Source organism: Sardina pilchardus, chromosome 23 (genome assembly GCF_963854185.1).
Source record: "Sardina pilchardus chromosome 23, fSarPil1.1, whole genome shotgun sequence".
Taxonomy (NCBI): domain Eukaryota; kingdom Metazoa; phylum Chordata; class Actinopteri; order Clupeiformes; family Clupeidae; genus Sardina; species Sardina pilchardus.
In genome coordinates this window covers 17,712,694-17,847,693 of record NC_085016.1, presented here as the reverse complement: position 1 = coordinate 17,847,693, position 135,000 = coordinate 17,712,694, and the positions used below count along the sequence as shown (strand labels likewise).

Below are 135,000 nucleotides of genomic sequence, written 5' to 3'. Positions count from 1 at the left end.
AGTGATGAAACCTTGATTCTTTATCTGCGCCTGACTCTCCACGGCTGCAGCACTTCCTCCCACTCACCCTGCCCACAGAAAACGCCCACTGCCGTTCTGCTGTGTGTGGACGCCATGGCATGCTGTGTACCTTAACATGATGAGAGAATGAGATTGAGTGTGTGACGCGCGTCTGTTGCGCTTTACTGTACTGCGTTGTTCCTGCGTTGTTCCTGCGTTGTTCCTGCGTTGTTCATGCTTCGTACCTTGACATGATGAGAGAATGTGATTGAGTGTGTGATGTGTGTCTGATGCGCTTTACTGTACTGCGTTGTTCCTACGTTGTTCCTGCGTTGTTCATGCTTCGTACCTTGACATGATGAGAGAGTGAGATTGAGTGTGTGATGTGTGTCTGATGCGCTTTACTGACTGCGTTGTTCCTGCAGGCAAACGCCACGGCTTATGTGACAAAAAGTACAGCACCCTGGACATGCCCAAGCGCCCCATGACAATGAAAGGTACGTGTGTTTACGGGGCGGCTCGTTCAGAGTGGCTCCTTTTGTCGCACGCTATGTGAGCTGAGGATAAACAAGTGACACCGCATGACCTGAAAAGTCACTCACACGCACACACGTGCACACATGCACACACACACACACACGCACACACACACACACTCACACACACACACACACACACACACACACACACACACACACACACATACACAAAATCACACTCACACATGCCCACATGCACACTCTCTCTCTCACACACACACACACACACAAAATCACACTCACACATGCCCACATGCCCACATGCACACTCACACTCACACTCACACTCACACTCACACTCACACTCACACTCACACTCACACTCACACACTCACTCACTCGCAATGCTGCACTGACAAATCTGCTCAAATGAGGTGTGTATTTTTGTTTTCAGACGGAGCACATGTTTGTACCCAGTCATGTCAACGGATTTCATAAACGCAAACAGGTCGTCACAAATGCTCAGCTTTTTAACTCGTCTCGGTACAGTGTGCCGAAGGATCTGGCAGGGAATGGGTTTCAAGGTGTGGACTTACAGGAAGAAGGGACAGAGAGAGAGAGAGAGAGGGAGAGAGAGAGAAAAGACAGAAAGAGTGTGAGAGAGAGTGAGAGAGTGTGTGTGTGAGAAAGAGAGAGAGAGAGGGAGAGAGGGAGGGAGAGAGAAAGAGAGTGTGTGTATGAGAGAGAGAGAGAGAAAGTGAGAGAGGGAGGGAGAGCGAAAGAAAGAGTGAGAGAGGGAGGGAGAGAGAGAAAGAGAGAGAGAGAGATGTTGAATGGTAGGCGTGGGAGAGCCAGTCAGCCAGGCAGGAGTTATGAGTGTGAGTAGGCTGAGATGCAAATAGGCAAGAGCACAGAAATGTGAACAGAGAGAGACATGCAGGCTGCTGGCGGGAGATGAGTGATGATGGTTGCGTGTGTTTGTGCGTGTGTTTGTGCGTGTGTGTGTGTGTGTGTGTGTGTGTGTGTGTGTGTGTGTGTGTGTGTGTGTGTATGAGTATATTTTTGTGTATGTGTGTGTGTTTGTGTGTGTGTATGAGTATGTTTGTGTGTGTGTGTGTGTCAGTGCCAGTGTGTGTATGTATGTGTGCGTGTGTGTGTGTGTGTGTGTGTGTGTGTGCGTGTGTGTGTGTGTGTGTGTGTGTGTGTGTGTGTGTGTGTGTGTGTGTGCGCGTATGCCGCTAGCGGATATGAAGCGACCAGCTCACGGCTGAAGTCTGGCCAGCCTTAAGAACACAGCCATGTGTATCAGGGAACATGTGTTAACGCATCTGTGCCATCTGCACCAAGTAGGCTGCATGCGCTTATGCTCCTCCACTCTCTACTAGACTACTTTTCATTAGCAGATATTTATAACGGCTAACATGAAATTGGAGGATGCAAGGTTTGGAGGGGAACCTTTATTTGCTTTAAGCTATATGAAGGACATTACGGCTACGCGGGACACATTACCGAAGGGTTCCAGGCATTCGCAGAGAGTATGCGGCAACAATTAGCTTCCACTGTAAGCAATGGAACTGAACTGACTATGGCACATGAGAGTGGTATACGCACTTTCAAATAAATTACACCAGTCCTCTAAAATGTGCACTCGGTGTTGCCTAGCTGTTCGTTCTCATTGGCACCAACAAGAGATCTATTCAGAAAACAGACATCGGAATGGTTCAAGATTGCATTCATGTTCAAGGCTGCAAAGAAAGAAGGCACATTGTGTGATGAGACTCCTTAGGCAAGGACTTGACCCCCACACATCCATCACATTTTCATCATCACACACCACAGGTTATATCACAGACACCGTTTAATGAATAGCGATGGGCCCGATGTCACGATAAGTGCATATGCTTGGCTTTCTCTGTCAGTTTGTCAGTTTATCAAAGCGGTTCATCAGTTTAGGTAGACTGATAGATGTGTGAGATGCTAAAGATAGGAGAGATTAGTACTACTTGCTGGAATAGAGGGGAGATTACTGAAGACTGAAGGAAAAAAGTCTCGTGTAATTGTATGCAACTGGGTCACCCTCTCTGACGGCATCTGAGCCTAGGCTCGAACTTCATTTTTTGACTATGGATTAAACTCTGTGACACACTTGTACGTGATCACCTCGCTGAAATGAACAAAGCTGACTTGACAGTACGCTTTTTAATCTTAGGTGTTTTTTTTTTTTTTTAAATATGGAAGGGAAAAAAATCTGGCGGCGAAGGGGGAATGGCTGTCAAAATGGATTTGGTTCATGTTGTGCATGGAAGGGATGGGGTGTTCTTGGGTGTTTCAAAACACATGGGTGCTGGGCTATAATTAACACGGGCCACTGTGAATAGATGCCATCTAACACTTGTGATTTGTATAATTCATGGCTTGGTATGTCTTTGCCTAAAGTATGTCCATCTGTTGGTCAGAAAGAAAAGTTTTTCTGGATGTTTCGAAAACTGAATGAGTGGAGTTTTTTTTTCTTTGGGGGGGGGGGGGGGTGGACATCAAATTTAGCCACAGATGATTTCACAGTTTGTCTGAAGCATTACCTCAGAGTGTGCTCTAAGAGTACAGATTTTGGTACAGTAATGGGCTAACATAAAACCCCTTGAAAGGGTTGACCTTTAGAAGACGGCAGGAAGCGGAACAACGAGGAGGGGAAAAACTGGACGGCTCGGAGTTTGAACAAGACACAGCTGGCCACCGATGGTCACTGATGGTCACTGACATCTCGAGAAATAGTCTGCGAGGCGGCGCGCTAATGATGTTTATATGCTGATGATCTCACAAGCAAGATGGCTCACAGCAATGCCTAAGCGTCCTTGCGGTGGCCAGATGTGGCTGTGCTCAATCCAATGTCAGAAGCAGAAACTGAGTAGTCTTGTTGCCTTGGCAGCAGAAAATCAGAAGGCACTCCCGTAGTTACAAGAATGGCTTAGTAATTCTCCGCATATATTTCTGAAATGGAGGATGGAAAACTCTGCTATTATAGAAAATCTGTCCTCTACGCCGGTGGAAAAAAAAAATGTTTTGGTTGAATCATCAATGCAAACTTCCGTCCTGCTGCACACCTAATCCATTTTATGGTATTTAACATGAGTCAACCGCACTTACCGATTTGAGCGAGAGGGAGATTAGAAAAAAAAAAAACCCTGATGAAAATGTGTGAAATGTAGCAGTAATTTTCCCACACTTCTCCGTCCATAACGTTACCTTTGCTGCATGCCCACACTGCCACTGTCCTCCGCCAACACGATGCCCATTTAGATGTGCCAGTCGGGGCTGAGACTGGCACATGCCTTTGGCCAGCCGCTTTGACAGGCTCGGTCGTGCCGAAGCAGACCCGACAGATGCCGTGGCTGAATAAACACCATCTAGCTTACGGCAGATTTTTTACTCCCGGTCTCTCGAGCCAGCACCACCACCACCACCACCACGCATAAGGGCTCTGATCATTGAGCAGAGAGAAATACAAGAGGTATCAGTTAACGGTCCAGTGTTTACAAACAATGGGACTACAGGATTTGAGGATGCGAAAGTCAAGGGTGTCAAAGAGAATCACTTTAATCTGCCACCAGCTCTCAGTCCTTGTGGTTTCCAGAATTGGCACAGTGGCATAGGGATGAAAACTGAATCTAGTCAAATGCTAACTGATGCTCACAAAATGTTGAGGATCTGACTCCCTGCTGTTAAGTTTGCCTCCCTCCTGAAACATTTATTCCAACCGGAAGACGTGTTGACAGCTTTTACAAGCGAGACAGTGGGTGTCGCTGAGCTGGAGCTGCAGTCAAAAGCTAACACTGTGGTTGAGATGATTTTTGCAGACGAGTGTGGGAGGACGTGAACCGTGGGAGATATTTCAATGATGTATTGATCAGGAGGCTAAAGCGCTGCCATGATCCCTTATCAGAATGTAGATGAATTCATAAATTCTGTATACAAGCTATTTTGTGAGCAACAAGTGGCATCAGCACGGTCAATGTATTCAATAATTATGCAAAAATAAAGTAACTTTGGTACAACTCTTACTTGTAGGCCCTTGCAATTTTTTTTTGTGGAGAACATCTTTAATGAATGTTATGAGGGTTCTATTTTATTGTAGTTATCTATTTTATTATTTTTATTTGCTTCTCACAGATAACAGTATGCATATCAAAACATCCACATCCACAACCACACTCATAAACACAAAAGATTCCCCATCAAAGTCAGACCATCAGTTTTATTTACTTGCACCTTTCATAAATCATTATAGATTTCCTGCCATACTTTATTAAACTGTTGCTTTTTATTTCTGTCCTTGTGCATTGCTTTTTCTGTTTCTTAATGTCAGTTTCCTCCATTCTTGTAAGGTCAGGGCCTGTGTGTCTTTCCAATGTTTTAAAATGAGTTTTTAAAGACTAAGGAAGAAAACATTTTCCGCCACCCCGTTGGGTATTTCAGATGATTTTCTGCAAGAGCCACTTTGATGCGGTTAATTTAAGGTGCATTCTGCAGTTATTGACTAACCAATTTTGGATTTCTTTCCAAATCTTTTGAACCTTCACACATTCCCAGAACGCATGTACAATGGTGTCATCCTGAGAGTAGCACTTACTGTAATACAGAGGGTGGAGGAAGAGGAATCAAATTTATTTATTGTAGTTGGTTTTATGTCTAACTTCCAGACAGCCCTAAGTTGGAATCGTGTGGAAAAGGCCTTGCAGGGTTCACTGTGTATGGTATGCAAGACTAATTGGAGCAGCAGACTGCGATTCACTGCACCACACTGTATTCAGGCCGCTATTAAGTATAGTTTAGTTAAGTGTAGTACGTACTGTAAGTACAGTTTTTGGCCTGTTATGCCTGTAGTCAGACATGACAGTGAGGAGAGTGACAGGGAGCGAGAGATGGTTGAGAGATGGAAGAGGAGATGAGGAGATTAGGAGATGATCCGTCTCGTACTCAAACCTCGGTTGCCGTGGGCGCTTGGACCCTGATATTGATGTGGAGGCTGTAGCCAGTTGCTCTAGTTGTTTCTTGTTTGTCTGATGTCTTGTGTGTGCATTTCAGTGTTCCTTTTTCTGTTATGTTATGGAACGGAATGTAATGTCATGCTTTTGTAATGTATGTCTGTGTCAAGTCTCTTGTGCGTTCTATGTTATGCAACATGCGACTTTACTTGCCCAAGACAATTTTCCCTCTTTGGGACATTAAAGTGATTTATGTTATATATTATCTTATCTTATCTTATCTTATCTACAAGGCCCTTAGGAGTGATGTCAGGGTGAGCTCTCTGTGTTCTCTGTGGTGCAGGGTTGGATCTTCTCTACCAGCCGGAGGTGGTGCGACTCTACCTGTCCCTCCTCAGACTGAGCCAGAACCAGAACACTCTGGAGGCAGCCGCCGGGGCGCTGCAGAACCTCTCCGCGGGACAGTGGGCCGTAAGTCCAGCGCGACCGCCAGCCAGTGATTAGCCTCGTATAGCCCTCAGATGAGTGGACTGGAGCATGACAATCAGATGTGAATGTTAGGCAGCATGTTTCGATTTCTGCATGAGATTACAGTCTAAATGAAGTTTCTTTTTTAAGTCTTTGTGGATCAGTTCACTTTTTAATCATTCGAGCACACAGATTAACCAATGCAAGCCAGTCCTTTTTTTTTTCTTTCTCATATGCACGTCATGGAAGACTCCAGAAGTGAATCATTCATGCACACATGAGACCATGGCAGTAAGAAGCAGCATCTGATATAACAGCTTTTAATTCTGCTTCATAGTGGTCCAATTATATCCGAGCAACAGTGCGGAAAGAGAAAGGTCTGCCCGTTCTAGTAGAGCTACTGCACTCAGACGGAGACAAAGTGGTCAGAGCTGTCGCCATTGCACTGCGAAACCTGGCCATCGATCGCCGGAATAAAGATTTAATTGGTAGGGATGCCCCCAAGCAACCCTAACAACACACCTGCTTAAATATGCACCAGTGTTATTAATTCCAAAGACTGGAACTCATTTTATGCACACTTTATATGTAGGCTACAGTTTTTTGTATGATATTGTCAAGTAACTAGGTAATCCATTGAGAATATCACATTCTTATAGTTAATTCATTAAAAGGTCAATTTGTGTGCCTGTTTATACACATACAGAGGTATTATATATATTTATAGAACTTATTTGACCTACAATAGATGTTTTGTGTATACACTGACAGTACTGCATTGCATTAAGATGTTGGCAAAAAGGGAAAGATGATTGTTGTGTATTTTGAATGCCAGGGAGTTATGCCATGCGGGATCTGGTCAGCAACTTGCCCAGTGGCCAGCAGCATCCCGCCAAAAACCTGGAGGAGGACACAGTGGTGGCTGTTCTCAACACCATCCAGGAGATCATCACTGACAGCGCGGAGAACGCCCGCTTCCTGGTGCAGGGCCAGGGCATTCAAAAACTGGTCACCATCAACAAAACAAGGTACCGCTGTAGCGTTCTGAATTGGGCACGAAACAGAACACCGGCGCTCTGCGCTCGTAAACGCCGTTTCACTGTGATTCAGACGACATCCGTTCTGACAGTGACCATGGGCAAGATGCAGGGCAGTCTGTTAAGGAACACAGAGAGAGAGAGAGAGAGGCTAAAAATATTTAAGAAAAAAGAACGTATTTGGTATTGGCCTGTGTGCTGTTGTGTGAGTCGATGATTCATGATTTAATTAACGTGAGGTTTCTTAAAGCACTATGCCCCTGCAGTGCTGGGGCTGTTCTGAGCTTGTGCTCTATTTCTTCTCCTCTTGTGTTGCGCTTGGGTTCACGGACTTCGCACAGCCAATCTGGGAGGGAAACCAAAGCGGCCTCTCATATTCTGCAGACTGTTTGGGCCTACAAAGACCTGAGGAACATGCTCTACAAGGCTGGTTGGAACAAATCACACTTTAAGGTATACAAAATGCATTTCGTAAGCATTTCAATTCAAATTCAATGACCACCAAGCACAAAAAAGCATGCAAGTGAATGTAATGATTCAGTCATGAAAATGTCAGTAACAAAAAACTGTAGGCTAAACAAATATAAATTCTTGAGTACATCATTGACAAAAATGAAACAAAATGTTCACAGGAAGCATCCAATGTGTGTCTTTTTATTCAACTAACATGGAATAACAGCTCATTGTGTGTCGTTCAGCCCTCTTCCTCCAGCCTACCAAAGAAGGTGAAGAATGGAAAGGCTGGCTATGATGACATCACCCTCCCTTTGATGGAGAAGAACCAAGGTGAGACTCGTGTACTGCAGTGTGTGTCAGAGAGAAAGGCTGAATTACAGTACAGGCATTATTTCCGATTTCTTCAGCGGTACAGATCTGTTTGAAAAGCATCTCATAAATAAATGAATCTACACAAGAAAACTGGCGTCAGCCTTCCAGCATTCATATACAGAATGCAATTGTGCCTGGATTAATGGCAGGCTCCTCGGTTTTGATTCACAGATGGGTATTACAGCATCGATCAGAGCGACAGACTGAGTGAGGCTCCGAGTCATATGGTGGAACGGGAACAGTTGCAGGTACTGCCACGTCTCTGCTATCCGAGAGAATATGCTACACACAGACTAGCATATTTTAGCATGAACTACAAATAAACACATCACTGTTTCCTCCCACAGACCTCTAAAAAGATGGAGAGAAACAGGGAATGAGAGACAGAGAGAGAGAGGGAGGGAGGGAGGGACGGGGGGGAGGGAGGCAGGGGGCCCAAATTTAAATGATTGGAAAAACCTAAGCTTATTGAATAACTAGGCCAAATCTGTTGGCTAATTTAGCACCATGAGCAAGATCCTGAGCGCAAACATCAGTTGGTCAGCTCACTGCTCACTGCTCACACACACACACACACATACACACACACCACATATGATGGTAGCTCAAGCAAGTTTATGCAGGACACTTTACTTATTGCCTGACTTAGGGCTTATTATTCAGCTCAGAGTGCTGGAATGATAGATATATTTACAATAGCTAAATTCACCACTATTGTGTTGACATATTGCAGTAGGCTAAAATGTAATGTATATATTGCAGTGATCCGATATCATGTATATTTCAACGACTTGCTTTTGTCTTTTTGTGTGTCTGTAGAGTGCCAATGAGAAAAGACACTTCATCAGAGGCAACAGACCAGCTGTTGGGCTGGTTGAACAAACTCCCCCACCCCTGGATTCATGGGTCTGAGGCCAATGAGTCCGTTTCATCATCAGCGTTTTCAAAAACAACCTGTACAAAACAAACAAACAAACAAACAAACAAACAAAAGATTTGGTTTTTGTGTTACAAGAGTGAAGTGTTTTTTCTATACCTTTAGTGAGCTCATCAGTGTTTCCTGGTTATTTCAGTTTTTAAATACACTAATGAGTTGTGTTGCTCCAACCCAGTCCTCTGTTCATGTGAATCATCATGATTTATCGTATATTTATGAACCAAAGCAGTGCTCTTGAGATAATCCTAACATGGGGGATTGGGTGGGGTGGAGGGTGCTGCATTCATGCAAGCAATTCTGCATCTACATGGCTCTATAATCAAATATGTAACTAGTTTTTGATATACAGTATGCATTGTTTTGAAAAAGCTTTCGAATACTGCACATCACTGTGGTTGAAACAACATCAGCATCCATGTACACTAATGAAATTAAGTGTGTGTTAAATGCTATTTTGGAATTATAGAGGAGTCCCTGCTGGACAGCTTGACTATCAGATGTAAGGGGAGAATGATGTGTGGAGAATGATGTGGTGATGTGTGATCGCAAATGGTGGAGCTTGAAGGAGAACTCTAGTGCTGCGAAATCTTGTACAGACTTCATTTTAAGTAGCCTACTTGGCCAACTGTGTGATTTATTTGCATAATAGCCTATGCTACCCACTGTAACCAGAGAGATATTCCCTTAATGGATATATGCAGTTCCTAATAATTCTTTATGTGGCAAGTTTGCGGGTAAGTGTTATACAATGCATAGGCTATGGAGAGATAAAGAAGGTCTATTTATATTTTATATAGTTAGTTTATGAGATGGAGCCAGAGAAATGCAATTTTAGAGTATTCAACTAACTCTGTCATGGCTAAAACACGAAATGTGCTTTTCACGTTTAATTTCATCCTCAGCATCAATGTAGGCCTACTATTAATAAAAACGTAAAACATAAATAAAAATTAAAGAACTTCTTACAGAAAGAATCACTGCTTACGAATGAGTTTTTTTGTCAGCAGCCGCATGTTGCATGTGTGACACACTTATTTTTTCCCTTCTTTTCTTTTCTCAGTTTTAGTTAAAAAAGGACAGTCATCTCTACATTATGACATTATGGCCGCTAATTAACATGGAGGCTAAAGTAGACCTAGTTTCTAAACTGATAGCCGCTATGCACAAAAGTTTATGGAGCGCCGCTGTAGAATATTAATTTTGTTGTTGACAACCCACGCCAGCCAAATAAATTCTATAGAACTCTCGAGACACCGCATCATTTGAAATGACCACAACTACTCTAGTCTACAGTCAGACAACAACAGGATTGTTTGTTAAATAAACTACAAAAGTCAGTCACGTTTCTGTAGCCTCCTGAAAAATGAAACAGAAAAAGGATCCAGAGAAGGAAGTAAAAAGGTAAGATATGCTGCGTTTCCTATGACTATTTTTTATTTCTAACGTCTTTTAGATGGAAGATGGAAAGGAGGACTTGAACTTGTCAAGGCTGTGTGCATTTCGCATTTTCACACACGTTATTGTGCAATCGATGGTCTCATAGCCTATTATTATCTATTTTTCAGAGAGCAGGACAATGACGAGGAGTTAGAGAGGTCACAACGACGTGGTGAGCAAGGCAGGCACATTATTTAAGTCATTGAAAAGGTTATTTAATACAACCCCTAAATCAGAAAAAGTTAGGACGTTGTGTAGGCTCAAATGCGAAAAAAGGAGTAGCCTAGGCCTAATAATGTAGCCTGCAAAATTCCTGAACTCATATTTAGTTGCAAATAGGACACAGCATATCAAATGTTGCAAAGGACACAACATAGGCCCTATCAAATGTTGAAGATTACAAATGTCATCATTTCATGGAAAATAGATGTAGGCTAAAATAATTTGGAATTTCAAAATTTTCCATTTTCAAACACAAAAGGAAGAATGTTTCACATCTAATTAAGGTAACGGGCTACATGATTGGATAGGCTATTAAAAAGAGCCTCCCAGAGAGGCAGGGCCTAGAAGTGAAAATGTAGGGTATTCATCACTCTGAATGAACCTGTGTGGACAAATAATGAAACAATGTGAGTTTTAATGCTTCTTAACTGGAAATTGTGAAGTATTTGGGGAGTTCATCATCTAATATTCAGGGAATCCAAAGAAGTCTTTGCATGGCTCTTTTGGACCTCAGATGGCACCGCACCTGTAAAATCATTGTATGGGCTCGGGAAAACCTCTGATAACCATGAAAGAGCCTATCCAAGTATCCAACCTATCCAGCTTGTTTTAGTGCTCAGTTCGAAACCGAACATCTATGATGGTGTGGAGATACATTAGTGCCTACAGCATGGGCATCTTGCATCTGGCAAGGCACAATGATTTTACAGGTGCGGTGCCATCTGAGGTCCAAAAGAGCCATCCAATATTGTTTGTTTGTTGATGAACTCCCCAAATACTTCACAATACTTCTTGCTGCTAAATATGACGTTATGAGACTTGTATTCTGTTTTAATTGACATTTTATACAACGTCCCAACTTTTTCTGATTTGAGGTTGTAAATAACACATTAGGCTAGGCCATCTTACATGGATTGTTTAGTAAATGGATATTTAATGTACATTTCATGTTTTCTTCAAGTAATGACGGTTAAACTGTAGCTAGATAGACTCTTCCAACTTTCCCACTGTTCAAAATGCAGGTGAAGCCCACACTTCATCAGATGATGTTCACCCTAGCACTTCTCAACAATCTCAGAGTGCTGGGATCAGAAGGAATCTGCCTCTACCTATGAACCTAGCTCAAGCTGTAAGGTCCTTGTCAAGTCACATGTTACCCAGATTGTATCCAGAGCTGTGGAGAGCTCAGACTCAACGTTCAAACACTGCACAAGGAAGACCACCTGTATCACAACAGAAAAGAGTTGGCTCCAGGCTACCATCTAGGGTGATTGCGGCTAGAAGACAGCCCACCAGTTGCCAAATCCCCCTCCGACCAGATTTGGCACAAATCAAACACTTGATAAAACGCAAGGTTACCTGGATGGACGATACACCAGTGAGACCCACAACATCCAGGCAGGTGACATCACAGCCGACACCAAGTCCCTCCTCATTGGCCAGTGGACCACACGGGACGCCAACAGGGCCTTCGGACGCCAACAATGCCGGCGAGTCAGTTGTTCACTCAGTAAGATCTCTGCAGCTTTGCAGCTCCAGCTCGGAATCTTCTCCTTCTCCCACTGGCACGTTACCATATCGACGCACCACTCCCACATTCCGCACACGGCGTTATCGGAACCAGTTGGAGTGGTACAAGACCCTACGCAGCGAGATGAAACTGAGGCATCACAAGAAGAGCCTGGAGCAACTCTACCATAAGGTTAGCAAGGGAAGATATAATTGATAATAGACTGACTTTTGATAGGCTAGATCAAACGCTGTTACTGTAATAGGTATCACAGGGTCAGATCAGTTCATGATGGTGATCAATCTCTAAGCAAGTTGGATTTAGGGATTAGCCATTTTGACAACTCTGAATGTTGTAGGTCTGTGTTTAGCAACACAACATGATAGACATCTCTTCGCAGACTTGCCTTTAACATCATGACTTACATTTTTTCATCCCTCAGAACAAAAAATTAGCAAGAGGAGCAAAGTCTTCAGGAACAGCTCAAGCAGATGGTAGGGTTAAAATTATCTCGGGGTATTATTATGTAAGTCAGCATTTCTCAACAGCTGAGGTTATGCAGTAAATCATACAATTCTCTCTAAAACATATGAACAGATGAACATTATAACCTTTTTTCCCCAGGCCCCTCTGGAAGTCAGGCGTTGCGGCCTGTGGACCAAGACGCGACCTCACTTCAGACAGGAAGCGAAGCAAAGAGGAAGCGAAGCCCGCGCTCAGAGCAAGCCCTGACGGAGGTGAGCCACGTCCCAATCAAGACGACCCGCCGCTCCTGGCGTCGCCAGCTGGACAGCAGCAGCTCCAACTCCCCTTCTCCGATCTCTCTAAGTCCCACTGCTGCCTCAGACAGCAGACAGCCCGTTGTTCCCCACGCTGCCCCTGGGCCCTCGGGAATCGCACACTGTGTTGACTTGAACCTGTTTCATAATAGTTCTCCAACAAAGACGACGCCATCCAAGGGCACACAAGGTCAAAGACAAAGTCAAAACCCTGCCATCTCCAGCTCAGCTAAAGATGCAAGCACGGAGGTGAAAGCTACAAGAGCTAATGGAGTTGTTGGTTCACCATTAACGAAGACTACACCACGCAAGGCTGCACATAGTGATAGAGGTTGTCAGAGCCCTGCCATTACCAGCTCTGTGAAGGCTAAGAGATCTGTGGTTAAAGCTACGAAAAATGATGTTGGATCACCCTTAAAGACGGCCAAAGGCTCATGTAGTGAAAAGAAAAGTCAAAGTCTTGGCTCCACCAGCTCTGGTACTAAAGCTACAAGCAGCACCGAGGTTCAATCCTCCAACACGAAGGTAAAAACCCCGGCCAAAAGCAGTAGTTCAAAGGACATGAAGCTCAAGACAAAAGAAGCATTTTGCATCTCCAAAAGCACAGCGACACCAGAGGCAAAACCTATAACCTCCAAGACAAAACAAAAACCTTTGCCAGACACTCCTAGGCCACAGAGGGCAAAGGATCCAGCCTTGCTTAGTAAAGCGCTACTTCGCCCGGGGTCCAGGAAAGGCTTCACCATCTTAACCGATGAGTCACAGGTTACCTCTTCCTCCTCCTCCTCCTCCTCCTCCTCCTTTTCCTCCCTCCAACATCCAGAAAGGCAGAAAAAAAATCCTATGAAGAAAAAGGACAAGAGCACTCCAACGTGCAGTCACAAAAAGCCCTCTGCTTCTGCCACAGGGGCTAATGCTGTGAAAAATGACCAGTTTAAAAAGCCCAAGCCTTCTTTAGCTAAGAAGCGTTTCATTGAGAAAAGCAAGTTTGTGCTTGAAACACAAGTTGAGGGTCAAGTCATGCAAGCCAGTAATGGTAAAAAGGGGCCACGTGTTGAACAAATACAAATAGCATCTAATGCAGACAAGGCACAGGTATCTGACGGACCTTCCACAAGCTCTGCGCAGCAGGAAGAAATGTCACCAGGAACCAGAGGTACATGTACTCCTGAACATAAGAAGGAGCCTTGGAGCAAAAAGAGGTATCTGCTTGAGAAGGCTGCCATGGACACAGCAGAGCAAAGCCCTTCACACAGTCTCAGTAGAGACACAGTGATTAGACCTGCTACTAATCTAGTCAGTGCGCTCAGCCTCCCTCATACAGACAGCATATCTGGATCCTCAGGGGACGCCACTGTGGATCAGACCCAGATCAGCCATTTTCCAGCCACCAGCCCTTTGACTCAGAGTGAAAGCACAACTCCTGCCCCTGCTCCTGCCCCTGCCCCTGCCCCTGCCCCAGTACCTGTCCTGTTTGCATACCGTGAACCTACCTGCCCTTGGTATAGTTGTGCCCACAAACCTGAATACCGTTTCCTGAGACAGATGCAGTCCAAGCAGAAGTTCGGCGGCTCAAAACGTCGTTCAAAGGATCGTTTCCTGAAGCCCGACCCTCCTGGGCTGAACTGCATGTCATGGAACAGTTTGGAAGGAGTTTCTGCTGCCAGCACCAGCAGCACCAACAGCACCAGCAACACCAGCAGCACCACCACCAACACCAGCAGCAGCAGTGTGGCTGAGACTAGGAGAGGCCCAGCAGAGATTCACAGTTCCCTGCCCTCTGCGGAGACACCAGTCACCCCCCTGGGTGCACCATCAAAGGGAGCCCCCCAGGGTTGCCCTTCTTCTCATGGTTATGCAGCTCCCATCAGTTCTGCTGTGACGAAAGCAGCCGCGTCTCCAGACTCTGTGGCACAGGGTGCCTCTGATGGCCACGGACCCCCTCCAGAGGGCTTGCGGAACCGGGGCCCTAATGAGGGAGAACATGCAGCCAATGGTGCAGGAGGCAACGCAGCTGATGTTCCAGGTACCAGAAAGAACCAAATATGTTTGAAAGCAAGATCTGTGTGCATGTGATGTGGGCGTAAGGTATAGGAGAGTAACAAGCAAGCTTCATTAGGCATGCAACTGAAGCTATCCGTTCGCGGAGCGTAAAAATAGTCTGGTATTAGACTGGTCTAATTTATTTTCCAGATGTAGATAGATAGATAGATAGACACTTTATTGATCCCCAAGGGAAAATTCAAGGTCCCAGCAGTTTAAGACACCACACACAACATACACTGAAAAGAACAGTAAAATATACTAAAGATAAAGATGCACATAAATGTACTGAGTATTGGTACTTAGATCCAGTATGTACGCACCACTATCACGTGTAACCTGGTGTAGCCAGTCAATTGCTCCAGCAAACGGTGAACTGTATGACTGTGGAGTTGAACTGTGTGAACTGTGTGACTGTGGAGTTGAACTGTGTGAACTGTGTGGCTGTGCAGTTGAACTGTGTGAACTGCATGACTGTGGAGTTGAACTGTGTGAACTGCATGACTGTGGAGTTGAACTGTGTGAACTGCATGACTGTGGAGTTGAACTATGTGAACTGTAAGGCTGTGCAGTTGAACTGTGTGAACTGTATGACTGTGTTGTGTGTTCCTTTGAGTGGATTGTGATTCTGATTCGGAATTCTGTCCTGTTTTTTTTTCTCCACCAGGGGTCGCTCTCCAACATCAGCCTGGGATGAGGAGCGACCAGGGATGTCAAGCCTGCCTCACCGCTTCCCGTGGGCCCATGTGCGACTCTGAGCGTCGCCGGATCATGAACAGCGTCGTGAGGACCGTGACCTCCGTGTTGGGGATCGAGCTTCGTCCGGCTGCCTCCCTCGCAGTCCCCCCAATGGGTCATCAGAACCAGCAGCCTATGCCGGTCCATCAACCAAACATCCATCCAACATCCAGCCAGAACCAGCGCCCTCAAATGTACTACCACCTCCCGGTACCCCCTCTTCCCTGGCTGAGCCCTCACCTCCATGGTCTCAGGCCGCCTACTGTTGGCGCTGAACGGCCTCCAGTTCTCACTCCACTCCACACCATGTTTCCTCAGCCACCAGCTCACCTGAGTGAAGTAAGTGAACATGGTTAAAAATGTGCAGCTAAAGATACAGTAGCCACCGTATATCTATATTCGAAATTTCACATTCTTATGTTATTTAGAAAGAGAGAGAGAGAGAGAGACAGAGTCATAGTCTCTTCTGTTGAACTGTTGGAAACAGTGCCTTGAAACAGTCAAACCTTGCAAATGATTGGTTGTCAATATTTATCAGGAAATGCATAGAATAGCTGAATAATTTAATTGTACGTAATATGGCACAAGTGAGAATGACGTTGGTAACGGCTGTGTTTCGGCCATAGGTAAAATGAACATTATTAACATGTATGTATTTAATATGTTTTTAAGACTTTAATTTTGAACAAATATATTTCTGACAGATGCCACATGGAAGAGAGCATACTTCAGATTTTAACGGATTTAATGCAGATATGCCATAAGATTGCAGAATTAGATAGAGGTTATTATGACATCAAGAGACACAGTAATGGATTACCACCACCACAAAGGCTGCAAGTTTCAACTCAAATCATCACTTCAATATGTATTTTTCTTTTGGGTATTTTTGTTTCCTTTATTAAACTTTCTGTATGTAGACATACTGTACACACTATTTCAGTTGTCTTGCACTATTATAAATGTCCTCAGGGTGGCAGTGTTAGCTTTAAATATGAACTATACATTTCTTCAAACTTCCTTGAACCTCTTCAGATTGTCTTAGAGGTTTTCTGAGAAAACGTAAATGCTGTTAAAAGAACATATCAGTCTACGCATATAGTACATCCTTTGGATGTTGGAAAGTGATCCTATATCATGATCAAGCTATTATTAGCACAGTTATAGACAGCGCAGCCACTCTGTTCAAAGACACAAACACACAAGCAGGTAGGGCTGCCTATGTAAATGAACAACATGTTTTATTTATTATGGAGATACTGAGACACTGGGTCATCAGGGTATGAAGGATTTGAGGACAATTTTTCCAGCAATACTCAACAAGTGTCCTACCTGTACATTGCAGCATCCACAGTCATGTGTGACTTATGGTCTCAGCATGCTCATACAATGAATTTGGAAGACCTGTTGGAGGATGGCCTTCACTGTTAAAAGCAAGACATCCGTGTCTTGTCAACTTAGTGTTGGAATTGTGTTTGTAATGTCACGTCAGGCCTACGGTAGTTATACAAACCCTTCATTATAGCAGTTAATACATGACTAAATGGTGTGAAAGCAGATTTCTCACAACATAATTTATTTTGTTTCAAAACACCCCATTTTAAATCAGCCTTTCTGCTTCATGATTAGACACTAGTGACTAAGAGTCTAGGTGTCTTCTGTAAACCCATCAACCAATTTCAATTTCCTTTTTGAGCACCAATTGCTTGTTTTGACCTATTCAACCTCAGTATCTATCATCATGCACTTCAAGCACGTCAAGAGTCAGTTCTTGCCTCGTATAGACAAGCAAATGTAATTTAGTCTCAATCTCATTCACTGGTACAAAATGAAAAATGATTGGAACAGCTGGTGCTTATGTTGGGACTGTCTATACTGGAAACTCTGCAGAGGGTGCCACACTGTCAAATGTTCAAAGGCACCTTTCAGCAGATGTCTCAAAGCTGAGCACTGTCATTCATGTGATTTCACTGGACAGACAAAAACGTTGATGACGTATGATTGCAATGACTCCATTTGTGGCTGGTACAAGTGCTCTCATAGATTGCACTACCCTGCACCATTAATGCCTTAAGGCAGTCCTCACAAACCACATAAGCCATGAACAAGAAATCTATATGTTACTGACACAAAGACACAAATCTTCACTTTATCCCACTTGAAATGCATGTACTGTACTTCTTTTTTTCCACATGCTCTTGAACATTTTCTGATGACATCTTTGGGTATTAGGGGCCATAATTCCATATTGGATTTCACGGTGTGGCAACCCTGGATCTATAGAATGACAGTATGTTTTGTCGTTTCCCCTTAAACAATCTTTTAGGAAGCACATTTGTTTAATAATGTATTTCCTATAATGTATTTTGTAATGTATTTCATTTTTTTTACCAATACATTTTACAATGTTATTCTGTTTATGTTGAAAATGTAAATGATATCTCAATCATTACTAATGAATAAGTCATTCCTCGCCATGTTTAATTTGTCTTCATCAAGGCTGCCTAATGTGGCAGTTTCTGCACCCGGTAGGTCAACAGGTGGACTGCAGGAACATTATTGCAGCCTCCCCATGGCCTCAGTTCAGTGCAGATTTATAAGATAGCTTTTAGTCTTGTCGCTGGAATGAATTATAAAACCAACACTGCACAAATATGTAGTATCTGTGTTCCAACAACTGCATGAAGCCAATTATCTCCTTAAGCCCATGTTTGCTCTTTGGGAGATTAATTTATGACCTTTGTATTTTTGCACCTATTTCATTAGCAGTTGAGCAACAAAGGCTGATAAATCCGCAAGTTAGCCTAGATAGATAACCCGGGAGACTGCGTATTGACAGTTGGCACAATGTATAGAATGTAGGGTTCATGTGATGAGCGCAGGCAGGAAACACCTTGTTGACTACTATTAATCATAGTGCTGAGCTACACAACAATGTATGATGAGTGCAGGCTGGCGTTTTCCTTTGACATTACCAAAATTACCACTGCCGTATTCACCGTCTCATAGTTATAGCCTAATGGTTGAATACAGTTATTTTTCAATTTGTCTCTAAAATGTTTTAAACTCCTCTCAAACCAATACAATCTCAATTTTCTTCAGCAGTTTCGTGCGCGTAGACTTCCTGAGCAGTGGGGCAGGCTACATGCTAGCTTTTAAGCAAATCGGAGCATGTGCACACGCGCGCGCTCACCGAGGTGCTCCAGCTCTCTGTGGCTCTCTTTCACGGCACTGCTCTTGCCTCAGTTTGAAAGACAAGACTGGACGGAAACGTGTTGGAATTGGAAAAATAGAGAAGGAAAGCACATGAAGCTGTAACATCAAGGATATAAGAAATAAAAACCCTATTGTGTAAGTAGAGTCAGCAACTTGATTTGACTTGGTAAATATATCAGTTTTGTTTTTTTTTTTAATCAGGGGACGGATATGTCATTTGGACCACTAAGGTAAGATTGTTAAATTCTGTATTGTGTATGTCAGGATATTATAGCCCTACACGTATTGATTTTTTAAAAAGACATGTACACTTCTGCAAGTCAGAGCAGATTCAAAGTTAGCCTATAGGCTACATAAAAAAAACACATCTCCATCCTACGTTATTCTCAATGAGCTCAGAGCACGTTCAGTTTTCCATAAACTTATAATTAATCTTGGCCTGTCACATGTTATATTAGTCAATTCTATGAAATGAGGTAGCCTACAGCTAATTAAGAAAAGAAGAGGCGCATAAACAATCGGCCTTGACTAATAACTTGTTTGTAATGTAATGGGATCCACATCAGCGGGACGCTGGCAGGGACGCCTGTTTGCCTGCTCAGTCGTTAATGCTGCATGATGGAGGTATCAATGAAGTCCTGTGATCACCGTGAATGAATGTTTGTCTTAAATCTGATCACCCGTTCATAAAGGAACTGTGTGATTTAGTCTACCTGTTGATCTCAAAGACCACTTTTTGTCTTTTTAGATTAGTTAATTTGCAGTAACCAATGGCACTTTTTGGCACAGTGTTTGGTGGCATCGTTTTTTTTTGTGGGGCGCATAGTGGTAGTTAAAAAGCATTCCCATTCCACTTCTGCTTTCTTCTGAATTCCAGCACGTTCTGTTTCCAGTAACACCTCGACTGCGTCATTGTTTGACCTTGAGTCTGATAGATCATCAAGCATTCTTGGGAGGAGAAGCTCAGAGTGACAAAATGTATATGCATGGTATTTGTCATGCGGGTTTAAAATACCTATGTAGCTACAAAACATTTAGGTTATCCTCCTTATTTTATGCTATTGGTTTTTCCAGAAAATTATCAATTGAAAGTTGAATGTAAGATTTTCTTAACTCACCAAAATAACTCATATAATTTTCATAATTCCTATGACACAGCTGGAATATTCCACATAAAGTCTGGTCTACTATGAAATATTACATGCATTATTCAAGAGTTCACCTGGCAATCTCACTCAGGTTGAAATGGATAATGCAAAGACCATCAAGCATTTCTGTTGAAATGAAAATTTAAAATACAGTGATGCCCATTGTTATGTGTAATCATGCACCTGTGTAAACTGAATACGTTCATTGCTAAATGGAGGTTCCTAGCTCTTATAAGAAGTTAATGAACTATTTTGATAAAAACATTATATATATATACGTTCTGTGAACATTCAAGCAGCTCAGAGACAGCTCAGAGCTCAGAGACAGCTATCATCACACAGATACTGTATCTGTGTGATGATAGCTGTCTCTGAGCTGCTTGAATGTTCACAGAACTTGCTACTGCTTCTCACTTGTTTTCAACAGGAGTATAAGAGTGACTTTCTGTTAGGCGAGGAGACTATAATCAATAACTCAGCCAAGTTGAATGTTGTACAATTTATCAAATAATAGTAGGCCTAATTGCCCACTGCTTTTAGTCACGAATGGATCCTGGTGGACTACAATGACGCTGTCCGTGGTACTGAAACGAGCAACAGACTTGAGCAGTGGTAGTGCTTTCATGATTGCTCTCCATGGTGCTGACAGTCTTGGCAACAGAACAATGATATTCTGGGGTTGCTTTAAACAGAATGTGACAGTGTGGCATGAAATGTTCTGTGAAATGTGAGATGAACTACCCCAACTTCACATATGTATTTTAAGTATTACAGACTACCATTTTGTCTGAGCAAAGTAGCTGAGCTTTTTTAGTTGAGCTTTTTTATCATTTAATTAGGTTACATGCCCTCAAAAATACAATATGCTGGTCGATGGTTGAATCTAATGTCATAAATCAGAATCTGATATGAATTTTATATGGGAATAACATCTGAAACTGAGCTTTTATCTACCATGTTAATGTGTGCCTGAAATGGCTTATATTGGACTGGACTATGAAAGTAAGATCACTATACTATACTATACTATACTATACTATACTATGCCAAGATAGCTACAGTATTCTATACTATACTGAGATAACTATACTATACTACAGTATACACTACTACTGTATACTATACTATACTTACCTATTTCAATAATGTATTGCATTTTCTCCAAATATACTGCACAATTTAAATGATTATTGAGCATCCAGTGTGGCTAGATATGTGCATGGGTTTTCTGCAGTAATTCATCAGTGCAAGTTTTCTGGAAAATGTAATTCATCATTTTTCTTATCTCTTTGACAATGAGCAACTAGTCAGATTTTCCATATTTCACTGTGATTAATTATGCTTCAGGCCCGCTGGGATGTCATATGTAGTATCTTGCATTTGTACTTCTGGGCTATTGTGTCATTACTCTGTATGTACAGCCATGTCTTTTGGGGTATTTCTCTGGGTGAAGCGACCGTTTGGTAGATTGCATCAACTTGCCGCGTGAATTTCTGATTTGTATTCATTTCAAACCACATTACAGATTGCTGTGTTTTGGTCGGAGGAGAGGATCCAATGGGTCAAGTCATTATGGTCAAGAAATGATGCAGATGATTTCACAGACATAATTTGTCGTTTGGAAATATTACTCTGCTGGTGATGGATCTGGTGTGGTGGAGGGTTTGAGTAAAAACAAATTCCCATGTGTCTTATGTAGTAGGCCTTGTCTGACAGAACACAAACAATAAAAGCAACTTTAGGCTAAGAGTGCAGCTGTTTTTGGACTGTGAGTAATGTCATTTCAAACACCCACTTGCTTCTGCAAAGGCGTGGGTAGGCCTACCTCTTCAGCGTAATAAGCGGAAAATGTCAACTCTTAAAGGTTCAATGGCTTTTCTCAGAGATGGTTAATTGTTTTTTCAGATAAATGAAAGACACTCTTCTGCAGCATTCAATGCCATATGCAACTCAAGATAAGATCTGAAAGAGCATTATGGCAATAGGCACCATTTTCTTTGTGTCTTGCTAGCAGGCCTGTGAAGGCTTTGATGAAATGTCCTTGACTATCATGATTACATGATTTCTGTTTTACCATATGTTGAATACATTCAGTGTGTGTTGAATGCTGCTCTGGTATATAAGGGATTGCTTTCCCAAATGGGACACTGAGCAAGAATGGCAGATTACATAATATGTGAAGTGTCCTCTTACTCTTCATGGGGCTTCATGAATATTTAATGAAAAACAACAGTGACATTCTGTGACTGCCTTCTAAGACCATGTGTCCAGTTGATTTCCACCCTGTTGGTAAAACATGCATGCATGCCCCTTTGCCCCTTCTATAGCTGTCTCTGAGTCAGGCCATTATTGCAGGGTAGTCATTAACAAACCAGCCTGCCATACTGTGCATGCCAGATTGACAGCTTAAATGGTTTTTATCATAGACACACAGTATCTGTTTGCTTGGATTAGTGGTGTGTCTCTTGTGTCACTGATCTAGCTCTTCATTTTTGCTCACACTCTTTGTCTCTCTCTCTCTGTCTCTCTCTCTCTCTCTCTCTCTCTCTTTATTGCGTTTACTCTCTGGTTGCCTTCTCAGTCCACCGAGGATGAGTCTGCAGGAAGACTCCACATCGAGGGCGACAGGGTGGGAGGTCTTGACCACACCACACGAATTCTCTGACCTCAATATCAGCTATGGCGGCGGCGGCAATGCCTCCACTGACCCCAGTTGGGTGGGAAACATCACCGCGTCCTCGTACTATCAGCACTCGCTGGCCATGGCTGCTGTGTACACTCTAGCCTACCTGTTTATCTTCCTGCCGTGCATGATAGGGAATGGCCTGGTGTGCGTGATCGTGCTGCGGAACCATCACATGCGGACGGTGACCAATCTCTTCATCCTTAACCTGGCCATCAGCGACCTCCTGGTGGGCATCTTCTGTATTCCCACCACTTTGCTCGACACTCTCATCACAGGTACCTGCACGGTCTGTTTGTATTCACCTGACATATGCCAGACATATCATTCACGTCATATTCATCTGCCCGGCCTGCACCACAGGGTGTTGCAACTGCTGTTGCTATGAAACATAGGGGATATGTTATCACTGATTCATGGGGTTATCTATCGTTTTCACACCACCTGGTTCAGAAGGATTTGTCTTTGTATATAGAGATCTGACTGTGGTCAAAATGACTCCAAGACAACTGGTGTGAGACTGCAGCTTTATTCTTATGCTACCCACGGTAAATGTCAAGTAACAATCCCACACGTCTGTGGGTGAGGTCTGTTCTTATACTATTAACACACACCCACAGAAAATCAAGAGCCAGCCACCCTACCAGTGGTAATCTAACCAGCTGCTATTTAACAGAGATAAGAATATGTGTAACCCACTCAACCTGAATCATGTTTGTGTTGGTATCACCCCTGGGACCAGGACCTTCAGATACCTTACAACAAATACACTTCTCGCTAATGATTGCCACAGAGGGAGTTTTAAGACAACACAGGGGGTATCTCAACATACCTAAGTCAAAGCATGGTAACCATATTACACTAGATGTAGATTAAACTGAAACATTTCATTCAATGAGAAACTTACGTATGAACATTTATACCACCACCATGTTGACATTTCAGCTGTGGTGGAGTCTGATATGACACCATAGGACACCCTATGTATTTTATCTCTCCGTGGTGTTGCATGGCTGAATTGTTACCCTCACCAGGGAGTGGGAAGTATGACAGGAGTCATTCAGTTGAAACAGGCTTGCAGCTGTGACAGTCAGAGCCCCTGCCCAACTATACTGATGACTTTAAACATGGTCCATTGAAATAAAAAACTAGGATAAAACCAAACAAACAACAACAAAAAAGCTTATACTACTGTAAAATAAGAAAAAAATAAAAATAAAAGGTCTGTTAAACCCTAGAACTGGTCTACTGACATCAAGTGGGCCAATTTCCATGCGTCTTGTCTATAAACAACCTTAGTTAATTGTTCATTTTTGATGAAAGATGAAGATGAAGATGTAGTGCTTGTTGTGAGTCAAGCGTAGCAGTAGGCATCTTGCCTCATTACCTTTACCTCATTACCTTTGACCCCCTTTAGAAGTGATGGTCACACCACATTTCCCACTAGCTTGAGTATGCTGGTGATACTTACTCAAGTGTAATATCAGGCCTCAACTTCACATAAAGCTGTCTAAAAGTCCATCTCATGGTTCTGTAGAGGGCATACTGTACATCTCTCTGATGGTGGATTGTTGTGCTTTCAGGACTGTCATTTTTTGCTGTCAGGTTTGGGTCCAATCTGAAATAATAAAACTTGCCTCTGGCAGAGCGGCCAATCTCTGCTGACGGAGTGTCAGAACAACCATGTGACTCTTTGGTCTTGAGAGGGACGGTTCAGAACTGGAATGTCACTCAAATAATGTAATAATAAAAAGAATATACCACTGATTTGATTGATTGATTGGTTGGTTGGTTGGTTTATTGATGAATTGATTGATTGATTGATTCATCAATGGATTTGACTGATCAGTCTTCTTAACCATTGTTGGGAGTAATGCATTAGTCAAGTCAAGTCAAGTCACTTTATTTATATAGCACATTTAAAACAACAGCTGTTGATAATAAATGACAAATAATCTACAAAATAAAACCAGTAAAGATAAGAAAACAAAAGCAATTTAGACAGAGCTAAAAGCAAGGGTAAAAAGGTGAGTTTTCAGGCTAGACTTAAAACTGGAGATGGTTTTGCAGGACTTGACATGGGAAGGGAGGCTATTCCAAAGTTTGAGGCCAGTAACTGAGAAAGCCCTATCTCCTCTTTTAAAACGAGCATGTGGGAGGGACTGTGAGGAGTTGCAGGAGTTGTAACAAAGTAACGCATTACTGTAATTCCACTACTTTTAGCGCATGTAACTAAGTATTTCTTTAAATCAAGTAACACAATTACATTCAAATGAGTTACTTTACATTACTCTCTTTTGTGAAAAATGAACGTTTGCAGACAAGAAGTCAAGATAGGCTTACTTTAGCTGCTTTTGATCTGACGTTGCCGGGTGGCGCAATGATACACCGATCAAATCAATCAATGAGCATTGAAAGACCCCAGCCCTACGAATGCTGAAGGTGCCACTCCATGCAAACAACCAAAGCTAGACTTTACACGGACTGCAGTGCAGCCGATAAGCCGGGCAGAGTTGAATAAATTGATTGACTGTTCAGTGCTGTTCATAAAAAACAGACATAAAAGTAAAAGTTACCTTCCCTAGTAACTAATTACTTTTGATATACAGTAACTGACCAAGTAATTACTTTTAAAACAAGTAACTAGTAACTGTAATTGACTGTCCAATTTTCAGTAACTTGTCCAACACTGTTCTTAACAAACTATCATATGTACTGTATGATTCACTTTTAATATATTTTTAATCCAGAGGATCTTATCTATTCTATATTTCTAAGCTATTGTATTTGGTGCATGAATGCATGTGGTTTTGATGTATTTGATCTATGTATACACTTCTCAGTATGTTTCAAATGTAGTGCAAATGCAGTGCATTCACTTATGCCATTTTAGATGGCCTCAGCTTTTTTGCTCTTGAAATACTGAATTCCTGATCAATGATTTATCTCATTCACACAGTAATTACATCACTGAGCAAATGCTTCCCATGCTAACAAGCTCATTACTAATGGAGATCATATGTGTACATAAACAAGCCGTCTCTTAGGATTGTGATAATTTGCCTTGGTGTTGTGTTTGCCATTTCATTGCCTTCATGACATTCAGAATCTCAATGGGTGCAGTAATACAACACAATACATTATAACATGTCATTGTAACATGCTCATTCATTATACACTAATATGTGCAACTTTGACCATCTTTTTTTCCATTTTAGTACTTTACCAAAGTTAACACAGTTCTTCTTTTCTAGAGACTTCTTAAATCTTTAAACTGGCTCTGTTTGTTGAACAGGTTGGCCCTTCAACAATACAGTGTGTAAAGCGAGCGGCCTTGTGCAAGGGATGTCCGTGAGTTCTTCAGTGTTCACCCTGGTGGCCATTGCTGTTGACCGGTGAGGGTATACTTCTTACAGAGGCACCAAAAAAAGCGCACAAACCCAATCCAAAGAATCTTTGAAAAGATTAATCAATTTGTGTTGTCATGTGACAAATGAAATAAAATTTCAGTCACAGAGGAAATGACAATGCACATACTGTATTTGCAAAACCCATAAATATATTGGAAATATATAGGAAGATGTATCTGATGTCAATAAATGAGTCACACAGAAAGTTACTGGTAGATGAGTAATTTTTACCTACACTGTATACTTGTTGCTGTAGCATAGCAGTTTTGATGTCAAACCTCATATCTACATTGAAAAGGAACAGATTTCTCATGTTGGTTTTCGAATTAGGAATCATGTCCAGATGCCACCTTCAGCATGATATTTGTTTTGTTTTGTTGTCTTTAGCCACGGTGATATTGGAGAATGTTGGTTCAAACATTTTTTTTCTTCTCATCCCCCTTTCCCTCCCTCTCCTCCCTGATAGCTTCCGCTGCATCATCTATCCCTTCAAGCCCAAGCTTACCCTGCTTGTTGCCAAGGCTACTATCGGTTTGATATGGCTATTGGCGCTGGTCATCATGTTCCCCTCGGCGGTGATGCTGACCGTTGAGCAAGAGCAAGACCACGTGGTGCTGTGGCGCAATCACACCTACCCGCTGTACTACTGCTACGAGACCTGGCCTGACCCGGAGATGAGGAAGGTGTACACCACCGTGTTGTTCGCCCACATCTACCTGGTGCCCCTCACGCTCATCGTCCTGCTGTACGGGCGGATCGGCGCCAAGCTTTTCCACCGGCACGCCTTGGCCAACGCCGAGCACCCGTGCGCCAACCCGCCGGTCAAGTCCCCCAAGACGCGGGGCCACGCGCGGGTCATCAAGATGCTGGCGGTGGTGACCCTGCTGTTCATGCTGTCCTGGCTTCCGCTCTGGACTCTGTTGCTGCTGACCGACTACGCGCGGCCGGAGGGCGACAACCTCGACCTTCTCACCGGATACATTTTTCCCTTTTCCCATTGGCTGGCCTTCTCCAACTCCAGCGTGAATCCCATTATCTACGGCTACTTCAATGAGAATTTCAAGAAGGGCTTTCGGGACGCCTGCCAGGCTCAGTCCTGCTGCTTCAGCGTGCCTAAAGGGCCGGTGAAAGAGAGGAGAGGCCGGCCAAGCTGGGCCCGGGGTCCCAGGGAAGTGGTTCTGGCCACCAACCTGGGGGTGCGTAACCGGGTGCACACCGACAGCGACCTGGTGGGGTCTGTGCATCTGGAGATGGAGAACCGGACAGAGGGGCTGGCTGCGGAATGCAGGAACTCTGGGAGAGAGAGTTCGGGAAACAGTCACGGACTGAAGAGCACAGACCTTGACAAGGATGATGCGGAGATTATCTCTCCAAAACGAGCTGTGTGCTGCCAGGCTTGGGAGCTGTGAGAGGCATTTTAATTGAGATTGGTGAACTCAAATGAATCTGAAGAAGAAACTGACTTTTTTTTCCTTTTTTTAAAAAAAAATCTTTTTAAAGCATGTTCATTTGGCAGAGTGTCAAACATCATAGGTTTAACATCATATGGTGAGCATCATATGGTGATAGAATAGCTTGGGCTCTGGGAAAAAAAAACTGAACACAAAAAACACAAGTACACTCCAAGCAGCACAAAGCACGACATGTTTCCATAACTGCTGTGATGTTGTCCTTCTCCACTGTAGTGTAGTGAAGAGGGACAAAGTGGTGGTCAGTGCACTTGTCAGTGCGCCCAGAGTACCTTTTCTCTGTCTGTGTTAATCATGGTAGCCATTTTGACAGCAATTCTTGGCTAACTGAAACGAGAATCCAAGATGTTTATGGATATATATATATATATATATACACACACACACATATACATATACAGTATAATATATATACATATATGATTGTGGTAATACTTAGCCATACTGTATCAAACTGATCCTAAAACATACAGGGACAGATGTATGCAAGCAGCATAAACTTGTCAGTCTACTGAAAGCACACACTGTGCCTTGCCATATTGCCTGACATTTACCAAGCTTCTCTGTGATTTTGGTTGTTTTTGAAAGACACATTTAACCACAATCTGGATTACATACATTTTTTTTTCACCACAAAACAGACGTGCACTCTTTTTTTTGTACATGTCGGAATAATCAGTCAGTCTCTATTAAAACTTCTCCCATATGTTTTTTAAAGTGCATATAGAGCAAATAAATAATGCCTGAACAAATGCTAAAATGTAAAAGTACATCTGCCTGCCAATTTTGTAGCAGTGTGCCTTTACTGAACAGCTGAGCTGACATATTGATCATATTATTTGAGACTTGCAGACCATATGTCTGTAATGTGAGTAGTCTCTTCATCAACATTCTTGAGGAGGACTATTTTGTGATATTGTTTTGTCTCCTAAATGTGGTTGTGGCAAGTTCATACATTTTTTGAAGATCACAGAGACATTCTATTATTACACTACTCTGAAGAGAGAGAGAGAGAGAGAGAGAGAGAGAGAGAGAGAGACTGTTTTGTGACTTTGACTCTGTTCCATCTAAAAAATATATTTTATTAGAAAGGCCAATATGCTGAAGAAATACATGTACCAATGTTGTGTGATCACATATTAAAACTGAAATGGAAAATAAAAAGAAACAACACAATTATATGCATCCCTAACCCATAAATGAATTAATACATTTGGAATTGAATTGAATTGAATTGAAATTGAATTGAAATACATACAGTAGGACAATCGAGAAAATGCATTCACCAAGTGTTTATTAGGGAATTTTCAGTTATTTAGGTGTTCTCAGTCATGAACCCATTGTTCGTTAATACATTACTTTATAATTTACGTTACTTTATTCATACCATTAATAACAAAAACTGTTCATCCTGAATATCAGTTGAACCTGTGGGTGTGTAAAACAGTTGGCTAGGTCATCACGTTGAAGACATTTGGATTTCAGAGGGGGAAATGACGCGACTCAGAGGAGTAAACGGGTTACAATTAACATTTAACTCGTTAAGTGAAGAAAGTGAAACATTATCTCGGTTCCAAGAGATGTCTTGATTTGTTACATTTTCGTAACCTTTCGGCCTGTCTACTCAAGTGTATACCTGGATGAGTCTGATTTTACAATGGATACATTCTTGCTAAATCTGAGCATTTAATAAAAATGTAGGCCTACAAGTCTACATAAAATATGAGCTTCATATTCTTCACATTTATTTAAAGATTTGGAAAAATATGCATTTACATAGAAGTAGGCTTAGTTGCAAGCAAGCGTACCATGAAATAGCCTACAACACTGAATGTAGAGTAGATTACATTAGGCTACATGAAGGCCTACAATGTGTAGGCCTACGGGATAATGGACGACACGCCGTGCGGTTATTCAAAGTTAATGCACGTTCTAGACGGTGATACGGCCCGACGCGAAGCGGAGGGACGTTCCGTCTAGAAAAGTTCCCACACCCTTATAGAACGCAGGACAATGGGGAACTCAACCGAGCAGTGGAATAAGTAAGGGATAATGTATAGAACGCCGGTCATTATCGGAAAATAATTCCCGACAGGACGGACAGAACCCCGACGCGCAGCGGAGGGGTTTTGCTTCGTACTGAAGGGAATTATTTTCAGATAATGACCGGCGTTCTATACATTATCGCGCTTATTATATGGCTACTTGCCAAAACGAGAAAATCAACTTATCTCAATGTGTCTTTAGCAATAACTTGGCTACCGTTTCGTGGCTTCCGCAACAACAAGCGGAGTGAACCCGTTGCCATTGGCAGCGGTCATTATACCTTCGGAGCGGTCAATATGCAGATATAACGGACCGGTAGAACGTTGAGAGGCCCATTCAAAGTGAATGGGAGCTCCCTCAACATTCTAGAGAGCCATATAATAAATACATGTAAATGCTTGGACTAGCAATCATCGGGGTCCAAGCAGAGGTGTAATAACTGCGGAGGACATTTGTGTAAATATTACTGAAAGATTGAAAGACAAAATACATTTTGAAGATAGACATACAGTACGTAACTAGAGAACATAACATAGGCTACATATTGTAACTTTCATATTGCTGATTTGTTTGAAAAGAGGTAAATAGCTTTTTTTTAAAATGCCATTATGAGTGAGCCTTCAAAGTTTACGATTGTTTAAGATTTGGCATTCAGTGAGCAAACATAGGCAAGCATGAGCATACCAAATTTAAAAAGAGTGTGTCCTTGAGAATTGGAAAACCAACCAAATATTTTTGAAAATAGTAGAGGAAGAAAACCACCTATGAATTGTTCTGGTATCCTAAATAGCAGAGATGTTTCAGTGTGTTGAATAGTCTATTGTGAAGCTGGTCATGTGATTTTGTAATATTGTCCCTGGAATTTTCTTGCCTTGATGGTGATGTGTGTTTGGTATGCTTTTGTGGTCGTTATATGGAGCTGAGTTGTACAGTTCAAAATGTGTAATGATCTGTCTTCGAACCTCTTGATTTCCTTTTGGGATATGTCATTATAACGTGGGAGTTTACTGAAGTTCAAATTCTGGAATTGTACTACATTTGCCAGCAGACCAGCAGCGAAGAACAGGGAAGTATAGGCTGACCAAACAAAATGGGGAGAGTGGCTCAAGGGACAACACACCTTAATAAATGTAAACATGCCATTTCAAGACGCCCAGAGGCAAAATATCAGTGGCAGTCCTGACTTGATCATTTCTGTACCAAAACCGCGGATGCATATACTAGTACAAACATAAATGCAGGTACTTCTCAAAAAATGTCAGCTGAAGATGCCTACCACGTATCTAAGGGCAGAGGACAGCAGAAGGCAAGGGAGGCAGCTCCAATGGCGATAATCAAAATCAAAAATCAAACAGCATCAGTGCCCCATTTCAGGCTAATTAGCCCTTCATGCTGGTTAGCTACCATAGGCTACATAGTCATACCTGAAAGCAGCAGATAAGACTGTGTTACTAAGCTGCATGCTTGGAACATTGGCTCACTAGAGAACCTTCAGTGGATGAGACAACCATATTTCAGAGCGCAATTCTTTAAAAGGATGGGCAGAGCACTCATCTAGTGAGTTGTCATCAGTAGTAGGGACTCTGATTAACTAGCTTGATTGTGACTGAAAAAGTGACTGTGAAGTAACCAAAACCAAGTGTGAATCGTTACAACACACGCACGCACGCACGCACACACGCACACACGCGCACACACACACACACACACACACACACACACACACACACACACACACACACACACACACACACACACACACACACACACACACACACACACACACACACACACACACACACACACACACACACACACATTTCCATGCAAAGTTAGCCTCTTATCAATCTGGAAAACTACTTCAAGTCGGCATGGTCTGGTGGGTGCAGTATAGTAGATCAGTGGGTGAAAGTTGGAGAGTTATTTTCATGGAATAAAGTCCATTGGACCAAAGAGTTCTCCTGCACATTTGTGACCCACTTTCTGTATTATGGCTTGTTATCAACACATTTGATGGCTTGGGATATCCATAATGTGAAAATAATTGCTTTATTGATGAAAACAAAAAAGAGTTTATTTTGAAATATGCAAGAGTCTTGAATCATGCGTGTTGTTTTCTTGTGCACATATGCGTTATATCTCCAGTGTTCTATATTTGTGTTGTTTTCAGGGACAAATTACATGTGTCATATTGTTTTGTAACGAGTGCATTTGGTAGTAGCACATCATGCACATTCTGTCTATAAATAAAGTCTGTTATACTTCATTTCTCACAATTTCCCAACTTTCTTTGATTACCCCTATGTCAGAACATTTTGTCTTTTGGGTGCATTATGAACTCTCATGCTGTAAATTCTAGAGGCAAGGCCTCCAAAATGAGGATATTTGGGGGCGTGATATTTAATTTAGGCTTATTTTCAGTCACCACATTTACCCACACCTGTTCATTCTTATGCTGGAAGGCTTCAAGAGTTACACACAAAGCCTAAGATGAGTCCAACGCTCAGATATGACGCCCTGGTCTCTGCGTTTCTCTCACTGCATGTTACAAATCAATTTTGGAGGTTGGACTGTTCGCATTAGTTTGGGGTGTTTTCACAGCTGGCTAGATATTGATTGATTGTATTGATAAGACACTCAAAGCTCCTCTTGTATTCCTTCTCACATCTTTCTGTCTTTCATCAATACTATAGGTTCGGTGTTGTGTAAACAATCCCATTCATTTCGGTATTTATATTTTATTACATTTATATTTTACCAACCATTATGTTGAACAATTACTATATGATTACCGGTAGTCTCTGTATGTCTATCATATTTTATATCATCTGAATTTTATCCTCGTCATCATTGGTATTTTATTGCCATGCATTACACCGTTCATTATCTCATACTTGGGCTTTTTACAACACAACAGACTCTTTTTCTGACACAAAATGCTGCTTTTAAGTCACTAAATAATCCACTCAAATGTACTTTTCATTATCCCACTTTCCATTATGAACAGAAGTATCTGCAGCAGAACAAATCTTTAAACAACCACAGAGGCCTTATGGATTAGTGCTTTAACTGATTAATTCAGTTTCTTTTCTTAAGTTGCCTTGTAAATAGATACTTACATTATTGTACAAAGACAGATACACAGACTTCAGATGTGGTCCGAGACACTGACTTTCTTTGCTGACGGTCCTGGCTGACCAAAGGTTCTGTATATAAAACCTGTCATGAATTAGGCATGACATGAGATTAGAGCAAACCTGATCACACTAATGTCAAATTCCTTCCTCACCTAATGAAACATATGGCCACTGGTCTAGAATAAAAGTATTTGCCTATTTTCAACCTGTCATAGAGAGGGATCAGTAGCCTGCATGTCCCATATTGTGTTGGTTAGTAAGTAAGTAAGTACAATTCATTTGTATAGCACATTTAAAACCAGTGCTTCACAATCAGTATATGAACAAGATACAAGAATAAATAGAGGGACAAAAGGACAAAGACAAAAAAACAGAGACAAAAGACAGACACAATACAAGGAGAACGGTACCCTAACCAGGATCACATGCAAGGTCAGTAGCTGTCAATTGCAATATGGCAAAAATGCATTTTAAGCGCTGATTTAAAACCAGTCACAAAAGCTATGGTTTTTAGCTCATTGGGCAAGCTGTTCCATAGCCTAGGAGCAAACACACTAAAAGTACAGTCTCCTTTCTGTGTCAGACATGATCGTGAGGTGACCTTAAGGATAGCTTTGGAATGTATGGAGATAACATGTCCACAACATACACAGGTAAACCATTTAAAGCTTTTAAAACAGTCATTGCTACTGGATTCTGTATTTGACTGGGAGCCAGTGGAGAGCAGCCAAGACTGGTGCTATATGTTCCCTTTTCCTAGTACCAGTGAGAAGTCTGGCTGCTGCATTTTGAACCAGTTGTAGACGGTTAGCTGGTTAAACTGGCCAATGTCGCTTGCTTGGTAAATGTTGTCATGTTTCAGAGTGCAGCAAAGATCACGTTGCATAACATTTATTAGTGGATTCTTGGTTACATTTGATTCAGTGTATTTGTCTCATAGTGTGATTTATAAGTGGTTCTGGTAAGTCAATGAAAGAGTGTGTTGACAAACATCTGTACTGAAAAGTGTTATGCTCTCAATTAACACAAAACAGTTGCCCATCTTATGCAGAATTACCAAGTGTGTTGTAGATAAAAGTAGTGTTGGGTTATTGTTGGGTTTTCCTTCCTTTCCTCACGTATTTAGAATTGGCGTGGAGTCGTCACACCATCAGAGTGACCATCATGAATGACCGAATGACTGGAATGAAACTTATTTGGTATTTTAACTTAGGAAAACTGACATTTGAATATTGTTTTGTTTTTGTAAAAAGAGGATTGAATCAAATTCATAATCAACACATATGCATAAATGTAGTTACATATGTCATTTGAGGACATAAGACACACACACACACACACACACACACACACACACACACACACACACACACACACACACACACACACACACACACACACGCGCGAATATCACACAGAATGTCATGGACACAGGAATTCCACACAACCAATGGAAGAAATAATACCGTTATTGACAATAAATTGCCTTTCAAAAATAGATGCAAAAATATGACATCAAATCAACAGAAAGTAATTTTTCACATTCAGTTGAATAAGGAGTTTGGTTGTATTTTCTCCCTGAAATGAATATCTGCCACATGGTCGTGATCCCCTGTAGTTGTGTGTCGCTGTGAAGCGGATGCATCGACTTGTCACTAACATGTTTTCACAGAACAATCTAGCTTCTGCAGATCACAGTTGACCTACAGCAACACCATAAAAGAATTTAAAGCCTATGTCCCTTGGCATCAATATTCAATGCTATTTAGCGCTTCAGTCAAAAAATTACTAAATGGGTCATGGTCCCATCGGCAATACTGAGCGCTCTAGTCACGCGTTGGCAATGTCAGACACTTTTTTTTCCCTACTGGAAGTCAGTGTAACACCAAAATGAGTTTGAAGCAGTTATTTTACTTCATTTCCTCCGAGTGCTCGCCACATCTGTGCCATCTGCCTGTGTGCAACACCCAAAAGATCACAACTAGGTCCCCACCAGTCCTGAAGGATCATCCAAGTACAAGCTTCAGAAAAGGAAAGCTTCAGAAAAGCAGGCAAGTATAGGGTTAACAGGTCCTCAAAGCTTCAGTGTATGAATTGCAGCTCCCTATTCATCTACATAATGAGTATGTGATTGTGGCAAAGTATGTGGAATTACAGCCCAAACAAAGCATAATTAGCTCTGGCCTTCTGAATGCGCACCCTGCCACGTTTTTGTTCCAGCCTTAATGAGGCATATACCAACCATAGTAGGCATGACTGTGATCACTGGACCAGGCCAAGTGTATCTGATGGGTATCTGAGCATGACCACTTCCCAGAAAAAGGGTGGTTGTGACATACCTGATATTACGTCTTAAAGCCATTATAGTTACACATTTATTTTGCATGACTGCGACTGCAGTTTGGTGTAAAATGAATGCATCTGATGGCCTCTGAAGCCTCAATTACTTACTCATCTGCTGTGCCTGTTGTAGGCCTACATGTGAATGGATTTCTGTGCAATTAACAGCACTTGGGGGCTAGGGAATCGATATCAATACACTACTGAACTGGCGAAGCGAGAGCCTGGTGAGTTTCCTGAAGAACAGGACAAACTCAGCTTCTGGTTTTACATGTAATGAATCACCTCCTCAATGCAGCAGGACAACTGAGAAGCATGTTTGGAGCTAGGCTACAGTCTGTTGAGGGCATGCTGTGGCCTGCTGGTTAGGGCCTTGGGCTTGTAAGTCCAAAGGGTTGCCGGTTTGATTCCCGACCAGAGATATGTGGGGGAAGTGATTGAACACTGCTCTCCCATCCACAGCTGAAGTGCCCTTGAGCAAGACATCTCACCCCTCACTGTATGAAGGTAGCTCACTGCCCAGTGCTTCCCTTCACTGTGTGTTGTGTGTGTTCACTAATTCACGGATGGGATAAATGCAGAGACCGGCTTCCTTGTATCTGCTAGTATACTTGGGCCAGAAGCATGATTTACATTTTTGCATTTACATTTTAAAAAGGAAAGGTCAGGTCTGTCCAATTCAGCAAACCATAATTACGTTGTAATTGTGTAAAATAAATATTGTGCTCAAATAGGCCTATTCCAATCTAGCAATTAATTTTTCTAATTGCATCACGTAAGCACGTTGAAAAAAAGGAAAAGAGGGTTTGTCTAGGCTATATACTGTAATATTAGGTCTGTTTTTTACCCTTGGCACACTTTTACAGTTTGGAACTCAGAACATTTTCAGATATAAAACCATTATTAAAAACTCCAATGGTTGCCGAGGCAACCACAGCTATAGTTTTGAAAATATCAAGGTCCAAAAACCAAGGACCCCCAATCGCACTAATGGACATTAATAGAGGTGAAGGAAATGGGGGGTTGGCTATAGCAGCTATGGCCTCTGGATTCTTTTTGTGTCATTGCAATATATCCAAGTCCAAGTGTCGACTTAAAGGAACATGAAAAAGAAACTTTGACCTCATGCTATGTTTTCATTGTTAACAAATGGTCAGCAAAAGTGCTTTGTATGGCAGGTATTGAAGAGAAGTATTAATATGAATATATAAAAGAAGTAGGCCTATTGATATGAACTAAATGCTGTAATTGGTTTTGACTTCTAGGCCTTTAACTTTAGCAGCTATTGTGCCAGTCTTAGGTATACATGTAGGTTTTAATGCAGCACACCTGAGGTCCAAAAGACCATGGCCATATTTTTTTTTTCAGCCCTGTGCTTTATTTTAAAGGTTTCTCTTGATTCTCTGAACATTTGCATTGCAGATGATGAAATCCTCAAATCCTTTGCTATTTCATGATAGAAACATTATTCTTACATTTTCTCATCATTAGCCTAACCTGGGTGTTCCCAGGCTTGCACACTAGTTTACACAGAGTGGTGAATACCTCCACATCTTTACTTCTGATAGTCTCTCTGGGATGCTCTTTTTGTATTCCCATTCCAATTGGTTCCTGGTCAAATAATTAGCTCCTCCTGAAATGTTCCTCCTTTTGTTGCCCTTGTCCCAACTTTTCAAATTCAAAATAAGGTAATATTTCTCTCCTTCAACAAATGGTATGTTGTCACAGAGGTGAATCAAAAACAATGCTGAGATAATAGAAAAAAGATTGCTGAGCTCAAGTGGGGGAGATTATTTGATGACAGCTGTCCTTTTTTGATAGGCCTACAATCAAGGTGAGTGGTTTGTCGATTAGTCACCTTGGAGACTGGAGAGTTTTTGGAAAATATTTCTAGGGTAGCCTATGTTCAAGGATGTGCATGTATGACACGTGTTTAGAACATGTGGAAATGTGAAAATGCTAAAAATACTATTTTGTAATCTCGGATATATGGTTATGGTTATGGTATTTAAGCAGGCGCTTACAGTATGTCCAAAGTAACATACTGTAGGTCCAAGTCATAAACAAAAGCTGATAGGCTAATAGTGACAAACTGACATTAAAATGTTTTGCTTTCTCTGACTGGATGCCAATAAATGCCTATTTGTTTGCATTCTTGACATGATACCTCTAGTCACCTATCTACCTACTAGATTGTATAGGCCTACTCTCTATCATGACAGACAGTGCTTCTCAAAATCTCAAGATTGATTACATGCTGGTAGAGAGTGAAAAGCTGCCAAATTGAGGATTCTGATATCATCTCATGCTGTCTTGGAATTGGTATGCACAAAATATGGTTTGATGTTTGCATTTCATTTTGACAGTTTTAGAATTTCAATATTTTTGCATTTTATCAAAATAAAATAGTTTTACACGGTATGATCCCATCTGACCTTGTCTGCATTGATAACAGACTGACTGGTCATCACAAGTAAATGTCAAAATCTTGACATTACAATATGATTACTATTATCAACTAACTACCAGTTAGAGCAAACGAGCCTAGGCTATCATCTAAGCCCAAAACACAGCACACAGGGAAGCCTTCTATTTACAGGAGCCACGTTCTTCAGTTCACGCCTTGTAATGCCATTAACAGTCGGCGGTAAATGTCCATGTTTCAACTGTCGCCATTCCCTTCTGCCTGCAGCAGTGTCTATGTATGGAACAATCCACTGGCGAGTTGGACTTCCTGTGGCAGTATTCTAATCATGAGGCATGGCGTCACTCATCGGCTGTCTCTGGAGTGAATCACAGGAGGGCGACAATAGGGTGCCCAGAGCACAACAAATATGTCAATCTTGGTATAATAGGTCGTATGGAGGGGGGGTGGGGGGGGGCAGTTTGACGAGTCCAAGCAGCACTTTAGACCAAGGAATTACGTCAGTGATGGGATTAATAGTAATGAGACATCATTAGGAAACAATGGATTGTACTGCCCTCCCGTGGGCAATAAGCCATACTGTGGCTAACAATGGGATGCTCCCAGTAAGGTGTGGTGGGTTCCTTGACCTCTAAACCAACCGACTGACCTGCGGCAAAAGTACAGATTTGATAAAGACCTTACAGTAGACCTTATAAGGCGGTGCACATAACATTTCCAAGTATTTTTTTATGTGACATGCCATTCCCAGATAGGCTGGGTGAACCCTGCCTGATCTGCCAGCGATTTGGATTTCGCCCTGCAGCTCAGGCTGGTAACCTGCACATCTATCTCTCCTGCTTCTCACATCTTCTGGGTCCAATCACAAACTAGCTTATCAAAAAGATCCACCCGGATCATTGGTCTGATTGAAGGACTATCCAAAAACGTAGAGTCATTTGAACTATGCCTCTTGTGCAGTAGAAATAAAGTGCAGACTCCCCAGATTAATATTCAAACTTAAAGATTGAATTTAAATGGTGATAGCTGGACTAATTCCCAGACTTTATATTCTTATTCCAGGTGTGCAAATTGTGTTTCCTATTCTGTGAAGTTACCTGACTAATCTGTCCTCCACATGAACGGTGTCGTTGAATGTTCATTTTGAACAACTGAACATACAGTAGACTCAAGTTTGTAAGAATGCAGTAGCAGCAGAGAGAGTTAAAGCGGATCTTTGGTAGCATACAAGCAGATCTGTGGATTCGAGCTGCCCTTTGTCCGAGATGTACACAACAGCACCACAGCGTGCCTCAGTAAAGCCTGGAGAATTAATGGAGACCCAAGCCACTGAAGCCACAATCTGTCTCAGCGGCTGCCGTCTGGTATTGTATACAGTATTGCCCCCCCAAAGGCCTGGACCTACAGGCTCAATAGCAGCAGAGAGGGTTAAAGCGGAGTAATGAAGGATCTTTGATAGCAGTTTCTCCACCAGCCAACCAGAACCAGGCTTAGGAACAATGGACAAGGGGCAGTTGCCTGTCTGACAATAATCACGTGTTTGCACACCCACAAACACACACACATACTAACTCACACACTCATTGTCATTTTAGCACTGAATGCATAGGCCTACTATTATCAATAATTGCTGCAATGTTGAGGAGCTGAACCCCATAAATGTTTCTCTCTTATACAATAATGTGGTGTAGCAATAAATAATCTAGACAATCTTTAATCTTGAAATCTTGAGTCACCACAAATATTCTCATGTCCCGACTGTTATCAGATGTTTATTCTTCATTCTCACAGGTAGAGTTTACTATTCTGATGAAAGGGTGCTTATGCTTAAGTTTACCAGCCAATCATATTATATTAAAATTTTCTGTGCTCCTCTAGCATAGTGTTAATAGGCTGGAATTGTTTATGGTTCAGTCCGAGGCACTGTACTCTCCCATTACTGTCGTAAAACTTTGTACGAACACCCAAATCTGCACACACACACATACAGACACTTAATGACAGAACATGGCAGTAAATCGTGGACTGTACCTTTAAAGATGGAGAAATGACATACAGACATTTCAAGCTGGACTTTTTGCAACACTACAGTGTTAAGCTGCCGCTGGAACTTCAAGTGGTGGCGGACGCCCACCACCCAGGAGCTTGCAGACATGGAAAGGACAGGAAGGACATGTTGGGGAGGCCGCGCTGGATGTCACCCGCCGCGTTGAGAGGACGGGGCAGAGCCGTGCAGTGGCCACATATCCAAAGCTGTCAACACCAGGGAGGTGGACAACTCTGTCCTGCCCTCTGCGCCCGATCACAAGATCAACAAGGCGAAAGCTGTTTTGCCTCCACCCCCACATCAACCTGTCAGGCCTGAAAGGCAGTGTGATTGAAGGGCAGAGTCGGCAGAAGAGCTGCGCAGGTGTCTGGTGCTGAAGAAGATTACATATCATCCAAAACCACAACAAAAGAGACGGAGAGAGAAAAAAACAATAAATAAGAATCCTCCACCGGACTGAACTTTTGATGGTACCACAGCTCTGCGCCACAGTCATGGTCAGCCCCGGGGTCTCTAGCGTGAGCTGTATCTGGGTGGTGGGTTTGTGCTCGGGGCTCTTGCCTTGGTTGGGTCTGACGAGCCCCATCCTGCCCCCTGAGGACAACCCTAAAGACATACAGGACCCTTCTCTGCTGGAGCAGTCCAAGGACATGGACATGCAGGAGTTATTGGGAAACTTCCTCTCCGTGCTGAACCTCACGGATCGGGGAGGCCCGTGGGCCCCTGGCCCTCCTCGGCCCCCTGCTCCTCGCGTGGAGCCTCCTGAGTACATGCTGGAGCTGTACAACCGCTTTGCAAACGACCACACGGCCAGGCCCACAGGCAACACAGTGCGCAGTTTCAAGAACGAAGGTACATACAATAGATGCATAGATACCTATACATCTATTTATACATTGATCTGTGCATGCATCTTTAAATTGACAAAGCTATCCCTTGTAGACAAGTCATTGTCTATAGCTACAAATATTCATCTGTATTTTCATTTAACCTTATTTCACCAGGAAGTCACTCGAGATTAAATGTATTTATAAAGGGAGACCATGTAGATTGCAATTCATGAAATTATTTCAAATGAACCTGGAAACAGTTGGAGAATTTTTGGTATTGCTGACTCCTTTTGTTTTTGTTTTAATACTTTTAACAATCTTTATCTCAGAAAAAGATTTTTTGTCTACATCTGAATAATAATTCTGATGTTAATAATATGTGCATGTACACTCTTTATTAAATGTATCCAAAGTACGTACCTTAGCAGTCATTTCATTTCATTCAGTCCTATTTCATGACTTTCAGATTCAGATTGTACAATTACCAATACAATTTTATATTAGAAGAGTTCAGATGCAAAAGCCTCTAAAAGCCACTTTTGTCAAAAATGAGAGAATGATGGTGAGTGAATGCTCCTCACATAATTATAGTGTAAGTTAATTCAATAATTTAGCTTCAAAACTTACTAAATACCACTCTCTTCCTGGTCTGAAATATTGAATTGTAGGCGAAACCCAATAGGAGCTTGATACAAAATGCTCATTTAAAAGAAAAGTGGTCAGAGGGATTTAGAGGCTTTTGAAAGTAATTTACTTTCAATATTATGTTCAGTAAATCTGACATCTGACAAAGATCAAGTGCACCATATCTAAAAAGTTGTAGTTCAGCCAGTACTCAATGTTCGTATGAACAAAACACTGAAATGTCTATTACATAGTTTTAATCAAAATTGAATTCATATTGTACCATTTGTGCATTCTTGATATTCCAGACTCCTCCCCAACCATTGTGACAAACAAGGGTGTGAGGACACACCCGCTCCTGTTCAACATCTCCATTCCCTTTCACGAACGTGTCATCAACGCCGAGCTTCGCCTCTATGCACTGGTGCCACAAGAACTCCACTGCCTCTCGAGCGGAAAGCACAGGGTGACCATATTTGAGGTTCTAGAGCAGGAGGGACAGTGGAAGGATGGAGGGGGCCCTGACAAAAGAAGATCTGAGAAGGTTCCCGTGAAGAGGGAGGAACTTGCTTCAAGGCAGATCAGTGTCAAGGAGAGTGGGTGGGAGGTGTTTCAGTTGACAGATGTCGTTCAGCGCTGGAAGGATTCTGATCGTCCAACTCAATACCTGGAGGTCCGCATAGACAGCTGCGGACCTGAAGGTCAGGCGAACCAGTTCAGGGGTGATGATGAGTCAGAGGACTCAGGACTGGCTGAGTTGGACATTGACCGAGACGTCTCCGGGAAACACAACTCTGTGTTGATTGTCTTCTCGGACGATCAGAGCAAAGACCTGGAGGAGAAGCAGGAGATTGATGAGTTGATCGAGCATGAGTTTGAATTGCTGGGTGGGAATGAGCTGTGGACAGACTCAGAGGGCCCTTCGGAGGAGCTCCAGGATGAGGAGACGCTGATGCAGATACGCTCCAACATGATATATGACAGGGCGCCGCGGGTGCGCCGCGGTGCGGCCGACGAGTACTGCAAGAAGACCCCGCTTTATGTCGTGTTTAAGGACATTGGCTGGGATAGCTTTGTTGTGGCTCCAGAGGGTTACCAAGCCAACGCCTGCCATGGCCTCTGCCAATTTCCTCTCACACGTGAAGTCTCACCCACCAAGCACGCTACCATCCAGGCCCTGGTCAGCCTCAAGTCCCCCAAGATGGCCTCCGCACCTTGCTGTGTCCCCACAAAGCTGGACCCGATCTCCCTTCTGTATAAAGACCAGAAAGGCGTGATCACTCTCAAACATAAATATGAGGACATGGTAGTGGCTGAGTGTGGCTGCAGATAGTTACCAAGAACCAAGCAGCAGCATGCGGACACAACCAAGTTCAGACTGTTACACCTCTCAAAGCAACATGAGATGACATGAGATCTGAAGTGCCCATCTAAACTCACCATGCAAGGACCCACCGCAAGATTCAACACAGCCATTTTTCGATTGTTAACATGGATCATACAAGCAATTTGATAAATAGACATGAGTGTTTCTGCAATAGTGGTAGATACTTCTGCATAGTTGCCTTATTCACACATGGCTTCATGGGCAGGATACCACAGGCTCTGAGCACAGTTGAGCAGATGCTTGGAGTTGTAATGGAGGCTAAACGGGAGGAATGGACTTTACCAGCTTCTTATTAATGTATATTTACAATTTGTAAATTGTGAGTTGTATTTTATATTATATGAAACAAACGCTTTATGATGTAGACTGCAATGCTGTCAATATTTTATCATTTCTAAATAAATGGAAAATGAATTGCAGTTGTGACAGGGAGTGCCTGTAAGTTACAACTAGAAATCTTACAAATGGAGACAAAGCCTTTGGAAGAAGGTGATTATCATATCCGTATAATATGTAATGACATTCACAGTGGAGAATAGTTCACGCGTATGATATAAGCAGACGAACCTATCCAATTTGTGAATAACGTCAGAAGGTCCCCTGGCCCCACCCCCGACACCAGTGGGGGCCACATGCCACACGCACTTCTGTCTCCAAGTCCTTCGGGCCGCAGTGATAAGGAGGTGTTGGACCTCGGTGGCTCGCGGCACATCACTCAGGGCAAGACCTCCTGTCCAAGTGGGGAGCAGCTGGGAGAGAGTGCTGGCAGATTCCTGGGCTCCCAACGGCCATGGTCCAGCGCAGTCCAACACCTTCCCTCCCCTTCTGGCCCCAATTCCAAGCTCTTGTCCGCAGAGCTCCGTGTTCCGGTTCCTCTGTTGTCCATGGTGCGGAACACATAAACAGTGATGACAATCTTCAGCCAAGCAAGTGCCTGACACCTTAGACATATCTATGGTCACAGATATTGGATTCGACATAAGCTTCATGACATTTGTTTGCCTAACATTTTTGTGTTATCCTGATTGCTTATCGTCTTTACCTTGTCAAGTACTTCCTGATCACCCCTGACAAACAGAAAAGAAAACGGCACTGAGTGTTCACTGATTTAATGTTGTAATCTGGTGTTTTTTCCCCTGCTGACTGACACTTCATGACTAGTAGTTGTGTCAGAGATGAAGATGTTGATGATCAAGAAAGAGGTTGCCTAAAACAAAATTAGACAGCAATGAAGGCAGCCAACAAATAAATGAATTGAATTTCATAATAATGAATTTCATGAACAGGCCTAAATAGGCCTAAAGGCAATTAATATTAGCCTGTTGATAGGCTTATCCCTTTCTTTCTTGTAGGCTACTCTGATGGCCTAGCTGCTACCGAGGAAACTTCTTGCTGTGTGCTGTGTGCACAGTCACAGTTATTCAACTAGGCAACTACACACATTCCTTTGATGATTTTACAAACCTATACATTTTGTTATTACTCTGAACACATTGAGTAATATTATAGAGTGAATACATAATAGAGTGAACAAATCACAGCTGGGCCTTCAAAACTTAGGCTACTGTATTTTAATTGACTCAGTGTAAATTATAAACTGTCCTAAGACTAATTGTAAACAATTCTGGCGTCTTTATCTATCTGAATTAATCGGACACAAGACAGCTATGCCAGATGTCAGACGCCAGATGTGACATCTCTGGTCCTATCGAGAAGAAAAACACTGTGGGTCAATGGATAATTGTTGGCGCATGCGTAGGTCGCCATATTCTCGCAGAATCAAAGCTGGGCCTGAGATGGTGCATCTCTCCATTCAGGCTGAGCTTCTGTTGTTTATTTTTATATAGCTAAGAGTTGCCTACATGCCAATTGTGGTTGTATTTCCTAATATGATATCAATTAGATAACGATATGAATAGATACATTTGTCGCCATACTGCGAAGAATTTCTTGCAATTTGTGGAGATCTAATATTACTGTGAATGACACGAATGAAAGGAGCGCGCGCTGACGGCAGAGTACTCTCTAGAATTAGCCCAGCTAGCTAACAGGCTAGCTATACATTTTGCAGGAAGAAGTTTTTCATAGCGCGGCAGACTTGAAGGTAGAGTTCATATTTTATATCACATGCATTTCCTAAGTGTGTTTGCATTTGCGTCGTAGTGTTTTGTCTGAAATAAAACAGCTGTGCGTGAGTTGAAAAGTACTGATAGCCCCTCTTAGCCATTCAGGTAAACAAGTTTGTTTTCCTATTGCGTGAAGTAACGATAGCTAGCTAGTTAGCAAGGAAGGTAGTTAACGCACCTATACATCAAAAGGCTTTTCTATGTTTTTACTTTTGGGCGTGTTTGTTTGCACTAAAATATTAAATAAACGTTGCTGAAAATGTAGCTGCATGTCCTCTTTGCAAACCTACTGGTTAAAGATAGTATGTTATGGGAATGAGCGACCAAGCCATCGGTTCCCTTTCCAGTTATTTCCATTTGCACGCTTGTCTCAGCTAACTTTTAACGTTGCAGCATGGCCATTTCCGTTAGAATTACAAACGTAGATGATCATTAAATGAATGAAGTTGTTTTGAAAAGTAAAATAATTGTTTGAGTAGAGTTGGGTTGCCACTGTTTTGTGCACAGTCGGTAGCGGAAGTGGAGTCTGTTATGATGTCTAGCATGCTGGTCAGTTTACTACGGATTGAACAGATACAATGTATGTAAAGGGGTCTGTTTTTACAAGTAATCAGTAATTAAGTACACGACGGTCATGGTACTGTATTTTTTTTCATCTCGTACGATTTGAACAGACACGCCTTAATATTAGTCAGAAACTGCGCGGAGATCAGAAGAATGTCCATGACAAACACCCCAACGAGCAACGACGCATGCCTCAGCATTGTGCACAGTTTGATGTGCCATAGACAAGGCGGTGAGAGCGAGGCGTTCTCCAAGCGAGCGATCGAGAGCCTGGTGAAGAAGCTGAAAGAAAAGAAGGATGAGTTGGACTCTCTCATCACGGCCATCACCACCAATGGAGCGCATCCCACCAAGTGCGTTACTATACAACGCACCCTTGACGGCCGACTTCAGGTAAGAACCTGTAACAACTTCAAAAAAAAAAAGAATTTTTTTTTTGCAGCAAGGCACTTTTGTCTTGACTGAGAAGTTACATTTCAAATCAAAACGTGGGTGTGTTTCTGCCAAATGGTTTAAGGATATGTGAACATACTGTAGATTGCTTTGGACAAAAATGTCTGCCATAACCTGCAATTCTTAAGATATGTATGCGGTTAAATTAACCTTTAGCGACTGATGGAACGATTTGCATTTTGATGCACGGTTTTGATTGTTTATGCAGGTTGCTGGTCGGAAAGGCTTCCCTCACGTGATTTACGCTCGCCTCTGGCGCTGGCCAGATCTTCACAAGAACGAGTTGAAGCATGTGAAGTATTGCCAGTATGCCTTTGACCTGAAGACAGACAATGTGTGTGTGAACCCGTATCACTATGAGCGAGTGGTGTCTCCCGGAATTGGTGAGTCACAATTCATGATGATCCATCTCAAAGGTGGAGTCAGCAGCACTAATTGGAAATTGCATTTCTTGACAAACGAATGACTAATTTACTCTACTTGATTTGCAGATCTCTCATCGTTGACTCTAGGTACTGGTGAGTGAATGGAGTGGTCATCTTTTAAGCAACGAAAATCATAAACAAATGTGTTGAAAATGCTTTAAGACAAGATTGACTGAGAAAAGAACAACTTGTGCTGTCTTATGTTTACTCACGTCAGCTGAATTAAAAAAGGGAAGTGTGAATGTGAAAAGCACCAGCTGAGTTGTCTAAGTGACCTATTGTAACCCATCATTTATTTAATTTCATGTATTTATTTATAAGGACTACACACATTAATCAACATCTCTGTAAATGTGCCACTGTTTGCCAGCCGGCTAATTTTCTGCAGACCTTTGGCAATATGTTGCAATAGCCATTTATTGACTTAATGACCAGTTGTTCTTAAATTCCAGTTGTTCTTTAAATTCCTTAAATTCCAAGTTGTCTTCCTCTTCTAATCACCCAGGTCCCTCTGGGCTTATAGTGAAGGACGAGTATGATTATGAGGGCCAGTCGTCCGTACCCAGCTCTGAGAGTCACCTCCAGACCATCCAGCATCCCCCGTCGCGGCCTGTGCCCCAGGGCTTCAGCACTCCAGTTCACCTGCCTCCTGGCGAAGCCTCCACTGCAGCCTCCACATCCAGTGCCTTCTCCAGCATCAATGCAGGATCCACAAGTAAGCCAAGTCTTAATGCAATACCAGGCATTCGTCACATACATTGGCAGTGACAGATACCATTCTCTAGATAGGTAGATAGATAGAAAGATAGATAGATAGATAGATACTTTATTCATTCCCAAAGGGTGTTCCAGCAGCCATTCAAAGCACTCACATGTTCATATGCATATGTATAGTATCACACAATACTGTCAGTTTGAAGTTGTTATTTTAGACAATTATTATAATTTAGGAACTTAAGACTGTAACTTTAATTTATGTTCATTTGTTCATTGCTACCTGGACTGGAAGGAGGGTACAAGAGGAGCACTGTTGTGACATTAAGTGAGGGGGAAACGATAAACTGCAGCTGGATCTTTCTTGTGTATTATTGAAAGTCAAGTCAAAGTCTTGTAGAGGAGATGAGTGGGTGGCAAGTTTTAGTTTTATTCCTCCATAAGTCATGTGTAAAAACCTCACAGGTGATACTCTAATGTTGAATTACCAACAGTTGTCTTACAAATAGTGTAAATGTAAATACCACAGATTATGGAGACAGGGTGAAACACATCATCTCATTCATAAAGGACATCTCTCTGGCTCTGCTGTGAGTCTCTTCAGTAAGCTACTAAACCCACTCGTTCATTTTCCAAACAGAAAATAAGGCTTTTTGGCCAGTAGCTTTAATCATTACGTATCAGCAGCATCACTTAACATCACATCATCAAATGTCCCCTGAGCTTGTCAATAGCTTGTCAATTCATTCCACCTTAATTGCTTAAATTGGGCCATAAAGCAGTGGTACCACAGCAAAGGCCTTTTATAAATTAAGGGATTTTGCAAATTGCCACAGTTAATTGACAAAGTCAGTAAGTAATCGTTAAGTACTCATTATTGCACTATTGACCAAAATAACCGTGATTGTGAGTTTTGTCATAATCAAGCAGCCCTACCCTAATCTACCGTTTGACTCCACACACCCTCATCTTAATCAGTGGCACAGTTAAGGCAGTAGAACTATAGGCAGTCTAAGGCAGGTGTAGATCTATGTGAGGGCAGGTTGTGTGTACTGCAGCTCTGCCCCTGTGACCAAAGATCTTCGATTAGTGACCACGGCTCCGCTTCAACCCTCTCTGCTGTGACTTTCTCCGTAGACGCCACCCCCACCTGGAGCAGGAGCAACAGCTTCGGCGGCCCCGCCGTGCCCCATCCCCAGAACGGGCACGTGCAGCACCACCCGCCCATGCCCCACCCGGGGCAATACTGTGAGTAGAGCTTGCAGTTGATTGTACCGTAATTTCCTGACTATTAGCCGCGGCTTATACATTGATTTTGCAAAATGTATTTCGCTATGAGGTTAAAACAGGGTGGCAGTTAATATGGTGTTAATATGGTTTTGTTTCTTTTAACTTGCATAAAACACTATCCTGCGGCTTATACACAATGCGGCTTATATGCGGGAAATTACTGTAAACTCAGGGCATTGCCGCAAAAGACCTTAAATCTTCCCTGATTATACAGTGAGTGCTGATGATTAGATTAGATTAGATTAGATTTAGGTTAGATTAGATTCAACTTTATTGTCATTGTGCAGACTACAAATGCAAAGACAACAAAATGCAGTTTGTGTCTAACCAGAAGTGCAAAAAAGCAGAAAAGTGCAATGAAATATACAAAGTATAGACAGGTGGTGCATAGACAGGACAATAAATGTAGTGCAGTGTAGACATGAGTATACAGTTGATTTACAGAAGGTTCACAGAATGATGATACAGTTCACAGAAGACAGCACAAGACTATGCATTAACATTAATGTGAGACGTTTCTACATGGATTGATGTCTGCTAGATCTCTAACTGATCTGTTGAAATCAAATCAAAAGCTCATTCATGGCAGTCCTCTAATATGACATTTTATAATTTTGTACACACACACACACACACACACACACACACACACACACACACACACACACACACACAGAGCCTATTATTATTATTATTATTATTATTATTATGTGTGCTCATGTACTTTTCTTTTCCTCACTCTAGGGCTGGTTCAGAATGACATTGCATTTCAGCTCCCAATATCCAACCATCCAGGTGATTTGTGATGCGCCATCCCAGCGGGATGTTTTTTCTGTCTTTCTTTTTGTCATTGTTTTCAGCGTGTGAATCCACTATGGATTAACTCCATCTGTTACTGTCTCTGCTTTGTCCTCCTGCTTCGTCTCGTCTTTCATCCGCAGCTCCTGAATACTGGTGTTCCATAGCATACTTTGAGATGGACGTTCAGGTGGGGGAGACGTTCAAGGTGCCCTCGACCTGCCCTGTGGTGACGGTGGATGGCTATGTCGACCCCTCGGGAGGAGATCGCTTTTGCCTGGGTCAGCTGAGCAATGTCCACCGGACAGAGGCCATAGAAAGAGCCCGGTAAGGAACCTATTGACAGAGAGGAGCATCTAAGGTTGCGAATTCATCACATCGTAATTGGTGCCCTCATTTGTATAATCATATGACTTTGAATGGGCAAAGTGCAAAGTCTAACTTAAGTTAATTTTAATCTAACCAGGCAAAATCAATCATGTGATTTAACACCCTGGGCAAGACCTTATTTGCAAACATCGATAAGTCAGATCAAAGATACATTTGCTTGTTAATAGACTTTGCAGTTTGTCAGCCATTTCAGTTAGGACCCTGGGTGTTTACGCGTCCCGTCCGCTATGGGCTGCTGAGTGTTGTGTTGTGCTGTGTTTCAGGCTGCACATTGGGAAGGGCGTGCAGCTGGAGTGTAAAGGGGAAGGAGACGTGTGGGTGCGCTGCCTTAGCGACCACGCCGTCTTCGTGCAGAGCTACTACCTCGACAGGGAGGCGGGCCGAGCGCCGGGGGACGCCGTGCACAAGATCTACCCCAGTGCCTACATCAAGGTGAGACCCGAGAACGAGCAAATACTTTCACCACTGCGCATTATCAAAAAGGTATACAGTAGTAACTGATATCAAAGGAAATCCAGTATGATGTGTTTTATGAGTTTATATTTACCACAATACCATAGATTGTAGACAATTGTAGAGAATTTTCTACAAGCAATTTCTGCAAACAATTTCTACAAGCTACATGCCTTCCTAATATTCTGACATTGAAATTGAAAGGCGTTCAGTGAGTAACGTTCGTTTTAGTAGTGACTATACATTATCTGCTTTAGTCACAAGCTAGCTCTCAACATCATGTTATCCACCTTATTCCTCAAACCGGAAATCTGTTCGGTTTTCAACTTCCGTTCATTCTGTTTACATTATAGCTTTTTGCATTCTCAGTACGCTAACTAGAGTATGCTTCAATGTAGATTTCTTTCGACAATTCTGCCCTCAGCATGGATATACTACATAATGTATAACTGATACAAAATATAAAAGTTTACTTTTATATGCGTTATTATATGTTATGCACTGTCAACTGTCATGTCAAAAACAGATACAATGCAGCTTCGCAGGAAATAGAAAAAACGTTTTCTGAATACTGAGGTGTCATGGCGACGCCCATGCTTCTAAATAGGGCTGCATGATGTATCATCTCAGTATTTATCATTGCTGAGTGTGCAGGCACTGTAATAGTGACGTCACTGTGCAATGTCAAATAAGGCAAATCAAACGTGGCATGCAATAACTTTGTTGCTCCTTGAGGGAGACTCACTCAGCTCATATTTCCCATGACCACTCGGCTAATCTTCTGGGAGCCGGCTGCATATTGACACTGAAGCAGAGAACAAAATAGATCAATTATGTCAGGAATGTCAAATGTCCAATCATCGCGCCACACCAAACAGAATCACTCAGACGGCAAGACTGCTGTGAAATGGCAGATACTAATTGAAGAAATAAAGAGTTCAGGGAGCATCTGGACATCAGAGCACAGGCAGAGATAATTAGTCCAATTATAAGCGCAGCAAGCGTCTTTGTGGCTTATGAGCTGATAGACAGTCCACCATATTCTATATACCACTGTGCCCTTTCTGTGTTGTGTTCTGTCTCTTTACATGTTCCACAACAAGCCCCTAAAACAGCCTGTATCATTTCTATCTGGGTGAATAGGACCCACCAGGTTCATTTCCTGTCCCAAACGTAAAGGTTCTCTATGTCTTGTCACAGGGTTTTCTAAGCTAGAACATGTTTTGTCACATACAGCAAACATCCCATGATCTGCTAGCTGCCTGTCCCCGGAATACGCTGTAAAAAACACTCCAGAAACAGCCTGGTCCAGCCTTGACCAGATGTGCGCTCAGGACAGTTTCAGTTGCATGAAGGGGGCGGGGGCGGGGGGGGGGGGGGGGTACTCTCTAGCTCTCTAGCTCTCTAGCTCTCTAGCTCTCTGTTTTGTTTGAAACAACAACAGACGTGACGTCACACAACTGTGCTTAGAGAACCTCTAAGGGAGGGTGGGGGGTTTATGATGCCACTCCACCATCCAACTGTTGAGAGGTCTGTTTTTTCGAGTGCAGCAGCTGGTCTCCTTTTCGCGATCACTCCCACTTGTCTTTCATCTCTCGTTTTCTCTCATTTCTTTATCCTCAGTCCCTCTTCTCAGTCTATTGCCCACAAACCTGACTGATGGTGCTGATGGTGGCCTTGGGCCGAAAACGTGCATTTTTTATTGAAGACATGGTCCAATAAAGAATTATCATGTATTTCTAGTTGTGGTTTTCAACAAACCAGCCCCAACTCTGTTTTTCCCCCCTCTCTCTCTCTCTCTCTCTCTCTCTCCCTCCCTCCCTCTCTCCCTCCCTCCCTCCCTCTCTCTCTCCCTCTCCATTCCTCCCTCTCTCTCCCCTGTCGTGCTGACGGCTCCCTCTGCTGTGTTGTGCTGGCTTAGGTCTTTGACTTGCGGCAGTGCCACAGGCAGATGCAGCAGCAGGCAGCCACGGCTCAGGCGGCGGCGACGGCGCAGGCGGCGGCCGTGGCGGGGAACATTCCGGGCCCAGGCTCCGTGGGGGGCATCGCTCCTGCCATTAGTGAGTACCCAGCGGGCCTGCCCGTGTCCCTTGCCCGCAGGCCAAACAGGGGAAAGATCCAGAAAATACACATGCACACACAAATACAAACACATACACACACACAAATACACACACACACACACACACACACATACACACACACACACACACTAATACAAACACGCACACACACACACACACACACACACACACACACACACACACACACACAAATACAAACACGCACACACACACACACACACACACACAAACCGTTGGTTGTCAAAACAAATGGTAAATATCCTTTAGATGTAAAATAACTGCTATTATCCTGATTCTGATTCATGTAAGGGATCGCTATCTTGGTATGGAAATATATTTTGATGGTCCATCTCCAAAACCTATTGCCGTAGTCAAAATTGTGCTGAGCCATAATCACTCCTGCTTCAAAAGCCAGATTGCTGTTAAAAAAGGTGCGGTCTTGAATCATTGTGACTACAAGGAGAATCTTGGTAGGTATTAGAAGAGCCATTTTGAGAGCTGTGGATGCAAATACTGATGTTGCCATTGATTATTTAAAATGGGTATGAATTGTTTTGCCCATGCCATTCTTTTCTTAAAAATGTAAAATAAAAGATGAAAATGCTTCATGTTTCTACCACATTGTCTTACAACCTTTACCCATGTGGCAGTGTAATTTTCAGTCAGAGCAAACATATTGGTTCAGAAAATCAACATTAAATCAGTATTTGCCAGGGGTAAGAATCATTTTGTTTTTAAACTGTAGATCTGACATGACTTGCCAAAAAACTCATCATACCAAAGGGCATTTTTCCAGAAGGATTATGACTTTCACAGCATAGTGAGACGTCAAAATCAATCATTTCTTAAAACCATTGTAGTCATGACTTGAGAGTTTCTTTGTTTCTTTCAATATCCATTTATCCGTCCCTCCCAAACATCTGCTGCTCTCCTCCTCCTGTGAACTGGGTACTTTCTCACTGTGCCTAGCACAGCCTCACGCAGATTATAAAAGCGCAGCAGGTAGAACGGCTGTAGAATCGGGATTTGCATTACGCTGTTCCACTTTGTGGTGTGTTGTGCACTTTAGGTGGGTAGATGTTTGTATGTTTTCCTTCTCACAGCCATGGGAGCAGAATTATCCCCGTTTTGAAAATAGGCGTTCGGAAAGCTCATCAGGTGAGAGCAGTTCTTTTGATGCTTCTTGAGGCTCTCAAATGTCCATCATCAGACAGCATCAAACTGAGGAGTGACTGAAGCTGAACCATAGTTCAGTGTGCAATGCAGTGCATGTTGTGCATTTTCTATGTTATCACTGAACAGGCAGCAGGAGAAGGTACAAGTAATTATGTGAATCACATGCATACATGCCAATTTTTGGATATAGAAAATGGCCATATTATGCAGTTTGTGTACTTCTTGAGTATATGTTCTGTATCACTCAGCCAAGAGAAAGAAAAAGTAGTTCTGAGAATCAGAAGGATACATACCATTTCTTGAAAAATCGGAGGCAGCTGATTTGAATGTCTCTTTCATTAGATTCTATTCATTCCGAGCTGTCTTAGAATATTGCAACAACAACCACATGAAGGTCATATTGTAATACCTAGAGAAATATTCAGTTGAGAGGCATTACCTACATTGTTATGCCTTTTAAATGGCTGATATTGCCACCCTATGATGTATGTAGTCTCTGGTACTGTAACCGACTGTATGTGAAATCAAATGTCTGTTAGCTTGAGGTCATTGACACGGAAGTCTATAGGGTCATTACACTTGGTGAATCTAACTATAATCATATTAGCTAGAGCGATACATTTTTACAAGTTATTATCTCCGTCGAGGAGGTTATGTTTTCATTGGGGTTTGTTTGTCTGTCTGTCTGTCTGTTTGTTTGTTAGTTTGTTCATTCGCAAGATAACTCAAAGTTATGAATGGACTTTGATGACATTTTCAGGGAAGGTCTGAAATGAATTGAGTCTGAGTCTGAAACGATTACATTTTGGGAGTGATTGGTATCACCGTCTGGATCCAGGAGGCGGTTATGTTTTACGCTTGGCGGAGGTTTGCGCTCTCTGAGTGCTTTTCTAGTCGTTCTTGTTGTGAACAGCCCTTGAGTCTTCAGACGGTAATGTATTGTGTTTGTGGTTTGTTCAGGTCTGTCTGCTGCGGCGGGCATTGGTGTAGACGACCTGCGGCGATTGTGCATCCTGCGCATGAGCTTCGTGAAGGGCTGGGGCCCCGACTACCCGCGCCAGAGCATCAAGGAGACGCCCTGCTGGATCGAGATCCACCTGCACCGCGCCCTCCAGCTGCTGGACGAGGTGCTGCACACCATGCCCATCGCCGACCCCCAGCCTCTGGACTGACCACCCACCCACCCACCTCCCCATCCCTCCTCTCCGTCTCCGCATCCGTTAGACCACCATCCGGCTCTTGACTAACTCCTCAGCTCCTCCAGAGACTGACCCGTCAGACTGTGGGCTAACCTCCAGCTACATAGAGTTAGAGGATGAACAAAAACGTCAAATGTAAAGGGATAACCAACAGCACTGTGAGCGAGCTAGAAGACAAACCCCTCATTCAGATCGCTTTGTCTCACTTGGAGAGCGAAAACCCGGAGTATTACAATCAAATGTAATGTATGCCTTTTTGTGCTTTATTTTCTATTTTTTTCTAAGAAGCCAGCTATGGAGAATTTTCATCATGATGACTGTTTATTTGGGTATATCCTCATCTTCTTACAGAGGTCCTTTCACCTCATCATTTTTCCTCTGGACATCCCTGAAACATGGCTCTTTTAATGGCCAGGGAGGGAGAATCCACCTCTACCTGTAGAAAAGCCCTCTTAAGGATGTACAGGGCTACGAAGGCTTTGAATGGCATGGAATTCTTTTTAATCTTGTTTGCAACAATTGAGTGACAGTAGCTTCTGCCTGTGTATCAGAGTTATAACAGAGATCAGAGGTGTGTGTGTGTGTGCGTGTGTGTGTGCTTGTGCATGCATGTGTGCGTGTTTTTACCAAAACAAGGACATACTGTATAGGATGAATCTGAGAGAATGCTTTTAACAAAGTCTTAGAAAATCACCCAATTAGACATCAGGTTTTTGGTATAGCTCCCAGCACAGACGTTATTTTATAGTTTTATTTTTTTGGGGTGAGCTTGTGTGTGTGTGTGTGTGTGCGCGTGTGTGTGTGTGTGTGTGGGTGCGTGGGTGCGTGCGTGCGTGTGTATTATCCTGCAAACAATGCTCAACAATTATACATTAGCGTCGTTCAGCATGCTGGATCCTCAAACCGTGTGGTGATTACATTGATCCATGGACTGGGGTAACAAACAATCCAATCAAATTAAATCTCACAGTTGCCTCCACACACACTCATCCCCAGCGGAGGAGTACCGCTCAGAACGCTCATCTGAACTTTGACCTTCTATCTTTTTTTAGATGGTTTCTTTCTAGCTTTGTAATAGCACTTTATCCTTTGTATTGTATTACTCTTCAGTGTCAACGTTTGGCTTGTAAATAGTCTTCTAATAAAGACATGCCATGCCTCTCCTATTCTGAAACCTATGGCACTTGTGTGAACATATGTTTTTGTACTGTAAAGCTCATTTAGGTAAGGACATCTACTAGGCATTATGTTTGTCCAAAAATATCTCGAGTATGGCTCTTCAAAAAAAGAAAATACAAAGCAATAATTGTGATTATTTTAATCCATATCTCCTAAATACATTTCTTATGGTGACCAAACCAAACTGATCTTATTAGTGACCCAACAAGTTCTGATGGAATATAAACAAATTGCTGTTCAGATACCAGTGCCCAGTTATGTGTGGATGTATTTCTAGCTCCAAATTTAAACTCCCTTTTTAATGTGCTGATGTGATCATTTTCATTAGTTAAAGGTACACTATGCCGGCTTAGATATTTTTGGGCGACTGTAGAGCTCCCTCTAGAGTCACAGTGTATTTATATGACTCTGCTATTGTAAATGTAGCAAATGCAGGTGAAGGGTTAACAACAGGCAGGAAAAGTCTCTAAAGAGCTGAAGCTACAGACAAGGTCAAGTTTCACGATTCTTGTGAGATTTAGCGAGGGGTGCCACTCTTGAGAGTGCTACATCTATGTGGTATAGCTACTGTATGCTAGGTGAACGATTCGTCTTTTACAAGTTTGTTTGCCATAAAATTGCCTTCGTAAAGGTGAAAATCTTGCATAGTGTAGCTTTAAAATGGTTTTAAGTTGTGTTTTTGTGTGTTTTTTCATAAGGGTTGTTGCCACTCAGGTAGACATGAGCTATCACAAAAAGAATGAGAATATGTTATGGAACAAGGATTATGTAAAACAGGGCAGCATATTCACATGTACTCCTCTGACCTTGTGCATGCCTCCCTGGTACATGCCTTTTGTACTTAACTTTCTTTTTTATGTTGTGAATATGTCATCTGGTGCCGTGCTGAATCCTCTCCTGCCACAGACATATCTAAAGTCAGGAAGAAATGTTCTCCATCTGACTCCTTGGAAAGCTCTCCTTATGATGCCTGTTAGCAAAAGTCCATTATAGTCTGCTCAGTGTGCCACGGTAGTTTTATGTCTTTTCTGTCTTTCTTCTCCTGCATTTCCTTTGGTTTTCTGAGATCGGTATGTGGTCTTACAGTACCCACTGAGAATGGATGGAGAGTGAGGATAAAATCTACAGAGTCAGCCCCCACATCAACAAGAAGACACAGGCAGTGCTAAGACCCAGACATCGGAGGCGGCAACGCCATTATGAAAAAGTTTCCAAGGCCTACAAAGATATCACGTAAGGAGCGACTCTTCAAACAAACCCTCAGCTCTCGCCTCTCTCTTTCAGGACACCACACACATCAAAAGGTCCGCACAGCCCTAAAGCCAAATCTAAGCACATGATCATGGGACACAATCTGATTGCAGACAAGGTATGGTCAAAGTTTCAGTGTATGTGTTGGAAAATTCAGAGGTGTTCTTTAAACTCACGTCAACAGTGTCAGATGTTCTTGAAGGCATTGAGGAATTTCCTGCTGCTTGGTGAACTGTATGAGGAACAATGTCACTAGGATGATTCTTTCCAGCATGTTATTGTTTTGAAGATCTTAATCCAAAATGCCACATTTCCCCCAAAGACACAACTGAATATATTGGCCTTAAGGCACCTTGCTGCATTTCATAGCTCTGTATTATGGGTACCTCCTTTGAAGAGTGCAGCACTGATGGAGAGATGAGCCTTGAGACCTAGACCAAAATATCTTTTTTTTTTTCCTCAAAAGAAAGAGCAATGTGCCCCAGGAACAAAAGACTCCCAGGCTGATTGTTAGTACCCTGAAGAATAAGTGCCTTCACAGACAGTGCCATACCCAGGCTTTTTCAGGGCAAACTGGCATTTCCAAAGTGTCAGAAAATAGATTTGCAGGGAACATTGTTATTATACACAATTATGTGAGGATATTTTGCAAATACTAACAGTGACTACCAAATACAGTCCTGCATGTCCTTTTGTCCATGTCTCATAAATACAGATAAGGGCACCTCAAGATTAATAGAAAATCTTGACTGAGCACCTTTGAAACAGTGAGTGAACTGCACACAGGTTTTCTGTTACTAAAAGCATTTAGTGCAGTCTCCATTTACGGACATTTTGTAGAAGAAACATCAGGGTGGTTTTAGTAATGACTTTAATATTAGAGGTACGGAAACTGTCCCGCTTTTCAGTTTTGTTAATTTCACCTGATGTCCAAATCATTTATCTAAAGCAAATATAATGATAGTCGACTAAAAGAAAATGCACTTTTATCAAATGTGTGTGAAGTATAGGCAGCGAAAACAGGAAACCCGAGGACCTCGATGCGAAGACGCCAACTGTCCTGGTTAGAGACAGCAGGTGAAATGTAAACATCCAGAGGTGAAGGCTTTGTGGAAATTCATCACTTGCACCCTTGCTTTGTTGTAGAGAGTGTTCAGTTAATAACGTGTGGAGGTGAAGCAATTAATTTGTAAGAAGCCAGTTATTACCATACCAGGTTACTTTCAACAAGAAAAATGTTTATTAATTGAAAGACAAGCCACAGATTTTAAGAAAACAACACTAATAAGCTAGCCTGAGCTCAAGTCTGAAATATTCAGAAAAACAAACTACATGTGTCTTTAATATTTCCTATATTTTCCTCAACGACACACTAAATGTTAATATATGCCTTTATAAATATAAAAGTTCCCCAGTTTGTTATCCTTTTATGTAAAATACACAATACAAATCACTCTACACATATCGGTTAGCTCTTACCAATTCTCAAGAGGATATAATATACTAAGAGGTAACTCGGAACAACACACAAAAGGAATAAAAGAAAATGAAATCCATATGTATGCAAAAAATACCATACATAATCCAAAAACCAGAAGAGAGAGAGAGAAAAAAAATCACAATGTACACTTGCCAACATATGTGAAGGACAAAAAAAATTAAACAGTCATTATGACAGTTAAAGAAAGAGACTGTAAATAAATAACCTTTCATTTTTTTTTTATCTTTATATTTACAACTAAGACCATCTCTGGGAGGGGAAGTGGGATGACCTCACAAGGCCCTCCCAGAGTGTCGTAATGCTTGTGCTTGCATTAGAATGCGCTACCGCGGGCAACCACTCACTAAGTAAACCGTCAAATGGCACTTAAAAATATTCCCGGACACAGAAACTTGACAATGCAAGCATACCACTTCCATTAAATTATAGAGAGAGAGAGAAGAAAATCAAACACTAGAAAGAAAGGAGGGGAAAAAAAAGGTTTCGGAACTGGTCTTGATGTTGATAGTGCAGTGGCCTTATTGGCATATCCCAGTTCAGTTTGCACCATCATCAAAGGTGTCCAGAACATTTTTTCCTCTGTGGGGGGGTTGAATGGTGTTTCCCACGGATAGTGGTAGAGACCACATACACATCTGCCATCCACCACTGACACTGCAGCTTAAGGTCAAACGCCTACTAGCACAGACTGACCTGCACCTCATGGCTGGGTGGCTGGGTAGGTGGGGGAACTGTACCTACACTCTGGAGCTTGGCTTGGCTGGCTGTAGTGCCCCCCAGATTTAGACCCAGATCCCGGTACTGTCCTGATCCCCGTCCCCCAAGCAGGCTGCAGGTCCCTGGGAGGCGCTGGACTGGGCTGGGCTGAGCTAGGTGGTGGTGGCAGCAGCAGCAGGCAGTTCTCTCTGGTCCTGGAGGTGAGGGTGAGAATCAAAGGCACTGGGGTCTCCGCTCGCCTCGAGCTGCCTGCCACGGACGCTAGGAGGGGCAGCGCCTCGCGATCGGAGGAGCCTGCTCTTGGGTTGCAGTTTGCTAAATGGGTATTTGATATGTTGCTGAGATGTCGAAAAACTTGCATTGCATTGATTTCCACATGTAGTGTGTGTGTGTGTGTGTGTGTGTGTGTGTGTGTTTGTGTGTTTTCTTCTTTAACATTTAGAAAAGAATAGAGAAATGTCAAATTCAAACATGCCTGCTGGAATTGTAGTCAATTACAAGACAAGTGCCACAACACAAAAAAGAGCAGGCCAATCCCCCCCCCACCCCACCCCCAACATCAGATTTCTATAAATGCTAATTATGAGAGGTCATCTTCACATTGAGAGCCACTTAGAGCCAGTGTTAATGAGAGAGAAGTCGGACTAGGACTCCTGCAGCAGTCAGGCTATCTGAGGCTGCCAGCTTTATGCTTGTTCTCCACTGTCTGGCACATGTTTGAGAAAGAAAAGAACAAATAGAAAAGAAAAAAAAAAACTAACAAAACAAAAGTCATGATTTTCTAGCAGCACAAAAAGAAAGGCATGCAATACCAATAAAAAAGCACTTTCAGGAGTCTAATGCACATAATCAATACAAAAAAAATAATAATAATCAGTTCATATCCAACAATTCATTTCTAATAGCCGTTTGCAGATTGGACACGAGAATTTACAGCAGTAGTTTTTCCATGTGAACATCAGAGAACAACTGACGGGTTGTCTTTCGCTGCACAGTGGCTGGACAGTTCAGTAGTTCTTCAGGGCTTTGTGACCCCTACTGAAAGTGAAACTACTCACACACACACACACACACACACACACACACACACACACATACACACGCACACACACAAACTGCACCTCCATTTGACGATAAATACAAGTCCTACTTTGCAAGGCATTAATGATGATCATGATCCATTTGGTCATTAATTCAAAGCTGCATTTAGGAGCATCATGTTTCATAGAGATCTTCATAAACATTGTGCCCTCACACAATTGCCACTACTTTTCAAGACAAACAAACAAAGAAAAAAGTAGTGTCACAAACAAATTAGTGGCCTCATTTACAAACATAAAAATGTAGATTCTTCTTGGGGGTAGTGGTTATTAATAAAAACGCTTTGTCACATAAGTGAGATTCATCTCAATCCAGTAGTCTTACTCCCATCGATAAACATAACTATACATTTCAAGTGAATACAACATTCCTGTATGGATAACAATCAATCAAACAGAACACAGAACTCAAGGCGGTTGTGCAGACAGCTCTCCTGATTGAGAAAACAAACTTACAAACAAAAACAACGACAAAAAAAACTATTCTATTAAGGAAAATGGTCAGTAGTACGTTTTTTTTTCCAGTTCGTCATGTTATGCCAAGTATAACGGTGTTTAAGTGTTTTTGTTTTTCAATGTAATTGTGTAACAGCGATCAAAGAACAGGTCAAGTAATACGACTAACTCGCAGTGTAAATCATAGTCCCTAAAGACGGCTAGCCACACGATCAAAAGATCACATCTTAAGAGCGCAGTGAGGGAGGTGGGTTGTGAGCACTCGGTCAACCCAGCCGCCCTCGGCCACCAGTGACCCACCACAGCAAAGGCAAACTCCCACTCAAATCTGTCAGCAGCTAACTTAAGCTAAGAAGTATCAGCATGATGCTAACTCTCTGAACTGACAGTCTCTTTAAGGGTGTGTGTGTATGGCAAGGGTGTGTGTCAATGCCATCTGCTGCACGTTAACGGCTTATGTTAGAAAAAGCTATGGTTAAAAAAAATAATAAAAAAAAAACGGAACAGAATATGCATCTGTTGTGTTTTCAGTAGAATTTGCCTGTGAATTATAATATCTATATTTATATAGCTTTATATATCATAGAAAATCTCAACTTTTGGTCCTCTGTACAGGTATTTACTGTCAAGCACAAAAAGAACAGGCCTAGGGTGACGGGAGAGGATGAGAGATGGTATGGGGGGGGGTGGGCACCACTGGCATGAGGTAGGGTCACAAGAGGGCACTACGGACTCAGGGAGGGACAAAAAGAACGAAACAAAAACAAAAACAAAAACGCATACAAGCCCAATACAAACACACACACACACACACACACAGTCAGTCAGTCAGCCAGGCTCAGGCATCTCACACAGGTCAAAGACGAGGCAAATAGTGGACAGGCATCAGCGTTAAGTAGTAGTGTGACCTAAAATTTTAAATGTAAAACTAATTATGAGAAAAATCCAATCTCATTTAAATCATGATTTGACACAAAGAAAGAAAAAAAGCGTCAAAAACCTTCCTCTCCACTGACGAGACAGTGGGATGCTGATGCCAGTGTGGAGATGATTGCCCAGTCACTGGGCAGACGGAGATGGCGTGCGGTGGCTGGGTTAAGGCACTGTGATGAACCCGAGGTACACAAGGTCCCTGACATTCGCTCGGTTCTACAGCACGGCACAGGCGCGAGAGGAACAATAACAACAACAACAACAACAACAAGAAACAAAAAAAACCCTCTCTAAAGAACCTCGTCTCCAACAAAAACGCATCACTTCCTCTGTATTTGGTCCAGTCCGGAGAAAAGAAAGCAGAAAACGAAAACAAAAGACAACACAAAATCTACATCAGTCACAACACAGTGATACAGAACAATAAGACATCCGGTAGAAAACAAAAACAAAAAATGCCTATAGAAAACTACGAAGCGACTGAGCCTAGCGAACAGAAGGCATTTGGAACGGCGTCCCACGCAATGGACGTGGCACAATGCAAGAACGGCGTAGGTACGACTGCCATCTCACAACCTGCCTGACAGCTTTAGCAGCACAGCAAAAATACGCGGAGTGAAGATAGCACTTCCAGACACAATGCCAAACCAAGAGAAAGGAAGGGTGGGGGGTAGGGGTTGAAAGTGAAATATTTGGCAAAAGACTTTGTTTTTGTTTTTGCACAAACCGATAAAACATGATCACATTTGATAACAAAACACTAGCATTAATTACAGTGTGTTGGGGGAAAGAAAACAAAAACACCAACTGATCATTCTCTCAAAAACCAAAACAGTCAGACTTGGTGACTTGGATTTGAGCTCTGGATTATCGACAGGATGGAATGTTCCGAATTTCAGTGTTAATGGAATGTCGGAGTGTTCCTAACGTTAAGGGAGAAACCCCTCAAGTAGCCACACATTGCCTCTCCACCTCCTCTGCTCCGTGTGGCTGAGGAGGTGCCTCATCATCCCCACTTGCCATCTCCTCGTTTGCTCATTTCCTCCCTCTCAGTCAAGAGCATGTATCCTCATTCACAGCATCTAATAGAGACTGCACCCTCGCCCCTCCCCCCCTCCCATCATCAACGACCTCCTGATAAGGCAAGAGGAAAGACCTCTCGGCATCACAGCAGAGAGAGAGAGAGAGAACATGAAAAAACCAAAGCGCATACAAAACAAAATGTACAAAACAATAGAGACCGAGAAGGCTGAAGACGAACGAGTAAAAGAATGAGAGAGATCGAGGGGAGAGCTTGGAGAGGAGAACTGAAGAAGGAGGAGGAGGAGGAGGATGAGGAGGAGAAGGGAAGGTGGAGGAGGCAGGAGCTTGGCTTGACCCCCCTGCGCCTCTCCCCTCCCGCGCCCCTCACACGGGGGCGAAGCTGTTGCCGGCGCTGTTGCAGTGGCGGATGGTGCTGGTGGCGCCGGGCGGCAGCAGGGGCAGCGGCGGGGGCAGGATGTGCTCCATGTGCTCGGCGTGCTCGGCCGGGATGATGGTGGCCGTGCCGGCGCCGCCGGGGCCGGGCAGCGAGCTGAGCATGCCCACCACGGCGCTGCTGCCGTCCTCCATGGTGCCCACCTGCAGCACCTGGATGACCTCGGGCTCCACCTCCGACTCAGACTTCTCCCGCTTGGCCAGCGGCTCGCCGGTCTCGTCCAGGTCGTCGTCCAGGTCGCTGTCCAGCTCACTCACCTCGTCTGCAAACAAACATACAGACATACATCACATCAAATGTCCTCAAACTATCGGATAGAGAATGTATATTCTATAGAAAAAAGCTAATTCGAGCTACTGCATTCGAGCTACTGCACAGAAGCTAAAACAGTGGCGCTCTGACACGCTCAACGTGGATCTGCCATAATTCCCTGAGAGAAAATGGAATTGATCATTAAGTCCAATATTCCAATATGTGGTTTAATTAAGCAATAAGCCCCGAGAGGCCGTGGTTTATACTGAATAATAGAACGACGAGAAGCGGAGTCGAGTGGCTTATTGCTTTTCTAAAACGGTTACTACATTGATCTAGCAAGATTTCATGAAACAAAGGCACAGCAACGAAAAATGTAACAATGTATTCATAGATAATCATTCTTCCGCCAAGAAATATATTCCCTCCATGTGAATGGTTGCCTTGCAACAACGAGACGCAGCCACTCTGATTTTTGAGCTAGTTGTGGTAGTGCATTACTATAGAACGAAATGCGGTCAAGGTGTGAGGTTATGCTGGAATAAACAACGGCATTGTACACGATTCAGCCAATCATAATCAAGGACCGAAACTATCCGTTTTAGAATGTCTACATTAGGCCCATATTCCAATGTGTGATTTAAAGCTTGGTCTTTCTCACTAGTGGGTCACTTTGACAATAAACGCATGATTCTAGTGGCACTGTATGATATCTGTACAGTTCCTAAACATGGATAATATAAGGTGCCAGGGTTATCGTGTCTGTTCACATCAAAAACCATTGGTTAGAGTAGACTGAGTGTCTCCTGAAGTTTTCCACTGTTATTGTATGATTATCTATCCTTTCCTGTTGTGTATTTAAACCTTGTATAATTCTCTATCAAATCAGAGACACATATTGTGGAGTACACTGTGCTTCGTGTGTGCCTCTCTCCTGTATACAGCCTAATTTAACCCTGTATCCTGATGGTACTTCTTTGTGACTGGATCTCATGTTTCACTTTGGTATACAACATTTTTACCAACACCCCTCAGCACAGGGAGACTGAAGACGTGTATGTGTGTGCTCACCTTTGTCGATCATGTTGGGAGACATGGCGTTCAACTGGTCACACTGCAGCAGGCAAAGGGAGGGAGGAATGGAGAGAGGGAGAGAGAAAGGGAAAGAAAATGAGAATGTCGATATGATCAGATTTCAGGGTTCCCCTCACGATGGGTAGGTAGGCTTCCATACGGTATGGTAAGCTACTGATAGGGGTGGCGATTGTCAGACTGAATTTACATTTATATCCACAGACTCGGCACATGTTCAGACCTCTAGAGACATACGGTGCTGTGCAAGTACTGAATGTGTATGTGCATAATGATTCAATGCAGGAATATATTGTTCACGGAGGATATTCCCTCTGAATCCTATCCTTAGCGGACATACTGAGCTGTACACAAGGTTTGACTCAAAGAATCTGGGTCTGGGTAAGCATATGGATGTCTATGTCCTTGATACATATGGATGGATGTATGTGAGCAATCTCCCAGGAATCAGGATACATTGGATATTAATGTACTGTAATATTAATGTAATGTAATATTAATGTACATGGATTAATATTCATGTGTGATAACTTACTTAACACAGACCATTATCTTGTGTAGTTTTAGGAATATAGTTGCATAGTTGCATGCAGATTGTATGTTTCCAGAGAGTTAAGAGAAATGGTGTATACAGAAAAATATTTTCACTGCTTCGTAGGGAGTATCTGCAAGAATGTATCAGTATGTATATAAGTGTGTGTGTGTGTGTGTGTGTGTGTGTGTGTGATGTGTGTCTGTGTGTGTGTGATATGTGTGTGTGTGTGTGTGAGAGATATTTGATGTGTGTCTGTGTGTGAGATATGTGATGTGTGTCTGTGTGTGAGATATGTGATGTGTGTCTGTGTGTGTGTGATGTGTGATGTGTGTGTGTGTGTGTGATGTGTGTCTGTGTGTGTGTGATGTGTGATGTGTGTGTGTGCGCGTGTGTGTGTGATCTTCACCTCTCCCATGACGCCTATGGGGGTCTCCCCAGTGGCCTGGGCCACGCGGTGCTCCACCAGGTAGAACATGTACTCGTCGTACAGCAGGCGGATCAGGTGGAAGGAGCCGAAGCTGGCCGCACTGCGCAGGGTCAGGTCCCGGATCACCATGGAGCTGCAGGACAGGGCGAGAGAGAGCAGAGCAGAGGTGACCATCTGCTGGACCGGTCTGCTGGACTCAAGGTGAACTCTGTCCCTATGGTTTCAGTACTCACACAGAGACAAAGGATATGTGTGTTCCGCCTCACTGCTATTTATATTTCCTGCTTGATGTCATTTCCCCCCCAGATCGGAAGTCAACAGTTTTTCTTGGAGTCCCTTTTTATTTAAACCTAGGACTATGGATGTTTCTCTGGCGACATCTACTGAGACTCAGTAGCAATAGTCTCAATTTTAAGACCTGTCTTCTAAAACAGGGGTGGGCAAGCTTTTTGGCTCAAGGCCACATTGGATTTTGGAAATTGCCCGGCACGCTGTTTTGACATTGACATTGTTTGACATTGACATCTAAGAACAGTGAAAAGCAGTTTGCAGTAAAGCCAACCACAACGTTGTGTATCGCAGAAAAACAGTCTGTGACAACCTTTTTTTATTTTTAAAGGATATGTTGTTGCCTTTTTGCCTTAATTGCCTATTATTATGGGACAGTGAAGAGGTAGACAGGAAACAAGTGGGAGAGAGAGATGGGGTGGATTGGGACATGACCGCAGGCCGGATTCAAACCTGGGTACCCGTGGGCAATCAGACCCGTATATGGTGCGACCTAGTCTATGATAACCTAACCCTCCACACCTTTCCCTTCCCCCATTCCAACCCTCCCCCGTACCGTACCTGTAGAAGGACCACTTGAGCAGGAACTGGCGCGCGGCCTTGGGGAAGCTGGCGCGGTCCTCGTAGGGCTTGAGCACCTGGCTGACCACGTTGTCCAGCCAGGCGGCCCACTGCTCCAGGGAGCTCTGCTGCTGCAGCGTGGCTTTGAAGTCCTGCTCCAGGCGCTGCACCACGCCCTCCTCGCACTGGCACACCCACGAGGCCTGCTCCTGGAGACGCGCAACACACACATGCAACACACACACAACACACACGCACACACGCAACACACACGCGCACAGGCAACACACACACACACATGCAACACACACACGCAACACGCACACGCAACACACGCGCGCACATGCAACACACACACGCACAGGCAACACACACACGCGCGCATACGCAACACACACACGCAACACACACACACGCGCGCACACACACACACACACAAAGAGAAAAAGAGAAAATGGAATGAGACCGGAGGAGAGGGAGAGAGAGATATGTGAGCACACTGTATGTAAAAAAAAAGCCCACACACGCTCCACTGGCTCCTTGTGTTCTTGCCATCTGAAGGCAGAGTCTGTCTGCCACACTCCACTTGAATTATTTAGCGGCTTTCTCCTCAAATTTTAGGGGGCTGTGAATACGGTGCATTCTCTAAGGGGAAGTCCGTACAGTCTCAAAGACAGAGAGGATGATGGGAAAAGAACAAAATCACTAGAGCAGTAGGGTCACTGATCTGGCCATCAGTCGTGGGATCCAGCCACACAATGCTGCAGGGCATGACTGCACAGGGGAGAAGTAGCTCTGGGCACTGCTTTGCAGATGAGCACATCCCCTTTGAATTACGGTCACGCACAAGCTCCATGTCGTGCCATCTCTGCTTTGCTTACATACACAAATACACATCACATACCCTGGTTTCAGCACCTCCACTCATTCACTAAATAGTGCACTATATCGTGAATAATATTAATAACAATAATAATAATAATAATGATGATGATTACTATTTCAATTATCAATTATATTGTTATTACTACATACGACATGATTCAATTATACATCCTTCTTGTTATCTTGTGCATCTCCATGTTTCATGATAGGCCAACATCATCCCAACACCGAGAAAGCACACATATCTGAGCTAAAAGCCAAATTTATCACGTAACTTCTATGGTAGTATCACTCAACTTAATACCCCCGAGTTAAGGCTTTGTGTAGCCTCGATATGTCAAACCTGCTTCGTAACTTGCTTTGTAGGATGCCCCCACTGGACCACACATACCACAGACCCTACACACACAACCGGGGGGGGTGTGTCGTACTGACCTGCACGTTGGCGAAGTCCACTCGGTTGAGGTCGGACAGCATCTGGTTGATCTGCGAGGTGTTCTGCAGCACGGCGCGGGCCGCCTGCGCCAGGTGGTTCAGGGAGGTGTACCTGCGCAGGGTCTGCGCAAAGGCACTCACAGCCGACACCTGCGGCCACAAGCAAAGCCATACATACGCACATTAGCCTAGCGCTGGAGACATGCCAGCTGCGCAGACAACACCAACAACTGACAACACCCATTTCATCACACACACAATGACTAGCAGAAGGAGAATACGCCACACTAATACAGATCTTGAATTTCCCCTCAAATAAAGAGGGGATCAATATCAAGTATCTATCTATCTGACCTTCTAGAGAGCATGAGAGTAAAACTGACTTAAAAAATGTAAAAAGGTTCGCACACTTGAAATCCTTCTTTTTAGTTTTATTTTCTTTTCTTTAGCACAGAATAATGACGTTTCGACCGTGTGGTCTTCTTCAGATAAAACTGACTTAAAATTAAACATCACACACGGTAGATAAGCAACTCGGATCTCGATGGTACCCAGGAGCAGTGGTGTAGTCTAGTTAGCTGTAGTGGGTATACAGTGACGTAGTAATTAACTCTAGTGGGTATACTGTGATCAACCCCAAATGTTTAGATGTATCCAGCGTATCATGACATGTAGATTACACCACAGCCCAGGAGAGATTACAAATAAACAAATTCCACTCCGACTGCTGTCTGGCATAAGAGAGAGATGGCCACACCATAAATAGACCAGACAAGTAACCAGGTGAAGCAGCTGCGACTGGCTAACCAAGAGCACGGTTGGGAGACAGCGGACACTGACCTTGGCCTGGACCATCCTCTGGGGCACGGCGTTCATGGCCGTGGTGAGCCAGCCCTCCAGGCTTTTGGCAAAGTTACGGATGGCTTGAGTCAAGGCACCTGGAGGAGGAAGAGGAGGAGGAGGAGGAGGTGGAGGAGGAGGTGGAGGAGGGGGACAGGAGGCCAAGAATGAGAGCAGTGAGAGGTGTGCAGTGGGACTGAGACCTGAGCCAGCATGTGATGGAGAACACTTCAGACTAGTCCTCTGACACAGGAGACATACGGTCTTTGTTTGAACATTGGCCGTGTTGTGAAACCGTTTGGAAGGACTTTTAAAGTGTAGGACATGGAGCGAGTTTCTGGACTGAGCGTAAACAACATTCTGGCCTGTACAGTTCTCTCAGTGTCAAGGTTAATGTAATGCAACTTAGAATAATTGAAAGGTCCAGATGGATCAGATGGAGTTATTAACAGAGCTTTGGATAGTAGAGTGCATCATGTGAAACTAAGGCTACAGTGGCATGTGTTTGTGTGACTCAGAGTAGCTCATGTGATAGCCATAGTCATGCCAGATATCATCATAGTAGGTCTGATGATATCTGGCATGATCTCCATATCTAATGAGACTGTAATGAGTCCACACGGCAGGGTAGGAGTGTATGCGTGTGTATGCGTGTGTGTGTGTGTGTGTGTGTGTGTGTGTGTGTGTGTGTGTGTGTGTGTGTGTGTGTGTTTGTGCGTGACTCACTGGGTATAGGCCTGAGGACATCTGGTATGAGTATCTCCACCAGGACCTGGTACATGAGGTGGTCGCAGGCACTCATCCACTTCAGCACCGCCTCGTTCCTGCAGAGCAGCAGCAGACTGTCCCGTGGCAGACGGCTCTCGATCTCACTCACCCCACTGGACGGACGGACACACACACACACACTTAGTAATAAATACAGACCCTAAGTAATAAGAGGACCCTCCATAGAATGTGAACTATAGCCATCCTTGAGGTGTTCTGCACCAAACTATATACAGTGAGGAGGAAATGTATTTGATACCATGCTAAAGTTGCCTAAAAAGAGGATTATAAAATCATCATTTGACAATTGATCTTAATGCCTTAATTCAACAAATGAGTAAAAATAAAACCGCCAAGGACACCAATTTTCTTTGTGATTGAAGAATGTATCGTAAATAAATAAATGTTCTTCCTAAATGCTAGGGGGAAGGAAGTATTTGAACCCCTATGTAATCCTATGGGAATTTAGCACATAGGGTTAACATAGGGGCAGGTAGATTTTTATTTTTAAAGGCCAGCTATTTCATGGATCCAGGATATTATGCATCCTAATAAAGTTCCCTTGGCCTTTGGAATTAAAATAGCCCCACATCATCACATACCCTTCACCATAGCTAGAGATAGGCATGGTGCTTTTTCCAGTAGGCCTATTAGCCTGTTTGATGCTCATTGAGCTCAATGCAAATCAAACAGGCTAATAGGCCTACTGGAAAAAGGACCATGCCAATCTCTAGCTATGGTAAAGGGTATGTGATGATGTGGGGCTATTTTAATTTGAAAGGCCAAGGGAACTTTATCAGGATGCATAATATCCTGGATCCATGAAATAGCTGGCCTTTAAAAATAATAATCTGCATGCCCCTATGTTAACCCTATGTGTTAAATTCCCATAGGGTTACATAGGGGGTCAAATACTTCCTTCCCTTAGCATTTAAGGAAAACATTTATTTATTTACGATACATTCTTCAATCACAAAGAAAATTGATGTCCTTGGCGGTTTTATTTTTACTCATTTTTTAAATTAAGGCATTAAGATCAATTGTCAAATGATGATTTTATATTCCTGTTTTAGCATGGTATCAAATACATATGCTCCTCACTGTATATATATATATATATATATACACACACACACACACACACACACACACACACACAGATACACAAAAGTACAAGAGGACAAAAAAAGACATTGATATGGAATATTTCAGCCATGACTGCTTCAACTCATCTGGGAAGGCTTTCCAACAAGACCAAGAATTTTTGCCCATTCATCCAGAAAAAACGCCAGTGCCTGACCTCACAAATACTCTGAACACTGAATGGAGAAACATGTTGAATGTACAGCTAACAGTGACAAGAGCAATTTTCATTAGCAAACACTCTTGACCCTGAGAACAAAGACGATGAGACAGCCGTTTTTCAAGCTAAGCTCCTGCTTTTCTGCAGATCATAGGAGGGACATATGACACTGACCTGTTCTCTGTAATTGTGGCTCCCTCTACAGTATTGGAATGGGAGTACCGCCAGAAGGTTTGCCACAGTTTCTCAATCAGGCTGAACTGCAGGTTCACAACCACGTCCAAGATGGCCTGTGTATCACAACACACACACACAAAGTTTAGACTGCATATTGAGCTAATACACAAGCATCATCACCTAGTCCCCATAATTGTGTGAGTGAATGCACCTTGGCACATCTTACATAGCACATTCACAACTGTTTACTCCTGTACTGTTAATGTTCTCAGCCTCACTGCTAAGGTGGTTATTATTATGGTCTGTGTGGGAGAGAGTGTGACCCCTGACCTCACAGTGCTCCCTGTAGAGCGTCTGCAGGGATTTGACGTCGTCGGGGGAGACGTGGTCCACGTTGGTGTCGCCCAGGTCGAGCTCGGCAAACTCGGGCAGCGCACGGGAGGCATCTTAGAGAGACGTAGAAACCCAGAAAATCAGTCACACATGAACAAAAACGTGTGTGTGTGTGTGTGTGTTAATGTGTATTTCATTTCTTAGTTTAGGTGGGGCACTACTATCAGGAAAGAGTAATCAAAGCACGCACATCCAAGTAAAAAATGTGAGCAGGACAAAAAGCCAAGTACTAAGTCAAGAGAAATGTCCTCTGCAACCAGAATTTTGCTCCTAATTTTGTTTATTTCAAAAAGCACCATCAGGGGCAGAGGTTGAGAGAGGAGCTGGCGTTACCCAGGAACTGCTGGTGGTGCTGGCTCTGAGCGATGACCGTCTGCTCGGCCGCGCTGGCCGTGTGCTGCACGGCGCCACCGGAGTAGTTCTCCCCCGACATGCTGTCCACTTTCTGCACCGGCTTGAACCTGACCAGACAACACAGGAGTTGGTGGTGGTGAGACAGGTAAACATACACAACTAGCCCCAATACAATGCTGGGAACTCACATGAATCTCAGAGCTGGGGGGATATTTGAATGTTTTTTTAATGGGTTACATATAAAAAAAACCCGGATGTTATGCAATTCTAATGAGCTGCCCCAATTTCTCCATATTTCATGAAGAGGTTAAAAAGAGAGTAAGACTGAGTCATACATATTAGAATTATAATGTAGAAGAGAATGTATAGATATTGTCAGCTACAAATACATACTAATCAGTACAGCCACATCAGCATAAACCATTTCTTTATACAAATTTCTGTAGCCCAGGTCTCAAAGAAACCATTTTCAAGCATGCTCTGTGGAACTAGTAGTAACACGACCAAGTATGGTGAGACAAAATAAAACGTGGTGCATTTCTAAGCAGGTAAGAGGGATAACTATATTGTGTGGCGTAGTAATATCCTCACTCTTGCACTTTCAGTTTGACTTTGGAGTGAGGATATTACTGCGCAGAGTCTAAGTGCTCCCAATATTATTCCGCCACACAATATAGTTATCCCTTTTACCTGCTTCGAAATGCACCACATTTTATTTTGTCTCACCATACTTGGTCGTGTTACTACTCGTGTAAATGTATTTTAATAGGGAAAACATGGAGGTGTTTGGTCGCTTCTAACTTCATCTCTGTTTGGATCCTAATGAATGCATTGGGCTAGCTAAGTACTATCAAAGTTGCGCCGCGCGCCAGAGCCAGTGAGTGCACGCATTGAAACATGAGAGGTATGCATCAACTCGTCTTAATTGCGAGTAACATAGTTTAATATGAAAAAACAGTGAAGTGTTCCTTTAAGGGAAACAGGTTTGTGGTAAATGCATTAGTAGTGTGTCTAAAGAATGGCAGTTGAGGATCCAGCGAGAGTAGGATCCAAGGCTGTGCATCTGTGTAGATGAAATGACCATTTCCATTAGAGCATATTCCTATGCTTCTGTCTCTGTGTGTATGTTTTTCAAGTCTTTTGGAAAAAAATAGTGGTCAGAATGTGCAGCGTAGCTTCTTCATGTTTCGTTTGTAAAGCGCTACCTCTGTTTCTGCTGCATGGGCTGCTGTCTGAGAGCCATGTACTGCATGTCCTCCTGCAGCCGGTTGAGGGGCGAGTCGGGTTTGACTCGGATCCCGTAGTAGTGGTACTTAGAGTTCCCCCTGCAGGACACACACACACACACACACACACACACACACACACACACACACACGACAACAGCAGCAGCAGGTTGGTCAGTCAAGTTAAGACAGCACAGTCGGTCAGTGGGCACAAATGTGAGAGTGGGAGAGCTCCAACGGACCAAGGACGATTGTTCAATCAAAAGCTGGCGTGAGGACAAAGGGGAAGAGGAGAGAGAGTGGGGGAGGGAAGGAGGGAGGTAATGAAGAGTGGGCGGTGAAGGTGAAGACAGAGCGCAGGAACAAAGACAAGGTGAGGAGAGGAGAGAAAGAAAGACGAGTAACACTAGCAGTGAAAAGGAGCCCTAGATGATGGGAGCGAGGAGAGCGAGGAGGTAAGGAGAGGACAGGGCAAGAGAGACACCAGGGAGAAAGAAGACAAAAGCAACAATGGGGGCAGAAGATGACAGGTGAACAAAGAGAGAGTGAGAAAGAGAGGGGATAAGAAGAAGGGATAGAGAAAGAGGAGAGAGAGAGAAAGAGGAGAGATAGAAGGAAGGGGGGGGAATACTGTACCCATGCTAATAAAGCGAGAGAGTGAGAAGGAGAGGGAGAGGAAGAGAGTGCGAGACAGAGGGAGAGAGAGAAAGAAAGAGAAAGAGAGAGAGAGAGAGAGAAAGAGAGAGAGAGAGAGAGGGAGGATGGAACTAACCTGGTGCCCAGGCGTCTAGTGCGGAGCCCCATGAAGATGGAGCGGATCAGCTTGCCAAAGGAGGCGGCGTTGACCGGGTCCAGCTTCTGCTCCTGGCAGTGGCGCAGGTAGTGGTTGTAGAGGGTGGAGCGCGGCAGGCTCACGCCCTCCGCCGTCTCGTAGTTGTCCAGGAGCCACTGCAGCTATGGGACAGAGGAGGGAAACGCAGCCAGACGCCGTGTAAGAGGGGGTGTCCAGGGGGGGTGAGTTGCGACACTCCGGTTGGGGGAAGGAGGGTGGTGTTTGGGGGTGGTGGTGATCGAGTTCTTTTGTAGGCCTCTGCCTGTGTGTCTAACTTTTCATAAGTTTCTAACTTTCTTTCCTACGTGGTTCCCAGCCATAAGAAATGATCGCACAATAGGAGGTATTTGGGTCAATCTCAAAAGCAGAGCTGTAATTCTTCTTGCTATATGAATTCCAGTGCCGTGCACAGCGGGGTTGCCGCACAGGCCTACCGTTACCTACAGCCCACGGAGTTGGCCATCTTGATTTATTCATGTTATTAACGCTCAGCCATTCTGTCTGCTTTCTGCTCAGCACATTTTTTTTTTATTATTATTATTTTCTTTTTTTTTTTTATAAGACTACTGTGGTCCTTTTATGCTGGTCTAATCCATCACATTCATACTCTTCACTCCAGAGAGATGGTAATACCATAAATGACAAAGGAATATTTCAGATTGAATTTTTTATGGGGGTGTGGGGGTGGTTTGCACGGTTTGTAAGCACAAAACAGCAATGCTGATATAATGGCATCACTACAATGAAGTTGGATGAAGGTCATGTCAGGTCAAAGCTGCGACCCAATGGTACTCTCTCTGGGGGAGGTTAATGAAAGGAAACTTTTGGCTTTGCTTGCTATCTTGAGACAAACTATCTAGCCACAACAAGATACCATTCGTGTTTTAAACAGTCAAACCTTGAGCAGCATGAGTTGCTTACTACATAAAGTCAACATGATCAATAACTAATGATTTGATCGTGAATTTCTTTCTCTCCCGTGAGGAAAGACATTTTTAGGGGTTTCATTTCTATTTACATTTTACACACATAAATATGAACAAATTCACCATTGTTTCTTAAGGTACTGCCACACTAAAGATGATATAACGTCTACAAATCTAGACGATCCATTAAAACTCCTTTTGGATCAATAATAATAATAATAATAATGATGATAATAATAATAATAATACCACCATTTTATTTAAAGCGCCTTCCATGACACTCAAGGTCACTTCACAAACAATATCGTAGGATTAAACACTGTTAAACTCTTTATGGCTTCATCAACACTTATGCAACGCATCAGTGAAAGGAAATAACAGTCGCGGTGAGGAATGGGTTGCAAAACACTGAGTGCGTCTGTCTGTCCAGACAAAATGAAGTGGTGGATACGTTTTTAAAGTGTAGCAATCCCAACCCCGGGCAGCGCCCCTTTAAATGAAAAGCAGCAAGGCAGCGGAAGAGCGGAGGGCAGGAGAAGAGCGGAACGGGGAGAGCAGGACAGAGAAGGCAGGAGGCAGACGGGGTGTTGATCATAAAAGCAAAACTTACATGGCTGTTGAGCAGCGAGCTTCTCTGAGAGGACAACCCTTCAGACTTTTGGAGCGTCTCAATCGCCATTTCAATCTGATAGCAAAGAGCAAAACAAGAACAAAACAAAAACAAAAAAAAGGGGGAGAAAGAAAAAACAAATAGCACAGGGGGGGTGGGGGGGGAGAGGGAGAGGGGGAGAGAGAGAAAGAGAGGGTGAGGGAGAAAAGTAAAAAGAAAAAAGAACATAATGACAGAGAGAAGTGTAATAAAAGCTATAGCAGAAGACTGGTAACCAATATCACACACACACACACATACACAAACGTTCACAGGAAACTGCAGCTGTGATCAGCAAGAAACATTAACTGATTGAAGCAGTGGACAGGAAAGCCAGCCACCCCCTAATAAATAAATAAATAAATAAACAAACAAATAAATAAATAAACAAATAAATACTTAAATGCTTCAGAAACAGTAGCAAAGCACGGCGATTTAACCATCCCATATCAACACACAGTCAGTATGCCTGAATTATGTGGAAGTGCCCAGTCCACCCTATCTTGCCGGACGGTATACAAAGCATTTTGTAAAGACAATACCTGACTTTCCATAAGTGGAGCGATTTAAGGGAAAGTGTGTGTGTGTGTGTGTGCGTGTGTGTGTGTGTGTTAGGGGTGGTGAGAGTGTCCTTGAGGAAGAAGGTGGTGTATGAGTCAAAATACAACGCTGCATCACCTTCGACAGCAGCACTACCGCATCTCACCAGCAGGGGTCAAAGTAGCCTCATCACCGGCTGCCTACTCTATGGCGCCTGAGACCCCCACCTTACCCTGGTGGATTTAATGTGATGAAGTCAGTCCTGGCCTCCCCCACACGACTCTCATTATGATCACCAGTGCGGCAGCAGGAGGGACTTGCCTTTATAGACACGGCAATTTCATTTCGAGTGAGAAAATATCAAGCGCTCATCTCTCGAGACAGAGACAGACACAGAGAGCGTGTAGGATGATGACAGCCATGGCTGACACCAGGGTTGAGGGGGTGGGGTTAACTAAATAGCCAGTTTGACATCAAACAGCTGTAGAGGAAATGTGTCGAGAGAGTGGGGCATAGCAGTGCAGGCAGTGTTTTGGCTCTATGTGGACATGCTAACAGTAACACGTGCAAACTGTGACTGCATAGATGGCAGAAAATGTCTGAAAATTGTGAAATATGTCTATATATTAAATAGAGTGGCTTTTAAAAGTATTCAATAGCCCCCTACAGATCATCACTGTTTTCTTGTTTAGAGAAGATATCTACACATTTTCCCAATTAGTGTTTTCAATGTAAAAAGATGTCTGAGGGCCAAATAAGTGGTTTATCTGCGAAAATCACAATTGAATTAACAACAACAACAAAAAATGCATATATTTTCAACCAGTATAAATACTTGAAATATAATCTTTGGTGTTTCAGCAACCTTAATGGACTTGATTTGAGAGTACCAACCTCAGCATACGGTTATGCACTGACAACAGAACAGAATAGAATATAGAATGTTCCTGAAACTGTTTTTGAGCCACTTATATTACTATATATATTATACTGTATATTAACCAGTTATAATTTGAATCACTTTGCCTCTTTAGTCTTCAGCTATTTCACAGCCTGCCCTTGGATAGAGTGACTTTTATATCCAGAAAAAGACTTTTCATTTATTCTACCTCATCATAAGAAGATAAGACCAAATAAGTGACACCTCTGTACTTTTTCTGAATCCTTTGTCATCTGGAACCCATTAGCAAAGGACTTGGATACTTGCAAGAAGCAGCAGCAAGAAGCCCATTTCAGCTCTTTAAAGAGAAACTATGCAGGATTGGCGATTTCATCTCTGGTTTCGGTTTCGTTTTCCGTTTTCGCTCGTTTTATGCTTGCATATTTCTCTGCAGAGCTTCCCCGACAGCTTTAGCGTGTATATTTTATACATATATAGGCTATATAGAGATATATAAATTGCAAGCGTGGTTCTTCTTGTTCCTTACGCGTCTCAGACTTCCAGATGTAAACAAGGAGCGACCGTCTCCTGCAGAAACTGCAAAGTTGCAATAGCGGATAGGGACACTGGGGGCGGGAGGAAATATTACTGTTTTCGATGAAACTGGTCAGTCAAGCAAAACAACGATTTCTGAGTGATTTTATGACTATGAAAAAGTTGCATAGGCCCGGGTCTCTTTAATACATTTTTTGGGAAACTTGAAAAATACAAATGTTCACAAAGATAATGCTGATCGGGAAAATATGTGTAAATATCTTTTGAAATGTGAATTTCAAAGGGGGTTGAATACTTACAGCCTAGCCTGGAGACCAGACTCTCTTCTTCTCAGAGAGTCTGGCCTAGATCCATTGGCAAACGTTTATTTCCTGGTTTGTGGACGCTTGTCTGAAGTTTGAATTCATTGGAGTTCAATAACTAACGTTTGGTACTGACGCATGATAACCACAGGGAACACAACGATAACGATAGGCTTGAAACTGAAATGTAATCGCTCTTGGGAAATCCTCTGTTCGCTGATTGGGCGGAGATGCATTTGCCGGAGTAAACAAAGCTGGATCAAGCTATACCAGATGGAGTATGAAGAGAAATTAAATTGAGCGGACGTACGTGGTCAGGCGGAACCAGGCTGCTTACAGCCCACAGTAAGGGTACCTCTCAACATCTCTGCTCGATCCTCGAGGGGCGTTCCCACTGATCTATAACTAACACTGGATAGACTATCCCATTGTTGCCGACCCATCATTCTTTATGTAGATCAGTGAGGATCGAGGCCCGAGGAGGGAGGGAGGAGGTATAAAAGACCAAATGAGAGGCAACAAATATTCAACATCTTAGAAACTGGATAGACTACTTTAAAAAATAAATAAAAAAATAAACCCAGTCGGTGATTAAGTAAGGGATAACAGACGACAGTGTGTTCGGTTCACAGAAATAAATGCACGGAGGTGGAAAAACGGCCCGATGCGTAACGGAGCGTTTACACCCTGTAAAAACATTTATTTCTGTGAACCGAACACTGTGGAGTCCATTATCCCACTTATATCATGTTGCCAACTGCATGGTGTTCATCTCCTGTTATCATTTAAACTAGAATTGCGGTCTTATTACTTATTTCTGTTACATATCAACTAATTTCTCAACTTTCAAGACAAAGTGCCGTTACTAGTTCTAAATGGATGGTTGCTATGGCCAAAGGCCAGTCATTAGTTCCATCACACTGTTGTCAAGCAGGCATATACCAGGATTCTGATGAACCTTAGGGTTTGAAACATCGCTATTCTAGCCTGCTGCCATCCAAGTAGCTTAAAGCCACCTCCATCATATGCTACAATGTTGCTATGTTCTGAACATCTGTAGTTTACTACTTGGATACAACATGACAGTTCATTTAAAGTTCGGCGAATTAATACACGAGTGTGATACAGCCAAAAACTTTGATCTACTTCATAGGTGTGCAAATAACACGTTCTAAAGAACGCAGGGCAATGTAGAATTCAACCAAGCAGTGGAACAAGACTAATTTAATAGTTGACAACTAACTGATAAATTGTGTGTGAGAGAGAGAGAGAGAGAGAATATCCTTTAGGACATTCAGACACATTCCTACACTTGATCAGACACCTATCCACGCTCTCAAATTGTCCCTCAGACAAATTGTCCCTCCTCCACACAAACACACACACACACACACACACACACGTACACTCACACATTTGCCTCCCACACAAAAAAGAAGCCCAACGGGCGGACACAAGTGCTCCCACTCACACTGACCGTGGCCGGCGAGGCCCTGGGCGTCTGCGCCGTGGGGTGCGGGGTGGCGCTGTCCATGGAGTTGCCTCCTCCGATGAGGTAGGCGCCCGAGCTGCTGATGATCTGCCCCCCCGCCAGACCCATGCCCATGCCGCCTGCGCCGCCACCACCGTTGTTGTTGGCCATTCCGTGCGACGACACCACCGTGGTCACCTGCGACGAGCCCCCCTGCGTGTCGAAGTAGTTCCCCCCGCTGTTCTGGCTGTAGAGCTGAGGCTCCGAGTACGAGTACGTCCGACTGCAGAGAGGAGGGTCAAAGGTCAGTATCACACACACACACACACACACACACACACATACACCCCTTTAGGGTGTACAACACAACATGAACCACCAAGGCATTACCATACATTTAGCCACCAGGCTAGCCCCAAGCCATTTCCAGGCAGAAACACAAATAGGGTGATGTAATGTTCTGATAGTGATCCTATTGGCAGTAAGGGGGGGGGGGGGGGGGGGGCATTTCAATACCTAACAGCTGTATCAGATGATTGAATGTGTATACTACACAACACAAAGCACATTAAAATCTGTCAGGTTTACAGCAAGCTTTTACAGGCCAATAGAGCAAATCAATGGGCTCTTATTTCTGAAAATGAAACATGTTTATCAACTGCTCTGCCAAAGCAATAGTAACACTAAAAGAATGAACAGTAAATTGTGATATTTATATAAATGACATTCTTTAATATGGGTCACAATCGAGGATTCGACAAAGCTGTGGTATAAATAAACATACATGTTCAGCTTTTCTGAATGTATGTCTTCACTGTCAGCTGAGCATTTGTGCTGGCAATAACCCACGGTTTTACATCCAAATTATGCTCATATTTGGACTATATGTGTGGGCGTTCAGATGGATTATGGTTGTAAAACGGTAAGGGAATACTGTATATAGCAGAGAGAGCCAACAAATCAGAGTTTCTGGAGGGGGCATATGGAACAGTGGATTTTAACAAGCACTGACTGACTGAATGAGCGTTTATATGCGTTTGCATTGTGTCTTCTAGGATTGACAGAGTCAGATGTTAAGTTTCTGGGCCACACGGTGGACTAGTTCCTCTGGCCTGCAGCAGATAGGAGCATCCAAGCAGAAGCTGCAATAGAAGTGCCTTTCAGGAGTCGAAGTGTTCACAGGTGTGTCTGCTACCACACGTCATCACATGAAAATACGTTTTTGTTTTGCATACCCATTAAGAGACACGAGAGTGTGTGTGTGTGTGTGTGTGCCTGTGTTGAATACAAAGCCCTTGCAAGTGCCACATGTCTTCAGTGTCTTCAGTCTCCCTCAGCGCACACACACCACACACACCACACACACCACACACCACACACCACACACCACACACCACACACCACACACCACACACCACACACCACACACCACACACCACACACCACACACCACACACACACACACACACACACACACACACACACACACACACACACACACACACACACACACACGCCATTGTAGGGAAGTCATTATAGATGTACTTGTGAGCACTTCAGGTCACAGTCAGGTGACTCCTCACACAGAACAAACAAAAGAAACAGTCCAAGAAAAACATATTTTTGCGACAGCAGGCAGACAGACAGACAGACAGACAGACAGACAGGGAGAGAGGGAGGAGAGGAGGGGGTACTTACATGGTTCCATTGGAGTACACACCGTTGTTCTCCTCAACATACTGAACTTGTGCAGGATACACATGCTGCACCTGCTGAACAGTCTGAGCCTGTACAGATCAGAGACAGGGCAAACATTACACTCTCTCTCTCTGCCTCTCTCTCACACACATACACACACTCCCTCAGCACACACACACACACACACACGCAGAAATGTAAACATACACACACAGAACACACACACACACACACACACTGAGACACACACACACACACACACACACACACACACACACACACTTACTCTGAGCCAAATAAAGTCACAACAAACATTAGTGATGGACTAACACACCATGTATGCACACACACAATAATAGCACACATTAATAACACACATAACAGCAGTGACACATTAACACACTCTCTCTCTATCCCTCCCTCCCTCCCTCTCACACACACAGACAAACACACACACACACCTGCTGCTGGACGGGCACCTGAGAGACCCCTTGCTGTGCGGAGACGGCCGGCTGCACGCTGGTCTGGAGGGGCACCGTGGACGAGTCAGCGCCGGCCTCGGGCGTTTGCATGGCGCCTTCACACACACACACACACACACACAGACAAACACACACACTTTGTGAGATACAACACTTTTTTCCAAACAAGGCAGTGAACAGCGATAGGAAGCAAGTGTGAGAGGGATGGGGGGGGGGGGGGTCAGTGGGTTGAATTCAAACCCGGGTTCCCCCGACCCGAGGACTTGGATCTGAATGATGCTGCAACCCCCTGGGGGGGACCACACACACACACACACACACACACACACCTGTCTGTGTGCCTTCTGTCTGATAAAGGTGGCTGATGATTATGGGGGAAGTCACTGATAGGACTCCTTATCTCCTCCTGTCCATCTGCTGTACCACAGAGAGGACTGACCACACCTGGCACAGGTAGGACTCATGAACACACACACACATGTACCTTACACATCACACACCAGCAACCCTTGGATTACAAACACCACACACACACACATCAATACAGACATAGACTACAAGGCAGTGCAGTGCTATGGATGATTTCCAAGACATCCACAGACTACAAGGCAGTGCAGTGCTACAGTCTGTGCTATGGATGATTTACCAGCTTGACACACCAGTGACACCTCATTTCAAATGTTTTCTAGAGCGCAGCCTACAGATGAGGTGCTTGTAACTACGTACCAATGCCAGAGATTTAGTGGGCTGTGCTACAACATGATCAACCTCTGTAGCACCAGTGCTATCATCAGCAAAACAAGTTAACGCACAGCCCTTGACTACTGTACATCTCATGCACACATGCACACACGCACCAGCAAACCTTGAATTAGAAACACCACACCCACCACTGCGTAGACTACTGTACATATCTCTCTCTCTCTCACACACACACACACACACACAAACACCAGGGGTGTGATTGGCAAAGGACAAAAAAAAAGGAAAATATATCCGACCCCCCCCCCCCCCCCCCTTTTTTTTTTTTTAATGTGTCGACGGTGGGGTACGCGAGCCAAGTCAGTGGTCCTTGGGGGCTAAAGTTTGTGAACTGCTGCTCTAGTGTATAGCTAAGGTACTATAGTATCGGCTACTGTGCACTTCAATGTAATTTACTAGGGGGGTCTGGCATGCACCCCGGGAGAATTTTTTTAAAAATAACCCCTTAAATGATGACATCTGATGACTTTTATGAGAAGTATTGATAGAATGAGATACATATATTTCAAACATTATAACATATTACAAAATAGTCTATAAGGCCTAAAGAAAACTCATTTATAGCAAAGTAGCCAAGGGACTACTTAAGACTAAAGCAGATATGGCTGAAATATAGGCTATCATGATCATTTTGCCAACAATGATGTAGAATTATGGATTTTCTCAGTTCATGTTTTGTTTCAACTTAAACCAACATAAAGTTATAATGTTGACTACATTATTTAGTAGGCTATAGGCCTATGATAACATTTAGCCTGCCCCCTTACAGTCGTCTAGTCCTGTACAATAGGCCTATTGATGCTGATTGAAGAGGTTGCTTGAAGGTTATTGATATTTAAGTTGGAAAGAAAATCAAATTGCACCACTCCCTCTCCTTCCAAGGTAACATGTCCTCCTCTCCTCCTAAAATAAATGGCAGGCCCTACTGGTATAGGCTACATAGTTGTTCCAAGTGCACACACTCAATGGAGAGCTAGGATTAAAATTCAGACTGTGCCTTTAAATAGGCAACTTTTTTCCATGTATCAGCACAATGCTACAATAGGCCATTTCCACTAAAAAAATCAGCTCAATATTATGTGCAAGACTGATGTTTACCAAGAATGCCAAAGTGTAAATCTCTTAGCACTATCATAATACGTTTTCTCATAGTGAGATGTCTATCCCGAAATAGCCTATGTTTTGAATGACATGGGGCGCACGGAGGTGAACGGCTGGACAAACGCGGAATGACAAGGTGTTAACTAAACAATTTAGTAGACCTAAGGTAGACGGGCTTTGTGGTGAAAACGATGAAAACCAGTAGGCTAGTCTGTCACAGCTAACTTCAAGCACAGTTGTAGCCTAGACTAGTTTGCACGCGCAGAAATTAAAAGTCAATATCAGCACCAGGAGATTGTCGTCATTATCGGAAAATCCAGACACGTCAAACTGGACGCGAACGCGAAGCAAAGACAACAAAAAAAACCAACAACTTCATAAACATGTCTTCTTAAACAAATAATTTGACCTTTACCGTTTCATGGCTTCTGCTAAGAAACAAATAGTTTACCACACACTCACACATCGAACTTGCATCAAACATTCATCAACCCGTCTGCTTTCACTTTCAATGAATTCCACTAGTGACTAGAGAACGGACAAGGCTTGCGGAGTGATATGAATGAAAGAAGCACCAAACCCGTCGTCATTGTCAGCGGCCTATTATAAAGCAATGGTCTGTGTTTAGGCTACAGAAATAAACCGACCCCCCCCCCCCCCAAAAAAAAACTCAGCGGATCTATACGAATTGCGTGGGTCTCATTTTCAGGCCTAAAAAAACGGAATTCCGTTTAAAAACGGAAGAATCACACCCCTGAAACACGTCTTCACTTTTCCACCCACCTCTTGTGCTGACGGATCTTCCGCAACACATACACAGATCTTAATCGTTTAGATTAGAGTAACTCATCTATCTGACCCACAGCTACACAAATCCATGCGGTGGCTCTGCCACAGCTTACCGTCTCCAGCACTATCCTCGCCTAGATCACGGTCATCACTGTTGTCTTCGGAAGCGGTTCCTATTTCGACTTTAAAACGGTACACAACATATTTAGCTAACGCCAGCCTGCGTGTAAATTCGGCTGTTGCCATTTGTGAAGATTAACATCGCTTCTGGAGCCCTGACAACAACTTGAAAGGCATTCAACTCTCTCACCTGACCTCTTCTCCAGAGTTTGTCTTTCACTATTTGTGAAAGTAATTAAAATCCTATTTTATCTTGTGCCCTCAGCTTTCGCTGCTGTTGAACTACATTGCTTCTGCCTGTGGTGTGTGTGTGTGGGGGGGGGGGGCACACTAAATTGAGTCTAATTATCTAGTCATAAAAAAGATTGTTTGGTTTAAATCTGTGTTTTTTTAGGAGCTCAACCAGACTCATGATCCTACACACACACTATTCATGTAGCTTTATCTGCAGTCTTAAGACAAATACTCTCTCAGAAGGATAAAAAATAATACAATACATTTTTTTTTTTAAAAACCTACACCCAAGATGAAGCCTGGCTCGTGCCAGGAAACTCGTGTGCTCGTGTGAGCAAACTATAAAGAGCTATCTAAGTAATCAATACAACAATCAGATGGTAAATTCAAAAGCTATTCTAGATAGATAGATAGATAGATAGATACTTTATTGATCCCCAAGGGGAAATTCAAGAATGCTATGCTAAACCCATCAATGTGTTAGTCTGCAAAATAGCACATGGCACAATCAATAGCCTAGCCATGGCCTACACTCAAGAGGTACACTGTGGCTTCATAGACATGAGCACCTGTAGCAGTGACTGTGTGTGTGTGTGTGTGCGACTATGTTAATGCATATCCCAGCCTCACTGTTTTCCAGTACATTACACATACTGAACAAGCTTCACAGCGCCCATGTCGGTGGGTTGCATAAAATGCAACACGGCTCTCTAAGTGTTTCTTGTGGAGCATGTTATGGCGAGGAATTGAAATAAACCAAATGCTAAAACGCACACCCCAATCGCAAAGCAATAAAAAGCCTTCATTATTATTTAATGTCATTAGAAATCCTGTCTAATGAAAATGACATTTCACCAAAAAATATGCACCACTTACACCTGTGCCATCGATACATTCAGCTAGTCATTTTCTTTTTTTAAACATCACACACTGGAATGCAACTACAATGAATCTTAACGTCAACGTTAGCCATATAAGGTAGCCTGTTTATTTACACATCCTAAGATACCGATATATTTTTAGATGGCTTGTGTGCTCAATGGGCCCAGTCCTTTAATTACTGAAGATTCACTTCCTTGGGTAGAGGACTGTTAATCTGTTTTTAAGAGGCACTCCTGGATGTGACCAATCCTGTTTTTTGGGGAGGTCAAAATCCTTGCTCAAAATCCTGCCTGCCCCGATCCCCATCCTCCCACAGGGACCTGTAGAGAACTCGCTGCCCAGCTCTTAACCTGTGTGCTGTTCCAGCCAGGTCTGCCCGCTCTGTCTACAAGACCACACACACACACACACACACACGCACACACACACACAGACAGACACACACACGCACACAATAAAACCTGTTAATAATTAATCACTTAGAATCCTGCCTCCCAACTTCATGCAGCTTCATGTCCACATTGGCCCCAATTAGCTGGCAGGGTCTCGAGTTCACCGCACGTGTTTGCCTGCCTCGATTCACCTGCCGGTTGTGTTTCCGACCCCTCTCCGCAGGCCCCTCAATCTCCCCTGGTCGAGGCACGCCACACGTGGGTGTTCCCCATACAGCGCGCTGCATTGACGGAGGCACACGCCTGTGTGAAATCCACCGCCATTGTGTGGCACTCAAGGCGTATGGAACACTTCAGGATACAGAGGAAGACACAGAGGGCTTGAGGTAAAAGCTCTGGTACCCGTAATGCCTTTAACAAACCTCATTATGGCTACAGCTTGCCGCTCCATAGCTCTGAGGAGATTCGAATGACACAGAACTCTCCGGATGACTCCAACCCCCCCCCCCCCCCCCCCTTCTCCTTCCCCTCATCACTATTTCTATGACTGGGTCCCTGTAGGCTAATTAAACCTGCGGCTCTCCGTGGAGATATCGCCGCTGCCTCCCCCTCATCTACCTGAGGACTACAGGTGTTGTTTTGTTCAGGTGCATCTCAACAACCCCTGATCCTTCCCCTAGTCTGAATGTCTGATTACACAGCATGACTGGAGCATGCTGGAGAGGAGACGACACAGCCTACAAAACACACACACACACACACACACACACACACACACACACACACACACACACACACACACACACACACACACACAGAGTGCTTGGCTACTTTCAACTCCTAAGACTTAAAACTGATCAGAGAGACCAACCTCATTTTACATTAGCACACTTCAAATCACGACATGTAAAACGTTCAGATTTGGACAGAGAGTAGCACGGAGCTGGAGTGTCTTCTACCATAATCTCTTCCACACCATCCTTGCCTGCTCTTTAATTGCGTTTTTTCCCCCCTCTTATAGTGAAACGTATAAAGGAGATTATGAAAAAGTGTCTAGGGAAACAAGCGACACAAGATAAACATAAGTAATTGCATTTATTCCGGATATGATGCATGCAAATCCGGCCAATAAATAAAAATAGAGCAAACAAGATTAGTTAACAGGCCCAAGAGTACATCATCACTGTTTGCGGCACATAACATCAATAGAAACTGCAGGGGGGATAGAGAGAGAGAGCGATAGAGAAAGACAGAAAGTGAGGAGGAGAAAGGAGAGAGTAAGAGAGAGAGAGAGTGTGTTTTGGTGCATGGGTCTGTGGTGGGGGGGGCTGTGTAAACACAAACCTGCCTGCCTCCCTCTGCTCTGGAAACCCCCATACCCCCTACACACACACACACACACAGACACACACACACTCCCTGCCTCCCCTCACCTTGGTTCTCTTTATGTGCTCCCCTGAGGCCCTCTTAAGCCCTGTACTCCCTGGCACTCCTGTGGCCTCAAGCACACACTCCACACACACACACGTAGCCAGAGCAAAGCCCCTGTGCCTACCTTGACTGACCACAATCCTATCCAAGGGAGGACGTCGAATTTCTTTAAAATGTTTTGGATGTTATGAAAAACATCTATAAGTGTAACAAAGCACAAAGTATGTTAAACATGAACCGAACTTCAACCTGTGTCAGGCTACATCCTTAGAAAACCATTGTCTCTCTATTGAAGCCATCACTGTACCACTACCACCCCTCCCCCAATTATAATGTCCTCTTTCATAAGTGAGCGCCATGCCGTCATGTCCCTACCAATCCAATAAAGCTTCCAGATGTTACGAATTCTAATCGGTGGCGGTCAATTCGCTTGATCACAAAAAAAATTCACCAAACAGGGGCCACTGTTGAAACTAGCGAGCACCGTTGCATTTGAAGCGGTGGCGGTCGGTGAAAATGACCCCTCAAAATGAATAATTGAATCAACTGGCCCTCCCTCTAAGTGATTGGAGAGGGAACGGGATCCACGGAACAGGTGGCCTGGCCTTGTGTCTGTGGCGCACCTGACTTCAGATGAGTGGGTAATGTGAGCTGATAACTAGTGCCCTGCAAATCCTTGCCATCCTCGTACTGTGGCGTGGGGTGGGGTGGGGGAAGGGGGGCATAGACAGGACTCCAGCTGGACTCAGCAGGTCTGGGGTGGGAGGAGAAACAGGGAAAAACGAGAACGAGAGGGAAGACGCAAACGAGAGTGCGCAACAGATGGCTGGGAGGGAGGCATCAGTCCGGTGGCAGTTTTGTCTTGTTTTCAGCTTTCACTGTGCTAGTGTGCCTGAGTGACAACTCATCACCTCACACATCAATTCCCAAAGGTGCCTGGCAAGGTGCATACTGCAATCACGAGACAGTGACTGACAGACATTCTTCACCAGAAACCTTGACAATTTGTGTGCATCACAGGGGATGCAACAATAGAACTATGCCTAATAAACTATGCGTGGGATAAATGCAATGTATGTTTTGGTGAACACTGTGCTCTTCAGTCCGAGAAATTAATTTGAGATCACACAGCATCAGATTTCATTTTGGGATGAGTGCGTTCACCTCCTGTCATGATATATGAATGCGTTATGGTTACAGCTAGATTTATAGATTCATACAAGTTATGCTTGGTTCCTGTACACCAAATAATTATTTGTTGACTCAAGTATTTCAATTTCAATTTTAGACCTTTTGAAATTGCATGTGTTGAACATGAGTCATTGTGTGGTCATTAACAGACCATTGCGGATTTTAACATGGATTTTCCCCTTCATCAAGGTTGGAGATGTGGATGTACACAGGTACTTTTGTTGCCATGGTAACATGAATGCACATTGCCATTCTTGGTTTGGCTGTTATTTTCTTTGCAACCACGTGCAATCCACTATTATTCAAAAACTATAAATAGTGAGAAATAGTTCTAATCTAGTCTCAGTACCAGTTTTTCAACAGATCGGAATGAGCTACTTCCAGCTACCATTACAACAATGATATTGGTTTGATTCTTTACGTTCTTTCTTTAATAAGAACAACAAAAAAAAAACACCTGCCTAGCACATAATTGATTAGATGACCAACTCCCATCCCCTCCATGTAAGCACCTGAACCCCTCCCTCTCCTGACCATACAACACACCTGTTCCCATCCCTTAATGAAGACAACAGGGGCTCTGGGACTAGGGAAACACACCCAGTGGACTTAGGGGGGGGGAAAAAGAGGATAGGAAAAGAGGAAAGAATGCTGATGCAACACCCGGAAACATGCTGAAGATGTCTTACAGGTCAAAAACAAATAAATTGTCTTTTACTTGTGTTCTAATATAGTGGATGGTACAGAGGAATTCAACATTATGGGCCCCAATATCTTAACATGGCAAGATCATACAGCAGACTATTCACCCCATCATCATAGTTGGTAAACTTTGCGTTTCTACAAAACTACAAAGTCGTCCTTCTAGATGTTTTAGAGATACCAAGATGCTCGCAATAAACGTCTCGGGACAATTGCAACAGGTCCACAATAAAGAAACTTGCTACTGCGTTACTTGCAGCAGGTGTTGCTGACGTTTAGCCTAGCACACTGCGGACAATTGATGAAGAATCAGCCTTGACTAAGGTTAGGCCCGAAACCCGTGAGTGAGTAAGCGTTCTATTCACCGAAATATAAAGCATCACTACATGTGTGTTTTAGCGTAAGCTTAACTATTATTAACAGAACACTAACCAACGTTAGTACATTTACCAACTTGGCTAACGTCAGCTATTACGTTGCGCTGACATGATAAATGTATGGACTAGCTACCCAACTCCAGAATACACATTAGGAAAAGGGGAATAGGCTACTATTCAGCTTATGAGCCTCTTACCTTGTCAACTACAAACTGATGCTCTGCCAAAACAATGCAGCCAATTTGACCAGGTAAAGCTGGGTAACGTTACTTTTAAAGGCAAAAAACAGGCTACTTAGCTTTACGCACAAACTGATTTACTTATTTCTGCTGCTATCGTTATCCAGCATTAATAACGAAGATGTAAGACAGTTCAGACAAGCTGTAGATTAACTATTTCACAATTTCGCGTTACGTTATCATCTGAAGATTGCGAACACTTGAGATTTGCCTGTTCTGTCTGTTACAGCTAGCGGTAGCCAACATGCTACTCGCGCACGACCACAAATGACACAAAAGGAGAAGCCAATTTAGCTAGCTAGCCACAGCTAACCTGGTCGGCCAGCTAGAAAGACCGAACCGCAACGAATTTCTAGCTTGTTAGCTAGCTGGCAAGTGAACCCCCAAAATACTAACTGGTGGGTGTTGCAAAGCAGAACTCTCTATACCTCAGCAAGCGGAGCACACTTTAGTTGACAGGCGTTGATCTACCAACTCTTCAAAGTTGACAATGATTCAATAAAAGCAAACCATATGCATATCAGAACCACCACAAAAAAAGATGAACCAGATGTAACAGTTTTGCGGCTGGCTGGCTTCCACGGCTATTTGCTTTAGCTAGCTATCATAGCGGACTAGCTAGCTAACTGTTAGCCTTTTTACAAGCATAACATTACACCTGCCCACTTGCACGAAACCGTTGTTAGACTGCTCAAAGGTACATATACTGATCAATAGAAAAACGGGACTTCCCCAGCCCGTATAGGATACCAGCTGGCCAAATAAGGTTAGTTACACACTCGCCGCTGGTCTGCTGGCCAGTCCTGTACTGTGTCTTTTAGCTAGGCTAGTTCTTTTATGGGCTAACATCAGGTAATGTAAATGTAGCTAGCCATCTAGGCTAATATAAAAACAGGAAAAACTAGAAAACCCTCACACGGGTCAACATTAAAAGGGCTCTTATTCTCAACAAAAAATTAGCTACCTCATCTATTGTCTGAATGAATCTCAGCAATGTTCGTAACGTAAGTAACAAGTGTGAATATAAAACGTTTACTACATCAGTGCTGGTTGACATGCACCGCTGGCTAGCACTGGCCAAGCAATGAATGAAATTAATGTTGCTAGTGATAGTAGGCTAGCTCGCTGCCCCCAGTAAAACATCCACAAAAGAACACGATTTTTGAACTTCACTCCACATTAACGACATAAAAGAGGAGTGGTTTGAAATCAAATTGTTTCAATGTGCAAAATGTAGTAGATCTAGCATATTCACCTGTACCGTAGACTAACGTGTTGATGAGGATGAGGATGGTGGAGGTGGTAATGATGGAGCGAGAGGTTGTTGTTGTTGATGGGTTACAGTCGCCAGGACTACGGTGACTATGGCGCTGAATCACAGGGCAACAGTTGCTATAAAACTCCTCTTAGTGCAACCTACCTTGGATGTCAGGAAAAGGCGGAGACATGTCGGTGGACAACAGACATTGGTTAAGCAGTGAATTTGGGGAGGAGATTTAAAAAATGTAAATTGGGCTACAGTTTTCAGTCGTATGGAACATTGGACCACCATTATTATCACGCGAATATGTATTCTTATAGCCTAGAACCGAATCTCTTAATTAAAGATAACCATTAGCTTTGCAGAGGCATCTGTATTTTTCTCTTGGACATGTTGCTCACGTGGGCTAACTTACCAGCTGTTTGGAGTCAGTGGTGCTTGAGCTCACAAGGGTATGGTGATGGTTCTACAGGAGTCGTTCTAGAACTCTGCCCATGTCTCTGAAAACAACCAGACAGGGTAATGCAAAGATGGACTAAAAGCCAAAATCATTAGTGCAGTTATGTAGAGAAGGAGACTACTGCCCTGCCCTGCAGCAAAGAGAGAGAGTTGTGACTAGCTTGGGAAAAAGCTGTAATTGATCGGAAACGATGGGCGGGACTTCCTCCGGGTTATTGCTCCCATGATAAAGGTTGGTGGCGATGGCAGAGAAAGGGAAGCGATCCCTTTCCCCTTCTTTTGCGATTCGTGTAGGCTATTCTGTTGTCGAAGACATCAATAGCCTATATCTTGCCCTGTGCCGTCTCTATGATTTGAAAGGTCTAATGCATGGCAGCGTGAACCAAAGGACGCTTACAATCGATAAAATAATTCAGTCCACACTGCAATTCAGAATAGGGTAACGTTAATAATCTTATTAATGAAAAAGCAAACACCGAAAACCATTATTATTATTATTATTATTATTATTATTATTATTATTATTGGCGCAGCTTATCGGCCTATGCCCAAACTCGTTAAACCAGCCTACTTTCTTTATAAAATGTAATGACCATTATTAAAGGCCCAACAAAATAGCCTAGGCCTACAAAGGCATTATAATCCCATATTGTCTCAATCTTTTCTTATGGTCCCCACAGACAGACAGACAGATAAGACAAAACACACACACACACACACACACACACACACACACACACACACACACACACACACACACACACACACACACACTTGGAATTAGTGTCATGAGTCAAAGCCTAGACCCAAGGCATCTTAGCCCAGCAGGGAAATACTGAATACAGGCTTGCCTGACTTGAGAGGTTATTCACAACCTAGGCTATGCCGTAACAGAAGGTGCTTAAATGTATTATGGCTATAGCCTCTCTCTCTCTATGCTAGGCCTATATAATCATCCTTAAATGGATCTAGTTGGAAATACAGGTATGTAAAATTAGGAAGCAATTTTTTATTTTATTCAAATAAAGATGTAAATATCATCCTATTTGAGCAGGTTTCTAATGAAGGTTCCCTGAAACCTCATAGGATGTGTCGTTATTTTAGTGTTTATCGGACGATAACAATGGCCCCAATGATATTGTGGATAACATACATGAAATTCAAACCAGCACAATGTTTTGTACAGATTCAAACAGTTTTATATAAAGGCATCAATGTGGCAAAGGTTGTTTATAAGGCACTCTGTGGTGGTTAGTACCAGGTTGTTAAGAGTTAAAAGACAAAGTGTGCAACAAGCTGGATAAGGATTCCAGTGCAGACTCGACATTCTGTTATTTTCTAGTGGCTTAAAAATGAGCATTCAAATGGATTCAGAATAGTGCATCAACATAAACATTTTAGTGCATAAAATCTAAGCTGTTAATCGGAATGTATTAAACAATCATTTAAGTTCTGCTGCTGATGCACTCTTGTGGCAGGTGAGGTTCCATAGCAAAGGCTGTAGAGTTGGAAGATCATCCCTCAGTATAGATACAGGATAGTTGGCTGGGACAGCGCTCCATGCCACCGATGTGTAGGTAGCTACCGTCGGATCCCTGCAGTTCAGGGTCAGTAAGGAAGTCCTGTGGCATGCCATGGATGTCATACACTGGTAACACACACAGAACACAAATATATATATATATATATTTTTTTTTTTGTGAAGCAAATTAATCACATTTGACAAAGGAAGGTTCACCGTGACTCTGCAGTTAAGCGTTGATCTGGCGCAGCCAAGACAGATTTAATGTATGAGAGGAAAAGGGATGCCGGTGCAACTCAGATGACTTCTTTAGCTTTTATTTAGAAGGTGCAAGACATTGACTAACGTTTCGATGTACAAACATCAGTTTACCACATCTTAGACCCTTTCTGCCTTTTCATTTCTTGTTTTGAATTAACCCAACACCTGTGCTAACCCACGGCTAGCACCTCATATAAGCTTGATGTTCTTTTGGGCCCCCACCGTTGACCCTGACTCTAACCCTTGCCAAATCCTAGTGCCCTCCAATCAGTGCTGCCTTGAAGTCGACGACAGTGGGGGCCTAACAGACCATACAGTATATCCCTCAGCAAATACAGCATACACAGTACACACAGTTTGTAGACATCTGTGACTACATTATATTATGGCTGATATTTTCAGTTTAGCAGAAGACACTTATAGACAATTAACTCAAAGACAATTAAATACCATATTTGTTTTACTTCTATAGGTTTGTCTAAGAACATATTGTGGTCTGGTAAATTGGTAAATGGAGAATACTTGTTTCTTCTCATTTCACAAATTAATTATAAATGATAAATTAATCAACACACCCACACATACTCAGATACACACACACACACACACACACACACACACACACACACACACACACACACCATAATAATAATATACCTGGGAAATCATGAGACATATAGGACTACCATAAAGAAGATATCAACTCACCCGTGATCCCTGAAAGAGCTCTGTGCACCAGGTCCAGATCAGACTGGGAGGTGGTGGGGATGGGCAGGGTGCCCTCACAAGCCTGCGTCTGCATGATGGAACAGGCCGCGGCCAGCCCCGTGGTCTGCAGTGAGTCATCGTATGATGGGGCACTTGCCATATGGATGTGGCTGGGGAAACCTGGGCATCAATAAGAATCTATTCACAAACATGTCCACATACCAATTTCTTTTATTTAAGAATGGAAACTGCTCGCCCTGATGCAACGACTTCTGACGTACTACGCTCGGATCCTCCCGTGCACACACAGGCTGTGCATAAACATCTTTGAAGCAGCACATCTAATGTCGTACAAAAAAACGTCATCCGGGCATGCTGTGTTAATATTTCTGAGGCATGCCGTGGATTATTCAGTTTTCTGGGAAAAAGAGTGCCGCCCCGGTGGTGTATTCTCTGACAGTAACAAACACCTGCTGCTCCAGCGACAGAGAATCGGCATGATTCATTCATCACACTCCGGGGGCCTACTCTCAGATGTCCTGCCTCAGGATGGAGCATGACTAAGGCCTGCAGCATGACTTCAGGCGTCCAAATTGATTAAAGTCAGCTTTGAAAGAATACCATTTTATGAACGAATGTACGTTTTGGAGGAGGAGTGTACCTAATATACATAGCTGCAATATACTGTAGCTGTTTTGCTGCATGTTTACTGACTTTTGTGCCTGTTGTTGTTTTCTGTAAATACGGTGTAGTGAACATGGGAGTCACCTCGCAGGTGATCTGGGAGGTGAGTGTCTGGAGGCGCCAGGTGAGGCTGAGGTCGGCGGGTCCTCTGGAGAACACCTGTGCTGCAGGAGGGATGTGGAGCCGGCAGGTGATGAGGTGAGGGTGCTGCAAATCTGCAGCGATGATCAAAGAAGGCCACAGAAACGTCTTAATACACTTCTTTTTGAAAAAAAAAAACTTTTTTACTCTTATCATCTCATTGAATATTTTTGCTCTTTGTAATGCATATTGTTACTGGTATAGTGTGATCAACTCATTTGATACATCTTTTATACTGTCTTCATTATTCATCTTGATCCATGCCAATTTATCTTTGAAGATAAAGAAAAACTTGAATACAAGAATACAAATAATGATGTTAGTAACATTCCTTTTAATACCTTTACATATCTAATACTAATTCTACATTGGATGATGAGGCACGAGGCCAAATAGTTTACAGATTGAGTCATAATGCAGAATTTTGGATATTTCATGACAACAAAAAGATATTACATGTTATGTGCACGATTTTGAGTCTGTGCTCACAGATATTCTAAGCAACATACGCAGTCAATATCTAACTGTTACTGGAAGGGCTGTGCGTTTTGTAATGTTTTTCCTGCTTAGAAATAGTCACTTAATACAAAATTAGTGAAGATTTTGAAATACATATTTTACGTTATTTTTATAAAACCGTTGCCTGTAGGCAACATTGTACCATAATGGAAAAAGTTAAACTATGTATTTTTTCTTATATAAAAGAATAGGGAATATTTGTTCAGAACATATTTTTATTTAGCCAAAGCAATTAGTTGTCAGTTAAAAGTAAAGTTACTCATTCTTATGAAATCACTACAATCACCCCTTTATTTTACTGCTGTATACATGATATTTCTTGCATGGATGAGGAATCAGGGATGCAAACAGCTCGCTTTTCGGCGCCTCCCGCTTTTTTCACGTCGCTTTGTGGGACTTGTGTGAATCATGCAAATCCGAAGAGTTTTTTTTAGAGGGGGGGGGGGTCTGTAGATAATTGAGATGCAGTAAGTGAAGAAGAAAACAATTCTTTCTACTTCGAAGTTGTCCATTGAATTGCGTGTGACAAGGGGAACCATCTAATGACATCAAAGAATTCACTGAGGGTAGCGACGGAGAACGGTAGAAGTCTACTTTGCCTATGGATAACCAGATTACGCACCTTTACGCATGTCCTCCGCTTGCCATGTGGATAAAGTTAAGTTCGTCATGCACACACCTCTGGATGGGTTATAAAAGCTGACTCTGCTGATATCATCAATAATAAAATCAGGATTAAGATCAGATCAAACAGCTCTGTCTACCGTAACATGTCCAAAAATAGCCTTTGTCTTTTAAGTGTCGGGAGGAGCACATGTCTACTGTGGAGCATAACCTAGAATTGTTTTTTAGACTATGCCTACTTAGCCTATTATGGGAAGACAATTACGTGAGTGAGGCTAATTTGTCATGTTATGTTGTTTAGTAGTTGTATTGGAAATCATGGCCTTATTGTAGTAGTTGTTAATTTATGTCAACATCGTTTGAATTGTAGCAATGTGGCTAATCGCGATTAGCATAATTTTGGTTTAGCCCTTATCATTTTTTGCATTTAGATTACCAACCAACTATATCCTCTTTTTGTATTGGCCTACTATGTTTGGATTAGATGTGGCTGGCAGTGCAGCAACCTGCCTTGACAAAAAAAAACTTGTAGGAGTGTATGGGACTTGCATAAAGAATAGCTATAGTATAGAATATAGAACACAATAAAGCAATGTTGAGAAGAGCTAGTCTTATAGAGGAGCTGGTTGGACATTAGCTTATAAAAAATAGTATTCCCATCATTTGTTTGTACTTGGCAGTAATTGTTTTGTCTATATTATTAGTGGTGTGCCAATATTTCACTGAAACCTTAGAATGTGTAGGCATGGGCTAATAGGCTATGTACGCCTAAACAGCAAGTTAAGGGGGATTTTGCAATTTGCAAAAATCATTTTGGACAAAACAAAAAAAGGTTGCACTGGGTGTTCTTTCAAGATTTCAGTGCCCAAACATTACTACGATGGCTTTTTTTCGGCATACACTGCATGCTCAAGGTGCAATAGTTTGCCAAGATGATGATGATGGTACAGCAACTTTGACTCAGAGTAAAGGTAGGCTACTGAACATCATGACCCCCCTACATTCACCGTAGTGACCATATATAGGCCTTCCTCCAAGATGCTCGATACCCATAATGCACCACCCCACGGCCACCGGCGCCACACTGCGCACCTAAGCACACCAACCCCCCCCCCCCCCGCCCCCCGCTCCCCCCCCCCCCCGCCCCCCGCCCCCCGCCCCCCGCTCCGAGGCTCTCTCTTTTTTGACCACATGTGTGTTTGCATCCCTGATGGATGAGGAATGCATTAAATTATGATTTTAGCCATAGTCAAGTAGTTTTAGTTACTGATATTTATATTTTGTTTACTGATATTTTTTTTTATCATCATTATCATAAGTAAAGAGACCATGGTGGTCTCACATGCGTTGTACAATTATGGGATATCAATGCCTGGGGTGAGAAGTTTGGGTTCCAAAATTCATGGGGTCCTCTTTTGGAGTAGAAAAAAAAATAGATGAAAACAGCTATGGGATTTTACAATTGATTTCACATCTACTGAAGTAATTACACCAATCCTCTTTCTTCAGAGATGAACAAACAGATTTTTTCCCCTATGATTCACTTATTGAATTCCTCAGTCACCATGTTCGGTGTCTATAGCATCCGTTAATGCAGACTCCTTAGGCCCAATGTGGTAGCACAAGGCTTGTTTTCGCCGTCCAATTGTATCCTTGGGACCCTGTTGTGAATGCTTCGCCTACTGCTGGTACTCAAACAATTACCACCAGCAAGTGGTTCAGAGCATCTGGCTCCGACAGTACAGAAATGGCCGTCTCCCTCTTTCTCGGCCTTTGAAGAGCACCGATGAGCGAATGTGTTTATATGGGCAGACACAGAAACGGTGTTGCAGTGTTGCATCCAAAAACTGTACAAAACACCCCCCCCCCCCCCTCCATGTTTTACTTTTTTTTTGGTCACAGCTGATGCTTAAAGGGTTCACAAAAGCCCATTGGGCCCCTTTTCAAAGGCGAGAAAAAAATGGTGCTTTATTTTAAATCAGATTATTCCAACTATGAGCTTACTGCCATAAAGCCATGACAACCAATGTTTTTTAAGCACTTAATTGTTTCAGATCAGCGCAAAAGGGAAAGGAGTGTAGGAGTTTTGAAATCAGTCATAGCAACACATTGTGCGGCTGCGAACTCCAAGAGAATTTAAAGTAGATGTGTGTGAACAGATGTAATTGTGTGCACACACATTTTAAGTGTCCTTCAAGATGTGTCAGACACCAAACAACCATTTTGTTTTTTTCCCCCTGCGACTTCAGTAGCTGCCCACCGATGTGGCTTGTAACAGGACCTTCATAATCGGCCAAGACCTTCATGCATTCCTGCATTCTCAGAAAATTAGGACATTTTTGTTTCATGTTGGGGTTGCACTAAATCACATCGAACTACCAGAAATCAAACTGTTTTCATAAAATTGATTTTTGTTCAAGTGAAGAGTTTTATCTGCCCTGCAATTCATCTACTTCAGATTTTCTCGCTGGAAGAAGTGAGAGAGTGCGACAACAGGGGTGGCTCTTGGGGCAATCAGCAAGAGCTGTCATTATCCTGCAACAGCCAGGAAGAAATGGCCAGGAAATGGAAGAACTAATAGCTAGTGTTCAAAAGTCTTGTTCTACCTTGTGTCTGTTCTGCTCATAAAATCGAGTTCCCAGTTATAATTGTGTTTTTTTGATCATCGAATAATTGAATCAACAGAAGAAAAGCAATTTCCTGCTCAAGCACTGTTTGTAGTTAAGGTATCTGAAAAAAAATCCAGGAGCTCTGTTTGTTACTTTGTGTTCCAAAAGAACGGCATCATTACTAATTTGTTATTAATTTGTATAATTCATTAAAGGTAGGATAAGCAATGCTGAACGATATCTAACACTAAATGAATACTGTATCTCCTCACGATCCATTAGCTCTTTTTACAGAAAACTGTAATAAAAACCCATTCTTATGCAGGCAAAATGTTTCTCGGGGAGCCCTACAGTATAATGCAGTTTGCTTTGAACCAAAGTATCTGCTAAAAGACAACCACAACATCATCCAGCATTACTTACACTATACCTTTACTGAATACATACAATGTTATTAGCTGCATTCCTTGATTTTTTTTTAGATATGCACTGCACGTTTTTTTAGATTTTGCTCTAAATCATACCTACTGTATGCTCACTTAGTTATTAAACAACTGATAATATGCTGCTAAACCATATAGCACAGTTAATGTAAACTTCCTCAGGAAGCGGTTGGCATGTGCAAGCTCTGATGGTGTGGGCCGGGCGTGATACTGTACCTGCAGGAGTCGTGCAGAGGGGCCAGGACGGGTGCGCGTGGGCTGCCCTGGGCTGGGCGAGGCAGTGGGGCAGACGCGTTGCTGCTGGACCGGTTCGGTGAGAACACACCTACGGCATCACAACAGCCAAGAGCGAGCCGTTAGTGAAACACACACAAGCAAGTGGTGAGACGCAACGCCACGCCCGTGCAGCCTCTGTCTTGCTGAAACAATACACACTCTTTTCTGTTGTAATCGACTTATTTAGCTACATAACACACCTCTAATATATACCGGTACGTCTGTCAAACACAATTTACTATCAAGCATTAACTGATCTTGCTATTTATAGTCACACTACAGCACTGTGGGTGGTCATTAACAGCCTCCTGAATACCACAGAAAATCTATCAGACACACAATAGTTGTTTACCAGAGTACAAGTCCTTTGGTGGGTCAGGAGATTGGCACAGCCTGTCAATTATATCCATGGGGGAGAGACAAGCTTGTAGAGGCTGGATCGTCAAGCATTCTGATAGTCCATCCTGGCTCAAATCTGTGCTTTGTCTTAACTATAATGAGAAAGAAGAAAAACAATGCTGATAAACAAATACAGTATGCTACATGCAATTACTGTAATACGTAGCAAGGTAATAGGGGTAGCCAGGAATGCCTAATCTGCTACCCACCACCAGACATGTATAAGTAAAACTGTGTTTTACTGTCTGGATCCTTAAAGAAATCCAGAACGTTCTCAAACTCAACAGAGGAATTTGGTTGATCCTAAATGTTGTATGTTTTTGAAGACTATAACTGGCCTGAAATACACCACTGATTTCAGAGGTAATTGTTTGCTGTTGCTGTCAGAGGTTCAATTTGAAAAAAATGGTGCTAGAATGGTTCCATGGTGTGCAATATGATGGGTCTACATTTATTACTCAGGCCACACGAATGAATATCTTATGTAAAGAACTCAAGGTTTTCTGTGGTGGCCTTTGGAGGGTTATGCAGCAATGACCCGTTATGCCCATCACTATAACTATAAAAAGGGAATGTGCAGTATATAAATCACATATCTAAAGCATGTAGAGCTTTCTTTCAGAGGCTTGGCAAAAACAAAACAAATCATTCTACTGAGCCTGTTACATTTGTGACATAGACAGAGTGGAATTGTCTTTTTTTCCTTTTCTTTTTTTTCTTACTTTTTCACTTTTTTTTAGAAACAGCTTACCTTTACTTGCTGTAACTATGGTGATGTGACCTTTCTTGTCATTTTTGTGTTCATGTGTTAATGAGCACCGCACCTACACACGACAGTTAACAAGTTCCAGTTTGAGGAAGCATCTGTGCATACCCCCTGTGCTAGGCAGAGCTAACGTGTGTCGTTAATGTGTCTAAATGAACCCTGCACATGCCTCCAGAGAAAATGACAGAATAGAACAAAACATTGTCACTCTGATAGAAATGATGTCTTCATTTGCCTCTGATACATAAAATGGGCTAAAATGAAGATGTCTTATCCAGTGTTATGCTATATATAGGTTATGCTACATGTGGAATCGTATACATGACATTCTAATGAAATACAGTATGTATTTAAACAGCCGTAGTTGGAGTGGGGCAGAAGTGGGGGCACTTTAGTTATCCATGTCCAATGTCCATATCCCTGACTGTATACATAGTTATATTTAACATGACATTATATATATTTATTTTTGGTCATAATCCAGAACAATGTATGGCCATTTAAAGACTGTTTATTCATTGTCAGTCTCCCATGATGAACTTGAACTGATGAATCGCCTGAGTTGACACAGACCTTTTTCCTCGCCTGCTGCTCCTTGCTGGAGTGTGACTTCACGTGTTTGCGTAGAGAGCTTGGGTCTGTGTAACGCTTCGAGCAGCCCTGCACCTGGCATCCGTACGGCTTCTGTCACCCAAATAAACAACCAGAAATGAAGCACGATCATATTGCACTTCACCTACTATATGTACACTCGATGTTGGCACCAGGCTTGTGCAAAATTCAGAATTGAATCGAGAATGACTCCTAAATTCCAATTCAATTCTTGAGTTTGAATTGAATTTGAATTGAGGTCAAAAACAGGATGCAGAATTATAATTCGAATTTGAATTAAGGGAAGTAGAATTTAAATAAATAAATTAATATACATAATTTAAGGGTACACTGCAAATTATTTGATTCTTATCAAGTTAGATCATTTATATTGTTTTAAGAGTAAATTTCTTACTTTAAGTGTTCAACTTTACACTATCTCAAATCAAACACAACGATATCTTTTTTTGTCTCAAATAGGCATGAAATCTTAAAATGAAGTAAATACTGTTATGCAAATTCTAAAATTTGGAATTGTGCACAAGCCTGGTTGGCACTGTCACGGTCTGCCAGCAGAGAGAAACACAACGTGTAAAACATAGAAATGTTTAGCTGATAGAGTAAAGTATCTATCTATCTATCTATCTATCTATCTATCTATAAGTGAATGGTGGAGGAAGCACTCACAGTGTCGAGGTGCGTGCGCTGGTGTTTGGCGCGGTCGCTGGAGTTGCTGAAGGCCTTGTGGCAGCCGGGGTGTTGGCACACGTAGGGCTTCTCCCCCGTGTGGCTGCGCAGGTGAATCTTCAGGTTCTCCAGGCGGGAGAAAGCCTTCTGACAGCCCTCAAACTGGACCACACACACACACACACACACACAAACACACAAAACAACATCTTTATAGTGTTGGTTCATGCATTAATACTTCATGATTACTGATTAGACGTTCCCTTTAATTATATACAAGGCCTTGTTAAGTCACTTGGTAGATTAATATCTGCAATCAGATCAGTGGGGTCCAGAGTTAAACATACTCCAAACCCATGCCTCCCACACTGGTGAATTTTGCGTAACACTGAGAGAGCTCATTATCCACAGCACAGCTGTCCACAACACTGGTGTGACCTGCCATAGGTGAGAGGAACCAGCAGGGGACAGTGTTTACTTTAACTGGCCAAGACGAGGGCACACACCACACACCAGCACACCTACAGGTCAAGGTGTTAATTCTCATATGTTACATGCATTACAGGTTCATGTTCACATAATCTTTTTTTTCTTTTTCTTTTAAAATGTTATTTACACACACTTCCCAGCTATGGCTGCCATCAGACAAGGTAACATTCTCTCACTTACCGTAATTTCCCGACTATTAGCCGCGGCTTATACATTGATTTTGCAAAATTTCTTCAGCTATGAGGTTAATACAAGGGGGCAGTTAATATGGTGTTAATATGGTCTGGTTTCTTTTTAACTTGCATAAAACACTGCCCTGCGGCTTATATACAATGCGGCTTAATACGCGGGAAATTACTGTATGCACTTTTGTCTCACTTTAATCGAGTCGTCCTAACCATTTACAGTTTGGACTTTAATTCAGTTGTCTGACTGAGTGGACTACTTGTTCAGAGGAAATGTGAGAAAGCCTTACCACAGTATTTTACATATTAAGCCATTACGTCAATGACATCAGCCCTGAGGTATGCGAGTCATTAGATGGAATTTGCCTACGCTTCAACCTTTTGTCCTCTCCGTTCTCTGGCATTCCAATGAAAGAATAACTCCGCTACGGAGACATTCAAGCCAGGCCGTGCTCAGAGTGATGAAACCACTGACCTCTTTTTAACAGGAAGAGAACTGCCACAGAAATGAGGATGATTACCTTGTAATTGTATGATCACAATTATAAAATAATTATCATTTTATGAGTTTACGTGAACGTTGCATCTAGGTCAGCTGTGAATCTTCTTTCTTTGTCTGCTGGAGGAACTGCCTCTGTCTGATCTTTTTAAACCTGCAAACTTTTTAACAGGTTTGTTTGTGAAGGTGGCCGAGTGGAGGAATCTTTATTGCGTGTGATCAGGGGTCAGGAAGGTTATCTGTAGCCTACCTCACTGTAAGCTTTTGCGCTGGATTGATGCTAAACTGTTGTTGACTTTTTCGTAATATATTGCCTGAGTGCTAGAGATAACTAGAGACTATAGTGATTGACAGTGATTGACAGTTCTTGACAGATTCTGAGTATAAAGTATAAAGAGTCTGTCTCGTCTTTACGTTTACACATTCAATGTGTGTATTTAGTCTGATAGTCCATCAGAAATGCCCCACAGCAACAATTCATTGAACTTCCCTTCCCACTGGGCATGTATTCAGGGCCGCTGCCATTCATTGGCTTTCTACAGCATTCATTGGCTTTCCATTTATCCTCATCACCTGCTGCCTGCTCAAAGAGCCCAAAGTAAACAGTTGCTTATTAAAACGGGGGTATGGGACTTCAGAGAAAAGTCACAAAATCAGTATTGACTTTTTAAACTGCTTTCTAGATTACTCCTCACTTAAAAGTCTACTTCAAAAATAATTGTGTGAAAGTGACCTAAAACTCCCGAACGTGTATGTTCCTCTTACTTAATCACTTCTGTCTCAATCTTCAGACCTCCTCGGTCTCAGAAGGCAATTTGTTTACAATGATTCTTTAAACGGGTCCTCGCTGGGCACTCCATGCAGCTCTTAGCACCCTGACAGCAGCCATTGAGGTGTAAAGTTATAACCTCGGACTCCTTTGATTTGCTGTCTGATCATTAGTGTGGTGAACCGGCCCCCTTAACAATCAGAGGTGTCCTCTAAGAGGCAGCAGAACAAACGGCTGGTGAAAAGGGGAACAGGAGCCATGAGGCTTTTGCCTCGGGGCACAAGAGAGGGAGACAGGGCACAACTCATGGACTCAAACAGACACACACACACACACACACACACACACACACGCACACAATCAGACACAAACAGACAATCAGACACAAACAGACACACACAAACAGACCTACAGACACATACACACACACACACACACACACACACACACACACACACACACACACACACAAACAAACAAACAGAAACACACACACACACACACAAACAGACACGCATACACAGACACACACAAACACAAACAGACATGCATACACAGACACACACACACACACACACACACACACAAAGATACAGACACAGCCTCAGACATCAACCGTGTGCCAGTGGCACAGAGGAGGCCAAGGGATGCAAAGCAAACGGCCGTCCGGAGGAAAGCTTGTCAGACGAGACGTTATTTAATAAAGCCTGACCCCCCCGCTGACCGCTGCTCAGACAAGCGTGGCTGAATAGCCAGAGCCGTGGGCCCAGCGCGCGGCTCCGTGCCATCACGCCGCCTGGAGCTGACAGGCCAGGCAGACGGCCACGTCCCCGACAGGCGGGCGGTGGTGTGGGGATGCCGGGACCGTGCCAACGCTCTCAAGTCTGGCAGCACCTCTCCAAACACACACCTCTGTCCTCAACTCCACCCGACAGTCCCCACTCACTACCTTCCTGACAAAAATACACAAAACTGTCAAACTTTGCCATATATTATACTTCCCGAGAGCCAAAACTCTTAGCAATTTATATCTCCCAAACACACACACATGCACACACACAGATTTATCAACAAATGCATGGGCAGTTCTGTAAACATACAAACTCCCCTGAAAAAGAACAGCCCTCCCTTGTCAATCCTTATTATGCTATACCTCCTACGGTCCTCGCTTGTCAATCCTCATTATGCTATGTTGCCTACTATCCTACTCTCCTACCTCAATTATGTAGTTTAATCTTCTTTATCTTTATCTCTGGGCAAAAGTCAAATCTTATATTTGGGTGCTTTACATCAACTGTTGCCAAGGAATGCTCGCTGCTGTGACAGGCAGAGTACAGCTGTGATATATTTAGGCAGATTAATTAATAATGTGTAATTAATTAATGGAGTTTAGGATTTCTTTTTTTAAGTTCCATTAGTTGTCATCAAAATCCAGTAAAACAAATCAAGTAAAAATAATATTTGCAGAAAGAGGATCCTTTTCTTGAGAAGTGAAGAAAAATTCCCGCTCCTTGGTTCAATAAAGCCCGCTAAAATCCTGGAAGATCAGCTTTTTCAACAGTTCTGGCAAGGATAGAATTTCAAGCTTTTCATAGCGGAGTGAATTAACTGAATTAGTTCAGTCCAACTGATCTCTGTGAGTTTCCGCACTGAGGCAGACTCACACACAACCACAACCACACCACACCACCCCATGTCAAATCAGGCAGCACATCAGAGTTGAGATTAACATGGCCCTCATTGTAGAGACGCACCGCTAGTGGAGTCTAAGCCAGACTCCCAGTGGGAGCAGCTCACAGAGCGGGGGCCCAGCCAATAAGGGGGCCGGAGACGAGAGGGACACATCTCCATCAGGGATCTGAGAATAAGAGGATAAGAGCATTCCGCACCACGTGAAGTAGACAAATCAGAGACGGTTTCAATCTTTGGCCAAATCGTGCCGTCTATAATGAACCTTTTCTGTGGGTCGTCTTCCACAGAGGAACCCTTAAAGCTTCTAAAGAACCTCATGTGAGGAAGGGTTCTTCGCAGATTCCTTTTGATGGTCATTTCCATGGGAGTGAAACATTTTATGACCCTGATTTTAGTTTTTTGTTTTTGCCATCAGTGTTTATCCAGAGAAGGTTGCATGGGCCTGAGTAAACAACTACCAATAACATACAAAAAAGGATAACAAAATTAAATCTAATAGGTATGCAATAAAGCGAAAAAGACAAACACTTTGGATGGTTCTGTATAGCGCTGTAAACTACTATACCCTGATACCCTAAATAGCCTTAAAAAGGTTTCACAAAGAGGGATCTAAAGTGGACCGTTTAGAGTTCTACCTAAGCCAAGAAACCCCTGTTTTATAAAAGGCTATACAGTATGTGAGAGTAGAAAGAGCACAATCACCGTATTCAATCCCTCGAGCCTTTCTACATTCTGAAACCAGCATTAAACAATGGAAGTAAGTGGTTGAAAGTCTCCACAGCCACCAGGGTAGAGATGTCAGTCCACCATAATTAATGGTACATTCAGCCAGTGTAGAGGCGGCAGCCTCCTTCCTGCCATTTTGTTCGACTCAAGGGGCTATTAACGAGGACCGAGTGCCAGAAAGCAGACCAGATTTTTTTTTTTTTTTTTTTTTTGCATTTTGATTTCTTTACATAAAGTACACAATGATGTGACTAAAATAAGCATGCACTCACATATGAAATGCAAAAATAATTTGGCGACACAGGTTTTGCTCACTATTAAAGACAAAAACACATCTATCAAAATCTACATCTGTGAGTAGTTACAATATAATCAAGCAGTTAGGAGAAATTACTAGATTGAGCTGATTTTGAGTGGCTTAATGAGATTGGCAGGGCATGACGGAGTGAACTAATTTATGATCCAAGATTACTAGTGGCTGATGGTAAAGTGCTTTTTAACATCACTTGTCTGGCTGTTATCAGATGATATTTAACTAGATTGTTTTTGTGCTAAATCATGGTGTGTTAACAGGAGTCAACAAGAGACCTAAAAGCTTATTTAACCTTTCCCTTTACAAACAAGGAAGGAGGGAGAGTAGCTTGTGCAGTGAACATGCAATGGGCCAGGTTAGACATGTCATGACATGCTCAGAGCAACGGGCAGAGAATGGAGTGTGTAATGTGATCTGTGTAATTATGATCGAGTGGTGTGTGCGTATGTCTGCCATTCTTCTCTGCGTGCCGCTGTCAATCACGCCTGACAGAAATGCTAACGCTGTGTATTTCCGTTAAGGAAGCCATCGCCTTTGAAATGTTCAGCTGAGGTTTGTTATTGAGGGATATTCTGTGTTTTTTTTTTTTTTTAAAGTCTAGAGTTACCAGCGGCCTGAAAGTATCGCAGGTCTCTGGTCTCCATGGACACGGGGTCTGGTTTTGAGTAATAAGTGAGAGTTTGGAATGAAAGGTCGCCCCGCGGGTATGCGCGCCATCAATGATTGACGTGGTGGGCAAGACAAGGGGAGGGATGCAAAATGCCCCACGTCTTACTCATCTGAACCAGGTGTTCTGACCAGATGGACTAGTCAAAGGGCAAGAGGGGGACACCTGTCGCTCCTCATGGTTCAAATGTCCAGCCTGGCTGCAGGTGAAATTACACCAATGTAACCGCTATTGGCTTTAAAAAAACAAAAAAAAAAAAAAAAAAAAAAAGTTTCTTTTTCTTCACTGAATAGGTACTAGCCTAGTCAAGAACACTTGAGACTCTCAAGAGAGCTTCAGTCTGGGTCTCACTCTTCAACCCCTATTCCAGTAGCCTGCTTTTTTTTTTTTTTTTCATTTTTTCTGTTCAAACATATCGCTCCATGTTTGAGGCTGCAGCTCTATGACTGACAACGGCTTGGCTGCCGTGAGCGCGCTCAGTAGGGGAGAGCCTCGCAGCAGGAAGTGAGGCGTTCGCTTGCCAGCGCTTCAGTCAGTGCAGGCCCTTTTGTACTGATTTAATAACTACATAACCGCTTAAAAAAGGCCCCATGTCAATTACCACATACTGGAGCCTAATTAGGCTTCTCGATGGCCAGAATTAAGAAGAAACCCAACCCCTCCAAAGCTGAATTCATATCTCCTGACTCTGGATGAAAGCAGGCAAAGTTTTCCCTACTCGTCCTCTTAACACTATCAGTGTTCATTTGTGCCTCTACGGGGGCTGATGGTCTATGAGCTTGATGGTGCTCAAAGACAAGGGCTCTTGCCGTGGATGTGATGATGAATATCACACATCACAGTCTACACATCTACACTGTTTTACAATTACACTCTGATCTCTCATTTTGCCAAACAAATCAATGGACACATAGATGAGAGCTGGACTTAATGGACATCCTTTTAACATAGATTATATATAGATACATGTAGCTTTCATATCAAGGTCCTGAGTCATACAGAGCCGTGGCCTACTGAATAGGGCTTTAAGCTTGTAACCAGAGGGTTGTCGGTTCAATCCCCGACCTGTCCACGGCTGAAGTGCCCTTGAGCAAGGCACCTAACCCCTCCCTGCTCCCCGAGCGCTGCTGTTGGGCAGGCAGCTTACTGCTCTAGGATAGTCTGTGCTTCACCTCACTGTGTATTCACTGTGTGCTGTGTGTGTTCACTAATTCACGAATTGGGATAAATGCAGAGACCGAATTTCTCTCACGGGATCAAAAAAGTATGCAAGGACTGGTGGACCACTGTCGGCCCAATGGGGGCAGATGTGGTGGTCCGCTGGCATTTTGCTCAGTGGCTTTCCTGCGGTCTTCTGGCGGGTTTTTGACAAATGCCCCACTGTTTTGCCAATTGTGATCCAAACATGTTATTCATTCAGTTCTACTTCTTTTTTTTCTTCATTATTTTTTTCTTAATATTCACAAGAAGTTAAAATAAAGGGGATGGTGGTCCAACCCTTGCTCAGAAGTGGTATACCTAGCAGCTAGCCACTGATTGGCCAATATCTGCAACTCTGATTTTGCTATCTGGGTGTGTTGTAGATGTGTTCTTCATCGTGTACAAACCAATTAGTAAAGATGATCGCTACCAGACTGTTTGACTAAATATTTACCCAGTAAGTTGCTAGTCATCATTGTAACAAACCTACAATACGGAAGTCGGAAAGGGGCAAATCAGAGACAAAACTAGAGAAGCACTCAGAGAGCGCAGACCTCCGCCAAGCAAAAACATAACCGCCTCCTGGATCCAGACGGTGATACGGAACACTCCCAAATTGTAATCGTTTCTTCCATTTCAGACCTTCCCTGAAAATGCCATCGAAATCCATCCCTAGCTTTTTGAGTTATCTTGCGAACAGACAAACGAGCAAACAGACAGACAGACAAACAAGCAAACCCTGATGAAAACATAACCCCCTTGGCGGAGGTAATAAGAAAGACTGCTGGTATCTGACTGTGAGTTGTACCGTGCACTTGTTGGGCTTCTCCCCTGAGTGGACCCTCATGTGGATGAGCAACTTGTAGCGGGCGTTGAAAGGCTTCTGTCTGCGCGGGCATCCCGCCCAGTAGCAGGTGAAGTCCTCTCCCTTGCGCTGGTCCACATGAAGCTTCTCGATGTGCTTCACCAGTTCCTCTCGCTGGCTGTAGGTGGCGCTACAGTCCACCCAGCGGCAACAGTAGCCTCCGCTGAAGTCCTCCTGCTCCCCATCCTCGTCTTCCACTAAGGGGCACGACGCTTTGGGAAAGCTGCTGGGGCTAAGGCTCTCCTCACCATACAGCCCCAAGGGGTCCTCAGGCTCTCGAGGATGCCCCAGGATGGGCAGGTGCTTGTGGGAGTGGTAAGGAGGAGGAGGCCCTCGTGGAGGGCTGGGAGTGTGGATAATCGTAGCCAGCTCTAGCTGCAGCTGTAGAGATCGATGTCCACAGTCATCTCCGCCATGCTGTCCCTCCATGCCTCTGTCCATGGAGAGACCTTCAGTGGGCAGCTGCAGCTGCTGCTGTTGCGGTCCCACCACCATGTTGGCGAGCTGGCCCTCCAAGGAGCCCATCTGCTCCAGCCGCTGCATGCGTGCACAGTCGGGGTCAGAGTGGTGGTCGGTGGTGACGGTCACCGCCAACGTGGCGCTGAGTCTGGGACTGGGGATGCAGCTGCCCTTCACCCCCAGGAAGTGGCCGCACACCTCAGACTGCTGGGGCGACGCCATCACTGCCCCTGCCCCTGCCCCCAGCAGGTGGGACGCCGGCGAGCTCCGCGAGCCGTTGATGTACGCCACCAGCGACGTGGGCGAGGTGCGGATGACCGAGTTCAGGTCGATGCCGATGCCGTCCGACATCGGCGACATGGACAGCGCCCGCTTCTTGGCGCGGGCGGGAAGGCGGGGGCTGCTGGCGTCAACGCCGCCACCGAACAGGTACGCGGGCAAGGAGGCCGAGTTGGAGACGCTGGTGGCCCCAGACATGGCTGTGCCAGGCGGGAGGCCGAGCGTCTCCGGGCCCTCCTCTCCGATCGTGTTGGAGAACGGCTGCGAGCACAGAGGGGGCAGCACTCTGTACCCATAGGGCCACTCCTGGCGGCCACTCCGGATCGACAGCGTGTCGGGAATGCTGAGAGTTGTTGAGGCAAGAGATTCCCTCGACAGCAAAGACCTGCCAGGGCAAAGAGGATAAACAACAGGGGTAAGTCTGTTTGATGTGTCTTCCATCTTTTTCATTACGCTTCCCTGCAATGTAATATACAGTACAGTTAATATATGGCCAGCTTCACATCTGTATATTTCCAAGTAAACACCAAACAACACATCATCCTGAATACAGCTCATTTTGGGGTGGCTAGAACACTTCCACACTCACACTGTTACTCTGAGACTTAGCATTCAGTGCATTTTATTCTAAACAGACAAAAAGAAAATAGAGAAGGCCAAACAAACACCTTATAAATGACTTCATTGTTCTTGCTCCCACATTGGTGAGCAGAATTTGCTATTCAATTTTTGAATAGTGTCATTTTCTCGTGCAAGAAGATACTAATCCACACACACACACACACACACACACACACACACACACACAGTGTTATGCCATGCCATCTGTAGGTAACACTTACCTGGTATCTGTAAAAGGCACGACCAGACCCACAGAATGGGAGAGGACCGAGGGCCCAGTGCTGTGGTCAGGCTGATGTGAGGGGAGCCCCAGACTCTGAACGACCATGGTGTTATTGGTCACCTGCAGGTTTATATTGGTGGGGTGTTTGTTGACATTCCCCTGTGGTAAATAGCCTAGGGAAGATTGAAGGAAATAACATTTGTCCAGTGCTACTCAAAGTAGATCTGACATTGTTGAATTAAGGCTGAACAGGAAAAGAAGGAGGATGAAAGGCTTTATTTTGGCACAGCAGAGCAGCAATTAACCTGCACAGACTTTTCATGTTCACATAAAAATATATTATTTAGAATGTTGAGCCTTCAAACCTTCAGCCTTCAAACTATCCTCATATATAATACTGTAGCAGTGGACATGAGGGTAGAGAGGAGAGCTATTTAGAATTGATCTACTGAGCTACCAGCTCTATTAGCAATGTGAGCAGCAGGAACTGTGTGTGTAATCTCAATGGCCACACACTACTCTTAACCAGATACTTTACAAATGAGGACACACATCACTTAAAAAAAAATCCTCCAAATGTATGGGGACTGTTCGTAAACACCAAGATCGCGATTGTCTACTCATATCCTGCCCCTTCCCCCAGCAACAGCCAATTGTCGGCTGAACTGAAAGTTCTGCCCTGTAATGCAAGTGGCAAGACTAGCCTGAAAAGACTTTGTCTCAGGATGCTATGCTCCATCATGGTGATCAAGTGCACTCGTTGACACTGACAAGTGACATTCACACACACCGCTACCAAGTCCAAAGCCCTCTATAAAACACGCACACACGCGCACACACACACACATACACACACACACACACACACACACACACACACATCCCAAAACACACACACACACACACACACACACACACACACACCACACACACACACATCCCAAACTGCATCACACTCAGACATCACACCCTCGGATATCCATAATTTCTCAAACCAACCACTTCACATAACATGATGAACATGAACATGAGCAATGTCGATTCTTCTGCAAACAACACAGAGACTGGCGGAGCATTGGTCTACCTCTGAGAAATTCACACTACTGTGATATCCAAAGGACTGCAGCATTAAAAAGCCTGGAGCCATGACTAGGCTTAATGATTAAGGATGTAGAGCAGGCGGTCATATGGGTTAGAAAAAAAATCCCCTAATTGCTAAATCTTCAACATCAGGTTAATAATTAACTTCTTCATCTGCGCAGCTTCCTCAAACCCTCTCATGAGTGGCACAGTGAGGGGTTTAGGAGAACTGGCCTCTTAAAGAAGCATGCCAGCTTTTGGGGGAATTATCCTTATACACCAGTTAGCCTGTAGCCTATAGCTAAAAGAGCTGATGTAACTGACTTTCAGTAGGCTAACAGTGTCAGGCTGAGTTATTGCATGCATTAGAGAAGAGAAATGATGTATCCTCTTATCTAACACTTAGTAGATGGCAAATTTCCCAAAATGTTTTTGTGTTCCTTTATGGGAAAGGACATGGGTTTTGCCCTTGCACTGCAAATTATTTGTGTGTGTGTGTGCGTGTGCGTGTGTGAGAGAGAGCGAGAGAATGGATCTGTTTGTATGAGTGATCTGCTTGTCTATAGGACATCACTTCTCAATACATGTCTTAATGATATGTTTACACACGTTCCCAGACTGATGAGATCATCTGCTATGTCCAGCACTGAAAACACTGTGAAAAGAAAGACTGTTGTGATATCACTTTTGTTTGTATTTGTGAGCGCTCTCCTTTATAAAGAAACAAATAAATATCTGTGGTATTCCCATAACAAACCAAGATGGCTGAGACGCTTTCTGCTCTGTTAATTACAAATGATTTTTTTTCCCCTTCTTGTTCTTCTGTCTCAATGGCTCAATGGCTCGCTTGAGCGCCAGCTTTCTGCTTGGTTAATTATAAAAAATATGAGAGAGAGGATTGAAAGAGAAGACATGGTGTGGGCTGTTAGATGTCATTGAGGTGAAGTGAAGTATGAAGCTTGCTATGCAAATCAGCTGCACTCACTTATTTTGGCAGCAAAAGCCATGCAAGTATCTCAGTAAAAAGAAATATATATAAATAAATATAAACTCCTTAATGTGCTTGTGATATTTCAATTAATCAGTAAATGGTGAGCTCATGCAAACTCTACATGGGTCAATTGTCTCTTTCAACTAGACTGATTTTGTGTACAAATTGATATGGTTTGGGAAGGGTCAGAAAAAGGTTAGTTTGGTGAAATGACCCGTAGTGTTTATCTGTGTAGGTGTGTGTATCTTAGAAGTGGCCAAGCAAGATGAGTGGGAGTGGGGAATGTTTAACCGGGAGAGAGACACTTGCAGAATGACCTGCACTTCACAAACACCATCATGTTTCATGTTCCGGTCTACTGAGCTGAGAAATATGGTAATGCAGGCAGACAACAGTTCCTTTCCCCAAGAAACCAAGCCTTTGTCTTTAATACAGAGTCTCACCTCGAATATCATGGAAAATCCATCAGACCTGACAGTCAGAGCTTTATTTGTTTGTACAGCTAAAAGGGCCAGCACATTGCTATTTAAACTATATTTTTAATATGTTTAACAGATTTTGAAGCCGATTGGTCAGAAAACTCACGCTGCTCAAAATGCAGTATGTGTATGTCTTAAATATATCACTGCTGATGTGTACATGAGTTGAATGGACACTTTTGATTGTTGCAATTCTGTTATTATATTAAGCGCAAGCATACTGACATGGGTGACTAGACCTTTTATGACTGTGACTGGACAGTTTTATGCTCCCCCCCCCCCCCAAAAAGAGAATTGCTCAATTTCTCACCTTTCCCACCACTCTCTAGACATTTCGCTCTGGCCCCCTGTTTTGAGGAGGAGATGGAGGTTGCAGGTGGAAGAGACAGGGATGATGCCTGTTTCCACGACGATTGCGGAAAGCTGAGGATGTCATGACTCTTCCCATTCGTCAGCACCTGTCGGCGAAGACTGAGGCTGGGAAACAGGACCGGACCTCCGAGTGTCTGAGACTGGACTCCCATACCTGGACCAGAAGGGTGGTGGAGGGCGCTCGAGCAGGATGGGTGACTCTGGACCCCTCCGGGGGGCAGCTGTTGACCAGTGAGTGCACCCAAGGCATGTGGAAGGTTGGAGGGGGAGACCATAAGGTTGCAGGCTCTCCCGTTCATGTCTCCCACAGCTGGGCTGATTAGAATGACATCCCTTTCTGGAGTAGATCAGATGAGGGGAGGTCTTTCACTGGTGTTCAAAAGTGCAACAACAGTGCAGTTGATACAAAATATTTTTTTTTTTTATATGTTTATTTGTTATTTTTATTGCACCTATTTTACGTTTGTTTGGATTTATATGTGTATTTGAAATAGTATACTATCATCTAGCAATTTAATAATTATGCATGAGCTTTCTACTCTCTCATGTCAACAATATAATAGGCTACAGTTTTGTTATTTACCAGAACTTTCAAATAAAAGTCTGAGTTAAAAGTCTGTGCGCAGCAGATGGACACGCTGGAGATATTAAGTAGGCTAACTACATGTCAGATATTTTCCCCCGAATAACTTCTGGAGCCAATATAACAAAATCATAGTTTCTAAAATGTTTTCTAGTGTGTCAGCAAGTTCTAAGCTACTGTAAGATGTCCTGGTAACATACCTGAAGTCTTGTCAGAACTCTTTCATGATCCATCACATTCGCACTCTCAGTCTCCAAAGTTTACAATCCAAACTCGTAGTGAACCCAAGCAACACTACTGATCCCAACCAGTGACTTGTCAACGGCGCCTCTCACCGGTCTTCTGAAGTGTTGGTATGCCACTTTGCTCGTTGCTATTCTTTTTCAGAGGAGCACCACGCATACTGAACATAGTGGTAATCGTCTCCAGGGGTGCACATTGGTTAGCCTTTAGCTTGCTGCATTAAATTGTGATGATGTCATTCTAGATCTGTCTAAGTTCACCACTTTGGTATTTTAATGAAGCATATTTGGGATTTTCAGACGGTAAATAATGAATTATTAACTTTCCATAGAGTTTAATCTACAACGTGCGTGCGCGTGTATGAGTAGCCTACTTCAAGCGCAATAACGCGCGTGAGGATTCGAACGTCCATATTACGCTACCACGAAGTGCAACTTATGAACCAGACACTAACTGGCTTCTTGACTTCTTGCAAACCTGTGTTTTTCATTTACTTGATGGCAAACGTGGACAGCTTCATTTTTTTTTTTTTTTTGAGGCACCGTTCCACTCAGATTTCAATATCGACGCAAGGGTAGAATCTAGGTTTAGGATAGCCCAGACTATATATTTAGGCTAGAATCTACCCTACCACTAAGTAGGCTATTTTGGAAAGACCCATAGGGTAGGCTATAGAACAGAATTATAGGCTACACAACATGGTCCGCCAACTATCGGCCTATATTTTTTCTTGTGCAAATGTTTGTGTACCTGCGGTCGTTTGACATCCGTCACCTTTCTCCTTACAATTAGCTGTGGCTTACTCCTTTCAGGCTTTCTACCAGCAATTCAAGTGTTTGCACAGCAAGTGCTGCACACCGTTGGCATGGCAACTTTGTATGTGTTTCAGGGTGACTTGGGAAGGTAAGAGTGAAGGTGGAAGAACACTACAGAATTTTTACATGCGCAGTTGAACTATTCCTCGGCTAACATTATAATCACATGGCAATCTATTTATGACCTACTCAATATATCGTTGTTAGGCTATAGTTATTTACATAATTTCTCTATTAGGCTATCCAATGTTTATTTCACAAACATGGTGATGCTGGGTCTGCCATGGCATGATGTGTAGGCTATAGACTAGCCTAAGGCAAATAGGTGATTTGTTTTACATAATTGTAGGCCTATTGGTTACGTCTCACATTCTCCTTATGACCATAAGTAGGCTAGTGTACAACATGTATAGCCTATGCCCATTGTTTGAGAGAAAAACGTAATGTTTTATCATTAAGATAGCCTAATGTCACTCTGGTTTCGCTGTGAGTAAACGTTTTGAGAGACGAAGTGCAATGACTAGACCTAAAGAAGTTTCCACTCATGCATTATGTAGTGGATATATTCTAGGCTGCATCCTATCTACAGTAGGCTAGGCTACTTATCAAAATTGAAATTAAAAAGTAGTGGCCGCTAGTGGTGAAATATTAGGAAGTATCTTTGATGCATTCCTCATCTGGATGCTTTCAGTGACTGCCGTCAGGATATTGCATTTACAAAGCCGATGAAGGAGAATTGTGTTTGGAACTGAGGTGAAGCATATTGGATGAATATCGGATGAATATGTGTGACTATATAAATCTAGATGTTGCTGTTTGCTGTTCCAAAAGGTTTCAGCCAGCAGAGGGCACTGCCTCCATAGAAATGAAAGAACTTTCAAAATTCATCTCCTCATTGCCTTTCACAGTTAAACTCCTATTTCACCAGTAGCCCAGAGATATGGTGTATTACATGTCCGGTATTACAGACCTGTTTTTCCATAGCTGTGTGAGTACACACACACACACACACACACACACACACACACACACACACACACACACACACACACACACACACACAGAGGAGCAATGAAGTATTAGATTAGCATAGAGGTGGAGAGGCTGATATGCAGTTGCAGCAGATGAAGGCACTACTGAGCTCTCTGACTCTCAAAGAATCCATTTCCATACTTAATGGCGGTTGCAGTGCGTCTAAAAGTAGCAAATCACCCTGGTCCCCGGTCGTCCATTTCAACGTCAGCGTGAAAGACTGTTGCTAATTCTTTTTGGAAGTTCTATTGCAATATTCACTTAAAGCAACTCCTGAGTGCTCACTTGCCATTATTAATCCTCTTCTCCCCTCTAATGACACTCACAGTCAAACTCAACCTTTCAGTGCCACCCATTTAGCTTGACTAGAGTGTTGTGAATAATCGGACTGATCCATTTCTTCCACCATTCATCTTCTCCTCGTTGTCTAGAGCTTTTAAATTCCTGCCCTAAATCGTGGAACAGGATGCGATAATTTAATTAGGTAATTCATACTGGTCGTACTTACTATGGTAGCCCTAGAATACTTCATGTGCTTACATTACAAGATGCAGGAGTTAAGAACTCAGCCACTCACAGGAAACAACAAGGCAAACACACTGATCAATGCAGCACACTGTAATACAGTACTCACTAGTCAATGCAAGGGTGTATTATTACTAAGTGCCTTTTGTCGTCATCTGTCTGAGCCACATAGATTTCAAAGCCTACCCCTCAAGGAGGAAAAGGTTATTGCGATGGCATTTTCAATCCACTCACTTATAGGAAAGCAGAGCCAGCATTCTCCTGGTTTCTCAAAGGAAGCTGTGTTTCTTCTACAGATAGCACAATATTAGAGGTAGCTAATGTGGTCATTTATGGGGTCATTGTTTAAAGCTAGGCACTCTGGTAGAAAAACAACCTTTTCTAAATGTTTTTCTAAGTTAGTCATCGGATGTGACAATGCAGCATTAGACAATAGATGAATAGGTTAACCCTGAGTATTGTAAACATGTCATTTACGTCACCTAACTGTCTGTATGTCAGTGCAATCAATTAAGTCTCACATGGTCTAGCCTGCAGTGGACAAACAGAATATCCGATAGTGAGTCAGTGAACCATGTATTCTCAAAAGTTGTGCTGAAAAGCTCAGAAAGTGGAAATCTTCACCAGAGTTTGTTGATGATTCATACAGCTGTGGAGGTAATGGCCAGTGTTGGTATTTGTGGGTGCCCGATTTAAGGACTTGCGGTTTGACTCTTTGTTGTTGCTGATCGGATTATAAATAACCACCACAGCAGTGAAGAGACATGACAAAATAATTTGACGGTACTTGTTGGTGCCCTCATCAAGGGTTTGTGTTTTGTTTGTCCCATATTTGTCCAGTTTATGATCCAGACTCATGAGACAGTGTTGCTGACTGGACCATATGTAAATGGAGACAGCAGCAAAGAGCATTGACTGAAGAGTTTGTTGGTATTTGTTAGTGCTTGCATCAAGGGCTTGTGGTTTGACTATACGTTACTGGTCAGATGAGAAATGGCCACAGCAACGAAGAGGAATGACCAAAGAATGTATCGGTACTGTATTTGTTGGAAGAGAACTCATGATAGTGTGGAGGGGAGTGGGTCTGGGATGGCAGATACCACTGTTGAGTCTTCTAGGTGTCGTTTGCCTAATTCAGTGAAACACCCAGGAAGGAAGGTGCAGCTTGATAACCCCGGTGAAATGCTGTTGAAGACTGTTATGTTGGTGATTGCCCACAAAGGTTGATTAGGTTTTTTGGACGGTAAATAGGCTTGATTGTTGATTGCCCACTGTGTGAAATCCCCTATAACACAGGGAATTTAACGTCTCTCCTGTGTATATTTGAAAAAAGGTATAAGAGAGAAGATCTTTTTTGTGATCAACCATTTTCATACATCTGGGGGAGCTGTCCATATAGTGTTCGATGTCAAGCATAGTTTCAATAACACTGTGCTTTGCTTTAGATTGACCTTTTGGGATTCTAGTGAATAAAAATGTCTATAGGCCTAGCAATGATGGATAGATCGGTCCTCTCTGCCATATCACTTTTGAGCTTGTGTCAACTCAGAGATTGTGTATGGAATGCCCAAATTAAAGTGTGGGACAGCTAGCCCCCCTTTGTCTTTGTGCTGTTGCAATGTTGTTGTGTGTAGTGACTACACATTTTTCATCACATGAGTGGCAAAGGCTCAGGAGGATGTTTTATTTATACCGGTATGTATGTAGCAGATACTGATGCTCAAGACTGATGGAAATGGAATGCTCAGTGGTATTGCTATGGGGATTATGGGTGGTTGTGTTCATACAGAGCATATGGCTGTCTGAGGTGTGTGTCCTTGAAGACAACAGGGTCCCCTTGAAGCCTAGTCAGTCAAACACTGATGGGTATCATAATGACTGTATTTGTCGGCTGTAACATGCTGCACTTTGAGAGGTAAAGGAAGAAATGTCTCCTTCTGTACTGCACGTAGGGTAACTAATTAGCTGAGAGGGGAATGGCGCTATCCAAGTTCAAGAGAGAGAAACGCTGTGTCGACTGAGACTCTGCAACAAAAATAAATATATATGAATTCACGGTTCTTTTCGGTCAAAATATCTGGTAGTGTTCATACAAAATGTAAAGCTCATATTTAAACAGTACATTTGTATTATAATCAAAGCTAAACAGTAACAACTATATTTTATTATATTGTTATCATCATAATAGGCCACAAAATAGGATGACTTCCTGTTCCCGTGAGATGGCGCATGGGGAGAACTGATTTCATCCAATCATGTTTCATTTCTTTGTGAAGCTTCAGCCTGATCTCCTCTCTCCCAAGTATTCACCTTGTTAGTTGTATGCTTTTGTATCACAGTCATCCTTCCCTTATGCTTGGTGGAGACAAGTGAAAGACAAGCGTGAGAAGTATCAAGTTTTATAACTAATCAACTACTATCAACAACTAATCATTACTAGCCAAAAATGAGGACCGAAAAAAAAATATATATATAGAGAGAACAGTTCCTTGCGGTGTGACATGCTGTGTGTAAAATGAAGTGGCCTTGATCCCACGTAAGCATTGCTTATTGTCGTCACTGATTCAAGAGGGGCCTTTTGAAGAGCTTATCTCTCTTTTCCAGGTAATGTCATCTAGCTTTTGAATGTCACCAGCATGGAGACAAGCTGTTACTGGATGCTCTACCCTGAGTCAGTTTCCTATAGGTAAAACCAAGGATCAATCTCACTTGCTTCCACTAGTCACAGTAAATTGCAATATGTTCATGTATTTGTTAGTAAATTAGGTATATACTTGGAGTGTTCAGGAGGTAAAGAAAAAGATAAACTTTACAACAACAAACTTAACAGCTTTTAATTTCTGGGTTGAGTGACTTGAAGCAATATTGCTGACACAACACCTCCAGTGTGGAAAATACCTGTGGGGTAAAAGGCTTGTGTTTCATTTTAGTAACTCTTAAGGGGTAGGCCTAAGGCAAAGTATGCCTCCAGTACTTCCTAGTTCATTATATTTTCTCTGAGCCACATATTACTTCTCCCCCCTTATCTCATCCGAGTCTATCTTGCACCTTAAAATGACGGCAGCATCGGCTAAACTGATTAAATTCAGATCAGCCATCATGAGATCTAAATCTAAACATGCATGCTACTGTGACCTCCAGGTCTTTGGCAAACTGTCCTACCCCCCCACCCCCCCTGCACACACACACACACACACACACACACACACACCTTTCTCATTCTCAGTCTCTTGTTTTCCGTTCTACACTCTCTCGCTATCTATTTTATGGTTTTATGTAGCATTAATTATAATTTCAATAAAGAACCGCCTATCTGTGTGCTTCGCACGTCGCCGGAGTTCTAGACCTCCACCTAGCCATTATTTCCATCGAACCGGTCACCTCGTCGGCCGTTATCCCTTACATATTGTAGCATTAATTATAATTTCAATAAAGAACCGTCTATCTGATAAAGTAGTGTGCACACTAGCCCTCTGAGTCGTGTTCAATATATCATACTCGTATGAGTAGTGGCTACAACTGCTGTGTCTCCTAATTAGAACAGTATGGCCAACTGTTACCTGCCAGTCTCATAAAAACAACTCAGCCCCATAGTAGCTGATTAAATGACAAACTGTCTTCTTTCCACATATAGCCATATGCATAATGAACGAAATACTCTCCCTGTGATCTCTGAATGTGCATCATTTCTCTGTGTGTTTCTGGGGGGGGATCGCACGATCAAAAACTGCTGGCTGTGGTATATCTCAACAGATAACGAATGCTTATGTAAGACTTCTGAAGATACTTCTTTTTTTGGGGCGTTGTACTCTTATACTGACTTGCCGCTCCTCTCAGAGTCTTAGAGATTTTCCGAGTTGAGAAAGGAGAGACTTAGGTCATCTCACTGGCACTGCACCTGGCGCCCTGCACTGAGAGTGAACTGTAGCATGGGGGGGAACGGTAATTAGAATATAATGAGGGGGAGCCACTGTGCTTGCGTTTCGCAGAGCTTCAGGGGATCATCACTTGAAAGGCCAGAATCATCTCCCCTCGAAGAGCGAGGAGCTGGAAAAGCTGCGGCTGCACATTCAAAGACTTTTCTCTTGACGGTAATGATTTACGTTCCGCATGTACAGCGCACTCTCTCTGTTACCCACCGGTCCTTGCAAATTAGATAAATAACTGCGTGAAGTAAACATCTGAGAATTCATTCTCTCTGTGCAACAAAGCCTTCACTCTCTACTCTGGGTGAAATTTATATATTTTTTTGGGAAATGTACCAAGAAGACTTGGCCTCAACCCCATCAAACAAAATATTTCATCTAAGGAGCTGGGAATGTTTTAGCTGATAATTGACTATAACTGCGCTTCCAGAATGAGCGCCAGGTCAGACATTACTACCTGCTGAAGAAGATAGAGCCGTCACAGTGTCCCAATTTATAGCTTAAAGAAGTTATTCACCCCTGAATACAACTCTGAAATAATACCCATAAAGAGGAGACAGTTAAACACACTAGTATTTGGTTTGTCTGGTCTAGTGTTTGGTCTGTTTACATCCTGATGGCTCTCTCAAACCATCAGCAACAGGGTGAGCCAAAGTCATTCTCACCGCCCCGCTCTTAAATGAGTTCATCTCCACACGTGAACAGAGATGAACCACTACCCTCTGACAGATCCAGAGCTCTTCCACCTGGCGCAGGCCTAAGGGAAGGGGAGAGAGAGGATAATTGCGGGCCTCTTCCAAACTCGCGAGAGTTGTCGTCGTGGCTGCTGGGCGCGCAGTTCAGCAGAGCCACCAATCCGTCACACCGGGGGTGTGGAAGGCTCTACCCGCTGAAGGTGCGTCGTTAGCCCCCCGCTGCCAGCCTCCTGGTGGACCCCTCCCTGCATTCGTCTTCATTAAAGAGCTCCCATGCCTGGGACCCGGAGAGCAGATGGCCATTAATGGGCCCACCCTGTCCTCTGGGAGCCTACCTGGAGGACACAGTGCCATCACCTCGCCCCGTCGCAGCACCTTTTCGGAAGAGGGCTACGGGGACGGATGAGGCCACATGCCACCCACATCCCGAGCCCAGGAAGCATCTGGGTGATGGATTGGTTTTGAACAAGTGCACTCTGGGCCACTGTGATATGCACTTGTGCTACATGAAAGATTTTAGTAGATCTTTCCGTCTATACTGCAGAAGCACTAGTAAGCCCTACTATTGAAATTAAGGGCCGTTCACACCAAGAGCGATAACTATAACGATTGCGACAGAAGTATCGTTCTATCTAATATGAATGATGACGTCCACACATAAACTTAACGACACTAATATCATTACAGTTATCTTTATTGTTACCGTCCCTGCCGTGAATGGCCCTTTGGGCATGCCGTAATCAGAGCCAGCAGTAGCACTGTCTGTTTCCTTTCATGCCAAGAAACACACGGAGAGAACATGGCTCTTATAAAAATAATTATAAAGAAACATTCAAAAATCTTTGTGTTTCCCCCCTTCCAGACTTGCATAACAAGAAGAGCTTGAAAGCTACTGCAGTTGGCCCGTGGCTCAAACTACCAGAGACTGCTGCTATAAGGGGGGTGACTTGATGATGTCCTCCAAACTTTCACTCTGCTTTCCCCTTCATGCTGGGTGAGTAACAGTGGACTGGCCTTTCTATCCATTTGAAAGGGACCACCTTGTGGTCTCTGGTACAACTGACAGATCTGGCCAATATCTGGAACAGATGCGGTGGCTCAACATGAGATTAGTGTCAGGTGCGTTCCAGAATCTGTGGCTATTTTGCAAAGTAATAGTGAAATTGTCACTGGTGTGCATCTTATATTTAATCCAAAGTTCCTCAGCTAATAATCTTGGTGGAACCCTGGACCCTAGAACCAAAATTCTTCCTTGTCACCAAAAATGTATTAGACCATCTCATAAGTGTTTTTCTCATATTCAGATACTAATAAACTGGCCCATGCTTTTATTACCAATGGGCTTGACTCTCACAATGCTTTCCCCTCTGTTTTTCCCCAAGAACACTTTGAACAGGTTACAGTCAGATCATACAAAATGCTACACTATGTGTTTTAACCAGGAGTAGAAAGAGAGTCCACATCACACTGGCTGGAAATTTCCTTCATCAGTTTCCTATTAATTTTAGTACTTTGAGATTCTTTAATCACCACTAACCTTTAATATTTTTAGCCATTTGACCGTTTTTATTTTGTGCACCCTTATTCATTTTACCCTTTTCTTTTACCATTTCCTATCATTCTTTTGATATTCATTTTACGTTTCCCTTTCACCATTCCATTTAATTTGAAGGTCTAGTGGATTTTTGATAATTCTTCTGCGGCACTCAACTGGTCGCTTTTATTTGTCCTCTTTTTCTATGAACTGTTCTGCACTTTGTTTTGCAGATTTGCATGAAATATGCTATGTGAATAGAATGTGATTTGATTTGATTTGATCTGGAATTCAGGTGAGTCGAGTATTACAAGGTTGATTGGCTTCCTGCCCACAACATATCATCACAACACTGGATGGATTTGATGATAGACTATTTGATGAAACAAATGATGCCTACAGAAGGGGTTAGGTGGTGGTGTTTGTCACGATGAGGGGGAAAGGGGATTGAGTTTCCTGCACAGTTGTGTGCCAGCTTATGAGGCAAAAGTTTTGCACTTGTTTGTTTGGGCAAGTTAGGCTAACGCTTAACAGATCTAAGGTAACGTTGTTAGCGTGATTAGCGTGCTAGGTTTGTGGATGTGTCTTGTGCTGTGAGGCCAGGGCTCAGGCCAGCTCAGACACCTGTGTGTGACGTCAGTTCGTGCCACATCATTCTGTTGACCCGGTGGAGTGGAGTTGAAAGACAGACCAGATTTTGGGTGCCTTTGAAGTTGAAAGTGAAAGCTAAACCCTTAGAGGCTCTCTCCACAAAGGCCTCTTGGAATCTCTTCCAGTCACCCGCACTGTGGTGCGAATACAGGTGATTTTGATTTGCTGGTAAATCTCCTTCAGTGATCGCTTGGAATGACAAGGTAGAAAAACAGACCACACACAAACAATTTAAATGAAACCCATAATTTGATTTCGTACACTTTGCTTTTGGATGTCCTACTGTATGAGTAATTGCAGATGCTCACTTCTATTTAAGATCTGTAAAGGCACTGCTTTTCTTTGCAAAAATATGGGCTATTGGCATATGTATTACATTATTTTCATTTGGTATGTGTGCAGGGCCCCTACCCACTCTACAGTAAAGGTTTCATAATGATATTGCCACAAAGCCATCGACCGTAAATGTTGGGTGTTTACATTAACTATTAAGAAGCACTTTATAGACACGCTCTCAATCCCCCCCTTCTGTTCGCGCACCTATTCTAATATGCTCTGGGTGACTCCGTAACCTGGAGCTAAAAGCTGACTGTTCTGAGGAAAACTCTAAATGCAATCACATTTTCTGACTGAGTAAGCAGCGAGATGGTAGCTGGAGGTCGTCTGCGCTCCTCACTCTTGCTTGGGGAGTCTTTTCACACAAAAAAAACCCTCGGGCTTACCTATGCAATTAACTTTTTCCCCCCCTGAACAATTTTTTATGTGGCGATGTGTTCCCCATGCCCAATCCAAATGCTCTTTTCCCCTCGGACGTGAAACATACTGTAATAACCCAAACTCCTTTCCCTTTCCTGCTTTCTCTCTCTCCCTCTCTCTCTCTCTCCCTCTCCCTCTCTCTCTCTCTCTCCCTCCCCTGAGCTTCCCCCTTTTTTTGCTTATGTAGAAAATGAGTTCCCCTCTCGATCGTACTGATTAGCTGAGGAATATGATTAGCGCATGCCGTGTGTGACTAGGTCCTGATGATGTACCTGAGGCCTAGAGGTGTCTGGGAAAATAAGCATAACAGAGAATTTATGGCAGTGAGCAAAGCCCTTTAACATGCATTAAATTCCACATGCCAGGCTCTTTTGTCACAATCTTGTTCTCATCTCCAGGAATCTTTTAATATAATGAAAAAAGAATATCGAGTCTGAAATTGCCCTTGCTGTGATGTGTTTCAAAGGATTCAAGGAGAAAATCTGACATTGGAACCGTGTAAACAACAGAGAGGTTCTGAGTATATTCATACCTTCAATTTAATCTAGAATACAGCATCAATCATACATGGTTCGTCAGTGTTGCTCTCTGTCTCTCCCTCTCTCTCTCTCTCTTTCTCTCTCTCAAACACACATGCACACATAGACGACATGTTATAATCAATGTTAAGTAGGGAAGTCTAACCTCCACTGTCATAATGTAGGTTGTTAGTTTAATGAAGCTCTAGTTCGGAATCCTCTGGTGGGAGCACAGTGTTATAATTACAACAGTATTGGATTAGAGAGAGAAGCACCTCCATCTACCTCTCCTCATACTCTGAAGTCAAGGAATCTATTCAAGGCCGGGGAAACAACTGTAATTTATTGGGATTTATTATATGTTATGTTATGTTATGTTATTTAGGTGTATGCTCATTTGGTGAGTAAGCAGGAGCAACGTGATGTTCGGTTTTGGTTTTGAATGCGAGAGCTCAGAAAATGTAGACCTACAGAATACCTGTGTAGTTCGAAGTTAAGAGTTCGCTTACTACCTAGCCTACCCTTGTCTCTTTGTCGGATCTTACAACAACATCAGTGTTCAGTGTTCATTTCGCCCCATGAAGGAGAATGCGAGTGTTCTCTAAAATGAGTTGCTATTGTCTTTTTTTTGTGTTTTTTTTTTTTTTTTTTAAACGTAAGCCGATCCCATTTCCTTCTCTCATGAAACAGTGGTGATGTGTCCTGTGTGGTCAGCCGATGTTTCAGAAATGTGACATGGCAGGAAAAGCACACTTCGGCGAGCCTCTTGAAAGAGTCCAGATACGGTTTCACAGTAACGAAATCCAAGACCTGGAAACTATAAACACAGCCGAGAGGCGGCACGGCCCCGGCAGCTCCACCGTCTGATCCCGCCGTCCTCTTTGTTTTGACGGGCGCGCGTTGAGAGGGTGTCTGGGTGTGTTTAGAAACTCTGCGGCTCGACTGCGGCCTGGTTTAGTGGCTTCTGAGGTTCTGGGCCAGAGTCTGGCTGCGAGGCAGACATTAGTCAGCCTGTCCCCCCTCACACATGTGCAGACAGAGACCTCTATCGCAGCAGCGTTGGCTTTTTGCGGTGCTCGGCTTTAACGACAGACGGTGATTGATATCCGATGGCCTTTTCTTTCTTTTTTTCTCCGGCTTCCCCCCCCCCCTCTTTTTTCCTGCTCTGTTTTTCTCGCTCGCTCGCTCTCATTTCTCTCTCACTCCTTCATCTTTCATCCTATCTCTCTCTTTCATTCGCTCTCCCCCTTTGCTCCCTCGCTTATTCGCTCGCTCTCGTGCAGTGTGTGGGAAAAGGGTGAAATCAAGGAAACATTACCCACTTCCTCCGCGCTTTCCACGGGGAGCCCGTCGCAGCCATTTAAGTTTTATGAGGTGTTGACAGGCACTCTCCAGCGCAGACCCGGTTGATCACTCAGCATTCCCTCTGGAACCCTGGGGACACTGAGGCCCCGCAAACTGCCTGATTGGGGCTACCCTGCCTGGGGGTCTCTGAACCAGGCAGACGGTGTGATGGTGGTGGTGGTGGTGGTGGCGGTGCGAGGGTGGATGAGGTGGAGGTGGTGTTGGTGGTGGGGGAGATGGGGATTGCCTCTGTGCCTAACCTGATGATAGACATCAATAACAATCACAACAACCCCGACCTCCAATTGATTGGCTTTGCTATTATCCCAGCACTTTATTTTTTCCTTCTTGCAGTGCTCGAGCAATAACCGCAAGAGGAATCCTATTGAGGATAAGCGCACAAAGCAAGCTGGGCTCACACAGATGTCTGGGTATTCTCTGTGACCGGCATAATAACTTCGTAGAAGAGGGTGCGACAAAATAATTTGCACAGAGATAGCGGCGGGCGCTTCTGTACAGTAATCCACTTTGGGTCGAGCTCGCGCGGCGCCTAGACTTTTCTTGTCGGTTGCTGTGGTAAATCACCCCGGCGATGGGCGAGAATGTTGACACTGCCAGTGCGTGAGGAAGTGGCGCCGCTACCGACGCAGAGGTGATCAGCACCGCGCTGATGACAAGAAAGGGATCTGTTTATCTTTAATCAATGTCATTCAGGGGTTCAATGAGCCTCATCCTCCTAACGCAGAGCATCCTGCCATTGTTTCCAGGACCCTTTTAATCTAATTGGACATTAAGCTCCTGTCATTATTTAGTTCACAGAGAGTTATTTATAACCCCCACGGATGGCTTGTCTTTACCTTTTCATTACACCGGGCAATTTTACATCTCCAATCTAATTAAACGAAATGAATCAACGAGGATACTGATGTGCGTGGAGAAAAGCGGCGTTTAATAAATCTCCGTTATGGCGCCCTCCGCACACCACTCGTCATCTTTGTTGTTTACCGGCTTTAATCAGAGGAAGCGAGGACACCGGCGCGCCGTGTCTTCGTCGTTGTGAAGGGAGGACATATTTAAGATCGAGCTGTGCAAGCGAGTGTCAGGTGACTTTATGGATGTCATCAAACTGTCTTTCATTTTTTTGTCTTTCATTTTTTGCTTATTAGAAGATACATCTTAAAAATGATATCCGTGTTGCCTGTTGAATTGCTAAGTGGTTCACTTTGCAGCCTTGTTTGTGTGTGTGTGTGTATAAATGTCTTGCTGGTCAAGGTTGACTATTAACCATCACAGATCAAACCTACTTTGACTCCTGCAATGACCATCTTCATTTTGCAGTTGTTTGTGTCAAGCTTTTAATAATAAAAAAAAATCCTCACCAGAGAGTGGTAAACAGCAAGGTGCGAAGATCCTCCGGCTATATTCACACCAGCCTCACAACTAACATGTTTTCCAGTCTGATTGCCAGTCTTTGCGGAGCGTGGTTGGGAGAGAAGGCGCTAGGCCATGGTTAGGGGCATTTCTCTGCAGAGAGTGCCCTTCTGTGTGTTCACTCTGCCTAAAAAGGCTGCGGGGCAGAGAGAGGCGGAGGGGAGAGGTGATGCTCCCTGGGCTTTGCGGCCTTAAGAGGTGCTCTAATCATTGCTTCATGCATAGGGAGCCGCCAGTATGCCCACTTCATGGGTGTTTAAGCAAGCACTTTAAATGGAAATGCTCTTGACATTTTAAGAAAAGATGTGATGATCAGGCATTAGGGTGCAGCCGACTGCCTCCTGAATGCACAAACCTCTCATCTCACTATCTGCTTGACCATCTTTCTCGTTCCTTCTACCTTTCTCCCTCTTTCCCTCTCTTTCCCTCTCTCTCGCTCTATTTATCTTATCTTGTTTTGTCTTTCTTTCTTATTATCTCGCGTCTGTGGCTGTCTCTTTGTGTTTTCTCTCTTCTCCTTGCTCTATTTTTTGTCGTCCTCCTGCTGTTGCCTCTCTATCCGCCCCCCCCCCCCCCTCCAACACAAACACACTGACTACCCCCCCCCACCCCCCCCTCCGGCAGCTGAAGGAGGCTAATGCCTCCTCTACAACCCATGAATGAGGTGTTTTGTAAAGCTGAATCATGCACTGAATTGTCAGTTGGATGTGTGACTAACCGTGCTTAGGAGACCACTCCCCCCAACCCCCCCCCCCCCCCCTTCCCTCCCTCCATCAGAATCTCCATCTGAATGAAACAAACATTCTCATCTACATGAATGATGGGCATGACGTGCTCTCACTCCCTCTCTCTCTCTCTCTCTCTCTCACTCTCTCTCTCAATCTGTGTCTCTCTCTTTCCCTCACACACAGACACACATGTTAGTTCTCTTTCTGTTTTCTGCCTTGTTGCCTTTACCTCTTTACCAGACCCCCTCTCGGGTAGAGGCCCCTATGACCACAATTACAATCTGTGCACATTTCATTAAGCTAATGTGTATGCACGCATGTGAGTGTGCGTGCCTTGTGCACCCGCACATGTGTTTGTGTGTGAGTGTGTGTAGCTCAGCGTGTGTGCGCCTGTGTGTGGCCAATTATAGTGTGTGTGTGCGTGTGCGTGTGTGTGTGTGTGTGTGTGTGTGTGTGTGGCCAGTCTGCATGTGCATGTGTCAGTGTATTAGTGTGTGTGTGTGTGTGTGCACGCGCTAAGATCTGAATAAAAGCAATAAAGTGTGTGTGTGTGTGTGTGTGTGTGTGTGTGTGTGTGTGTGTGTGTGTGTGTGTGTGTGCTGTCATTGAGCATGTGTGTGCCCATCACCCAGCTGTGTGCCTTCAGCCTGCAGCTTAGCCACACTGACACACGATGGCTGCCATCAACACTAAATAACAGGTGGCGAGGCTGGTGGAGAGACAGAGAGAGATAGAGGAAGAGAGAAAGACAGAGAGAGAGAGTGATAGAGAGAGAAAAAGAGAGAGAGAGAGAGAGAGAGATGGACAGGCAAACATGGAGAAAAGAAAATAGAACTGGAGAGGACGAGATGAATAGAGCAAGAGTCGGAGAGGGACACTAACCAAGATAGATGGACACAGACAGACGTACAGAGAGGGGACTCGAAGAGACAGAAGAAGACAAATGAGCGGAATGGGCATCCACGAGACCCGGCGGAATGCTGATCGGGCCCCGCTACTTTGCATCCTAATGTGATTCCTGAAAGAATATGAAATCTTCCCCCTCGGAGTGGCGGAGGATACCGCGCTCGGCCCAAAACCCGAGGCAGGGGATGGGGGGGGGGGGGGGGGGAGCAGAGCGGCAGCCACAGCCACAGCCACAGCCACAGCCACAGTCATGGCCCGTCTTTCTGGAGGGATGTGAGTGAGCGCTTGCTCATTTACACCCAGTTTGCACAGGCGGTCTGTGGGGAGGGCGAATCTGCTGTGAATTAAGCACTGCGAAAGGTCAAGTGAATTTAATTATTAGCGCTAACAGCTGGGAGCTGTTCTTTTGCTCCCTCTTTGGTCTCTTCTTCTTCCTCCCTGTTCGCTTTACCTTCATTTTCGCTCCAGCCCCTAAAAAAATTTACATTATACAACCACTCATTTATACAAAATACCCGTTCTCTACCTCTGGCTACCCAAATGGCTAGAGTGGGAGTCTAGATAAAAATCCTTTTGAATTTTCACTTTGAAATTGGCGTTGTTTTATTGCTAAAATTTGGATTTAATCTATTAGTGTGTAGCAGTAATGGCTTTCAAAGTGGTGCTTTTTTGAGGGGCGAGACCAGGCACTGGCTCAAATTTCACATCTCCGATCTTTGAAGCATCAACAGCCAACCCACCCTTCTGAAAGTTGCAGTGATGTCATAAACAACAATAACAAAGTGTTATTGACAACTTCCAGATGGAAACATATTTGTCTTGTACTTAAACTGTGACTTTGTTTTACATGGTAAAAGTCTGATCTAGTCTAATCTAGTTCATGGTGACTATTGACTGACATGGTTCTTTAAAATAGGACTTGTAAAAAGTAAATTCTGAACTAGTGGAAACAAGCATTACAGCCCATGAGAATATATGGAAATCTATTATTCAGTAACTACAGTAACTTTTTGTTCTGTTTAAGAAGAGTGTTTTTTTTTTATAGTATAGAAGTTTTCATAAATAATCCCGAAGTTCCCAAAGTGATAAATATGGAAAAGTGCATTCAGTCATCTCTCCAAGTTTGAAGAGCTACTAATCATTCAGTAGTCGCCCCAGCACTACAGTATCTGGAAATCTGGTGCTATAGTCTGCACTTGCTGCCATTGTCTCATCTCTTCATAGGAAATTGGGTCTATTATTAAACATGTTTCACTTCAAAAATTTCAATTACAGCTTTTGACGTGAGAGGAAGAGGAAAAGTCATGCGTGTCTTGGCTTAAGCATGAATATTGCATTAGACTTAGACAGTAATCACCGCTGATGAAGTGTCAAGCTCTTGTAGGCCTGAATGTCTCTGACCAGATGGCCAAATTTATGGCCTGCTTTATGCAAACGGAATTATGCAATTAAATTATGCAACACATTAGGTGTGGCACTGCAAAAGATGTCGAAATTTCAGGCTCTGTTAGATTTCCAATGAGATGCTACCGGCTAGGGGATCACCTGAAGCATGCGGCGCATTTAATGGAGGTCTGACATGAACGGTGGAGGAAAACTGCATTTACACGGGCTTTAGCCTCTGACCTAAAATCATAAAAAGCTGTTCCACGGTCATCATCGTCTGTCTGCTCTGCTGTACGGTGGCGGCCTGAGATCACATTCCGTCCTATTTGGCGAGCCTGGGGAGCAGAGATAAATAAATGCACTGTCATGATCCTGGCATTAGTCTCAGTGAAAATACCACAAGCAAGTCTTCTGCTCAGGGGCCATTATTTCTGTTCTTAACGTGTGATAAAGTGTCCAATCACCCCTGTCTAGCAGCTTGTTTTATAGACTCAGCAAGTCCCTCTATCTGATATCACACATCCCCAGTGCCCCAGAGTCAGTGGATCGAATTATAGGGATGATAGTTCTTTTTAGATAGAAGTATCTTCCCGTAGATCTTGTCAATCCTGACAACATACAGTGGAGAGGGTGATGTGGATAACTCATTCTTGGTCACGTAAAGTTCATGTTTCATAACATAACAAAAACATTAACTATAGTAACTTCACACAAAAACAATAACAATGCAATATCGATTATCTTCCCGAATGAGCCTTCTGTTCGGGTACTAAACGACTGAAGCGGGACGTTTCTAGTAGTGCGCTGCTCTTCGTAAGTGTGCCTGGATGTGCCTTTAAGTGTAGCATAAGTGCCTTGGCACGGTTGAGGGTGCGGATCGAGCCGAGTGCTCACAAGGTGTGGAAATTCACATGTCCTGCTGAGAGCCAGGATGCCGTGGTGTTGGAGGTTGTCATGGAAACTGACGAGGGGGCCTCGTTGTTCGGTTTCTCCGTCTGGCGAGGATGAAGTTGCACGTCTGAACAAGTGGACAGCCGAGGAAGGTTAAAGAAAAAGAGGAAGCGCACAGTGTGGGGTGTTGGAGCAGACGAGAAAGTACCGCCGGCTCTTTTCATGATAGTTGTGTGGAAGTATCCTTGTGTGTGAAGGGAGTGCTTCTGTGGCTATTTATCCATGAAGGCTGATTCAGAGTCTACGCTGCAGGCCATGGGAATGTGAACGCATTCAGCAACGCTAGGAGAGCTTGGTGCATACTCTGCAGGCAAAATGTGTCACATTATAATGTGACACAAGCTGAAGTGCCATGTCATGTCTTTCCAATGGGAGCGCATCTGTGTAGCTTGCGTATGGGAATGCACTTCAAATGTGTGGGAGCCTCGCATTGTCAACTGCATCTGATTATGAACCAGCAGAACCTGTGTGTGTGTGTGTGTGTATGTGTGTGTGTGTGTGTGCGTGTGTGTGTGCGTGTGTGTGTGTGCAGTTGCCCCAAGTTATTCAAACCCATCCTGATTTGGATTCAAAGTGCTTCTTATTTCACCATAAGCATGGAACATTAGATTAATGTGGAAACAAGGAACAAAAAATATGTACGTATTTTCTTGATCAAAAAAGAAATCATATTAAATGATTGCACAGATATGATTGAAGTATGGAATTGATTCTATGTGTATGTGTATGTGCACAGTATGTGTACAGTATGTGTATGCTTGTTTGTCTGTCTGTATGCAGAGCAGATGTGGTGTGCATAATGGTTGAATGTGTGTGTGTGTCTGTGTGTGTGTGTGTGTGTGTGTCTGTGTGAGTTTGTGTTTGTGTGAGTGTACATATCTATCTGCGTGTGTGCAAAGTCAATTTAACGTTCGCGAGCACGTGGGTCCACTTGTCATCACCTGTGTAATCACCTGCGTAATCAGTAATCCCCGTACTGCACGCGCTCTGTTTGCTCTGGGCTCAGGCCCCTGCCTAATCAAAGCTGAAACTCTGGATAAACTCCCACTAATTGAAACACGCTATAGGTGCCGCGCAGGTGTTTCGTCGGGAAGGATGCTGTAGCGTTGTGTTTTAATTACGGCAGATTATGATCCTAGAAGGATTATTTATAAAGCTCCGAGGCAAGCTGTCGAAAAGCTCGTCCTCAGCATGCACTGGCTGGCTGCCCGCCATCCATTTCGTCTTGCTTTTCTGGGCTGGTGGACTGCTGTTGTGGTTTGAATCTAATCACATTTTCTCAATTGTACTTTTTGTTTGTTAGATTATGGTTAGGTACAATGATGAAATTCTGACCTTATGGTTATGGTGAACGTATTGAATTTATGCTTCCATTTAACACTCACTAATATTTTCAGACGTTTAAGTTTACTTAAATACCATATGGGCACATCTGTGAACATATATTCAGAATTATTTCTACTCTGAGGAGAAATCTTTGTTATTTATCAATATTTTTCCATTTTGTAATAGTTTTGCAGACTTTAGCACTATTTTTCATTTTTTTTTATATTAAAGCATTGCCTGCTGTCTCAGGAGCCATGGGTGTGGGTGGGGAAAAGGTCAAAGCAATTTATATTTGACACGCGGAGTTTGATCGCCCTGTCATTGCCTCAGGGTGTAGTCTGCTCTGACATGCCCACACACACACACACACACACACACACACACACACACACACACACACACACACAGAATTTGCCGTGATATCAGCACAACATCGTTTACGCACACAAACACAAACACAAGCAGAAACTCAAACACACGTAGGCACCCACACAGAAATTGGGTGGTTTGGTGTGGCTATCACAATAGGCTGAGAATAGAAACCACTGACATCTAAGTCTTTGGACAAACACCACCTCATTGCTCCATACACTGTAGGAACTTACCCTGTTTTGGTATAGAGAGATGGCCTGCAGCGGTCAGTAAATATCTCCAGCATCAACTGAATTGAAATGAAATGTTTTAAGATAGATGACATGACTGAAACCGTGCGAGAAAAGAAATGAAAACACATATTGGAGCAGAGTCAGAGTGAGGGAGAGAGAGAGAACGAAACGGAGAAAGAGAGAAAGAGGAAGGGAGAAAGAGAGAGAATGGGAGAAGACAAGGAGGAGGAGGAGGAGGTGGATGCAGAGAGATGGGAACAGGAAGATGAGAACAGACAGAAAAAGAGGGAAAAAGGGACAGAGAGAATAAAAGAAGGAAGAAAGAAAGCAAGAGAGATAGCATAAAAATAACAACTTTGTCTGTGTGTGCGTGTGTATGTGTGTGTTGTTTGTGTGTGTGTGTGTGTGTGTGTCTGAGTGTGTATGCGGACGTGTGCATGTGTGTGTCCATTTGTGTCTGTCTTGTCTGTGTGTGTGTTGAGTGTTGAGCGTGTATAATGGATGAAATCATCAGGACATGGCGTTATTTATGAGACACATCTGCCTGCCTGCTTGCCTGTGCTGTGTAGTGTGTGTTGCTTTGTGTGAGAGACTGGGGGACGAGAGGAGGGGAGGGCGGGAGACACTGAGCCCTGGTCCGCTGCGGTCCACTACCTCCATGAATACTCATCATGGCAGTCCCCCGAATGATTTACAACGAGGCCGCACCGCACAGCACAACACAGCACCGTACACGCTGCCACACAGAGCCACCTTTATCACTGAGGAGATACGGCTGGACATCTTGTCATGGTTACGGTGTTGAGTCCTCCCTTGTGGACAAGTGTGTGTGTGTGTGTGTGTGTGTCTAGGGGGTAGTGTTCATGGATATGAATGTGCGAGATGTCAGGTTGACTCTACGAGACGGATATATGAGACTGAGGGCTGTGCAGTAAAGGTGAATTAGAAGAGTCTTGTGTGAAGATTTCTGAAGCAGAGGAAGAGACAGGAAGGAGAAATTAGCACTAGGAAAAGTGTGACACAAAAATACAATGCAATTAACAAGACTAATTCTAAGTCATGTATTCAACTTTAGGAACTTTATATTAAGGAAAAGTGAGATGTTATATTCTGTTAGATAGTGTTATATAGCCACGAGACATCCACATGCGGTGTTTAATTTGAATATTTCTATTTTAAAAATCATGGACATATGGGTACCTTAATTGAAATGTAAGCACTTAAACTAATTACAAGACAGCTGTGCCTACGGTTAAGATAAGGATGGCAAACATTTTCAGTGTTTAATTTATTTTCCATCAGGAATTAAAAACATGGACAGTGGGATGTCATTCATAAAATTACATAATTGGATAATTCAGTAATACAATGAATGGGTTGAGAATTTATGCTATTCAGTAAATAAAAGTAATGAATAAATATAAATGTATTTTAAGCTGTATTAGTAATATGATGCCTCTTTGTCCAACTGAAGAGCACGCTCGATTCACTAGCGCATTGACAAGTAGCCATGGCATGTTATTTCTTTGAACACACAAGTTGAGGAGGCTTTATGTATACATTTGCTTTTCAATGTAGCTAGCTACCCAGCAGGATCACCCATTGGGTCATCTGGAGACCAGGTAATATTGTAATCATTGTTTGGTTAGGTTCTATACATATACACAACGACAACATTTTGTCATATCCTTGCATAGATGTTCCAGCATTATATCATGACTTAAACATGTTCCCAGTTGATTATGCAGTTTGCATGATGTGCAGGGCATCTCCTGTGAGCTGTGTGGAAACAGGCCTCTCCACACATCACTTGTTCCACCAAGCACTTCTCCGGCATACCTTCACTTGACTGACATCCGAGAGGCCCTGTCTCAGACTAAGCCACCCAAACCATTCTCTGATTAAAGACTGACACTCACTCAGGCACTTCAAAAGGGAATAGCTTTGATGTGCAGCTCATATTGTTCCTGCTTGACTGAGAAAGCCTTTTAGACGTATTCACATCAAGGTTTTGGACATATTTTAAACAAGACATATGCTGCTGCTTGTGCATGTTAGCTAGCCACTAAGCAGTACTGCACCACATGCAATAACTGTACATTACACCTAAAATGCAGAGGTAGAAAAATCTAGCTTCAGAAGGTAAAAATTAAACCATGTTTTGGTTCTTCCTGTGCACTTAGCACAGGTGATATCACTAATTAGCTGCTCTATCTAGCTGAAGAGTTGTGCTAATTAGAATCAGCTGGTTTAAGTAAATAGTTGGCACAGATAGGACTTTTACTTTCCTCTGTTAAAATGGTTAGACATTCATTGCTAGTTAATTTAGCCATTAGCTACCTGCAAACCTGTTAGTATTATTTTATATGAGCATAGCTACACAGTTTAGTTATTCAGTTAAAAGTCATAGCAGTTTCCCTCAGTTATTCTAATCTGATGGTATGTTCTAATCCCTGACCTTACCATATAGAGTTCTACTCATGAATCATTAATGAATATCACCTTGCAAGGGCATATGACTGAATTGTCCTCAGGTGCCAATCATCTAGGCTACTTATTGACAAATGACTTACAGTCTGATTCATGT

The 135,000-nt window shown here is 43.3% G+C and overlaps 8 protein-coding genes across 12 annotated transcripts in view; 6 read left to right on the top strand and 2 right to left on the bottom strand.

Annotated features, from left to right (window-relative positions):
- The window catches only part of arvcfa (ARVCF delta catenin family member a), a 22,627-nt gene extending 13,408 nt beyond the window's left edge, over window positions 1-9,219 (top strand). Inside the window, exons 10-17 of the mRNA XM_062527737.1 lie at window positions 426-497; window positions 5,805-5,932; window positions 6,267-6,417; window positions 6,765-6,957; window positions 7,308-7,419; window positions 7,665-7,752; window positions 7,966-8,042; window positions 8,614-9,219. Of these exons, the coding sequence (XP_062383721.1) occupies window positions 426-497; window positions 5,805-5,932; window positions 6,267-6,417; window positions 6,765-6,957; window positions 7,308-7,419; window positions 7,665-7,752; window positions 7,966-8,042; window positions 8,614-8,706 (914 nt within the window). The 3' untranslated portion in view covers window positions 8,707-9,219. The remainder of the gene's footprint in view (window positions 1-425; window positions 498-5,804; window positions 5,933-6,266; window positions 6,418-6,764; window positions 6,958-7,307; window positions 7,420-7,664; window positions 7,753-7,965; window positions 8,043-8,613) is intronic.
- A 2,198-nt stretch (window positions 9,220-11,417) lies between these two features.
- Window positions 11,418-13,230, top strand: LOC134071763 (uncharacterized). Its single transcript, XM_062528602.1, has 4 exons — window positions 11,418-12,092; window positions 12,343-12,394; window positions 12,525-13,115; window positions 13,205-13,230. Exons 1-4 carry the CDS (start codon window positions 11,502-11,504, stop codon window positions 13,228-13,230), a joined length of 1,260 nt encoding a protein of 419 aa, XP_062384586.1. The 5' UTR covers window positions 11,418-11,501.
- On the top strand, window positions 13,124-16,334 carry LOC134071337 (uncharacterized). The gene is made up of 3 exons (XM_062528012.1): window positions 13,124-14,705; window positions 15,390-15,799; window positions 16,165-16,334. The coding sequence occupies exons 1-3, from the start codon at window positions 13,241-13,243 to the stop codon at window positions 16,222-16,224; spliced, it is 1,935 nt and encodes a 644-aa protein (XP_062383996.1). The 5' UTR covers window positions 13,124-13,240; the 3' UTR covers window positions 16,225-16,334.
- Window positions 16,335-22,523: 6,189 nt separating this feature from the next.
- Window positions 22,524-27,326, top strand: npffr1l3 (neuropeptide FF receptor 1 like 3). The gene is made up of 3 exons (XM_062528601.1): window positions 22,524-22,785; window positions 25,803-25,902; window positions 26,384-27,326. Exons 1-3 carry the CDS (start codon window positions 22,587-22,589, stop codon window positions 27,324-27,326), a joined length of 1,242 nt encoding a protein of 413 aa, XP_062384585.1. The 5' UTR covers window positions 22,524-22,586.
- Window positions 27,327-39,703: 12,377 nt separating this feature from the next.
- Window positions 39,704-42,641, top strand: LOC134071309 (bone morphogenetic protein 10-like). Its single transcript, XM_062527986.1, has 2 exons — window positions 39,704-40,233; window positions 41,144-42,641. The coding sequence occupies exons 1-2, from the start codon at window positions 39,849-39,851 to the stop codon at window positions 42,166-42,168; spliced, it is 1,410 nt and encodes a 469-aa protein (XP_062383970.1). The 5' UTR covers window positions 39,704-39,848; the 3' UTR covers window positions 42,169-42,641.
- Window positions 42,642-44,021: 1,380 nt separating this feature from the next.
- On the top strand, window positions 44,022-55,072 carry smad4a (SMAD family member 4a). Of its 3 annotated transcripts, none has more exons than XM_062527735.1 (11): window positions 44,022-44,326; window positions 45,023-45,305; window positions 45,574-45,748; window positions 45,857-45,877; window positions 46,296-46,505; window positions 47,642-47,752; window positions 48,539-48,589; window positions 48,736-48,919; window positions 49,246-49,414; window positions 51,357-51,495; window positions 53,656-55,072. In XM_062527735.1, the coding sequence occupies exons 2-11, from the start codon at window positions 45,066-45,068 to the stop codon at window positions 53,865-53,867; spliced, it is 1,512 nt and encodes a 503-aa protein (XP_062383719.1). In that variant the 5' UTR covers window positions 44,022-44,326; window positions 45,023-45,065; the 3' UTR covers window positions 53,868-55,072. The 3 variants fall into 3 exon arrangements, with proteins under 3 accessions (XP_062383719.1, XP_062383717.1, XP_062383718.1); XM_062527733.1 differs by having other exon boundaries at window positions 45,857-45,883; XM_062527734.1 differs by having other exon boundaries at window positions 44,022-45,305; window positions 45,857-45,883.
- A 7,085-nt stretch (window positions 55,073-62,157) lies between these two features.
- rfx3 (regulatory factor X, 3 (influences HLA class II expression)) lies at window positions 62,158-90,119 on the bottom strand. 2 transcript variants are annotated; one of them, XM_062528167.1, is made up of 17 exons: window positions 89,855-90,119; window positions 80,359-80,474; window positions 79,898-79,986; window positions 78,200-78,482; window positions 74,413-74,487; window positions 72,817-72,998; window positions 72,024-72,143; window positions 70,798-70,925; window positions 70,402-70,517; window positions 70,069-70,184; window positions 68,550-68,704; window positions 67,824-67,921; window positions 66,984-67,133; window positions 65,664-65,872; window positions 64,794-64,947; window positions 63,832-63,874; window positions 62,158-62,770 (listed from the first exon to the last, which is right to left on the bottom strand). In XM_062528167.1, exons 2-17 carry the CDS (start codon window positions 80,467-80,469, stop codon window positions 62,439-62,441), a joined length of 2,361 nt encoding a protein of 786 aa, XP_062384151.1. In that variant the 5' UTR covers window positions 80,470-80,474; window positions 89,855-90,119; the 3' UTR covers window positions 62,158-62,438. The 2 variants fall into 2 exon arrangements, with proteins under 2 accessions (XP_062384151.1, XP_062384152.1); XM_062528168.1 differs by lacking the exon at window positions 89,855-90,119 and adding an exon at window positions 80,709-80,869.
- Window positions 90,120-91,342: 1,223 nt separating this feature from the next.
- Window positions 91,343-113,403, bottom strand: glis3 (GLIS family zinc finger 3). 2 transcript variants are annotated; one of them, XM_062528165.1, is made up of 11 exons: window positions 113,242-113,403; window positions 112,397-112,827; window positions 109,535-109,709; window positions 107,898-109,077; window positions 100,550-100,711; window positions 99,845-99,955; window positions 98,459-98,597; window positions 98,047-98,155; window positions 93,579-93,709; window positions 92,811-92,990; window positions 91,343-91,967 (listed from the first exon to the last, which is right to left on the bottom strand). In XM_062528165.1, exons 2-11 carry the CDS (start codon window positions 112,755-112,757, stop codon window positions 91,834-91,836), a joined length of 2,682 nt encoding a protein of 893 aa, XP_062384149.1. In that variant the 5' UTR covers window positions 112,758-112,827; window positions 113,242-113,403; the 3' UTR covers window positions 91,343-91,833. The 2 variants fall into 2 exon arrangements, with proteins under 2 accessions (XP_062384149.1, XP_062384150.1); XM_062528166.1 differs by having other exon boundaries at window positions 112,397-112,795.
- Between the last annotated feature and the right edge of the window lie 21,597 nt (window positions 113,404-135,000).

What these genes read in the sequence shown, in the direction of transcription:
- LOC134071763 (XM_062528602.1), top strand. Translation starts at nt 11,502, where the DNA reads ATGAACCTAGCTCAAGCTGTAAGGTCCTTGTCAAGTCACATGTTACCC. An exon ending in TGGAGCAACTCTACCATAAG is followed by an intron (nt 12,093 to 12,342) that starts GTTAGCAAGGGA and finishes TTCATCCCTCAG; the next exon opens with AACAAAAAATTAGCAAGAGG. An exon ending in AAAGACGGCCAAAGGCTCAT is followed by an intron (nt 13,116 to 13,204) that starts GTAGTGAAAAGA and finishes TCCAACACGAAG; the next exon opens with GTAAAAACCCCGGCCAAAAG.
- LOC134071337 (XM_062528012.1), top strand. Translation starts at nt 13,241, where the DNA reads ATGAAGCTCAAGACAAAAGAAGCATTTTGCATCTCCAAAAGCACAGCG. An exon ending in CAACGCAGCTGATGTTCCAG is followed by an intron (nt 14,706 to 15,389) that starts GTACCAGAAAGA and finishes TTTCTCCACCAG; the next exon opens with GGGTCGCTCTCCAACATCAG. An exon ending in CACCAGCTCACCTGAGTGAA is followed by an intron (nt 15,800 to 16,164) that starts GTAAGTGAACAT and finishes TATTTCTGACAG; the next exon opens with ATGCCACATGGAAGAGAGCA.
- npffr1l3 (XM_062528601.1), top strand. Translation starts at nt 22,587, where the DNA reads ATGGCTGCTGTGTACACTCTAGCCTACCTGTTTATCTTCCTGCCGTGC. An exon ending in GCTCGACACTCTCATCACAG is followed by an intron (nt 22,786 to 25,802) that starts GTACCTGCACGG and finishes TTTGTTGAACAG; the next exon opens with GTTGGCCCTTCAACAATACA. An exon ending in GTGGCCATTGCTGTTGACCG is followed by an intron (nt 25,903 to 26,383) that starts GTGAGGGTATAC and finishes CCTCCCTGATAG; the next exon opens with CTTCCGCTGCATCATCTATC.
- LOC134071309 (XM_062527986.1), top strand. Translation starts at nt 39,849, where the DNA reads ATGGTACCACAGCTCTGCGCCACAGTCATGGTCAGCCCCGGGGTCTCT. An exon ending in GCGCAGTTTCAAGAACGAAG is followed by an intron (nt 40,234 to 41,143) that starts GTACATACAATA and finishes TTGATATTCCAG; the next exon opens with ACTCCTCCCCAACCATTGTG.
- smad4a (XM_062527733.1), top strand. Translation starts at nt 45,066, where the DNA reads ATGTCCATGACAAACACCCCAACGAGCAACGACGCATGCCTCAGCATT. An exon ending in CATCAATGCAGGATCCACAA is followed by an intron (nt 46,506 to 47,641) that starts GTAAGCCAAGTC and finishes CTTTCTCCGTAG; the next exon opens with ACGCCACCCCCACCTGGAGC. An exon ending in GAGGCCATAGAAAGAGCCCG is followed by an intron (nt 48,920 to 49,245) that starts GTAAGGAACCTA and finishes GCTGTGTTTCAG; the next exon opens with GCTGCACATTGGGAAGGGCG.
- rfx3 (XM_062528167.1), bottom strand. Translation starts at nt 80,469, where the DNA reads ATGCAAACGCCCGAGGCCGGCGCTGACTCGTCCACGGTGCCCCTCCAG. An exon ending in CCTCGCCGGCCACGGTCAGT is followed by an intron (nt 74,488 to 78,199) that starts GTGAGTGGGAGC and finishes CTTTGCTATCAG; the next exon opens with ATTGAAATGGCGATTGAGAC. An exon ending in TGTCCTCAGGCCTATACCCA is followed by an intron (nt 67,922 to 68,549) that starts GTGAGTCACGCA and finishes TTCCTCCTCCAG; the next exon opens with GTGCCTTGACTCAAGCCATC.
- glis3 (XM_062528165.1), bottom strand. Translation starts at nt 112,757, where the DNA reads ATGAACGGGAGAGCCTGCAACCTTATGGTCTCCCCCTCCAACCTTCCA. An exon ending in TCTAGAGAGTGGTGGGAAAG is followed by an intron (nt 109,710 to 112,396) that starts GTGAGAAATTGA and finishes AATCTTCCCTAG; the next exon opens with GCTATTTACCACAGGGGAAT. An exon ending in GTGCCTTTTACAGATACCAG is followed by an intron (nt 109,078 to 109,534) that starts GTAAGTGTTACC and finishes TTGCCCTGGCAG; the next exon opens with GTCTTTGCTGTCGAGGGAAT.